The sequence below is a fragment of the Dermacentor albipictus genome, chromosome 4 (assembly GCF_038994185.2).
Source record: "Dermacentor albipictus isolate Rhodes 1998 colony chromosome 4, USDA_Dalb.pri_finalv2, whole genome shotgun sequence".
Lineage (NCBI taxonomy): Eukaryota > Metazoa > Arthropoda > Arachnida > Ixodida > Ixodidae > Dermacentor > Dermacentor albipictus.
Window position 1 is genome coordinate 150,240,881 of NC_091824.1, and position 144,179 is coordinate 150,385,059.

Consider the following 144,179-nt stretch of genomic DNA (forward strand, 5'->3'; position numbering starts at 1 on the left):
TTCCCGCGACCTGGTGCTTAGCAGCGCCACACCAAAGGCACTAAGCAACCATGGCGGGAGGTACGAGGATTAAAAGTCAGCGTTCAGCTTTTGTTTTCTCATTCCATTTTTGTAGCTCCTCCACAAACATTAAATAAAGATACCACTCTTCCCGAGCTTCTTACCAAAGTGTTTTCTTCTTTTTTGTTTTGCAAAGTAGGCCCAAAATACGTACCGACTCCGCCCAAATCCTTTTTTTTTCGAAGGAAGGGCGAAGGGGGAATTATATGCGATAACTTTTTAAGGCCTTCCACATTCTGCCTTGTATCTCGCGTTGCTTCGTGCTTTCTGTACGCCTTCCTGGGTCAGCTGCGCAAAACGCGAACAGAGCAAGAACCCAAATAAAAATAAAAAATGCATAGCTCGTTTTTCATAACACTTGATGGAAACAAAGCAATGTGAATAATGTGGAAAGAAAAAAATCAGAAAGTTTCCTTGCTTCCTCGCTCATAACTTCCCCCAATATTTCGGTAGCATTAATATATCAACAGTAGTATTGTTATAAGAAAACGTTACGCACACTAGGCTCCAATTTGTAAGGTTTTCGTAATGGCCCTCTCTACCACGATGTTATAAATTGCATGTTTTATTATTTCCCTACTTTCGCCTGCCTCAGCAAACAAACACATGCCCGAAATAGGTTCCTTATCAGGCCATCTATTTCTCGAAGAGGCATGCGTAAGGTTCCAAAGAAACTTTCACCGTATGAGGAAATAGCGCTTGTTGCCAGATTTACGAAACGAATATTTTGTTTTCATTTAAACTTACCTGCGATGCCTTCGTTTACTCATTTCACGCAAAATAATTTCTAACTTTAAGCGTAGCACTAAGAACATTAAAACTGAAAAAAATAACAGTGAAACAGTGCGGGAAAAGTTCAAATGAATCCAGTGTAGTGGCATTGGTGCAGACCTGACTTATCGTTGTGTGACGTATTCTGATCTAACCTCATTCTTCTAACGTCATTCTTAAGCTTCTGTTGAATGGCGCCGCGATTGTCGACGAGCCACCGCAAGCTCATTAAGGGAAAGTGGACCAGTCGCAGACGCCGGCACCACCCTCTTCATCCGGTTATCAATTTTCAGTGCAGTGGCTCGGCCCCATCGAACCCCTCTCCACTTGAGTGCGCTCCTCGCCTCTTGTGAGCCTATTAGATAAGACAAGCCACTCAGTGTAGGCAATGTTATTTGTTTTTCAAGCAAAAAAATGTGACTTCCTATGAACAAGGAGTGTTTGATTGGTCATTTGAGGCAACCCTGCTCGTGACCGCCCGATGCTTGCATCGGCGGTTGCGCAAATAAGACGTCTAGAGATTGGAATGAAAACATGTTGGAATAGTTTTACGTTACACGGCCCCAGCCACCGCAAGCAAAGTAAAGGGAAGCGTACCAATCGTAGACGCCGGCAACACCACCCTCATCCGCTTATCTATTTTCCCTGCACTGATTCGGCTTAATCGAAACTCTCTCTGCTTGAATATGCTCCTCGCCGCTTCTTAGACGGTAAGATAAGAAAAAATGTTCGATGTAAGCAATGCTATTCGTTGTGAAAGCAAAAAAAAAGAAGTGACATCCTATAAATGAGAAACGCGCTTGATTGGGCTTTTCAAACAACACTGTGGGTTACCGCACGATGCTTGCGTCGGTGGTTACATAAATTTGACGTCAGGAGATAGGCATCAAAATAAATTGGAATAGCTTTACATTATAGGGCCCCAGGTTCCACTCACAGGTGCTCAACGCCAATAAAAAAAAAGCAAAAAGAGAGAAAGAACTATCTTGACACCCGATTGCGTAATCGCTTTTGCTTCAAGCCTCTGATAAGCAACCACTAAGCTTGTCTGATTAGCGTGAGTAACTAATCAACCGTTGCTTATTCGCATTCGTTAGGCTTTCTGTGGAAATTGTCTGTAATGTAAATGGATGCTGCTATAACTTTGAAGCCAAATGCTCAGAGAAGAGCCAACTAAAACAACATAGGCACAATGGGAGCGTTGAATAGCTGGCTGGCGCTATTTCTGACCCTTTTCAATTTACCAAAAGGCATTTTATTCTACAAATAGAAAAAAAAATGTTTTTGAAGTCCTTATAGTCTCTACCCTTTGGTAACTAGCACGCAGCTTGTATATTCACTTTGCTATATGTCTGGTGCAACAAAAAGCATAAACACGACAACCGCTCTTTCGTTGTTACAGCCAGTATACGTGTATATTCTGAAAGTGTTACGCTCTTCAATACATGTCTCTGAAAGTGCAAGAAAAAATGAAACTGGGAATATAATTAGCAGTTCCCTTCACTCAAGCGTTCGATGAAGGCGAACTGCTTCACTTTTGCGAGTCATGTACAAACGTTACTTTTCGACCTTTGTTTTTTTTAATTTTGATGGGCGGCGTGTTTAACATTTATTTTACTGTCTTGCAAGCAACTTGAGAACCAGAATGTTTGTAGTCGAATGTTCAGAAAGCCGTGATTTGTTCGCTTTTCAGCAGCATGCACACTCAGCCACACTGCTTTCTCTTCCGGGTAATGAATAATTCATCAGTACAATGCAGGTCTGTCCCACCGGTGCGCAAGAATATACTAGCGAAAAAAATGTGATGAGGCTTTCTGCCTTGTTTCACTTTCTCTGCGCTTTACAACTTTTATATATGGGGACGATTACAGTTTTATTTATGTTATTAAACGGTTGCACTCTATGTACGTGATCGTAGGTGCAAATATATTTTTTTCGAGCGAGTAGCAGGAAGGCATGGCTGAACGAGTGTCAGCCTGGGAATGAATTTCACATTTAGCAAGCGTCAGCTGAAAAGTTTCATATCCTTGGCTCAGCACATTTCAACAGTCGCAAAGTTATACGAAATGTAACTTTCGGTAGGAAGTCCTATATCTTTTTCTTTTAGAAAGGCTCCGCAGTATTGCTTTGTGTATGTTGATGCGACTACAATTTAATATTGGACACTATGTTACTGTGACTTCGCCACGATCCAGAGACAGGACAAATGCGTAAATATCGGCATTATTGGGAGTGTAATCTTTCATTATTATATCATTATTGTCACTGTCACGCTTTCTCAGGGGAGTAAGCATAATCGTGATCAAGAGGACAGTTGGCTTACCTTTCTTTCTTTCTTTCTTTCTTTCTTTCTTTCTTTCTTTCTTTCTTTCTTTCTTTCTTTCTTTCTTTCTTTACTTATTTAAGACAATATTCAGATTGTCTTAGGGAACAAGGCTAAAGGTAAAGATTTGCCTGACTAGGCCGTGCCATCCGTACAGAGCCAGCAATATCGCAATGGTAGGCATTCAAGAGAACACACATGAAATTAAACTAGTGCACATTTTTAAACACTGGAGTACACGATTCACGCAAAAAATAAATAAAAGAGAGGTTAATCTTACCCATATATAGCACTTGAAGCGCAAAAACAAAAGCATATACGAAACATTTTATATTTGTAGTTTAACATTTGTGTTAGCCTTCAGATAGTAACAATTCTATTCGCTGATATTCTGCTGCTATATTTCCATCTTTTCTTTTTCCAATGGGGCCCTTTTCATCTGCAGTATGTCAGCATGAAGTAGGATTGTTAAAGAGTACACGACCATAAGGAAGCTTGGAAGCATGAAAAAAATTCTCATACGGATTTATGATTGCTTGCACCAAGGTCAATCTTTTATTTCAAATTGTCTTTGCACTTGAATATTATTCATACTTGTCTTTTACGTACCCCAAAGATAGGATTGACACAACATAAAATACTTGTGCATTGTATGAGCCATGAAACATTCTTTCATTCTGTAGTCTTTTCACTGGCGTGATTTAGCCTCTTGCGTAATGGCGTCCCGTGGCTTTCTGTCTCTCGTCTGAGCGACAAATTGCGCTTCAGCGGAAAAGACATTAGGACCGCATAAATCATGCGTCCTGATGGCTTGTCGTAATGTGGTGCGCGACGCTTTAATCACTTCACTTTTTTGTGCCTGAATACTGATGAGCACCTGACCAGATGGAAAGCCCGAACTGATAGCAATCTCTTCTTGTTTTCTTTCCTGTGATTCAGGAGCATGACAAAATACCAAAAAACATGCAAATTAGGTGTATTTTGAGGTCTTCTGGCAGTCGCATGCGCCAGATGATATAACTGAAAAAAAATTAATGCGTACTGAATGGTTTCAATGGAGGGGAGGGGGGGGGGGCCCAAATTTTTTCATTGAAGTTTGTTTATTCCGAAGTACTGTCGAATTATTTTCACTAATTCATGAATAGTTGATAAAGCTTAAGTGCTCAGTGCTTTTCTTTTTAGTCTATGGTAAAAGATAACTACACTCACCTGAAAAGTATTGGTTATTAGCATAACACGAAATTTTTTTTGCAATATTGGACTGTAGATATTAGAAGTATTTATTGGACATACTCATATACTTCGCAAAGTTTGTAAAGCTTCCTCTTCTACTTACCTAGTCAGTGTATATACATAAAGTATGCGGCATTGGACATCAATCGACGACAAACAAGATGCATCACGTGCTAACCAGGGAAGCCCGCCCTGTAGTAGTCTTAGTATTTGAGCTATTCGGCTGTAATCTCGGTATATCAACATAAGAAACGCCTTTTAATTTTAACACAAAATTGTTTTATGCCAAGGTCCTTCAACTTCCTATAATGGATGTGACGTCGGCTCGAACCCGTAAGATATGCTCTTTCTCGACATATTTTGACAGGGATGGCGCCACCGTCTCGGAGCATTGAAGCGCAGAGCCGCATTATGACACTAACGAATGCCGAGAAGTGAGCGGTTCGGTAGTCTCAGCGCAGCGGAGGCTCCAACGCGGTGCAAGCGAGTTTGGTCGGGGTAGGCCTTCTGCAGAGGTAACGACGCAGTTTCCGCACAGGGTTTGTCTTTCGCGTCTGATTAGTCTGTCACACCTCGTCGCCTACAGAGTGCAGCTTCAACATGCAGCAGCATTGCTTACACACAGCCTACTGCTTCGCTTGCGATAACATCAACTAAGTAAAACTGCTGCGCTAAGCGGCACAGAAAGGCGACAACGTCGACGGGCGAGTCTCGCTTTAGTCCGGCGAGAGACACATTAGCGTGAAGCAGAACGCCTTCGCGCGTTCGCGGCACACGCTGCGAACTCTGCCACTCGCATTCCTGACGCTGAGTACGTCGCAACTCAACTGGCTTCCCAAGACGCTATGGAGCCGGACCAAAATGCTCGTACCTTCGCCGAAGCGACTCAGCAGCAGGCCACCGCTCACCAACAGGAGGCCGCGCGCCAGTGAAACCTGCAACACCGTCGCCGACCCGCAAGTCGCGCGCGTTTCGCTGCAGCAGACTGTGAGATCACGAGGCGATTTCAGCTTCTGTGAATAAACGTTTCACTTTCGTGTTCTGGTGCTTCCTATAAGAGCGAGATCAACCATGACTTCTTCCGAGATCTTCATTCGAGCTCAGGGTGTGACATGCAAAAAAAAAGTTCTTTTGTGGCATTCCACGTCCGCTGGTTCTGGCAAATTACTTATATATATATATTAGAAGCGGCAGAGAAAAAACGTTTTTTAAGCGATAACTTTCTTTACAGACTTCGGCCGCATAATATGGTTGGATGGGGATCTTGTTCAGCACGTTGGATCAGCTTTAGAAAACTGGAGAGGGTAACATGAATGACGAGGAGGAGAGTAAAGGGCGACGAGGTAAAGCCTAAGTGTGGAGGAAGAGGAAGGCGTGAGGAGGGCGCACGAGCGTTTTTGCACTGTTGCCCCACTGAAACACGCTCACCATAGCCCGCCCGGTATCGAACCCACGACCTCGTGCTCAGCATCAGAGCACTCTAGCCACTGAGCCAACGATGCGCTTTTTTTTTTAAAGCGAAACTTTCTCTGCCTATCTTCCCCGGTTTGGCTTTACTGCCTGTCTGCTGGCTGTGGGGTTGGTGGCAATCCCTCCGAAGATATTTGTGGATGTATGTACAAAGTAATGTGAATTTACCCGCACTGTGGCCTCTATAACGTTTGTGTGCTGACCGATCGAGTATGGGCACCTTTGTTTTGCGTAGCGAAATAAAAACTTCCTACACAAACCTTCACCAAATAATCTCGGGTCACAAGCACCTCTAAAACGCACCGATCTGTTACTGGAATAGAAAATTATATTTAGCTCACTTTTGCACTATATTATTTACTACGTTTTTAGCTGCAAGTGTGTTCTACTCGATTTTTGGTCAATCCTTCAGAATTAGAATGTCCCATTCGCACAAAACAGGCGCAGAATCCCTAACCACTGCTTGACATGTATCTCACTTTTCTGTACATACACCTGTCATCACCATTCTTCGCTGAACAAGCATTATAGATTTCTTTCGTCCTTGCGACATTTCTGCGTAGACGTTTCAGACTGTGCATCCGCATGATTTGGAGTTCACATTTCAACGTAACTTGCGAAACATGTAGCCCATAAACATAACAAAAATTGCATGAAAATGAAGTTGTGACCTTTCTGGCGGATAAACTTACGTATTACATGAGGTTGCACGTTGAATAGCATGGAAGTAAGCACAATTGTACGCATGACTACTAGTTTTAAAGCCCTAATTATTCGCTTTAATAAGGCTTCACTGCACGTAGATTACACCATGTGCATTCAGCATGGTGCTCATTGCGCAAGCAACATGATGCTTTATATATAATTTTTATTTCTGTGTTCCTTTATCTGAGGAACACAGACTCACTTTCGTTTGGTTTTGTCTTCCCGTAAGAAAGTTCACTGGCGGTAAATACTGTCATTTCTTTGTGTCCCCTTTACGTTGATCCCAAGAGAAGGCAGTGTCATAATCTAGTGTATCATTCCAAGTGGCGTGAATGTTTCGTGTAACCATTTGTACCCACGCCCAAACTCTTCTGTTAGCACCACTGTGCCTTAAGTTCTTAGGCAAGTGCATTCTTTATACCTGTCTAATGAAATGTGGTGAATGTCTCTGGCTTTGCATTTTTTCCACTATATTCTCCTTTTCTCCTTCTTTAAGCGGAAACCCTAAGCTTTAGGTTGACGATGGCCGGTTGTTAGTTTTCTTGCCTGCATGAATAGCGTTTGTTCTTTGGTTTAAGGTCTCCGGCTTATGTTCACTGCATAGTCTAGTGAATAAACTCGCGTTTTATTGCTGTACCAAGCTCGTTGTCGACGCTCCACTGCGTGAAACGATTTATCGAATCAGAGTGAAAGATTGTATGGATAAGAGCAAAGAAAAGAAGAAAGATCTGCCCTGCAAACTCCGTGCAATCCGTGTTCTCTTTATTTTGCGGGGAATCTAGCTACCCACGCACTGGTTCCTGTCAACCTTAACTCAATCACGCGAGATTTCAGGCTCATGTAAAAGACTGCGTGTTGGCGAAAACGAAAAAGTAAAATAAACTTACACGGAACACTCATTTATTTATGCAACCTTTCCAGAGCATGTACTGAAGAGGCGGTGTGTGCGCCTGTAAAACACTGCCGTCTCTACTACTGCGTGCAACGTGCCGCGACTACATAAAAGCGTGCTGCTTTCAGGATCACAAGCAACGTCCTGCATTCAGAGCACAGGAAACACGAAATCAGTCGTGAACGTTCGATTCCGCGTGGGTGCAGAATATGCAAGTACTCCACCGACTACAATGAGGTGTTTCACGTCAAGTGGCCGAGAAAAGCTTGAAGTAACAATTCCTGGGGTGCTGCATCGTTGCTGAAGTGCGACTAAGTCTAGATGCTGGCATGCACTCCAGAAATCAGGGGTCTTTTGGCGTGAACATGGCAGTACTTGCACGCTTTGGTAAGATTGCACTTTCTTTTACGAAAGCAGCGTGAATAATTGTAACACCGAAAAGGCAAAGTGAAGGAATTAACCGGACGCATCGTTGTTTACCGTGTGCCCATTGTTAGCTAGTTATATGTGTCTCACTAGCAAAGAAATCGCTTCCAGTTTGGTTACTAAAACTTTTTGTGGGCTAACAGGCACGATGAAATCCCGACAAAAGGAATGAATGATCAATTTTAGGTTTCTGGCTACTACAATGGCACTGTATTTGTTTCTACACAGATACAGAATAAATGGTACAAAGCCTAAGGAAATATTAGCAGTCATGCTTGCAGATGCTCAGATGCGTTTCTCAATGCATTTGCATGGGGTACATTGTCTTAAGAACTAACGGAGTTGTGCTTAACTGTCATTAGCAGAGTGCTGCTTTTCTATCTCTGGCTATTTCTGTGAAAACTCCAATCTATCTATCAGTCGTCGCGCCTAGTTCGATGGCGATGGAATAGGACCATCCAGGAGGTCTGCCGGAACCGGTGGCGTCAGTGACGGCCGCCTCCAGGAAATGGATCGGGCTACAGACAGACAGTGACAGCGAAGGCACCCATATCTACTTGCTCAGCAGCGAAGACCCTTCTGATGACGACGACTTCGAGCTTGTGCGGAGCCGCAAGGCTATTAGAAGGAACACCAGCGGAGGTATTCTGTAAGAGTCCACCTAGTGAACATGTCCATTGCGTCTGTTGCTGAAGTGTTGATCGGCTGTTGGGCCTCACTGCCATGGATGCGCAGTGCAGGCTAGCCAATGAGAACTTCAACAGCAGATGAAATGGACATGTCCGCTACCTGGAATCTTAATGAATAGCTCCCCAGGATCTCTTCGTCCTCCACTACACAAACTGTGGGGCTCACGCGGCACCCCGACGCCAACACCATCTTGTTTATGCCTGTGATACCCAACGGTAATATGAAGCGGCTTAATAGGCATTCTGTCTCCATTCAGTTGGAGACAGTGGTGACCATCGAAATCAAGGACATAGAGTGAACACCCGCAAAAATGTACTTGTGGTTAATGTTCTACATGTGGGTGCTCTTAGCCTCCTAGGCAAGGTAACAGACCTTGATGGCATGCAAGTGTGCCATCACATCACGCTGGGGTCTAATCTCATCACCGATGTCTTATACGACATATACTTGGCCATCCTCAGCAATGACTAGCCGATTCTTGTTAAAGCAGTGAGTTATCATGACGCCATTGTTGATTTCTTGCACCTGGGCAACTCACGTTGCGCGAAGATTGTGTTCAAAGACAACTGATTCATGTAGCACGTTAACGTAGGCTACTTTCGTCATCCGGTCCGGCCATTCATTCTGAAGTCTCTGCAGTGCCGCAACTGCATGAAACTAAGACACGTGATCAGCGTCTGTGAGAACGAAACAGTGTGCCCACGCTGCGCTGAACCGCACAACGCTGATAAATGTGCAGCCACTATCATTAAATGTCCGAACTGCCACGAATCTCATGAGGCTTCATCAAAGGACTGCACAAAAATTAAGACAAAATTTGCTATCTTAAAGGAAATTGTAATAGACGCTGCGCTAAAATTATCGATGCGCCACCGCTAAATTAGGAAACGATGCTTCCATCGCCGAGGTTCGTCAAGGAAAGTTTCTGCGTCGGTGACACGTGTGCCACGTTCACTGTCACGTCCTCCACGGCCAACCAAGCCACGCACATAAGAATGGTCTACAAAGGACGCGTACAAGGGCGCTGAGAAGAATATGGACACCGAAGCCTGCCCTGCATTGCCAAAACGGCAACCACGAGCGGAATCACTGCATGCCAATGGAAGAAGTCCACCCCGAGCATCTCCTGCCAATGAATCGACTGAACAGGATCGGCAAGTGGGTGTGATGGTACAATCACTAATGAATATGATTCGCATGCTACTGAACAAGCTGCAGACATCGACAGCTCAAAGAGCATTACAAGTGCTGGGTGCACTGAATCCAATACTTGCAAGCCACACATAAGCGCCATGGCTCACCCAATATTTTCTTTTCGCACTGAAGTTAGAGGTGCGACGGTTTTTCAATGGAATGCCAGAGACTTGAAGTCCCGCATCTAGGATTTGCACCAATTTGTCTTGAAGAATCGGTTTCTTATACTGGTTATTTCCAAACTGAATGTATCAACTCCTTACAGATTATCTGGTCACGAAGTTCTTTCTTCTTGCACATGCGAGGGACGAAGCAAAGTTCTCATTTACATCCGCACGGACTTGACTTGCATATCGCATAATGTTCAGCCTCATGACTACAACCAATATACGTCTGCGTCAGAAAGAAAAAAAATGTCTTTCACCTCAGACCAATCTCCCTAACATCCTGCGTCGGAAAATTAATGGAACAAGTCATTTTAAACAGAGTAGACAACTTCTTAGAGGATAATAACATATACCCAGATACAATGATAGGATTTCGCAAAAATCTTTCGACGCAAGATGCGATGCTCCAATTTAAGCATCAGATAATCGATTATAACACGCGCTCGACAAGGGCCATCTTGGGCCTTGATCTTAAAAAGCTTTCGATAATGCCAACCACGCAACCATATTGGAAAACATCGAACGAATAGGACTAGGGCAACGGACGTATAACTACATCAAGAGCATCCTATCAGACAGGAAAGCAGTCATCTCCGTCGGAGGGCTCAAGTCGCCCGAGATCGACATAGGAGGGGCCGGCACGCCGCAAGGCGCTGTCATTTCGCCGATGCTGTTTAATCTCGTCTTGATGGGACTCCCCGAAAAATTAAATCACATAGAGTCCCTGAATCACACAATCTACGCGGACGATATTACTATCTGGAACTGTGATGGCAGCGACGGATCAATAGAACAACGACTCCAGACTGCAATTAACGCAGTAGAGGAACACCTCATAGGAACAGGCCTCACATGCTCTGCAGAGAAATCTGAACTTCTATTGTACCGCCCCACACGTAGAGGCAGGCCTCCCAAAGGATACGACAGAAACAAGGCTCATGAGGAAATCAAGCTACACACCAAGAACGGGCGGAATATCCCAATAGTCAGCCAGCTCAAAGTGCTGGGTCTGGTAATCGAGAACAAAGGCACAAATAGGGAAACCGTAAAGAAATTAGAAACAAAGGTAACAAACACCATGAGGTTAATCAAACGAATTACTAACAAGCACCAAGGTATGAAGGAAGAAAGTATCATACGGCTTATACAATCATTCGTAATCAGTCAGATCACATACATAGCAGCCTTCCACAATAGGTTTGCAGCTGAAAAGCGTAAAATTAACAACATGATAAAAAAAGCATACAAACTAGCTCTAGCGATTCCCATCAGTACGAGCACGGATCTCTTGCTAAAGTTAGGACTCCACAACACACTCGACGAACTCATAGAAGCACAACAAACATCTCAAGCAGAGAGACTAACCAAAACCAAAACGGGACGGCATATACTAAGCAAACTAGGAATGAATTATCACAATCTATACGGGGAAAAGAGGACGATAACGAGAGAAATTCGTGACAAACTCCTAGTACCAAATATACCCAAGAAGATGCATCCAGGTTACAACGACGGCAGATGCAAGAGTAGAGCAGAGAAAATTATCCGAAGCTTTGGGTCAGACGACAGAGCAATCTTCGTAGACGCGGCTGAATACCCAGACAGAAATAGCTATGTAGCAGTAATCGTAGATGACACCCAAAAACCCCTTACAAGCGTATCAGTTAATACCAAACATTCCGAGACCGCAGAGGAGGTAGCCATTGCACTAGCATTGGTCTCCACGAATGCTCAGTACATCATAAGCGATTCTCAAGCGGCCATTAGAAATTATGCAAAAGGTAGGATCTCTCCTGAGGCATGGCACATCATCAGAGTCAATGAAGCGAAGTTCTCCGATGCAGAGAAGAACGGCAGGCAATTGATCTGGTTCCCAGTGCATACGACTCCAGACATTCCCGCAGTCAACCTCAACGAGGTAGCACACCGCGAAGCTCGAGGTCTTACTCGCCGAGCTGAGCAAAGAGTGACTTCCATCGGTCAGGAGAACGCGGAGGAGGAAATCTGGATAGAAAAAGATATATTAACAAGATTTAGTGATATTACCAAATTCTATCAAAATCGGAGGCGAGTATTACCACCGCCTCACACTAAACTGAACAGAGCTGAGTCCGTTACATGGAGGCGACTACAAACAGAAACTTATACGAGTCCCGTGCAACTAAAAACTTTCTACCCCGATATATACGAGAGCGATATGTGCAAGCTATGCAAGTCTGTTAGAGCCACCCTTCAACACATGTTGTGGGGAAGTGAAATATACCAAAACAAAATGGCAGTCTCCCAAGAAAATCTACGGGCGCGGTGGTCGGCCGTGCTGCTCAGCTCAGGACTCCAAGACCAACTTTGGGCCGTCCAGCGAGCCAAGGAAGCCGCACGGGAACAGCAGCTCCCAGTGGCCATCTAGGCGGCCCCAGGCCCGGGCCTCCCAATCGCCGGATTCCAAATAAAGTTATCACAAGCAAGCACTATTATTGGTTGTTACATCTCCCCATCCAGGCAGTTTGACCGTGAAAGACTGAAATACATATTAAAGAAAACTGATGGCTCCTGGGTCATCACTGGAGTCTTCAACACCCATCACTCAATTGCTTTGGAGAGGCACCAAGATCAACTGCAGGGGATGGAATCTTGTGTCGCTTGCCTCTCATTATGACATCTGCATCATGAATGAGGGTAGCCCGATATATCTGCGGGGTCCCGCGTATAACAGCTGCCTGGACTTGACCTTCGTGTCATGGAGCTTCACGTCACATGTTAAATGGTTTTGCGACATCGAGACTCACGGCAATGGTCCCATTTCCACCTACATAAAGAATAATGGACTCACTCGGTCTTTCTCTCGATTTGTCTAGAAGAGCACTGACTGGACTATGTTTACGTCACTTATGGAAGAATCGTGTCGAGGAGTTTCTGCCGCCACCGCCAACGACGTCATTGCAGAAGCAATGAAAGCTGTGAAGCGTTTATTATCGCTGTCATCCAACCTAACAGATTTCGACATTGAACTTCAAGTACTTCGTGCGATTCGACGCCATGCAGAGCAACGATACAGACGCACTAAATCAATTTATGATTTCGTAAACACACGAAGCATTCAGAAAAAAGCTCAGCGTCGCATAGACAAACTAGGGAGCCAGCTATGGAAGACATTCTGTGAATCACTGGGCCCTCGAAAGCTGCTTTCACATATCTGGAGAAGTCTGTAGTCTTCGTTCATTACCGCGACAACGACACCCAATCGCAGCTTTGGCCCTCTATCTTGGCCAGACTGAGCTTGGCGGGGCGGAGAAATTCTGTGAGAGGGCCACTGGCGAGCCTGTCGACACCAACGTTGATTTAAGTGATCTCCCTGTGGCTCGGTTAGCGAAAATGGACGTGTCAATTACTATGGAAGAACTCGAAGCTGCCTTGACCGTTTCTAAACAATCATCTTCTCCAGGTCCTGGCAGTGTCACCTATGCTGCCCTGGGACACCTTGGAGAAGACGCAAGGGCGCTTCTGAACAGTTTCAACTACTTATGGCATAGAGGTACATTTCTCTGCAAATGGAAGTTAAGTGTGCTGGTACCTTTGCTAAAGCCGGGAAAATCTCCGTTGGACTTGGCGACACATCGTCCTATCGCTCTTGCCAGCTGCTTTGGAAAGATGATGGAAAGGATGGCCCTTGCATGCCTAGAATGATATGTCGAGCGTTACAAGATTTACCACGCTTCCTGGGAAAGCTTTCGTTGGAGTCGTTCCTCAGTTGATAGGGTCATTGACCTGAAAACGTTTTTGCAACAGGAGAAAAGCCGTAAGCGCATATCAGTTGCGCTCGTTCTCGACGTGAAAGGCGCATATGACAATGTTGCACATGACGCCATCATCAACTCCCTGGAGACTGTTGGAATGGCGGCTGCATGTTTCGCTGGTTATCCGACTACATATCTCGCCGGTCTTTTTTTGTAAAAACACAACATGGCCCAACAGCTGCATATTACACCTACTGCGGCGTGCCTAAGAGATGAGTATTTAGTCCCACGTTGTTTAATATGGCACTCATTGGACTAGCTGAAGTTTTCCCTGAAACAATCTATATCTCTATATATGAAGATATATGCCTTTGGACTTCTGCGGTCACTCACCTTCAGGTTCATGCGCGATCACATCGGGAAGAAACTTTGACGTCAGCTTACCTTCAAACGCAAAGCTTGACTGCATCGACCGAGAAATGTGCATTGACTGCATTCACATGTAAACCTATGACGCCATGCCCAGGCCACATTAGTGTACAGACTATCACGTATGCAAAGACCCATCGATTCTTGTGCGTAATTGACTGAAATGTTTCCTGGAGCCCTTATTGCACGTACCTGAAGAAAAAACTGTTGTCGATTGCCCAGGTACTAAGATTCATGTGCGTGAAAACATGGGGCATATGTGTAACACTCCATGCTTTAGCAGTACAGAGCTCTATTCGTAGGATATCTGCGCTACAGCCTTCAAGTGTTGTCAAGTGCCTGCAAGTCAAATGTTCGCTCATTGGAGTGCTTTCAGTACCAAGCATTGCGAACGTGTTTAGGACTTCCTCGCTGTGCTTCAGCAGCTGCAATAAATGTGCTCCCCAAAGGTTATCCCTATCAAGCACACGTTTCTGTGGATTGTCTCAGGACGCATATCCATCATGTTTCTCGTGTCCCCGATCATCACTTGACGTTCTTGCCACCGCAGAGACCGCGTGCAATGTTTTCTGAAGTTATAAAACCTATACAGATTGTCTTTCATTAGCATACGTACCACGAGCAAGGCCGTCATTGCCCCTATGGTGTGTCCAACAGCCTCAGGTGCGCCGTAGTATTCCGAGTGTAAAAAAGAAGGCCAGTCACCCAAAAATAGCTCTGAAACTAATGGCGCCGCCATTAATCAATTAGACATACTGGGACTGACTACACATCTATACTGATGGTTCAGTCTCATCTACCAGCTCTTCGGGTATTGTTGCCATTCCGGCTGTGAAAACCACAATGAAATTCACACGCGACACGTGAATTTGTCACACGTGACAACATCAACGGCGGCAGAGCTTTCTGCCATGCGTGCTGCTGTGAAATATCTCCTGCAAGAGACACCTCAGAAATGGGTCAATTTTTGCAACTTTAAGGCGGCACTTCATAGCCAGCATTTTGCCCTATATCGTAGAACTCATCAGCAGTTGACATATGAAATAAGAGAAAACCAACATCAAGCTATCGCTAAAAGGCATGAAATTATATTTCAGTGGCTACATGAACATACCAGCATTGATGGTAATGACCTCGCCGACGAAGCCTCCGGTCTGCCCATCTGGAAGACCAGACCAGTTCCAGTCTCCTTATCCAGAACCGACGCTGCAAGTACGCTTCATATCGTGGCTAAAGCTATGACACACAAACACTGGTCTTCTCCCAACCTCCCGAAGAGTCATCTTCACAGGCTTGATCCATCCTTAAAGCTACAAGTGCCATCAAAAGTTTACCGCTCTGAGGCGACAGTATCGTGCCACCTCTGGCTTGTGATGGCATTTACGAAGGCCTACTCGTTCAGCATTGGAAGGGGTGATACGTCCATGTGAGATTCTTGCGGACCTATAGAAACAATTGAACACATCCTATGTCTCTGTGCACAGTACAACGTCGAGCGTGAAGACCTCCAGATAGAATTGAACCAGCTACACTTTACACCATTTAAGAAAATGAAGATCATTCGACCATGGCCGCACGCGTCGATGGCACATAAAGCCATGAAAGCATTGTTGAAGTACCTAAAGTCAACAGGTAACCATGTGTATATTCGGGGCGAACGTTCAAATATGGGCGAAACTGTGTTCTTTCTATCTCCTCTCTCTTTCTTTTAGTCCCTATGCCCCGTCCGGTTTGCTACCCTGTATATAACGTCTGGTTTCCTCTGCACCGGGGGAAGCTCCCAGTGCAGGGTAGTAAACCGGACGTGCGTCTGGTTGACGTCCCTGCATTTCCTTTCTTCTATTCCTTTCTGTCTCTATTCTCTCCCTTTGGTAAAAAAGTTCAATAGAGCAGTTAAATTTTCCTTTGCCCAGTGCAAGGTAAGAAAATAATGCTCAGTGCATTAGAACTGAAATTTGAGTGAGTCACTAATAACTTATTTTTTAACTCCAGTAGGCACACCAAACAAAGGCCACACGTAGAATCAGCTTTGCCTGTGTGCAAGCAGACCTCTGTTGTGCAAGAGTTGCTACCTACTTTTATGCGAAGCATACTAGCCGCACAACCACGCTCGGCTGATAATTAGTGCGCTACATCGACGAATGACCAAGAATTCCGAATAATCATTCCGTTTTCTTTGTAGATGCAAAGACGAAGACGCAACCGGCATACATAAGGGATGGTACACTTTCCAATTATAGTGGCTGCTCCATTCAGAATTTTCTTTCTGTTTGTATAATAATTATACTTTTATAGAATACAATATGTTGATATTCCTGTGAGTAAAACAGCCAAATAAGCACGACAGCTGACGTCTTCTTAATACATTGCCATTCTCGTAGCCGTATCGCTTCTTAAAACGTTATACATTATATCATGACAACTGAGAGTGTTGAAAATACTTGCTACTTGCTTATTGTAATCTAGTGCTTGTATAGGACATTTCTGTTCTTTTTTCTGCATTTCTGCCATGAAACCACACAAAACAAGTTCGAGTTCAGAAGCTTCTGCCATTTAATCTCTCACATCCCTTTCTGCAATAATGACGAAAAAGAAGCATGCAAAATCTTGCAATAATCAATACTCGTAGTCAGTTCTGCACTGACACAACATACTTGCGTACCGAAGTGCTACTTAGAGAAAGCTTGACGGCCTTCGCAGGGCTCGTGGTATAGTTATCTTTTTACTACAAGTCATCTCAAATGAGTCATTTTAATTTTGAATATCTTGTTTCTTACTGCTGCGTTGGTCTATACTTATAAGGATGCGTGTGGACCCTAAGAACATTTATGTGTCTGCTTTCAATTTTCTATTTGAAACAAATAATTTCATCATAATGGCAAAATAGAAACGAAAGCATTGAGGATAAAGGGGTGCACATTAGCAAACTGGTATCTTTTTGAAAAACTAGTTAAGAGTAACTTATAGCTAATTAAAACTTTTGTAGTGTAAGAGCCGTCTTACATTAAAGATGTTGCGAGAAATAGAGCACGCAAAGTCAAAAATAAATGACGTTATCTTCGAGTCCGAAAAGAATGCAAGGTCTCTCTTTCTCATATAGGAATTTTATGGATTCAATTCGGGATCACATTTTTACACCTGGGATCACAAAAACGTAATTTTTGCGTCTGGTGAGGAAGTCAGCACAAGCAAACTGGTATCTTTTTGAATAACTAGTTAAAAGTAACTTATAGCTAATTAAAGCTTTTGTAGTGTAAGAGCCGTCTTACATTCAAGATGTTGCGAGAAATAGAGCACGCAAAGTCAAAAATAAATGACGTTATCTTCGAGTGCGAAAAGAATGCAAGGTCTCTCTTTCTCATATAGGAATTCCATGGATTAAACTCGAGATCACATGTTTACACCCGGGATCACAGAAACGTAACTTTTGCGTCTGGTGAGGAAGTCAGCACAAGTAAACTTCAGAAAGGAAAGAGTAAAAAAACTCACTGCCCTTCCACTCGGAGAAGAAGGATGACCAGCGAAGCTGTGTATGTGGGCCCCTTAATGGCGAACTGCACTTCCGCCGCGGATCGGCATGGCACTGCACTGTCTTCGGGATCATTGCACGTATGGGAAATGATTAACGCCTGCTTTACCTCCACCGCGGGTGCGCCCGGCATTGCACTATTTTCGGGATTCGGTGTCTACACACGGACACGGTCCTGGGGGAACTAGCCGTTACCAGCTTCGCTCTAAAAAGAAAGAAAAATGAGGCGTTATCAGAAAAACGACCTAGCTGTAGATGTGAGCGTAATGGGAAGCATGCAATTTAGTATTCGGGCGTCCACCGGAGGAAAACACTGGAGAGGATATTGAGAAAACGGTTGCGGCGAAGTGGTTCGATTCCTATAGTGGCTACTACAATTTAAAAGTTGCCGTTTGTTATTGTAGAAGTATTAGTAATACTCGTTTTCCGTTGTTGTAGTTATCGTATAGTAGTCGTCGATGAGTCGCCGCTCATTTGCTTCTGCTTCTTGATGGGTGCAGTATTAACTTCTGTACGCTCTGCATCAAGTGCTAGTCCACAGAACCTTTTGGTTCGTAAGAGCTGTTTGCTATTGGCCGACCGCTTACGCTAACAATATGTCTAGCATCAGGATTACCTGGAATTCACCTTTTCGAAAAAAATTTCCGCAAGACCTTTTTGGTAATACATGCCCAGGGGCCGAATTTAATATGCTTTTATTTTGTAAAAGCTCTTTATAAGAGCTCACAAGCACTCAGATCACAGCATTCAGCTGTGTTTGTTGACAGAAGATTGTTACGTTGGATGGTGTTCGTGTACTCCTGAAACAGGTTTATGTTTGCCGTTCTGAACAAAATGGTTGGCGACGGACCAGGAATTCCAGAGCATACTTTATTTCTTACAAATAGCGGATAATCTTTGTGCGAGTAGAGCTAAGACTAAAGCACACAAATAGAGCTATAAATGGAAAAGACCTTCCTGCTGGCCAGCTTCGGCGTCACTTCCTTATCTTGGTTCAATAGAATCGCTTTATCCTTATTTATTATGATCCATCAAAAGGGTTTTTCCCACCCTTCGTAAGGTCATGATCTGAAAAAAAAAAAGAGAAACAAGAACTTGGCAGAGCGTTACCAAGTGGCATTGTTGCACTTTAATCAAACACAAAAAACGACGTGACAATGTTTGTTTTATAATGTGTCCGGAACTGTGACACTGCGTAAAAAACATTGAGTAAAAAACAGCCGACACAACACTCTCTCTCCACTTAAGCCGCATTAGGTCTAGTATAGCTTGATCCTATAATCCTCCGGTTCTGTACGCTTTATTGGTTTCAGGTGTGGTGACATTTTTAATGTTATTGTTCTTTCTCTATGTTGTTCTTATCTGCTACACACAGCTCTGCCCCAGGTGCACTCCCATGACAGCCGCCTTCAAACAGCGAAAAGCAAACAAAGACACGCTGTCCGTATTTACAAGAAAGCTGTCACGCTAGAACTGTTGGTGATAAGAGAGCCCAGCCAACCCTGACACTGTACTTATTGTGATGGAAGTGGGCCAATGGTAATTGAACACTTATGAAAGGAAAGTTTTGTGAACACAGATTCATGATATTTTTCTTTTTTTTTCTTGAAATAATACGAGAATGCGGCTGCGAGAACATAAGGAAGGCCGTTTTCTGGCTTTTGCACGTCTATCTTTGTATTCTTTTCTGAATTCACGGCTAGGAAGTTTGTGGTGTGGCCTCGTGTATGTTTCTTGTTGTTATAATCATGTCGTACAGTCAATCAGAAGATGGACAATCTAGCCGTTGCTGCGTCCGCATGTGGTGAATACTGAACTGCAGTTTGGTTTTATGAATGAGAAAAGGTGATACATCAAATTGCATGCCCCGTATAACGACTTAGAGAGGATGCGGGTGAACATTGCTGAAAGTCAGTTGAGTACAGTGCCATGCTACGAGAGACGCTGTAGCCCAGGAATCCCGAATACTTTCGGCTACCCGATGTTCCGGCTTGACTCAAAGCGCAAAAAAAGCGAGGGCATAAGAAGAAAAACCAGACTGGATGACTCATTCTGCCCGACTTCCCTCCTTGTGCCCTCGTCTTTTGCGCTTAAAGTTGAGCATGAATTCTTACAAACTAGCCAAATTTCAGTTCTTGTGCCTGCTGTTCTGTAACGGGCGTCCAGTACTTGGTACGCGGTCATTTTGGCATTCAGTCAACATCGCATTGCAGACACGCCGCTTGAGAACCGAACCCGCAAACTCGTGTTCGACAGTAGACCCTATTAGCCACCAATACATTATGGCAGGTTTAAAATTAAAGGATGTGGATCACGGAAATGAAATTCCCTTTGGCCGTGGAGGTTTTGGCAAAACTGCATACACCGCAAGACGAGCCTGTCTGCGTCACCGTACCCACGCGCTGCAGCGAAGCCATCGTTAAAAAAAGAAAAGAAAGAAACTCGTAGATGAGTGGTGAAATCTGGAATGAACATTTTATGCCTCAAGTATACTAAAAATGAATAATATTAACGTCACGTGCCGAACGAAGCAGTTCTTTCCCCGTTCCACGTAGAAGGCGCAGAAAGTAGTCGTTGTAGGAGCTGACAAAGAAATAAAGATACACAGCCTAAATACGAACGGCATGAGGCATGAGACGTTCGTCAGCTTGACGAACAGCTCATGCGCCTAATTGAGACATGGCTTCTGTTTAGAATTCGCTAGTTTGTCATCATTGTTTGTGGGATCGTAATTAACCACGTGACAGCCAGGACGGACGCCGAATAACATGGCCCCGGCGTGTTATTAACCTCCACTATCTCCCCCATCTCGATGCGAGGCGCCAAAATCACGCCTTTTTCGGCTAGTTGGTTGTTTTCGCTGCGAAGACATCACATATCTTTGCCTCCCCGGTCATCACCGTGTCAGTGTCTTCCATAAACAGTAAATAGCAGTAGTGCATCAGGTTGCTTGGAAATATGGAGGGTGATGTGAAAAGACTGGGTGTGTTAAGTGCCTTCAGTAGCCATTTTCCCCGCCAACCATCCCAACGAAATTCTTTCCTCTCTGGGAATCTGCAGGGATACCTCGATATCGTTGCCATGGTTACCGGAACCATGTATTATTTATTTAAAACAAAAAAGATCATTGTGCCTACGACCCATTGTCTTTGGATGAATTCCAAGTGACTACCAAGCATGTATGACAGCCGCGCTGAATCATTCAGCTAGCAGTGGAGTTTTTTTTTTTTATAAGCTTACCCTAAGGGATTCCGTTCTGTCGCTAACGACAAGCATCTGTTACGTTGTTACGTTGGGAGATACGTTGCTCCCAGAGGGCTATTTTGACTGCGGGAAAATTACGAAGAAACGCTAGATGACGATACTTATTTTTGTTCTAGAATTTTCCCGCAAGCCACTCCTCCGATGCTGCAAAACTAGGTTTAACAATTTTCACTATTATTGTCCCCTTGCAACCTCACACATTAGTTGATCGCCACAGGAGCCTTACACACTACATTGTTTTTGGAAACTAAAATTATTCTCATTACTTACGGAGAACTGCTCAAATAATTTAGTGCTAGCGCACCTAATATTGCATTTAGAAGTTCGCACGTCTTTAAGTTCTTTTGGTCTTCCGTAATATTTCTTCGCCAAGGTGCTTTCGTTATCGTTCCTGTATCTCAACGCAGTATAAACTACTGAATGAAACATGCGAATGCATTCTCAAGGCGAATGGTGTTGTAACTTCTTTTCTGTCATTGTTGGCTTAACGCATCGTATCACAGCAAATTCAGTCGACATCGATGGCTGGTACAGTGAATGTATTTATTCTCACAAAAGTACCAATCTACTCCTTCCCATTTTATTCCTACGCACTTGTTATTGCCCATCATTCGCTATTCGATATTAAATAAAAGAAATTTCAGTCCGGTAGGCTAGTATTGCCTCGTAGCGTATTCAACAAACAAGTCATTCGTCGAGGAAACGCACGTCACCAATACCATATCGAGGATACAGCGATCAACTGTTTACGCTATCGCGTCACATAAATTTAATACTCTTTATGGACGAAGCGGTCATATTGTGAAGTAAGCAGAGTGCTTCATCGTAATACACCTAGATCGTATTTTTTTCACTTGTTTTAATTTTTTCTCTTCTACATACGTTAGTTTTTCAAGTTGTTCGTAACGCTATAGGTCCAGCAGGCTATTTCATTGGCGGGAATGGCCTGGACGTTTCGTTTTATTATGCGATCTCTTTCTTGCTACCCCCGGCTAAAACGGCGATTTATGGATTGGGTGAGCCCCCATCCGCAACGCTTTCTACGCTATTTGCACACCCGCCAAAATATACTATCGAGGAGAACGCCTCCTCAAAGCCAATAACGTCTCCTTCACCCTTCACGCACCCTTCACGCAACGTATTTTTTTTTAAAGCGAGAACAATAGGCCGAACCGAGGGGCTCCATTTTTGTTAGTGACTGTCATACGAAATTACAAGGAAGCCAGAAAATCTTAGTGTAAGTTATTTGTTTGGTTTATTTGAAATCTAAAATTAAGGTAAATAGAAATGAACACGCACAAAAAGATAAATTGTCGCAGGTGGGGACCAACCTCCAAAGTGCGGAGTGGTGTTCAGGTTATTTTTTCGTCAATTTAGACTTTTCTTTACCTTATTATTTCTACATTTCAATCAAACCTAACGACTATTTTCGCCTACGCTTGTTCTACCCTCATTGTCTGTTACTTCGTACGGTTTCGTCTTAATATAAAGTACATACCTTTAAAGAACAAATTGAAGCGAGTGGAACTACGCGCACAGGCTTGCACAGCTCCTCATTTTCATGTTGTAGAATTTACATCCAAGAGTATTGCCGTGTGAAGGACGCGACAGCTCTCGATCCAAAATAATGTCAAGGAATCTTTGTTGCTTGAGTGGTAAAAGCTTTTTCAGCAAGAATAAGTGGAGAATGCTTCACGTGCCGTGAGGTGATATTCAGTACAGCTGTATTAACATAACACAGACCCATGCTGCTTTCTTCCAAGAAAGCTGTAGCATGGAGACCTTCGGCAACGTAAAGTGAAACAGAACTATGCGAGAACCTGAGGCTATTCTCATAGCATAGCACTCAGGCTAGAAGTGTTAGTAAGGGCAGACGTCAATCAATCGTTTTAATGGATACACATATTGTAATTAAAGGTGGCTGGCAAATGACAAACAGCACTTACGAGCGGAAAACTTTATGAATCCAACCCGGTATGCCCATATAGAAACGTTATTCCCTTGCAAAGAATACGCTGTAGACCAGACACTCGTTCTCATGTTAAACACATATTTATGCACTATTGATTTTGGTGCTCCTCTACCTTCTCAATATGTAGAAGATCCCTTCCCTCGTTGTAACGAGCTCTCCTGCATACTTACGTTTTCGTTTTTTCGTTGGTCCTACAAGATATTATAAATATCGAAGAGCGATCTTAGGCAGGTTCCTTAGTTCCATTGCGGAAATAAGTGAAAAAGAGGGAACCCAAGAATAAAGAAAGCAAAACAAAAACGCCATTTCTGCACTCGGGGTGCCGCTTCCCGAGTGCTCGCAACTAGTGCTCTTTCTCTTCCCTTCTGTCTCTCGTTCTTTTACGCCTTCTCTCACTGCAGGGGCAAATCAAACGTGCGCCCATGTGAATTTCGTGCATTCCTTCTTTCCTCTCTCGTCTACTTGACTTCCATTTTCATGTGACCCATAGTAAGCTAAGCAAGCACAGGCTTACTATTGTGCGGTGATTGTCATTCGGAGCTTAAACTCCTACTGAATCTTGTTCCAGAAACATGCTTAAGCTCCTCTGTTTTTCGGAATTAACCAAAATTCCGAAATAATGAATGTGCAGTGCCGACATCCACTGGGGCGAGCAAGCGCTCTAATGGTGTTCGAGCTCAAGGGTATATTCTCCTAGAGCTTTCGAGACACTACGAAATCGGCTAGACTGTTCATCGTACTGCAAAATAATCTATGAAGCCTGCAGAGAACCATGATAACGAAGCTTACAAGCCGTTAATCCTTAAAGAACTTAAGAAAGATCCTGTTGTCGTATTGACAAATGGTTTCTTACACAAATCCACACAAATAAACTTGCTACAGCACAGCTCTCCAAAAAGCCGCAGGCATCGCAGCAAACATATGAGCGTATTTCTGCTTTGTATGCGCTCGAACACCTGAAGTAGCGGCGATTACCATATAGAGAGGCGTCACTGTTTACACAGAGCTCCGTAAACTTGGCCCCCAGGTGAGGCTGTGCGGCGAAGTATAAAACATTTCCTCCTGTTCCGATTCCACTCACGCGTGTCGAATGTTTTTCTTGCATTCGCCATCTTTTGCGTGCGAAGAACGCGCGCACCATGTGTGAGCGTTAGCGCGGCTTAAGGCGATGAGCTTCGTACTTGTGTGCTGCTGTGAAGCCCCGCCACTAAGCTTAAATGAATTGCCTGCTTCGATTTTTAGTAGCAACGTATTTCCTAAGTTTGGCACAGAAAAAACTTGAGCGCGGATCTTCAGTTTTTGTTTATTTTCCTAATTTTCAGTGCACATGTTTTTTATTTCGACTACGTTGCGGATGTTCTGGTTATAGTAAGGGAAGTAGAGGAGAAAAGGAAAATGGGTTACGCGTTTAGCACTAAGCACTATGTGCATTAGAATTCCTTTGTTCTTTATATACCAGGATCTGGAACCTCCCTAGGAGGCACACATCTTTTGAAGAGGCTGCAGAAACTACAGAAATATCGAGGCAAAGGCTCATTTGGCATGTTTTTTGTCGCATGCACGTTCAGCAGGCCCCAGCGTGGGCCGTGCCGACAGATGGAGAAGGGGGTCGAGATTAAGTGCGCTTGCGCTAAACAAAAATTTGACAGTAAGAAAGTCTGGTTCAGAGGTCATAATTCTTACTCATCGAGGAATACGTATGCAGTCTTAGCTTTGCCCAAATCAAGAAAAGTAGAATGCTATTGTTATCGAGAAAAATTTCCTTGATGAGTAAGTGCTTCCTATAACTTTCTGGTAACTACGCAATTTGTTCGTTGAGTAGCAGTACTCCCCCCGCCGGCATTTACGGTGCCCGCACCAAGTCGACTTCATTTTTCTGCACAACAGTATCAAGATAGGTTTATAATTTTTTCTATATAATTTTACAGGCTCATGCATTAGTTTATGACAACCCCTTGTTCCCTGCTTTGTTATGCAATATACGTGACGCAGCACGTGCCAAATGTACAGGATAGCATGCGGTACTTTAGTCCCCCTTCTCAATTATGGCTACTGCAAACAACGGGACCCAGCTGAAGCTGCTCGATTACATCGCCTTTCGAAATAGGCCATTTGTTTTTACAAAAACCATGGGGTGGTATTTAAAGCGAGGGCTGTATTTGATTGGTTTGTTCAGACAAACCTGCGGGTGAACGCCTGATGCTTGCGTCGGCGGTTACGCAAATTTGACGTCAGGAGATTGGAATAAAAACATAGCTTTACGTTATACGGCCCCTGGTCTCCAAAACATGGCATCCATGCCATGATTCCGACTCTGCAATTGCTCCCGGCATGTGCAGTTACCAAACGTATAGCCTTCAAAATTGGTTTTTGTTACTCTGTGGCAGCGGTCGCTGGGGCGTGGATTTTGGCACCACCTATCTGCGCTACGTATTGTGCTTCATCCGGACTCCTATAGTGGTGGCACCTGCGCATGTACTTCAGAGGGCATAGCAAGCTGTGCCCCATTATTGGCAGATAACGTTGTGTGCATGGCAGGAATAACTTCTTTTTGTGGAGCTACTGGAATTAAGCAAAAAGCAAGAGAGTGCTCTTCGCTATATGAGCCCGCTGTTGTCGCAGTAAATGAGCACAGTGCCGGATAAATTGATGAAATCTGCTGGCACTTGCTGTTGTTGCTGTCAAGTTACGATCACATCGTCATTGTCTTGCATTTGTAGTGCCTGCATGTTCCCTATTTGGGCGCAAATGACGAGAATAAACAAGCCAATGCATCAAGCATATTTAGCAGACAGTCTCGTCGCGTTGTGGTTTTATTGTCCTTGGTTTTTTTTTTTTAAACGTAGCTCCTTAGCCTTACAATCAGCCCGTGAGGTTCAGTGTTCTCACCAGTCAGCATTACCGACGCAACCCCAAAAAAATAAATAAATAAATAAATAAATAAATAAATAAATAAATAAATAAATAAATAAATAAATAAATAAATAAATCATGCACACGACTAGCGCCGAAGAGGCGCGACCTTAGTCATAGAGCTTCCGGCAGCGTTTGCTTGCACGCTGCCGGTGCTTCGTTAAGCCCAGCGGTCGCTTTGACGGCGGTAGCATTGTAGCCTATTCCTTTGCTGCAGCTTGAAAAAGCTACACCATAGCAAGGTCGTTTACAGTTTTTTTTTTATTTCTTTTTGTCTGTTGAGTTCTGTAGTTGTGAAAGATCATTTCTTAGCAGTGAAACGGTGACTTGGGCGTGCTGGTAATGTTTCATTTTGATATAAAACAGAGCACACAAAACCTAGGTAGGACAGATAGAACGACATACGTCACCATTACTTATGACAACCGTCATCACATAATCAACGCTGACATGTCAAAACATCAAAGAACTATAAGCTGAAACGCATCATCCGTTTTGTGCGTCATTGTATCGGTCCGTTCTAGTTTTTATGTGCACTGTTTTATATCAAAATGAATCATTTAGTGATTCATGTCATTGTGCATGGTTATGAACAATGATATGAGGTTGATTGCATTGCATTGAATTGAGCTACATGACTAGCTTTCTCGAGTATCTAGTCCAGGGGCTATTTTGTCTATCTCATGACCGAACAACTTGAGTGTAAGCCATAGCACATTTTGACAAGAAAGGCACATTTCTTGTATTTTGGTCATGATATATCGCAATACATGAGCAAGTGGTTGCACACACTGATTAGTTACGACAGTCTCAAAACACTAGCACCGGGATCTAAGCACCATGAGAAATCAGTGTGTTCTCTTCGTGAAATAAAACCGCTAGAGCATCTACCAAATGCAACACTATCAAAAACATCCCTATATCAGCTGTCCCGCTATGTCACGACTTCTAGCTACGCGAAACGACATGAAACACGGCAAGTGTAAGCACGCATTCAAAAAATTGTTTACTTTGTTATCGCCTTTTGAATCAGTTAATAGTACCAGGTTTTCTTTTGTCTGGTAGCATATGCATCACAGTGCACAAATTTATAAGTGTCGTATACCGCCACCAGGATTGAAAAAGCCAACATGACGTCGACAAGGATCCGTTGCCCGTGATTTATCCTGCGGCTTAGCAGTGTGGTCGTCAACTTGTCATTGATGCGATAAATTTAAACCTTACAAAATTTCGCCCATATAAAGTTGGTAAATAACTTCTTGCAATAAACATCTTCGCTTCGTTCAGCCAGAAACCTGCATCACGAATCGTCGACTTATTACAGGTGCCGCAGCCTCGTCGTTTTCAGTGATTCCGACTTGTTGACTCAGCCCTGAACTTCTGTCCACTTTCTTACTTAGCCAGTGCCCTAATTTAAATCTTGGTTGCCTAGTTATGTAGCCGTTTTATTTACTTTGCGAGCAAATTAAATACCAGCAGTCAAGCAACATCGTCCTATTTCCACTGACATGCATTTCTCTCCTGAAACGCTCCTGTAAAGAGTCCTCCTCCGCATAAACTACACTGCTGCGGCAAAACAATCATACTTCTAATACTTCTCTTTCGTCCCACTTGGGCCCGGGGCACGGTGGTAGAATAAGAAAGTTAACTAAACGGGTGCCATCTGCACGCCTAGTAACCTTTCGAGACTCTCAGAATTCCATTCTGCCGAACCATCATATTCTTGCCCCGGCGAAGCACTTCGCAGGCTTCCTCGTTGTTTTCAGAAACAGCTGGGGCCCTATAATGTAAAACTATTTCGTTGCGGCTTTATACCAATCTCTGGACGTAAAATTTACGAAACTGCCAACGCAAGCACCGGGTGGGGACCCGCAGTGGTGTTTGAAGAGTCCAATCAAACGCGGCTCTCGTTTATAGGAGGGCACTCTTGTTTACCTTCAAAGTGAATAGCATTACCTACCTTGACAGGTCTCTTTTTTGTTAATATTTAATTGACTGACAAGACGCAATTTTTCTTCCAGAAAGGCACAATCTCCGGGTATTCCTAAAAAAATGCAGTTTTGTTCGCTATATTAATGTATCTTTAGTGCATGCGCGTCCCTTTGACGTGGGGCGTTTTCATGGATTTGTGACGTCGCATTATCCCCCCCCCCCTTTTATTTTTTGCAAATCGTGGAGGACTTATGGACGAAATGGAATACTAACAAATTGGAATAGCTTTATGTTATAGAGCCGCTGGTTATCACATATTCTTTTCCCGATGTGTGTTTGCTTATATTCTTAATAGCATCGAAAGACTATTCGAGCGCTATAGACAAGAAAACAAATACATTGACCCACTTAAAACCTAAAGAACACCGACATGCATACCCTGTGGACAAGCCTGCTACTGGTAGGCTCTTCGTCAAGCATCATGCATGTGGAACTCTCCAAGCGTGAAATTTGCTCAGCGTGAGTAAAGTTCTGAAATGAACTCGCGCACCACTCACGTGCATACTATGCTTGCGAGGAAGGTTACTTTCCGCCATAGCGGCTACTCCAAGCTAATGCTCCGCTTGGCGGGCGACTTTTGTTTTCATTATTGTGCTGATAAAGTTGAATAGAAGACAAATCTACAAAGGAAAGTGTAAATCAAGAATCTTAGTGACAAAGAAACAACCAACACTCGAATTCAATTAAAAAAATTTATAATGCATATTTAGATGCACTTACAACATGAAATTTTGGGAATCACAGGGCTCGAAAAATAGTAACACCGTAGTTGCTGGCAATCTTATAAATGTGGTCATATAGTTTCTTACCTGAGTTCTGTTTCCACCTTTCTGAGTTTCTTTTTCTTCTAAAAACCTACACTGTATTATTTATTATTCTTAAACGTCAAAATGCAATAACACTCAGCCTTACGTACTGTTCTCTCACTTGAATCTTGCAATAATGTTTCAACTAGACCGTCTGGCGAAAAAAAAAAAAGGATTTCGGCACGTGCTAAACTGATACTTTGGTAAAGCCCTTGCGGCAGCACTAAAAATGGCTGAATTCACTTCACTGCGTAAATAAGATTGGCCTTCCAGTGAACAACAGTCTATTCAATTCCGCTGTATTATGTTACCCATTTCTTTAGAATGTAGTGCGCAGTACCGCACGAGTTCCCGTTGTACGAGTACAGTACGACAGCTTCGCTTCTCGTGCCCCTCGCAGATCAAGTTGAAGCGTGAAGCGGCGGGCAAGCCCTGCCATCTGCTGGGGTTAGTTAAGCCTTTAAGACGAATTCACACATAGGAATGGGAAAGGTACTCTCCCTTGTGATCGCAAGAATCTGTATCCTGGTATCACCCACCGTCGTTGCCTAGTGGTTTTGCTGTTTCTCTGCTAAGTACGGAGGTCGCGGTATAAAATCCCGACCACAATGGCCGCATTTCAATAGAAGTGAAATGCAAAACACCCGTGTACTTAGATTTATGTGTGCGTTAAAGAACCCAAGTTGGTAAATATAATGCGTAGTCCTCACCTAAGGCGTGCCTCACAATCAGATCGTGGTTTTACCGCGCAAGAATCCCATTTTTTTTTATCCTGGTATCGCTGCGTGGTAGAATCATAGTAGTGACAGTCTATGCAACTTTCTTGGCCAGAATGCGTATCCCTAAAGTAAGCTCGTCGAATGAGAGTCATTTAGAGTGTTAGAGGCACTTACCAACAAACTACAATATTCATACATGCACAGAACTTGTACGTACCATCACGTCATTTTTGTCATAAACCGATTGTTGCAACAAAATTGGGTGAACTAGCAATGCACCATCTCGTCTGCTATCAACAGTTTGCATGACTGGTTCAATTTCCAGAATAGTGAGTTCAAGAGAAACATGAGCTTGTACTTAACTGGCTTGCGCACGAAGTCAAATTGAAAAACGTGGCGCTCCCAACGGCTGCTGCATGGTTACATTGAGGACGAAGGTAGTGCAATTTCTGATTTAGCGCAGAAAGAAAAAAGTATGTCCATAACCATAACCTTCGAAATTACGTGCGTGTAAACTGTTCGTCACTAGAAACTAACATTTTCCATTGTAGGACAATCGACGTACTACCAAAACCTAACTGACACTGTAAAGCAGAACATTTATTGCCACTTGCACTCTTGATTTCTTTGCCTATGTGAACAACCGCTTTCACCTGAAGCGACTCGAGTAATTTATTTATTCCGTCTGATGTCATTGCGTGCTGAAATAGCTCAAAATGCGGCTCATTTCATCAATATACCAGCAGCGCTGGCAATAATTCAATGGCAGGAGTACCAACAACCACAACATATTCCTTCATAGTTGAGTAACAGCGTTTGAATGTCCGCAGCGGTGACGTTCACCAATGCATGCTCTACATTTCGCGCAGGTTTTTGTACTCCTCAATTGCTGCCATTTATTTGACCGGAAACGCATACATTATAGCAAATAATTCGTTTACAATACACTCATCTGACCAACTGGAAACTTGTTTCTGAAGATAGCCTGCACACAGAAAAAGAAATGGTCAGTTTCGTCTGATGGGTGAATCATTGGCAGAAACAGCAATGTTTAGCGGTGTGCGCGAGCTAGTTAGTTCGCCGGTGATATAATGGTGCGTGGTGTGACGTGCTGACATGACGCAGCAATCGATATAACTCCTGCTGCTATAGGCGTATCACAACGCTGGCGTGACGAGGAGCAAAACAGGAGCTACGAGAGCTTTCGTAGTACAAGAACTTCATGAATTCTTTGACGTCTACCCAGTGTTCGGCACACGAGGACTTTCGCAAACCCCCATTTTATGAATGAGGTTTCCGTGGCTGGTGCATATACCCATAACCTCGCACTTAGCAACAGAACGCCAGTGCAGCAAACCACCGTGAAGGGCAGAGAGAGAAGACACGAGCAATATGAAGTTTACTGCAACAAAGACGGTGTGTACGGCGACACATTGCGTGCGCGTATCCATCCTACATGTCCGAGTTAAATGATGTGACTATTTTCTGTCGTTTAACGCCATTCTAGTATATAAAACTACGACGTGAAGTTACCTTATGACGGCTAACGCGTAACAATTCTGTTGAATTGGCCGTAACTTCATGCTTATAAGGCGGAACGCCAAAACAGGACCAAGTTACCCCTGCTACCATCTCGCGGAAGATGGCGGAAACTACGTGGGCGTCTTTCGGCGGAGAATTTGAAGCACTGAGCGAGCGACGCCGTTCGGTCACCTCTCATTTTAGTTAGGCGAGTGCTTGCCTAACTGTTCGTCACTAGAAACTGAGAGCCATTACATATATTGCAACTTTCCAGCAGCTATCATCTAATCGAACCCAAACGTTTTGAGCAACCGTGAATATGTTAAAGGAATAATAAAATTATGGTTTCCAATACAGGTTATACCATTAAATATTCGTTCAAATTTATCGCAAGAATGTCTTAGCTAGACTTCCCAGATAGACTATAGCAATGTTGCGTAAATATTCTGTCAGACAGGACATATCAGAGCCTCTCCTGTCCTTTTATCTTGTCGGGATTTTTTTTTCACGCTGCTTTTCCATAACGAAGCGACACCAACAAGCTAAAGTTGGGACGCTTTTAAATATAATAATGTCATTTGATGTAAATCTAGCGGCAACTAAAACGAGGGCAAGAAAATTGCGGATATGAGTTGCTCTTAGCCGTTAGGATGATATTTTCGGACTCCTTTCGCAAGCGTATGGGAGTTTGTGCTGTCAGAATAGATGTCAGCGCGTAAACATAAGTCTGAAGTATATTGTGATATCTGGTATTTTTTATGCTAGTACCTTTTTTTTGAGGGAGAGCATTCAGCTGTGTTATCAACAAACACACTCTTCCGGTAGCTTTTTCCAATTCCAGCTTCTTTCCCGGGGTTACTTCGTTCCTATTAGGTATATTCTTCTATTTCAAGTAAGCTAAACACTTTGCTTGTCTATTTCTGCTCATGACATTGTCTGTCATTTTCGGCGTCTTTTCTGTGCTGCCATATTGTACTGCTTAGGAGGAAGCTTTATGTCGGCGGGCACGGCCGGCAACTCGTGAATCTGAAAAAAAAAGCACCCCGAGTAAAGTTTTTCTTCAGTCATCACAGAGGAACAAATCAATATTCAGAAAACTTTTCTCACGCAAATGACCTCCGCGATTGGTCATTGCAAGTGAAGTTGCCTCGTCACCATCGCGATCATGACTGGCACGATCTCTAACGCTGGCCAATGAGAATAAGCTGTTACTTGAACAAGCTCCGCGAATACGAACCCTGACGCTTTGTTAGCTAGCCACACTGACTTTTCAACAAGTCAAGTGGCACACAATTGCTCCGTTCAGCTAACTCCAAGATCTTTCAAGGGACTTGATCTCACCCTAATTCCTCTTTTCGATTATCAAATATTAAAAGAATGACCGTATTTCTCTTTTTATTTCAGCCAGCCTAATTCGCTGGTCAGAGAGAGCAAGTAATATGGAGAAATCTTTCCGCGACTCCCCATGCCATTTTTATTTACCGCGCAAAGATTTTCATCACGGATGTTGGCATCGCGAGTTGACGTCTTCTGCCAAGACTCACAGGGCAATTTACTGAAGTCTTGGTAGTCGAGGGTTGCCTCAACTCACTTAAGGTCATAAAGAACGTAATTAGTTTGCGTCTTATGACGAAAAGCAAGACTAAATACTTAGAGTAGAAGAATAAAAATAATTTGATCACTTAGTGATGGCGGCGGGTGAGAACATGGAAACGTAATCCATAACGATTGGCAGATGTCAGGTACGGAGTCCGACCAATAAGTAGAAGCACTGTATATCGGGGTTTACATGACATTGCCAGACAACTAATTGTATTGGCTTGCCCTGCAACTATTCCTGTATTTATTTTTCTGGCACACAATGATGGAGAATGTCTTCTCTTGTTATGTTAAGGATATTTTTCTTATTCACCGATTGAGTTGCCTTTCTAACTTCTATTTATAAACTTTCACTGAAAGCTTTCTGATAATATTGATACTCAGGTATGAGTAAACAGCTGAAGCAGAGACAATAGCAGAATGATTATTTGGCAAGCGAACGCCAAGAAGTTGTCGACCGCGAATACCGTGTCTCGTTGCTAGGAACCCAATTAAAAAGCAGCGAACTACGAAATATGGTAATCGATTAATTTAAGCCTCGTTGTCTTGACTGGAGTTTAGGGAACAATGTGCAGAGAGGAAACGTGGTGGTGAGGATCCATATTATAATCAACTTTCGCACGAACAAATGCTTCTTTCCCCTGCATACAACGTTGTCTTTCCCGCTACAGCATCGTCTGTTCTGGCTTTTGAAGCAAGTGCACAGAAGTAACAACCCTCTGCGATTCAGGAGCTGAGTTAAATCGCAGTGCTTACGTCATGCGGCTTGCCTCTGCGCATTGCCGCAAGTGCATGAGTTCAATCGCAAGTGGCGATGGTGGTCACAGTTTTGCTTTTCTTTACAATACTATGAGAAAGAAGCTGAGGAGCAGGAGATGGTGTGAATATGACGACATAATAATGCAGACTTGATTACAAAGACATTGGCATGACAGAAATGGCATACATGCACGGAGGAATGGACACAACAAACCCAGTTTTTGGCATTTAGACTGTTGTCGCACGAATACGGGTGAAAAAAAAATAAGTGGTACAACACTTCTACAAGGTGCATTTAGAATCAGCAGTAAGAAAAAAAGATAGCAGTTTTGCACGAAGGGCAAAGCTTTGATTGCGTTAGAAAAGTGTTGGACAATCCCACGAATTCTGATTCCTGGATTCATCGGCTTATAATTAGAAGAAAACATTCGCAAGGTGTAACGCGCGCATAGACAAACATGCACACGTGTCCCTAGATGTACGCGAACACCCGCAGCCAGAACGCTGGCGTGATCAGGAAGGTCGGCGGCTCAGACGGAATACGTCGTGCTGCGATTTGCTTCACCGTGTCTCGGAAACTTAGATTACGAGACCTCAAACGCTATGCACGCGGGAAGGCAGCGCGTGTGAAGCCACCAACCAACCCTGCTCAACCTGAACCGTGGCACCTGCCGCAAATTACGGCGTGCGGGCCGCGTATGTGCTATGCCGCACAAAAAGGCGCGCACTCCTCCACTAGTGGGCACGCGGTCCTGTGACTTTCTCTATTGGGTGCACGATAGGAGTGCGCGCATCAAGCCAACATTTTTCTCGGCTAACCCTCGCATGCTTGACCTCGCATCCGCAGCGTACGGCTGGCGCGTGGGCCGTTCATTCATATCGCACTTGGACTCTATACGGAACATCACCGCGACGGCGATCATGAAAATTCGTCCAGAGTGCGCATATAACTACATGCAGTCGAAATAAACAAACCACAGGGCACCACTCAAGGCGTGGGCCAACTCCTACAGCAGAGGGGAAAAAAATACGCAGAGCAAACAAAACACGGATGATGCTCTTAAGTAATATTCATAAATGCAGATTTTTTCTCTGAAGAAGACGCCTACGGAATACAAATACAAAGCCCCTCGTCTTTCAAATATGAGATGCCTCACCTATCTCAATCACAAGTTGGGGGTTTCGACCGTCAATAATGATGGCCTATTGAAAGCGAGTTTGGAGCTCAGCCCTTGTCCGGTCGCTTATGTTGTGTTCGTACTTGTTTCTGTACGTCTTGTGCCTTCTGAATGCACATTAGGAATACCAACTGACCGCTTTGCTGTCAATGACTACACGTTCATATGTACAAGTGCAGTCTTTAGGTTCACGACAATGTGAAATTGACATGTTGCCTTATTTATTCACTCGTGTGTCCTTCTAATAGCATTATTAGGCTTATTTAAACACTGCGTTTGCTGTCGTAGTTGTTGTTCTTGTGGTTCATCACTAAGGTCCGGCAAGTTTCCTTAATAATTAAGCAACACGACCAAACATAGCATGGTCAGAACGCCTGTACAATTGCCTCCAGGGTGTCGGCTGTTTTTTCTCTTGTGCCAGTACATGTCTTCTGCAATTAGCAAAGAGTGAAAGCTGCAGGAGACTCGACTGCTCATTTGTGCTTGCTTTCTGTCTGCTTTCGTTCACTTGAGGGACGCTACAGGTTCTCGCAGCTAATTTGGGATGGCCCCTCTCGCCATGTTTTCTTTGTTTGTCTTGCCGACCAGGCTGGAGTAAGGCGATGCCAGCAACGCTAGCGTCGGAAGGATCACATTGTTTCGTATGAATGAGCTCGCTGTGGCTCACTAACAAAATAGACCATAGCATCAACATCGCCACAGTGCTCTGCTCACGAAATTTAAGAGCAGCGGCAAAGCTTTTGATTTTTCACGGTAATATTGTCAGACGAAAGAAGAAAAGCTTAGAACTGTTCCGTAAGTCTAATGTGTTTATCGAGGTTGACGTACTGCTTTCTCAACCCTAGCCATATAAAGAACTATGTTAATGAAAGTAGATACGCGGATTATACCCAGCATAGAAATTTCTTCTTGCCGATATTACACAAACGTGCATGTTTGTTATTTTGGTTCTCATTGAAGCGGTCTTGAAGGAAAGTCTTTCGGTCGTGCTCGCAAATAGTCGTACGCTCGAGCAGGCGCACTGACCCACACTTCTGGCCTCTCGTTCGCTGAACCATCAGTAACAATCTACCTGTCAACCGGCGCAAAAAAAAAAATAACGAACAGAAAAAGGAGGCTAACGAAGGGAAAGTAGTTTATCTAAAAGACTGTTAACGAAATGGATTAGTGGAAGCGCTGCTCTGCTTTTAACCGCATCCGTACAGAACCCTGGAAAGAAGTACAGCTAGGTTCAAGTAATCATGGTTATTAACGACAATTGTTTGGCGTGCTCACCGAGGCAGTACGATCACTGAATAACGTAGCCCCCAGTCACTTTGAGAATGAAGGAACGCTAAGATCACGGTGTTTTTTTCTAATATGATTTCATTTTAGCTTCAAAATAGATTTCGGCATATCGGGGAATCTGTCTTGAAAGGCAATTTTAGTTCAGTTAATAGAGTGACTCAGACTCTGCGAGGCCGGAAATCAAAGCAGCGGCATTGGCGTCAACTGCTCCGAGTAGCGGGCAGATGATACTGTGCGCGCAGCTCGTTAGAAGTGCTCCCAGCAACACTGGTCCTAGAAAGACAAGTAACCGGCCAGAACAACTTCTCAACTTTACATTGTGTAAAGAAGCTTCCGCTATTTCAAGCCAATCGAAAGGAGATACGACAGAGTGTTCCGAATTGGAAGCGTTTACCGGCTCCACAAAAACCGTTGTGTGCACTGGGCGTCTTTCCTTTTGTGAATATAAATTGTTCGATGACTTTAACTTGAAGTCACCGTTCGTGAAATGAAAGCAATGCTTGCCGTTGATGCGAGCTTCTTATATACAGGTCTTCGTGCAGTAGCCGTGGAAGCGACTGGAGTAAATTTCCGTGAGGAAAAAGCAATCGAATCCATTCAATTTACCTGCAAAATAGGTTTCGCCGGCCGACTCACATCATTGTCTGCTGAGTTCGGAAGAAGCATGGTTCGTTTGCAAGCGCTTGCGCTGGTTGCTGTTTCTCCACTGCTGCTTTCTTGTCTCCCGTTCCTCTTGGTCTGCTTGTTATTGTCTGGATGTTGTTGACTGGCTTTAAATAACCTGCACAATTCGAATAGAAATGGAGTCCTCGACCCATTATTGTCGAGCTCTCTCATCTCATTGAAACTTGGCGTTTCGCACTGTTCCCACATAAATTATTTTTCGTTGTGATTATTTGCTGTTGCCTAGATAAGGATAAGCGTAAAATATTAGATCTTGGGTTGTAGCACGAAGTGACACGGACAGAGACTAGAAGCAGACAGAACGCAGACAGGACGAGTGCTAGTCCCTATGCGTATCACTTCGCGCTACAATAGTAGATCATGTTACCATACCAACTCGTCCAACTTTCTATCCTTTCGTAAAATATTAGGATGTAGTAAAAACAACCACAACCATAAACTCCATGACGACACACAGCATTGAAAGTGCCTAAGCAAATACACCAGAGACTGACACATATCGTTCTCAGCGCAGGTTCAAATAAAAGAGGTGAAAGGGCGTATAACCAGGAATAAAAATTTCTGGCGCCGTCAGTGCAAGCAAGATATGCCCCAATAAGAACAACCAAAAATACGCGAAACCTAATGAACTGACGATGAAACAATAGTAAGGCCAGTGCGACATGTTTTTTTTTTCCTCGTGCGGACGCTCCGGTGACTGAGGCCGCTTCTATAGTATGGCACGTGCAAGCTAGTCTTGGTCCTTCTTTATTTGTTCTTCCAACTATGTTTGTAATAGTACTTTAGAGAAAGGCAATTCCATCGTATCAAAGGCACGTATTTGTTCATACGTTGCTAGCAGCTTCTATTTAAAATGAGAACTTGTACATGAGCTTTTACTGTGTACATATGCGCGTTAGATATGTGCTATAAAATCCAATTCCATTTGAAGTTCTCTTTTGAATACAGAGGTCTAGAGAGGAAGGAAGGAAATGGGTTAACTAGAATTTTTACAATTCGTTACCTACACAGGAGCAGCAGGACGGGGCATTGAGAAAGATAAAAATACAGAAGTTCAGATCAATCGCGTATACTAGGCAAAACGCAACTTGTGTCATCACGCGTTTTCCGAATGAAGGGAAGAGGAGACTTCTTAAAATCAGTCGCAATGTAATCGCCTAAAAGTCAAGTTCTCAAGTATTTTTCTTTTCATTAAGACATTGTAGGCCGTCATTACTAATACGTATTATATACGTCATCTTGATTGGATGGCATCTCTTTATACGAAACGCTCGTACGAACGTATTTTTATGCATCTGCATCCCGATCAGCGAGCTATTCTTACTGTGTTCAACAGGCCGTGCGTCCCGTCAGTAGACCGGTATTCAATTTACTTTATTCAGTTTATTCACTTCCACCTGCGGGCATGGATAGCTACTCTTCAATTTTTAGAAAAATATTAATTTTTTCTTATTCCAGAACTCAGAATATACTATTTCAAGCGCTGTAATGCAAGCTCCTGGTGTTTACCTATTAATTGGAACGCGTAATCATTAGAGCGATGTTAAAGTTTGTTCGAACATGAAATTTCAAACAACCCCGCTTTGAAGGCCCCCCGCGGAGTTGGAAAAGAAGGAGTATTTTGCGATAAAGGTAGGTGGGCGAGAGAGGACTTCGTTATTTTCGGTGCAACAAAGGCAGAAAGTCGCGGCGTGATCAATTGAGCTGACGTTTTTTCGTAAGCGCACGCCAGGTGAGTGAATATATACAATTTCGCGTAAACATTGGACAATCCACGCAGGAATAAAGTACTCGTTTGAAAACTGTGGCTTAGGGCCCGGTTACACGCGATAATTTGTTACTGTATTATTTTTCTAGCCATTATGATGAACTTTAGCCTTTGTCAGCAATTATTCGTCAAAAATCGGATGATCAGGCGTAACAGCGTCCATGCAACATAATGGCTCAGCTTTGAGCTCTTATAAATGCCGTTCGCTTTCCGTCTCGCTATCTCTATTGCCTCGACCAGTAAAACTCTTGCTGTGGCAACAACTATTTTTTATCGGTTAGTTGTCGTTACGAATATGCATCCTTATAACAATTTGACGCGCACTTGTTTAGACACGGCTCCAGCACGCGAATGGCTTCATGAATACTGAGCTGTGGTCCCGCATTCGGGAAGATTAGAGCCAATACTTCTTTCCAAAATTCTTTTTTTTTTGCTAACGTAAGACAGACAAAATGTTTTTTTCTTTCTTCAATAACAACGAGTGCAGTGAAACGAGAATCTGTGTCACCCTGCACACACCAACTAGTCCAGAAACAAGCATCGGCGAAAACTTCCACTTCCTCTGGTGTGCTGAATTGCTAAGACAAAGCATAAATGGTAACACGGTCTCCGCGACACGGTGGCTCTCATCTCAGGAGCCTCAGAATAGAACACGTACACTAAGAATGAGTACTACAGTCACATTTATTTGTATCACTAGCTTTCATTTTTACCTTCTTTTCGTTTACAAAATGGGTTATTCGAATACCACGGACGCTTACCTGACAACGCGAAATGTTGTCACAAAGTTGAAAGTTCACTCGACAAAGCCAGCAAAATTCAAGCCGGAAAGTTCAATATGCCACCGAAAGTCAAGAGAGAAACCTTTACTCTCTTGTCGCTGATCTTGCAAAATTTTGTGGTGCTACTTGTAAATCAATGAATTATTCATGACCAGCAAGAAAAGTGGCCTTGCTGAAGTTGTATCAACGGCGACATTACAGATCTTGTGGTTTATACTTTGTCCCAGCAGTCTTCGTAGTTCAATACTTTGGTTCAGAAATGCATAACGCGGTACGCACAAGTCCTGACCAGAATGATGAGCTTTAGCATTTTTTTTTCTAGAGTGGGGGGATCGCATGGTCACTTTCAAAGACATCACACAGCACCAAAGATTGAGCAGATGCAAATATCCACCATCGTACGCCAAACTAAACAAGAAACAGGTGGTTGCCTTGAGGCAATTGCAAACACACACGTATCCCAACCCGGCTATCTTTCGCCTCTGCTACCCTCACCTGTATTCATCCCACGAGTGTAAAGCGTGCGGAGCCAGAGCGACGCTGCAGCACATGCTGTTGGAATGCACCGGTAGCGAGCAGCAGGAGTCCCGAGGAACGGTGTAGTCTCGAATTGCGGGGAGCGATGAGAGGCGGGCCTGCTCAGCCACGACCTCGCCGATCGACTGTGGGCCGTCTGGCACGCCGAGGAAGTCGTCCGTGTCCAAGGACTCGAGGCCGTCACCTAGGCATGGGTGCGGATGGCCTCAGCCCGCCGAAATCGACGGACATTTTGAACAAAATTTTCGCTCACTCTAGAGTGGTAGCCTACGAAGCTCTTTAACAGCACAGGTGAAGGTGACTCCAGGGTTTGTCCATACTTCAACCCCGAAATAGAGCAGCGTCGGCTGGATTCCACGCTCAGCTCAGGCACTTTTTATGTATTTATTTATGTATGTATTTATTTATTTTTTTATATTCTAAAGGTACAGTTCTTCTTTTTTTTTTATATGGGGTTTTACGTGCCAAAACCACTTTCTGATTATGAGGCACGCCGTAGTGGGGGACTCCGGAAATTTTGACCACCTGGGGTTCTTTAACGTGCACCTAAATCTAAGTACACGGGTGTTTTCGCATTTCGCCCCCATCGAAATGCGGCCGCCGTGGCCGGGATTCGATCCCGCGACCTCGTGCTCAGCAGCCCAACACCATAGCCACTGAGCAACCACGGCGGGTAAAGGTACAGTTCTATATTGCAGGGGGGGGGGGGAGGAGTGGAGCAAATGTAGATACAGAGGCAAATAACACATACTTAATCATAGATACTAATCCTGCCCACAGCGGCCGCATTTCGATGCAGGCGAAATGCGAAAACACCCGAGTACTTAGATTTAGCTGCACGTTAAAGAAACCCAGGTGGTCCAAATTTCCGGAGTCCCTCACTACGGCATGCCACATAATCAGATCGTGGGTTTATGAATGAATTTATGAATGTCTTAATTTCCCACAAAACGAATTATATGGTGGGGTTCTGGGTAAAAGTTTCGCGCAGGCGAATTGACAAGCCCAAAAACCCATGAAAGGCCACAGGAGACAGTGGGCGCTCACATGTGATTACACAAGAGGGTAGATATCAACTTACAAAAATGCATGTATACAAAAGGGAATACATTTTAATAATTACAAAAAGAAGTAGTTTGTGTCCACAAGGAAAAAAAATAAATTTAAAACAAGAGCAATATAGATTAGTTTAAAAAATTTTTAGGAGAAAGAAACAAATACTAACAAACGATAAAAAAAAACTAAACATAGCACTACGTTCAATACACTACATACTAAAAAAAAAGTCATACACAGCATAGCGTATGGACAAACGCAATAAACACAAACGAAATTACTCTGACTGGAAATTGTTTTGCAAGCTCCGCATAGGGACAGCTAGGACATCTATTTTTTGTAAGGCGAGGTAGTTTAGTAAAGTCGAAAGAGTATGTCGCAGAATTGGCTGGCCGTAATTCGTTCTGGAATGCGGAATGTTCCATTCCTCAGATGCACTTCTGTCATAAACTGCAGCATGTTTATGTAAACAGGCTATACTTAGGATACCGTTAACAGCGTGCTTGAGTTTCTTTCGATATCTAAGTACCAAATGGTGCTAAAAGAGATTCTTAATTCTTAGTAGACTAAGTGTTTTGAACAGTGGCTGAGTAGGGGCGTCGTAGGGCTTAATACATACCAAGCGTATTATTTTTTTCAGCAAGATAGAGAGACAGTGTATATTAGTTTTGGAGGTCATGCCCCATACTAGACAGCAGTAAGTTAAATGACTTAAAAATGAAGCATTGTGAATTGGTATTCTTATGTTGCGTGGAAGATATTTAAGGCAGTACACTGCGCTTACAACTTGGGACAGTTTTCCAGCCAGGAAATCGTAATGGGTGTTCCACGTCATATGGTCATCGAGGAACACACCAAGCGTTTTTATTGTTTTTGCAATTTCAATTTGCGAGCCTTCTGTAAGCAAATCTGTTTCTAGCGTAACTTTCTTATTTTTAGCTTGAAACAACACTGCTTTAGTCTTGTTAGCATCAATTGGAAGGCCGTTTTCAACAGACCATTTGTGTACTTTCCTTAAAACGAGGTTTGCTGTAATTGTGAGGCTCTGTGCATCCTTCGATTTAAGTAGTAAAGTTGTGTTGTCAGCATAAATAACATATCTTGTGCTAGAATCGACATTAACCAAGTCATTTAAGCAGAAAATAAAGAGAAAGGGTTCCAAGATGCTACCCTGTGTAACGCCAGTCTTGACTGGCCAGTCTTCACTGTGATACAGCATCGATTTGCTCTTGCACCGATGATTTGCTGAATTAATGATTGATTTGCATCGATGGCACGCAAAGACCCAAAATTTAATAAAGTTCATTCTCAGATAAAGAATACAGCTAAGCAAAAACTTTCAGTGAGGAATCAAGGGCAAAGACGTGGAAGTCAATAATTATTAATAAAAAAAGAAACAGGAATGTTCCGGAAGTGTTAGATTAGTAGTTAATTCAGTACATGACAAGAGCATGCCAAGCATCACATGCAAAATCGTAAGAATAGTACAAAAAAAAAACATGGCAAGCGTTACAGAAGTACACGACATAACATATAAAAAACATATATCATTTAATACAAAAAGCATAACTTCAAAATGTGGCAGATGAGCAGTTATTATGCAGAACCGACTGTTAGTCGCCACATTAATTACAAAATCAAACTTTGAAGTGTGGTTTTTGAAGGTATAGGTACCAGTCATGCCTGTGGGTGATGCGGGTAAGTTATTCCAAACTTTTCTTGCTTGGGGAAGAAAGGAAAATGAACCGCCGACGGTGTTGCAGTGCGGAATGTTCATCTTTTCGCGGTGGTTAATGCGATATGAACTGTGTGGTGGTGGTTGACCATGAATAGAACGTAAATATGAGTCGTGATAGTTGATTTTACAGAAAAGACATAGGCGACATAGTTTTCTGCGGGCTGATGACAGCGGAAGCTGTAGGAGAGCGTTTATGTTAGTAACACTCGCAGTTCCTTGGTAGTTGTTTAGGATGAAACGGGCTGAGCGATCTTGTACTTCCTCTGGGAACTGTATGAGGGTAATACGTCGGGGTTTACATGCTGATGATGCTTACTCGAGCTGTGAACAAATGTAAGTTGTCTACAATAGTAGTGTTAGCGATGATGGCACTAGAAAAATTTCCAGCAGGAGTATCCCACTGTATGAGTGGCCTAGGAGGTTATGTGGTCAATATGAGCTTTCCAGGATAGGTTACTGGCAACGCAATCCCCCAAGTATCGGTATGATGTTGCGCATTCTAGTCGGAAGTTATTAAACGCATAGGTGGGGCAGATGACAGTAGTACTGCAAATTCTCATAGTCTTACGCTCTAATGTTTATTTCCCTGCGTCCTCTACTAACCCCTAATTAATGTTATTGAGAATCTCTTGAATTGATAGAATATCTGAGGGGTTAGTTGTTTTGCAATATATAAAGACGAAGTCAACGCAAACAGACAAATGTTGGAGGAAAGGTGAGTGGGCAAGTGATTCATATAAATTAGGAATAATAAAGGACCGAGCAGGGAACACTGTATGAAACCGGAGCCAACTGAAGCTGAAGGTGAGTTAGCGTCATTAGTCGTTATAGGTTGAACACGTGATCTCAGAAAGGTGAAAATCCAAGTAGTTACGGTAGGGTCTATATTTGCAACGCTTAATTTATGAAGACAAAATGCATAGTTTACTTTGTTCAATACTTTAGTAAAGTCAAGAGATATACAGTCTGTTAAAGAAACAGAATCTAAATTGACATGTAGGCAAATAAGAAGGTGAGCAGAGTGTCATAGAAGAAATATTTAGAGAATCCGCGCTGCACAAGTGTGAAGAGGTCGTTATCTTCAAAAAAGGTAAGTAGATGCGCGTACATTATATGTTCCATAACTTCGCATGGTACTGATCTGAATGAAATAGGCTTGTAGTTCTGTGAATCATGGGTTGGTCCAGTTTTGGGAATAGAGTTTACTTTGCCAGCTTTCCAATCATATAGTAAGATGCCAGAGTTGTAAGATTGCGAGTAAATACTTTCTAGTATGACTGAACAGTACTCCACTGCGTTTTGTAAGAACTTAGTATTGATTTCGTCTACCCCACATGATGCTTTAGGTTCTAAGTTCTTTATTGTGGCTTTGATACCGGTTGATTTGACAATTACGGTATCCATTAAATGGTAGTTAGTATAACTCATCCCAGGCATCGGATTAGGGATCTCGGGTGATGAGAATTACTCATCGAAGGTATTGTTCAGCACAGTAGAACACAATAGGGCAACTACTAGTTCCCCCAAACTTGTCAGCAATTACATTCCAGTCGTATGGCTATTTCCTCGTGCAGTTTCCCAAACAGTTTTGCATTAGCCTTTAATAAATTATGAAGTGTACAATTGAGGAAATAAAAGTGGGGAGACGTTAGGGCCCTAAGGTATGAGTTTTCAGCGTAATTATATGCTACGCAATGTGTCAGTTTTGCAGAAAGCTTCGCTGTGCAGAATAAACTATTTTATGCTTCGATAATTTGTCCAAACATGTGGTATACTATGACCTTTTAATGCTAGCGTAGAAGGCTCGAAGGGGGACGTGTTTGGGTGATTAGCTCAATAATTTTATTTTCGAAAACGAACCAGTTAGTTTTCACGGAGCATTGCAGATTAAGTGGTACAAAAGTGTCTAGAAATATGCAGAGTTCACTGTTGATGGCTTGATAGTTAGCTTTTTTTCGTCGTGTTTTTTCTTGTGTAGTTGCAAAATGCAAGATAAGATCGCTCAGTCCGGACATGTGCGTCACTGCAGAAAAGTCACCGGCCGACAACGTTACAGTGAGGTCCAGGAGTTATGATGCGTTCTGTGCTAAACGTGTTGGAAGTCTGACGGTGTGTCATACGCTGAAGTCTGAGCAAATCGAAGTGAACCGATTGGCCTCGGTCACTTTCTCGGTGGCCTGGGCCAACGAAGGATTAGGAGAAGGGTTGGCATGTGACCAAACAATTTGTCACGCAGTAGTGACGGTGAATAATACAGCTGTAGAACTGTGAATGACAAAAGTAACGTTTCACTGGGCGAACTTGCACCCACAAAAGCAAGTTGCACTAAAAGCACAGCAATAGTGGCGAACATGGTCAGTGATCGTCAAAAAGCTGATCTGCCTGTCAAGCGCGTCGCCTTTTATACACGAGACATGGGAGGTTCCAGAGTAATCAATGGCGCCCATGTGTTTTCCAGAAAGTTCTACACAATTCACATCGCACATGCAATCAGATTACAGAAGCTTCGGTGACAAACAGAACCATCGATAACCTTCTAGGAACCTCTGATATATGCGGCCGCGCCCCGTGCTGAGCGATAACATTTGTTAGGCGGTGAAAAGCGCTCACCCGTAAAGATAAGCAAATCTATGTGTCTCAATGTTAGGAACATTCAAATCGCTTAAGAGCCTAATTACAGCTCCAGAGAAACTCATCGTAATTTCATTTAAACTACCATATAAGTCATCGCAAAAGGATAAGCCACTTTATTGGGATTGATAGCATACACATAGCATTATTTTTTAAATTATACTTCGGCAACACCAAATTAGCTCTAAATTAGTACTAATGGGCATAGAAAAAAACATATTAGATTCTTTCTTAACGAACAGAACGCCACCATCAATTCTACCTGTTCAGTCACTTCGGTTAACAATCTATTGGTTCTCATATTCAGACAGTTCGGGGTTTGTTATTTTGCTATTTAGACACATTTCTTTGAGTACAATAATGTCATCATTACAGTGGTTAATAACAGCACAGAATTTGTTTTCATTGAGAACAAAACTAAGAATGTTAGTAAAAAAGAACTGAACACCCACAATCTTTTTTGGCACCTCCCCTCGGATGGCGCTAACTTGTCAGTAGAACGAAGAGTTGCGTCACGTGCATGCCCTTTTCTGTGTATTTCATAAATGCTGTCTTTGGCTTCGTCATACCCGTATCACTTGCCATCGAAAGTTAGCTTTTATATCGAAGTTTGAGGAACGTGGTTTTCGATTTGGCATATTCTATAGATTCTTCTTTCCTGTTGTTCCGCGTTCCTTGGCAGAAATCTTCGCTCGTTGCTATGTCGTGTTTTTAAACAATCCTCGCCGTGAGGAGACGAGCTCCCTGGTTCTATGGGTTTCAAATTTAGTTATGAGTGGTCGAGTTTTCGCTGAATCAAAGCGCCCCATTCTGTGCGCCCGGCATATGCCAAAACTTCTAATGTCAACTTTCATAGTATTATTCAGCTGTATTCTTTCTCTGATTCGTACGAAGTTTCGTCTGCGGCATCTGGTATTCCACAAAAGCTCAGATTATTTCTTCTAGACCGATCTGCTGATTCATCAAGGCATCAGTGAAATGCACACGTGTCTATTTTGAGGCGCTCTACTGCGGCATACAGCTCTTTCATATGTTGCTGCCACTGCTCGAAAACGGAAGATTGGTTTTTAGCTTTCACTAGTTTGTCCTTTACTTCAGACATCACTTCTGAAACAGTTAAATAATAATTAGTTAGTCAGTTAATTAATTAATTAATGTGATTTTACGTACCAAAACCACTTTCTGATTAGGAGGCCCGCCGTAGTGGAGGACTTTGGAAATTTCGACCACCTGTAGTTCGCTTCTGAAACAGGCTGCTGCTGCTGCTTTAATTAAGATACTTTGTACGCTCATTCAAGTAATTCAGCGTCTGAAAAGCCTCTGCAAGATTATCCGGGTCCAGGTTGCTTTTAACATTCCCACAAAGAAGTAGCAAGGAGAAAAAGGGCAATATGACTACTTCAGGGCACGGAAGCGCGATATAAAGAGATTATCTGATATGAAGCTTCGACAAGGTAATTTGGATAAGCAACTAACCTGGCAGATGAAAAACACAGATGCGTAAGCCTTTGGTTCATCCGTTCATCGTGCCTCCATGCCCACTGGAGAGATAGCGTTCAATGCTGGGTCTCATCCTTTCCAGGGGCGATGACGTTTACGTCGCAGCTGCGCACTGGCAGAACTGCAGGAGGCGCTCGAAGCAGTCGGTCAGGTCCACGCTAGATGTTGCTAGCAAATGTGGGTTCAGAGGAGGGCGGCATCACAAATTCCGTCCAAGGGTGGAAGGTTATCCCAAAGGTCAACCACCGACGTGCCCACCGCGATGACAACGACGAACTGCAGGACGAAAAAACAGGTGCGTAAGAATTGGTTCTTCCGGTCATCATACTTCCATGCCCGCTGCTGCTTTGTTAATGCAACTAGTAGGCTAATTAGAGAACAAGAGCTGCTTGTTTTCTGCTGATATATTTCATTTGGCTGAATACAGATACGAAAATTTGCCCAAACGTTCCGGCTTAATCCTAAAATCAGCGACACAAAGTGGAATGGAATGTCCAGCAATGTTTAAACAGAAAAATTGGAAAATATAAATAATTAAACTCGTAGGGAATACGAGAAAGGCGATTTCTTTTCTCCATCAATGTTTTTCTTTCGCATTGTAAGATGGTGGTGGTGACGCTTAACTTTATGGATATCATCTCCAGAAGCGTATAACGAGTATTATATGCATGCATCCTAAAGTACTTTTTCCACACGCACGCCCACTCGCGTACATGCGTGCACACATCGTAGAACAAGACGGATCGCGCCGCAGGCTGGCGTCTCAGGACAGGGTAGTAAGGAGACGACTGAAGAAAAAACCATCGAAGAGTCTCGTTTTAATAAAAGCTGAACATGTATAAATAGTACGAACATAAGGCGGTGCCAATGGTGCTCGATCACTACCGTTATAAGGTGTTCCAGTCGGCGAGTTAATGGGAGTATACCACAGTTACGTCCATAATTATTAGGGTGAAGGTGCTAATAAATAAACCTACAAGCTGAGTTTAATTACCAAATTAGAAGTGAGTCTTGCGTATAAGTATGAAGCCTTCACAGTGTAGCATTTCTTCCCCAAAGGAACACCTAGAGCATATTTCAGAGCTACGCGGGATGTTTCATAATACGTAGTACATGGCTGCAGAACTACACCGTAAGTAGGTATAAATAGGCACGTAAAATAGTGGCAAAGCGCTTTTCCATGCCCAGGAACGAGTCACCCAACTGCATTTACTTGCCTAACCAGACGGCGTCAAAAAAGAAGCAGTGTTTTTTAGAGTGCTGCCATAAAAAAAAAATTAAACATAAATTGTATTTACCATTGGCAGCGGATGCATCGTGCAGCTTCTTCGCGTAGGTTTGGCTTTCAATTTAGGCGAACAGCGTCGCGTCTTCATCGCAAACCTCACAGGAGCTCCCACACGAAAGAACAGTGGCAACGTTCTTGATTACCATGATTATGATAATGATAATGATGATAGTGGTGGTTCTGGTGACGATGCCCTTAAAGGGTTCTATCTGCCTGCGTCATCCCCCTTGGCTATTCGCCTAAAGCGGGGTTGCTTTTGTAAGGGAATTACAAGCAATGACAAAATTATTTATAATATTATTGTAGCTAAGTGAATGAATGCAAGCGGAAAAGGATATAGTTTGCTTGGTCAGCCAGTCTGAATTATCAATAATAAAAACATGTGGAAAAAAAGGGCGCTGAAGAACAAATTAGGAATAATAATAATGACGAACCAATCGAATACGCAAATTAATTTCTTCACGACCATGCATGTACATATGCTGGAGAGATTATTCTGCTTCTTTGTGTCATCCCTGAAATGCATCACCCTTCTGACACAACCTAGTGCCAACCACACGCTATTTTTCACTCCGAAGCTGTTCGAGCTAAAGTTTGACTTCTTAAAGAAAACAAATGTTTATTGAAGCCGCAGTTACAGCGATATACGCAAAGCAGTCTGTCGGCGATCGGGCTCTGTCAAATTGCAGTACATGGTTTCACGCTATTTTTATAAATAGCTCACTATACGTATTAACATTTGCCGACTGCACGTGTTTTGTGTTGTGTGCCTAGACCTGCCATCTACGCTAGTGCATGGAGGACTCATGTAGCGCCCATGAAAGTCTACAGAATGTATGCAGCGTTTGCCGCTTGCAGAGCGGTGTACGTTTGTTGCACGAAGGGCAATTGAGGGATTGGATTATGTTCCGATTCTCGCAGTCCTTCTATCATTTCTTCTGGACGAGGAAGTAAACTGTAGAACGGAAAGAAGAGGCGTTAAACACCACTCTACGGTGTCTCGGTGTAAGCGCCTTTCGCTGGCTTCCTTTCATAGCATCGCTGCGTGGTTTTGTTGAGCCGAGCTAGTCGCAGCCCTGGCGCCGACTCCTAGAATGGAAGCAAAGGTCGCTTTTAGCGTTGCAGCCATAGTTTATTTAGTGTTGTAGCCATCGCTCTTCAACAATATGTTCTTGGACGCGGCTCCGTGTATCAGTGAGGATGTTATTTTCATACATGCTATTGAATTGTCTAAATAGGTGTAGAACAACGCCGATCGACAGCGGGTCGGTAACGACACTAAAAAATGGTACGTTCATCACACGCTTGCTACATTAGTCAAATGAGCAAAATAAGGCAGAATTACGCGAGAAAGGCTCACTTCTGTCGCATAACGCATAGCATACCACTTCAAGCAAAAAAAAAAATGCACACGCTCGAAAAGTATGCGTTTTATACAATCTTAAAAGGCCACTGAAACATTTTACTTGATGTCTGAGACAACATGCTGTAACGCGTAAGATGTCTTGCAATGGATATATAGCGGAAATAATTGTTTAAAAAGGCCTCCTATCTGCACTGTTTCTTAACCCAGCAGAGTTCGAATTCACACAGCTTTTCGTTCCTAAGTGCTTATGCCATTGTTGGACTGCCGTCACTAATAACATTTCGAGCATCAAAGGTGGCTTGATTTCGTTGTTACGAACAACTGTAGCGCGATAGAGGTTTGTGAATACGAGCCCAGTTTCTTTTAATAGGGGTGGCGCTAATAGCACTCCTCTGCCTAATGCCTACTGCTCGTTCCTTTCTTTTTCTTCTTTTCGAAGCGCGTTTATGGGAACTATTTAAGGCTGGCATTTGAAAAAAGTGCCCTTGTGCTAAAAGAAGGAGCAGGTACCGCACGGGCCGGGTGCATTCAAAGGGCACTGAAGCACCCATTGAGCATGGTCTGTAAACATTCCTGATCTAAACATTAATTGCTGCCGTGAACATGCAAGACAAAAATTATTCTACTGGATACAGCAGGGTGCCTACAATCTCGCATTATAAATTGCTTCCCCCCCTCCCCGCCCCTTACTTCAAGTCAGCCATAATGTTACAGCAAGCGATAAGCACGCATTATGCTATGTTCACACTACGGTCGTAACGCGCGTAATAGCTCTTTTGGCGTATCGAACGTAACGGCTGTAAAAAACGTTACGGCAGTTAAGCCGGCACCTTTGTTCACATTTACTGCTGCTTAAATTACGGCTTTTACAACAGGCCAATCAAATTTGGAGCTGCAGAATCGACGTCACCAGCGGTCCAATATGGCTCCTGCCAACATGCGAGCGCTGGCCGAGATCGAAGAAATTCACGCTCAAAACAAACTTATAGTCATGTATTCAATCGCCCAAAGACGACGAAGGCGACGCAGAAGGGTTTGGGTGCGGCAAGTATTTCTCGACATGGCCGCGGACGGCGATTTTCACAACCTTTTCGCCAAGCTCCGAGTTGGTGACGCTGCGATGTTTCATAACATCATGCGCATGTCGCCCCAGCAGTTCCGCTTCCTTGAAAACCTAATGAGACCACTCATCGAAGTTCGGAGCACGCATCTGCGGCCATAGATTTCCTCGGCGGATAAACCAGATGAAATGAAAACAGTCTCGCAAGGCGCACTGCAAAAATTTTCACGAACACAGCCAATCGTGCGCACGGAATGGCGGAATGGCACTTCCCGCGCCCGGAGCTGTCTGCAGACGGGAGGACGGAAGTGTCGTCACCGGTTGTTGAAAGCCAAAAGCTTATCGGTCATTGGCTGTGTCGCAACGGTCGTAACATAACAGTCGTAAATGTTGCCGACCCTTTAACACTCTCACCCACGATTTTTGCGAGAATTGCGCACGTTGGTACCTTTACGTTCGCAGTCTGAACTAGACGCATACGCTTGTTGCGCTTCCGCTTACGTATGTTACGAAAAATCGGCGCCTTACGAACGTAGTCTGAACATAGCATTACTCGCTAGGAAAAGCCCGTCCACGCATGCGCCCTGACAGGCACGTCTTCTGGAAAACAATATAACAGTGGTTGGTAATTGCAGTGAGTGGGGCATATATATGTTGTTTATCGCGCTTGTCACTCCACTATAGAACCAAACTTCAAAAAGAGACAGGTTCACATTAGAGGAATGAGACCAGCGTTATATTGTTCATGGAAATCTTGAATTGTACACTTTTCAAAAGGGGTTTAGTTATTTCATTAGAAAAAAGTATAGTGGTTTGTCCCGAAGTGTGATCAAATTGCAGCAATTTGCTTCTGTATATGTAACTGGAAGGCCCCAAAACGTTGACGAAATGCAGCAGACAAGACTGTTTCAACTGGGTAGCAGAAAGCGCCCTGGCGGTTACCAGAAGTCTAACAACGCTGGCTTGATTAGCCCTGCCAATGGCATTGCAGGCATCGTGAAGCTGTCGGTGTTAATGCCTTGTGAAATGTTACATTAGACTGACGTTTACTGCATAACCAAGGCATAAACACAACAACTCATCAAACACGGTTTTCGGGCGACCTACCGACGGGCGGACGAATTGGCTAGCCATAGACAGCATAGCTTTAAGAAATCATATTGTACATATTTTAGGTAATGTGTTACAAATTCGAATTGATCTAGTGTTGAAAAATTTACTTAAATTATGGCGTCTTACGTGCCAAAACCACTTTCTCATAATGAGGCACGCGTAGTGGGGGACTCCGGAAACGTGGACCACTTGTGGTTCTGTAACGTTCACCTAAAGCTAAGTACGTGTGTATTTTTCGCCCCCATCGAAATGTGGCCGCCGTGGCCGGGATTCAATCCCGCGACCCTGTGCTTTGCACCCCAACACCATAGCCACTAGACAACCGCGGCGGCTTGATCTAGTGTCCATCTTTGTAAAGCTTGCATGCGAACTTTTTCACTCATTGCCATATGCTATTATAGGCGCCCATGCTCTCAGCATAAGCTTTTCTTTTTCCGGAAGTAGGACACCCCGTCTCACTGTCGAGGGGCATTGTTGCCGAGGCCAACCACGACGCTTCGACACTTTACCACTTCCAATAACGTGGTGGGGCACGCATCGGCGATGACACAGCAAAGAAAATCGTTAGAAAAGAAAATTTAACCATAGTAAACACTCAAAAATGTAGTTTGCGAGACTTAGTCATGAGCACCAAATGAACTTTCTAGGGCACCTTATACACTTCGTCGTGTGACAGGCTTACTTACTGATGCAATACAAATTGAGCACTCGCTTCTTAAAGAAGTGTATGACACTCACGAATGAGACCAGATTCCCGCTAAATCTACACCGTCAATAAAATTTTGCTGCATCTCTCACTGCAGTTGGAGGAAACTGAGTTAAAACAGCATTTCACATTGTATGCGGTAATTTTGCCCATCTCCGTTCCCTAAATGGGCATGCGTCGAACCCTGCGTGCTCAGCCGGTGGACACCAAACACAGTGAAATGCCCGAGCGCTTTCTGTTTGCATGTCCAACGTTCCACGGTGAACGCTGTGTGCTGCTGGGCATTTTAGAGCAATTTTATCTTGCTGGAAATTGCGCATAATGACTTGGTCTTTCCAAAAAGTCGTACATCAGGAAACTCGATATGAGGTTCACAAAGCTCTGCTTTACGCCAGGGGAGTAAATTCTCATCTGTAGTGCTGGCACCCTGCTTATGATGAGACGTGCTCTGGTGGCACCTCATGCTTTCTTTTGAATTGGCACATTCTCTCTCCATTGTTTCGCTGGCCTTCAAATGGACAGGAGTAGTCTCTGGTGCTGCTAACTCTCGAGGGGATGAACTTCGTATGGGGCGCCGGGTGTATACGGGGGGGGGGGGGGGGGAATGGCGACGACCGCCTCTGCCAGTGCCAGGAGCCAGCAGTCTGCACGTACAGCAATGCTGCGCGATTTTTTTTTTTTAGTTCTACCATACCGATATTTACATGAAGAAAGGCGCATCGGTTGCCTGGCCAACACCGATAACACAGCTGCCAACGCAAATAGAGGTACTGTGAATGGTTAGGGCCTACAACAGGTTTAGAAACACGAGAAAACGGAAACAACGCTTATATACATGACAATGCAACATAAGCAAAAAAAAAATGCGAACCCGTTATATGGAAATCTGATTTATTTTCTGTTAGTCAGTCTAAATATGGATAAGTGAGAAGATTGGGACGCATCGTTTGGGCCAAGTTTGTACTCGGAGTATTAACTCGAAAATCCTTCAACAAATACCTAGGCGTCCACATAATCTCGTCACATTCCTGGCCGTTGCACATCGATAAGGTATTTAACAATACTAACCGCATGCTAGGTTATCTTCGCCGAAATTTTTCTTCTGCTTCTACGTCAGTAAAATTAATCTTATAGAAAACGCTTATTAGGAGTAAAATGGAGTAGTCCTCATCCATCTGGGACCCGTAACTTGAAACCTTTATTCAATTACTTAAACAAATCTAAAACAATAGCGCGCCCGTTTCATTTACAGCCAATTGTAGCCGCACATCAAGCGTAACTGTCATGAAACACTGTTTGTTACTTGCTCCACTCTCAGCCCGACGTTAGTGCTTTCGCCTTCCTTTATTTCATAAATTATATTTCCGCGATGCTTCCTGCGCGATAATCTTATATCACCTCCTATCTACATTTCCTCTCGTATTGATCATAGCCTTAAGGTTGCGAAAATTCAATACCACACCTAAACCTTTCACGAATCATTTATTTCTAGGACCTCTCAAGAATAGACCCACCTTCCCGGAGCAGCTGTCACAATCAGTTTCGTTCGGCCGTATCAGACATCATCACTCCGGTATACAATTAACTAATCAATTTTGCTGTAATAACTAACCGTGTTTGCTGCTTTGTTATTTACTTATGTATATGTTTCTTGCCCACTCCCCTCTGTAATACTTCGGTCTTGGGGGCACAGTAAAATCAATCAATAAAATCAGGGTGGTCAAACTAAATTTTGGACGGTGGACTTCCTTTCGTGTGCTCCTTTTAGGAGAAAATTAATACTTCGCTTACCTTTGCCTGAGTGTGATGTTTTATACATAGGAGAGCCGATAGTTGGGCTAGTTGATTGGAATGCATACTGAAAAAGTTTGCGCGGAGGCACCAGGGCAATGCCGAGAAAAAGGTTGTTGAGTTAGCACTCGTTCTTGTCTTTTCTCGGCATTGTCTTCTTGTCTCCGTGCAAATTTTTCATGATGTTTGATATTTTCACATGATTATTAATTAAAATATTCTACCGAAGAGTATGCATTTGGGCCGGTTGGTTCACTATTACGAGCAGAAGACAGCGCTAAACGACAGGATAAAGAGGAACGCAGCGCTGTGGTCTGTGTCTCTCTCCCTTCATCCTTTCGCTTAGCGCTGTTTTCTGCTCGTAATAGTCTAGCGGGTACATGAATAGATGAGTTAAGCCTCCTCGTTGAATGAGTATGGCGGATGGTGTAACCCAGCCCATTAGTTTTCGTTTTTTTTTTCTGCTTCTCCAAGTTGCTTTAGATTATTTTTTGTGAGCCATATAAACAAAGCTCTTGCTGTTTATGTAAGGAAATGTTGGCACTGAGACCACCAGGACTTTTTGGGATATAATGCTGAAATGGGCATGGGCAGGACATGTAATGAGGAGGGAAGATAACCGATGGTCATCAAGGGTTACGGACTGGATTCCAAGGGAAGAGAAGCATAGCAGAGGACGGCAGAAAGTTAGGTGGGCGGATGAGATTAAGAAGTTTGCAGGGACAACATGGCCACAATTAGTACATGACCGGGGTTGTTGGAGAAATATGGGAGAGGCCTTTGCCCTGCAGTGGGCGTAACCAGGCTGATGAGTATGATGACGATGAATGACTGACTGCGAAAAAGGGACATGGACAACAGAAGCAAACAAACGCAGCCCTGAATTCCAATACGCATTGGAGCGCATTGCTGGTATATTCTGTAATTTCCTTTGTTCATTATGGCAGACTACGTCAATAAACTAGCCTAGTCTGCCAACTGAGATCAATCGTTGCGCCTGTTAGGATTTGCAGTGATTTACCTATTAATTTATAGGCCTATATTGATAGTTATCACTTATTTATTTGGCCTACACCTGCATCCCGTCGTGATTGTGTAATATTTCAGATAGAAGAAGACGTAGGAGATGATTCAGATTCTTTGCCATAGAGTAATTCGTTGTATCGTAATATTGACCACGCTCTCTAAATGTAGAAGTAAAAAAATTAGTAGATTATTTTTTTGAAACTGCAATCATAAAGATACCTACTCAGCTGATTTATCACTTGACACGGGCCAAGCTGGACGAGAAAGACTACGAAGATTATTGTTGCGCGTGGATGCGTGCTAGCCCTGCCGTTTGATGAGCAGCATCAAACAAGCGTAGTCGAAGCAGTCTTCATTTGTTCCTAAATAACAACTTCGGATGGTTCGCAGAGGAAGAAGGGCTCGTGGAGGCAATCATGGAGACTTCCGCGGAGGCCGCCGCGGTAGAGGACGCCGCCATAGAGGGAACCAAGGGCCAGGCCGTGGGATCCTGCGGCATCGAAGAGCTGCGCGCGGTCGACCGCGTCAACGTGGAGGCCCCGGCAAACGCCAACCGCGAGGGCAGGGGATATTGCGCCCGGTCGGCAGGAGAGGCCAGGCAAAAAAGGAACGGCGTCTCACTAAGAAAGAGGCGGCTCGGGACGACATGAACTTCGTCCGCGAAGCAGAAAAGAGGTCCTCGGGTGCTATCGCGGACGCACTCGATCATGGCACAAGTAGCACTAGCGTAGATTACGACGAAGGTCTGCCACTCGAAGCAGAGGCGGAGCAAATGAGGCAAGAGGAAGAAGCATACGTGCTAAGGGAAGCGGAGGAGATGAGAGAGCAAGAGGAAGAAACCCGCCGGCTAAAGGTAAAAGAGGGGCAGGAGGACGGGAGGCGGCCAACTGAACAAGGGGTGAAGGAGCGGGAAGAGGAGGAAGCCCTCCGGCGGCGTAAAGGGTATCAGATACCGGAACAAGATGCGCAGCGGCGGTGGCGTGAAGAGCAAAACATGGACGGAGAGTACGCGCGGCGGCGACGCGAAGATCAACGGATGCCGGTAGAGGACACGCGCTGGCGGCGTGAAGAGCAAAATATAGAGGAAGAGGAATTCCGCCGGCGGCTTGAAGAGCGAAGGAAAGAAGAGGAGGCAATTCGTAGTCTTAAAGAAGAGCGAAAGCGTTTGGATGAAGAGAATGCCCTTCGAAAACTTGAACAAGAGCGAAAGTTGCGAGAGACACAAGATACCACGGCAAAGCCTCCATCCAAGGAGGAAGTCCCCCCGGTGATTCCAATGGCCGCTGAAACCCAGTTGCTTGGGCCCCTCACGCAGCAGATTAAAGCTGTCGTCGACGATATAGAGAAGATGGCTACCAAGCCTCTGAAGACGGAACGGCCTACTACGGTGGAAGCGAGTACGGAAACAGATGGCGGCACAATTGACCGGCGAGCTGAGCAAGTAGATACGCGAAACGACACAGACTTAACCCTGCGGCCGGTTGCTACCTACGTTGTCAAGAGGCCTCGGTCTGAGACGAGGTTGGAACGGCTGCTATCCTTCTTCGGTCTAGCTTCGCCTGAGCAACCAGACTCAGAAGTTATTGAGTATCAGTTTGTTGAACCTACAGCAATATGGTCACCCTCTGAGGACCGGCTAGATAGGCCGCTGCGCTACGGAGAAGGATATCACCGCCAGCGAAAGGGTGGAAAGAAAACTCACAGACAAGGCGCGTACGACGAATCGCCAGAAAGCAGCGATTCGGAGCTAAGCCCAGCTGAACTAGATGCAAAAGGTGAAGAGGACGACACCCGGAGACAACGGAAGAAACGAAGCGGCCGTAAGAAAAAATCAAAGCGAACTCAGCGTCGTGATTTTCGGCAAGATGGAAGATCATCCGGCAAAATGTATGATCCGCGTGAGCTTGCTCACACGTATCAGCTTGACAAGGCGAAAGCGAGCGCCGCTGACAGCGCTGGCGCAGCTGCTGAAAGAGTGCAGGGCATGGGTTACATTGAGGAAATAACTGAGGAAATGATGGAACCTGAACAAAATTTTTATGGACAGGCATTGGGACCCCGGCTACGAAAGACGCGGGTAGTAAGGCCTTTAAACAGATTATTTTCAGGGACCGTCTCACGGCAGATAGAACAACAGCCAAGTTGCATCAGGGTGTGGAAGACTCGACCGGAACCGATAATCGATGAGCTTTCAACACGCCCAGAAATTCGGATGCCTTTTGATCAGGCTGCCACCGAACGTACGAAGGATGGGGCTATGCAGCCTGAATTTACTGCACATGGCCATATCTTTCCGACAGTCAGCGGGGGAGCTCACAGACCGCAGGCAGTACCCATTCCACCACCCCTGTTTCAACGATGGTGGACGCCGCACATGTTACGCCCTCGGGACACACGCCAGCCATTTGTTGATGGTCTGGGATACTACACAGGAGCTGAGCAGGTACCCTATTGTCCTGCCCACTACAGTCCGCCAAGGCCAGCATGCGAGCAGCCTCTGTTCCAGCGTAGTCCACCACAAGATCGTCGCATACAGCTGCCTACCAGCAAGAGTGTGAGTTCGATGTGCACATGCGTGGTCAAGTGCGGAGATCACTGCATCGGCCTTGGGCGTAGGAAAAGTGATTTTATGGAGCCTTCGGAACCCAGTTTACTTTACTCAACAAGCCTAATTGGATACGAAAGTGACAGGCCATACTCCTTACACGCTGAAGGTTGGAGACGTGAAGACCTTGAGGCCAGAATAAGAGCAGAGGAGGAGGCGCGGCTTCTCAGAAGCAAACTGCGACTTCTGGAAGTGGAACGTGAAGAGGAAAAAGCCCATTTCGATGAACTGCGTGCAGAAGAGGAAGCCCTGCAGCTGGAAAGACAGTTACTGCAGAGTGAGCTGGACCGGCTGAATGAGCGCAGGCACGCGGATGTGGGGCGTCTGCGCCAAGATCAGGGTGCAGAGCAAATATCTCGAATTGAAGAGCGCTTACGGCTGTTGGAACAAGCACAGGACGTGGCCAGGAAGGGTTTCTCATGGACTCGAGATGGCGTCCCAGCCACGGTGCCGTTTGTTTTGCCGGGGCCCTATGCAGTGCCACCTTGTGGTTTCCCGGCTCAGCACGTGCCTACAGACACTTCATCTTGGTGGACACGCCATCGGGGTCGGCGTGCACATCGATGCTCAGGTGCTGGGAGTGAGCCTTCAGCCGGCTATCCCAAGTCCTTTGCTTGTAATTCCAATACCATTTCTGGAGACGCGAAGAATGGCTCGACCTCTCATAAACAAGATGAACAAGAGGCTCAAGAGAACAGGTCGTTTCTTGGAAGGTTGATGCCCTGCTTTTCCTCATCTTTATTGTGCGCCGAAACGCCAACAACAAAACACGTGTCATACAGACCGGAGCCGTCTGAGCAAAACTCGGAGACTGTCGTAGGAGCTGGGAAAGTTGCGATAGATTCTACGCTGAACGAGCAAGGAACAGGTGGGCAACCGGAAGACCAAGTAGCCAGCAAGGCAGAGAAGTCTCTTTATGACACAACTCCTGTACCTGAGAAGCCCATGATCATGGTGCTACTAGAATCTGACATTCCTGATGTCGTATTCGTAAAGCATAGGAAGTCTATATCACCTGAAGCGATGCGTGACAGGATGGACCTGCCAAGCCACAACGCCATTTCGACAGAGATTGACAGTTTGATCTCCGAGCTCTCAGATACTGATAATGATACTCTGAAGCCGGCGCAACCAAATGTGAAGTCGAAAAATACGCGAGAAAGCGGTAAAAAGCATGGGGAAGATAGCACCTCGGCTACCTTTAGCGATGCAAGCAATGCCTCCAAAGCGCAGTCTGTGGAGTCCAAGAGGGGGCCCAGTAAGAGAGTCAGCAGTTTGTCTAAACCGAATAAAGGGTGGAGCTGGAGCACGGCAAGCAGCCGCTTATTGGGCGTACTGAAGCCAACAAGCTCAAACACGCATCCTGAACGCAAGACGCAACGTGTGGCACCAGTTCCTTCCATCGCGCCAAGGAAACCAAAAGCAGCAGCTCCCAAAAAGCCACCTGATGAGCTGTTTGAGGAGGAAAGCGTCATTGAGGAACCATACACAACCGAGGACTTCATAAACCAGATGACAGGAGAAAGTGCTGAAAAAATAAGAGCGGCGACTTCCTCAAGGACCGCTGAGCTTGGAAGCTCACGAGTGTATGACTCGGTCAAAGACACGACAAAATCAATGACTACTGGCTCCAAGGACGCGCTGCCCGCAAGGCTTCCAAAGGCACCACCTGTTGCGGCAAGAACTAAAATGCTGAAAGGTGTGACGAAGCCTGCGACTGGTAAGGATGACAAGGACGAGTCGCCGCCAGTGGAAGAGTCAGTGCAGGAGCAGCGTTTACAACTGCCGGAACCGGTTCCTGATCTGAGCGATAAAGATGAACAGTCAGCGGAGTCGGCTTCAGAAGTTAACATCAATATTCCCGAAAAGCCATTCTCTAGGATGAAAAGCACGCCTGACTTTGACACCAAGACTTTTTCTGCTGACCACCGAGGCAGCGCTCTTGTTTGTGAAGTGGTGATTCCTTGTGCCGAGGAAGCCACTGCCGAAAAAGAAATGTTTGAAATTGCGGAAACGCCTCAAGACTTTCTTCCTGAACGCAGTTTTGTGTCACTGGTGAGCTTGCTTACGCTCCTGTGGATAACTATAGTACTAAGCACCACCACATTCCTGGGCCCCAAACTAACCGCGCATGTACAAACAGAGACCATCGCAGTAACTCCTCAACCATCAGTTCTGAGCTATAATCGGAATAGAACTTCGCTCAGTAAAACGACTCACGTGCCTAGCTTTTTTATCTGCGATAGTGACTACTGCGCGAAGGAAGGAACTTTTCTGAAGAGCGTGCTGAGCGAAGCAGACTATCCCTGCGAGGATTTTTATGAACACGTTTGCCAGCGCTGGGCACAGAAGCGAAGTGCACAAGTGACCCGAGGAGGGACATTATCTGAAGATGTGTTCCTTGAAGACCACATGGAGCGCAGCGTACTTTCAGTCTTCAATCAGAACGCAGCGAAAGTTCAGCCGGCGGTGGAATTTATAAGAACATGCCAAAATAGCGCAGCTTCAGCGTCTGTTGATCAAATGCGAGAAGTTTTCACGCATTGGCGAATTCGAGAGTGGCCAGTTCGCACCTTTGAAGAGCGCCACCATGAAGATGCATTATTTTTCGCGGGGGAACTGTTGCGCGACATCGGCTTAGCAGTATTTGCAGATATATACATAGCAGTGGACCCTGTCAACGCGCAAAGAGGCGTAACAACTCTTAAGCCTCCAGAGCCTCTTCCCTTCCCGCGTGACACGCAGTCTGATCTTGTCTATCGTGCGGTCAAAGAGACTCTGCGTGCATTTAATATCAACGACGCGAAGCACGTGGAGCGCCTGGCAGATGAAATAATGGTGGTATTTGATTGGCTCGAGCGCCTTGCTGTATACAACGAGAACGCTACCATGTTGAAAGACTGCGAGCTTAACAATGACCTCTTTAGGCTACTGAGCTCTGCTGGGAACTTCGAACCAAAAAGAGCGAGACCAATGGAGTGCAATGGAGTCACATACGTTCTCCTGCTTTCTGCGGACTATTTTAGGAATCTGCCAGAGGAACTCCGGAAGGTTGAAGCAAACGCCCTTCTCAACCACCTAGGGTTCCGCGCTGTGGTTCGGCTGGCTGCATTTATGCCAGAGTCATTGCGTGTGCTCCGTGAGCTGTCTTACCTCGAGGCAACAGGCCGATCTGAGGTTCCCGATACCGACAGCTTGTGCCTTCGAGTTATGGAGCTCGTCATACCTTTCTGCGTCGTCAAGGCTGCGGCACTGCCCCTGATACAGGCGGGCACCGCTCTGTGGCAGCGGCGGTGGCTGTCTGATCTGGAGGTCACTTTCCTTCACGGGTTGCCTCGTGTCTCATGGCTTGACGAACGGGCCCTGTTCGCGCTTGCCTTCCGACTGCGGCGAATACGCGTGCAGCCTCCCTTTTCCTTCGACAAGGTCCGAGAAGAGGTGGCGTGTGTCCCGGCAGACTTGACCATTGGCAACTCGCTGGCAGATATCGTCCGCCTCTTTCGAAAAATGCGGACTCGGCGGACATTTCGCGATCTTCGCTTTGGTCCCGGCTGGCACCCGCTGTCTCCATTAACCATGTGGCCCGACTTCGATGCTACCTTACGCCGCATTCGCATTCCTCAAGGTTTGCTTAACGACTCGATACCCGCCAACAGCAGCATCTTTGCTTTCCACCTTTCCCGAGTGGCTGTCCGGTTTTACGCCTCCATGGTCCCTCTTCTCTACACGAGCTACGAGTGGGACCGCGAAGCTGCGCTGGACTTGGGCCGCGAATCCAAGCGCCTCCTCGAGGGCGTCAGGCGCTGTCTGGAAGACGACTGGCGATCGCTCTCCGATCAGGACACAATGGACCTGCCGTTTCACTATGGCTTACTGGATCATCGAGCCTGGTGGCTGCGTCGATGGCTGCTCGAACAGACGCTGGCGATCGAACTAGCATTGCACGCTTTCCGTGAACTTCTGCATAAGCGCCGCATCTGGAAGCTGCAGTATCGCTTCGTCACCCTGCCTGACTATACTTCGACGCAGCTGTTCTTCATGTATTACGCCCTTGACCATTGCCAGCGGGACTACGACGGGTTTGAGCGAAGGCAGCTACTTCAGCGAAAACGTCCGCCGCCGAAAATGAGGGTCAACCTGCCACTGCGTCACATCGGGGCCTTTGCTGACGCTTTCGGTTGCAGACCTGGTGACCAAATGAGAGCTGACCAACCGTGCATGACGTTCCGCTCTTGAAGGTGTACACGTTGAGCGTTTTGCTAAGGTTTCGAGCTGTTGCCGTGCAAAATATAGGAAATTCGGATTAGGCTACATGTTGACAGTTGTAGTCCATTAGTTGTATTACAGTTGTAATACATCTAGGTTCTGCGAAGTTTTTGCTTGGAGTGAGCAGTACATTTGTAGATAATATTGAAAATTCGAGCTTTTTACTGTGGTAAGTTCTCCTGGACATTTAACTCCTTTCATTCAATCTGTGCTTGTCCTACGACGGTGTTGCTACCAAACATCAATGACTATCTTTGGTCCCCGCCCACATACCGATATAACTACATGAACAGCGCGTTTTCTTTACTTGGAAAGAACGTTTTAGCTTGAATGTTGAAATTAACGGTGTGTAATAAAACATAGTAAGACGTGCGATATTCATAAAATGCATTGGCAATTGAGGCAGCTATGATGATTTAGTCTTGAGTGATGTTCTCGAGGTTTGTAAGCTCATGTGTTTAAGCACTTATTCGCGCTTATTTATACAGTAGAAAACATTTATTCTAAGTAACCTCCTTGTCTTTCCGTTTATTTCTCTTCTTCCTTGTTTGTTCTAGTTACACTGTTGTCATGTTTTCATTTTGTGCTCAATATCGCAAAAAAAACGTGCTCATTGCTACATGGTAATTCTTGCCTTGGTTTGTAGGCCTAGCGAAAATCGAACGTGAATCTTTAAGCAACAGGCCTTGTTCCGATTTCACTTTGTATATGCATGCACGGTGTTTGCCATGTCCGTTACCGCAACCTTTTTGTCTTAATTTTTTTTTGCAACATAAGCCCCCTAAACAGGCTTATGTTTTGTCGAGGAACTCGCCTGCGTTAAGGATGGGCTTGTGTAGGACAAGTACTCAGAGTGATGAGGTGTTGTTCGAGGGCACAGTAAGTAGTCAGACATTATTCGAAGGAATATTTAGCCCTGACAGTCGTAGCTTTAGTGTTGCCTGTTAACGCAGGGTGACTTTAAAAGGCTCCGGAATACTTGTAACGGTGCGAAAGTTACAGTCGGCACAAGCTTTAAAAAATAAAAAAAAGCAAAATCACTTTTGCTTTTTCTCCTGCTTTGAACTAATTGCGACTGCGGCCGTTACCTTTACAACAGATAACGCCAGTCATTTTTGTCAAATGGTAGGACGGTATTGGCGGAAACCGCGGGAAGAAACTACAGTTTTAAAAAAACTCGATGCTCTTCAACTCTGTGAGGAACGATGACCAGTGAAGCTGTGTATGTAGGCCCCTTCGGGATCGGCCCACGTACGGGGAGTGCTTTAAGCCTACTTCACGTCCGCTTCAGGTCGGGCCGGGCCAGTATGGAAATATCTTCGGGATACGCCCACATATGGGGAGTGCTTAATGCCTGCTTTACCTCCGCCGCGTTCCACTATCTTCGGTATCGGCCCACGTATGGGAAGCGCTTAACGCCTGCTTCACCTCCGGCGTGGGTCCTCCCGACATTTACTATCTTCGGGATTGCCCATGTATGGGGAGCGCATAGCGCATGCTTTACCTCCGCCGCGGGCTGGCCCGGTACTGCACTACCTTCATTCAAGTCCAGTGTTCAAGTCCAGTGTTGCCCTTGTTCTGTTGGAGATTATCTTAGTGAATATTTTCTATAATACTGGAAGTAAACCAATGAACCTAAATTTTTTTCGATGTTTTAATGACTCCTATTTTGTGGATTAGTACAATGTTGGCATTGTTGCAGTTCTCTGAGGCCCTTGAAGTCGATAGACAGTTGGTGTAAAGGGCCGCCAGTTTTTCAAGCATTACGTCTCCTCCATCTTTGATGAAATCGGCTGTTATTCCATCTTCTCCTGCCGCTTTTCCCCGTTTCATGTCTCGCAAGATCCTTACAACTTCATCGCTAGGCTTAGAAGGAGCCTCTGTAACCTGTTCATTACTACCTCGAATTAAGGTCTTGTGGCTTCTCTGGGTACGAGGAAAGAATATGAGGAATTAAGTCGTTTATTGAAAATATTAATGCAGTAAGATGAAAGGAAATGAAAGTGAACGAGAAAACAAAGCACATAATGTGGGAGTTTCCGTTGATGCAAAGCTGCATTCGTAAAATTTTATTTGCCATTTTCCTATTTCTTATATCTTAAATAAATGAACAGTTTTTTTCCCTTATGTTGCTTGTGCTTCAGTGTCTGTTGGCTGTATAACAATTTGCCATGCATTACTTTGCGCATCAAACAAATCCCAGTGGTGAAAATTCATCCTGAGTCCTCCACGGTGGTGTCGTGCGAAGTCCATCTTATTTTTTTATTATCGCGTTAGAGCTATAGTCAACATTTTCTGGAAAAAAAAATATCTTGGGAATTCGACTTCAGCTTCTGTGGCGTTACTTTCAATATTTTCAAATATGAATTTGATTTTGCTTGTCTTTATCTTCAAGCGATATTTTACATCTTGGCATTCTGTTTTTCCAAAAGAAAATACAGAATTCATCCTTCTTTGCGCAGCGCACATCTCGCACAAGATATCGTTACACAAGGCAGAAGCTCTCAGTTAAGGATGATTGTATGAATATGTGCTGTTGCCGTCTGTTTTCGAGTCAGAGCAATGTTTAGTAGATTTGTTGTAAAATTTTGGATTATTTTATAATATGGGTGCCATGGTACATTCGTGGAAGCGAGCTTCGTAGTTTAGCTTGGATAGTCGTTATCGCAAAAAAAAAAAGATATAGAAGAAAACAACAGGATTATGGCCAATCCCCTACAGTGGGTATGCGCCATCGTAAAGGGAAATCCAATCCTGTCCAATCTACGCGCCTTTGTTAGCGAGCAAACAAGATTTCCTGAAAAAGATGACCACAATTACGCTGAGAAGCTTCTCGTCGGGGCGCAAGGTAAGAAGGAAATATCTTTCGCCAGATTATAATTTTGTGAATATTATTAGCAGTATAAGCGGTAATTGCTGGCCGAGAATCAATTATTCTTTAGTCAAAGTTGATGCTGTGATGAGCAGGAGTGATGTGTTTGGTGAAAGCGTCGAAGCTATTTCAAGGTTGTATTAATAGGCACTTCCATTAGTGCATAACGCAGCTTAACGCTTCACTTTCTCACATGTGGGTTCTAGTAAAGCGACTATAGAAAGCGCACTCAGTAATGCATATAAGCAAGAAAGAAGCACGAAAATTATTGGATGGAGTTGGCGGCTAAAACAGCTCGCTGTAAAGGTGACTGCCATTATCTTACGCCACGCAATTTGGTGATATATTACGCTTATATAACTGGGCTTTGAAATTTTATTAACATATGCTTCCTGCGTAATTACATTACATTGAAAATCTTAGCCTGAAGCAGTCTGTTATCAATTCACAGGTAACCGCGTCAAATCTATATATTTTGCAGCCTTCAAAGAGGACGTACGACGTAGCGAGCAGGAGAGACGGAAAACGGTTCAAGATATGGCCAGAGGTTCATAAGGTACAGATGCTAAACATTTTCACACTCTACGGGGTTGATCTAGTGCCCCAATGATAATTGTCATAGATGTTGGACTTAATTGCATCGTACACCAATTGCTTTATTAACACATTGCACTCGCTACCTTCCTGTCGGGAACGCAATGTCACGTTCATGCGTGCGTTGTGGCCTGAAAGTACCGAGAGTGGAGCATTAAAGATAGATGCCAAATATAGTTGATGAACACGATAAGCAGCAAGGGCGCAAATTTTATGCGAAGCATATTACTAGAGCTCAACCGAGCTCCTCAGGCGCGGCGGTGTCGCCTTCAATACCACGTGACACCGTGACGTCACGACAGAGTAGAAACGGGGCTCCAACTCGCGCCGTCGCTCGCGGCGTCGTCCCCCCGCATCGGACGCGGTGAGCGTCGAGCAACGCAGCATTCGGCATGACAACGAAATGTGCGCCTGAGCAAGCGCCGCACGCCTGAGCCGACGCCGACGACACCGGCTTTTCTGCGACACGAGCTCCTTAATGCTGTCGCGTTCAAATAAAGGCTAGTATGCTTCGCATCCTGGGCGTAACCTTACCTAAGCCACAGCCATTTTTTTTTTCTTAGAGTGCGTGCTCCCGCCGTGTTTCCATCTGTTTTGGGTATCGCGGATCTCAAGGTGCTGCAGTGACTTGGCTGCTCTTGCGTTTTGTCCTTGAACTAAACGCGGACAAATTTTCTTCTGAAACAAACCGCTAATTTCACAATAAGGCTTGTGCAAACTTTTAAATGAAAAGTTTTGACAATGTTTCACAAGCTGTAAACCAATACCGTCTGTTTGATTTAGTCCTGACCGTAGTTTTAGAACATTGCCTGGGCCAGATACCACTCTTTCATTTCATTTACTCGAACAGGCACATATTACTTGCAATGCATTGTATAAGTAATCGAAGTACCTAATGGACTGAACTAAAAGGCTACGGAGGCTCATGAGCAATTCTTGTGGTGTGTAAATAAGAGAGCATAACCTGTCGCTGAGTGTGTCGCTGAGTTATGTCTAGAGTTTCGTATTGCTTCGAAATGTTGCTGCGTTTAGTGCTGCTCAATTAGGTTTCCGAGTGTGCTGTTGCTACTTACGATGTCGCAACAACGCAAGACGACGAACCGACCACATTACGATCTCTAAGCTGAGTTTTATTTGCAGAGTTCTCTTTAAAGCACTGCTTCACGCACATTACGTTGAATGTTCACTCTCGATGAGAACGCCCCTTTTCAGCGCGATGACCCCGCTCTACCGAGTGATGAACGTACTTTTTCGAGTGGCACCATGGTGTGGCACTTCATCGGGTTTGTAGGCGAACTTCCGCTTATACTCCGGGTGGATGTCGCCGTCATCGTCCGTTTGGTACCTGAAGCGCGTTGCATCGTATTCGTCGTCCATGGGCCCCGACGATCGCATCTATGGCTACCCGACAACGCGAAAGGCAGAGCGAGTGACTGCAGCTCGCCATGCTCGCTCCATCGCCGCTCGCTCTGCCATCTAGTGAATCACCCGCCAGACAGAGGCCAAGCACGCGCATAGGTTTTTCTGCACAGGATTTTCTGTACAGGATTTTCTGCCACGGCTTTCCGATGACATCGGGGTCACACAATGAGCCAAGTAATGCTCTCGAATTAAAACGGCCTACTAATAAATTTTTGGAATAGTAATTTGGTAGCACATAATATAATTGATGAAGGAAAGGCAGCGAGTTCTCACAAAACGTCCACCTGGATGGAGTTTCGAAACTAGCACCGGTATTTAGATAAACTCCGTCACGTTTCAGTAAAAGCGCATTCTTGCGTTAATTACTTTTTTAACAAAACGTCTAGTTACGTATTGGAAGACAAATTTATCTGAAACACCAGTACATCTGTCGCGCCGATTTGGAAGTGCATATCTGGAAACTGATGCCTGCCTAAGAATTTATTCAACATGAAAACGTCTTGTGAACTTGCTGTCTACAAGTCGCAAACAACCGTATGCATCTTAAAATATCTAATTAAACAGGTAGTGAATGTTTAGTTCGCGAATTAGCGTTTTCTTTCTCGTGCGAGTAATGTCTGCCTGTTCGGATAACTTAGTCGAAGAAGAATTATGATATCTGCCACATTCGATTTCTACAGTTTCTCTTCATATAAAAAACACCTATAGCTATACATAGTGTTCGTCCACTTTAGGCACTCTGACATGGTGTGACTTACGATATCGCTTTTCAGTTAGCAGTCACGCTTCTATAAACTTCGTGCTTAAGACTGTCGTGTGACATTTATTTTCGGCATTAGGAACAATAATGCCCTATATAAATATTTTTGATGCACCACAGCGTAGAGGTAAGCTTTATGTCTAAAATGTAACTAGATTTATTTACCACTACTTCACCGGTTTCCCTAAGAAGAGCGCTTCTGGAATCTACCTCCCCTATACGAAAAGTAATATCGAAGTTCGCGCCCAACTAAAGCTCCCTATTGCTCAAAGTCTTCGACAACCACGTCGTCGTGTAACTTCAGGTCTTGAGCACGTAAATTACATATAATAAATTGCGCACGAGCCCCCAGAAAAGATTGTCAAAGGTCAGTGGTAGTTTGTGCCACCGTAAGCGGTCACAGACGCTGAGCCTAATGCGCGCGTGGGCAGCTGCTGAAGTTTAATCAAAGCTGAACGATGCTGGCACGAGCGAAGCTGGCGTTACGTCATAGCCCGTATGTGCTGGAACTGCGCAGAGATATAATTCAATTCAATTTGTTTCAATTTTCATTTCAGTGAGAGCGGCGAGTCGGAACTAAACGCTAAGGAAACAGCTTGAATTGATTTTGGTCATAATAAAGCAGGTAACACTTTCACGTACTATATGCATACGCGCACACCTTGCATAAATAAAAAAATTGTAAATAAATAACATATCCATGCATATGAACACATATACCCGCGCAAATATGCAAAACAAACACATTCAAACATATGTATATGCCGGTACTTCATAAACATACGTATAAAAAAGATGGTAAACTGGTAAACAGATAAATATTTACATCGTTGCTTTATTATTGACGTCAATCAACTATGGAATAGCCTTATATACTATACATAGTATACAGCCAACGCGAACGGTGATTGTTAAAGCAAGTGCCGTTAGCTCATTTATGATACTAAATCGCGTAGAGCATCCAAGCATCTAGTGCAATCAGCGTCGAATGAAACGTGAGCAGCGGAGCTCGTGGCCAAAGCATTAGTGAAGGTATAGCGTGCGCCGTCCAGTGATGACCAGTGACAGGCGCGCACATCCGGTTTGGCCGCACTGCGCTCGTGTGGGAGTCGAACAGCCAAACGCGCTCGGCACGCCCGCGCCGGCCTCCGTCGCGACTACCAGCGATAACGCGCTGCGCAGGTTTGTCGATCGAAAGAATGGATGTGGCTCACGAGGGGTAAACCGCATGAGAGAATCTATCTGTAATGATGATGGTGCAAACTGTACCACGCGCACCGCTGTTTGCGCTTCACTTGACGCCAATAGCACTTATGGTTTCCGTGAACTGTGCGACCATACTCCCCATAAACAGCAATATTCTAGCTTCTGTTTTCGTTTCTCTTTTCTCCCTTTCAAACATAAGAACCATGGCCCGCATTCCTAAACGTACGCCTTCCGCGATAGTCACGTTCAATAAATCAAGCCGCTGCTTCCCCGTGACATCAGCGTGCGCTACCAACACCCGCTGTCGAACGCTTCACATCGCATGAGAGAGCGCACCGTGCAAGTGCAGAGCGGTTCGAGTGTGTTGTTTTCGAGTGTAGTGGTCGCAACACGGGTTCTGCGCACTGACCGCGGTTGATTGCGGCCGCTTTAGGTAAAATAAATTGGATAAGAAAGTGTGAAATGTTTCATTTTAACTGAATCAATAACTATCGCCGCGAAACAATACGTGTAAGACGTCACAAAAAAGACTACAATAAACTACCACCTATCTTATCTTTACTACGCACCACCACCAACCGACCGCCAAAAGACGCCTATGACGTGTTCGTTTATTCAATATACGTCGAGAGTACCCATCGACACCATGACGTTAAAATGACGTAGGCCGGAAATGCTAGAGAGCGTTCTTTATTTTCCGTATTTCCTCAAACCGCCAATCAGCATGCGCCTTTGGTGGAGGCGTGGCCAAGGCGAGAGTTTCGCGGAAGGCCTATGTTTCAGAATACGGGCCCAGATGAGAAGCGAAATTATCTCACTAGAGGGATATCGCTTAGTGCGGCCTAACCAGATGTGCGCGCCCGTCACTGGTGATGGCTGGACGGCGCGCTCATTAATACCTTCACTAATGCTCGGGCCACGCGCTCCTTTGTTATGATTTCATTTGACGATGACAGTACATAGCATATTGCACGTCTGTAATTTCAACCACTTTCAAAGACACTTGTGCCTAATAAATGGAAGAAGAGGAATTCAGGTGGTCTGACCACCACCAATGCACGCAGTGGCGCCACTGCGACGCGCACCACTGCTCCGCACCACTCCTCGCCTCGTCAGGTGCTAATCTCACACCATATCCCGTCGCCCTCTCCCGTGCCTCCTCTCCCACTGCTATTCGGCTAGCTAAACAACCACGAAACTCCGCGGAAGAAACTTAGAAAGCTGTCGCCTTAACAAGTGCAGAATTTCACGTCGCAGAAGCGTTCCGTCGCCCTGGAGGATCTGTCGGCGTCTCCTTCACCGCACACCACCCCATTGCTCGACTCTCCAGAGGCAAAAGACGTGGACCGCGGTTTTCGTCGCCGCTGGCAGCACTTGGAACGTGGTGACTTCGACGACGAGGACGAGCGCGTGTCCGAAGCCCACTGGGCTATCGTGGCTGCCGTCGTGTCCTCCACGAGCATCGTCATTGCCTTCTTCGTGTTCGTCGCGCTTGCGTTCCATGCTCGCGCCGACGTGGTCGCAGTCAGGCACCGCGCCAGCAGGCCGCAAGAATTCGCCAGCCCTGTGCTCGCACAGCTCATCGCCTATGGCGAGAACGTCACTGTGCCTGCGGCACCTGCTAAATCCTACAGGTCAGTGACCAGTTGCCGGTTATGACGAACTTATGCGTTTTGTGTTACGATGAATATCGAACCAAAGGGACTGCGTGAATGTTATCAACGTAAGATTTGGTATTGTCACGTAGCAGTGACAGTGAATAAGTGATTGACGTACCTAACGTTCATTGGCGAAGTTGTGCCCGCAAAAACAGGCTACACTCAAAGCACAGCGATAGCAGCGAACATGGCCGGCGATCGTCGAAATCTGATCTGCCGGTCAAAGGCATTGGCTTTTATACATGAGCCATCGAAGGTTTCAGAGTAATTGCTGACACCCGCGTGTCTTCCAGAAAGTTCTACACAATACCCATCGTACATGCAATCAGATTACATAAGCTTCAGTTAGAACAGACACCACATAGAACCATCTTTAACATTCGAGAAACTTCCAATACGTGCGGGCTCGTTCCGCGTTGAGCGATAACATTTGTTAGACGGCGAAAAGCGGTCACCCTAAAAAAAAAAACATAAACATGTATACGTGCCAGTATTTAGTTTTTATCGTTTCCGCGTAAAACTGCAAAACACCGCTGTAAAGATCGGTGTGTGTCTCTACATTCCACTTTATCATACGTCGAACGGTTTGATGGTAGAGACTATATTGACAACTTGATGCGATCTATATCCCGAAACAGGGGCGTGAATTTAACCTGCTCTCCTAGCACAGCGCTTTCAAACCGTGGTATAATTTTATTTTTGTTTATTTATTCAGCATTGATTTAGACACAGTGAAGCTTGTCGTGGATGGCAAGGCTAAAGGCAGAACATTGCCTCACTAAGGCCCTGTCAACCATACATTGCTCAACGGTAAGTTAGCATGTCATAAAATATAGTATACACACATAGCAACAGCACGGATTGCACATACATAATTAGGGGTATCGATGCTTTCGTCAGGCTTGTCAGTTCCAGTAACGTACGCTCCTTATGGGCTGATTTGGGAAGCGAGAGCTGTCTTTTTGATGGTGCGTATGCTTTTGTTTTTCTTGTGTCTTGTAGTCGTTTTCACTGAATCACCGTGGTACCTCAGGCGCTTTTCAGTTTCACCGACGAGAGTGAGGCCATGAATTTGATACCTGCTAGGCGACGGTCGCATTCCGATGACAGCTTTGTGCTAAAATTCTCGTCTAGCTAGGTTCAGAATGGCTAACGCAATACGCAAAATTATATAAAATGTAAATTATTGCACGGTTTCACAACCGCTCTTGTATCGGTCCGCGTGTTTATTGTCTTTTTTGAGCTAAGTCTATCGCTGTTTCCCTCATGAAAGCTGAATCTTCTGGCTTCATCCCCTTTTGGTGCAGGCCACAAATGTCCTCTAAATTGATGGCCATGGGGGATGCAGATGTGCAGTGTTCAGCAGAGGCAGTGACGACCAGGGCAGCAGCGGTAGCAGCAATAATCACGGGGTCTTCCGCACAAGCTGCGAGTTCAAATGTTTCGCGAAAGGACTGCAACCCACCTGAATGCGGTTGAAGTGACATGGCAGGGCCCAGTATATTCGCAGAAAATGTTTCTGTTGAATACACTGGGTTGAAAACTTCTGTTGAAACCGTGCTACGTGAACCTTTGCTGGAGCTGTTGAACAATCGGTTACCGCCAGCCTTGCCATTCTTTTTAACATTTGAATATTTCGTTGATGGCTAGGCTCGTTCTTTCTGATGTGCTCTTGTACCATGCATTGCAAAAAATTATTGGGGTTAAATGTATTTCGAGTATACGTGGTTGACGTATACGAAGAGGTTTGAAATTTTTTATAATTCACATCATTCTAGATTTATTTTTCCGGTGTCAACACACATTTGCACCATTTTTTCAGTAAATATATATGGGAATCCAAATAAACCTAATGTTGGGCCCAAGTAATAGCTTGCCTAGACATTAGTGCATAAGAATAATAGATATCCACGCTCTTTTGTTTAACGCTCGTGAGAATATACCTTGCATTCGTGTGTTTATGCTGCTATATCTCTTGCTTTATTCGAAAAGATTGTTCATTATTCCCTTTGGAAGTCTAGAGGCTTCAAATAATGGCTGCGAAATCGTAGGATGATCTTACCTCAACTCGTTTACACTCTGAAGCTCCTTGCAATATCTGGAGCCTGCCGTTTGTACAATAAAAGACTCTTTTTATTCTTAGAATTCGGTACCAGGTTTGTTGCACTACTGAGTTCAAGATAAGCGTACTGTGACGTAGACCACTTGATTTGACCTATCGGTGGATTTAATTAGAGTTCCACTGAAAAATGTACGTGCAGACTGGACTAGAATGAAACAAATCAGTTTCCTACAGAAAGTCTAGACGGTATTATGACGATATTGTCTATGAGATGTACAAGTTATATGGCGGTTAAGCCAGCAATGGAATATGGGGAAATTCGTGGATTTGGCTAACATTTCTTCTTATGGCTTGAGAAGGCTTTCTAACTTTGAAATTGATCATCTGCGCTGATTACGCTAGTGCGCAGAGACTAATTAGCTTAAGGTGCTTTGGATCCTGTGAGTCTTTAGAAATGCGGGATGATTACTCAATAAAATAAAGGTTGAAGCTACAAGCACGAAGGTAAGATCTAGGTCTAATAAATATCGCAGCGCCAATGTTTCTCATTGTAAGTTTTGTTGGAAACTCCATGAAACAAATGAAACCTCGCTTGTCGTGCCATAAAACTGTATTTACGAGCACTGAAGTGGTTGACCATGGTGTGATTTTACAGCAAAGCCATTATTACGAGTAGAAGCGCTCGTCAACGTTATGTGTCAATTTTCACAATTTTATGAAATATATAAAGGCTCAAACTCTATATTTTAGGAAATTCGGGGATTGTAAGCGGGGGTGTATGAACTTACATATTCAAATGTCTGTATCAATTCTACCCTAAATGAAAATTGTAAAACGCTCATTTTCAGGCCGGTTAGAAGCGTTATATGAAGCGCCTAAAAGGTTTTACCTCTTCCGCAAGGAGGGCCATAAATGTAAGAAATTTATTGTTGTCACGTTACAGAGACGATGACCAATAAACATAGCACGTTCCTGTATAAGTATACCGAAACGCTCCTTCATATATCGTATTTGGGCAACAACATGGCATCGGTTAGGCTGCCCGTGTCGATACTGACTTCCCAATGATAGGGGTTTTTCTTTGGGAGAGCAAGAAATCAATAGTAAAATCAGCCATCGCGTAAGCTCATCTCACGCTGTGGACAAAGTTTAAGCTCTCTTCTGTCGTTATTATACAGATTGATTGTTTATTTTGACGCTGCTAGGCCTAGAGAGACGCCATGGACACGGAATGTAAAAGGTGGCTCCCACGACTACAGCGTTCATTGATGTTGAATATTGTGGCGCCATCTGTTGAGGGAGTGCGTTACCGGTTCTGGTCACCGGGATCAGGCCACACTCCAGACCTGTTTGTGCAATGTTAGCAACACGCGGATTTTTTTTTTTTTTTGATCCGGTGGAAAATTGCCGGCACCGGGATTCGAACCACGGACCTCTTGCACGCGAGGCGGGTGTTCTACCTCTACGCCACCGCTGCACCGCTCACCAGAGCAGGATTGGCCACCCTGGTGCAGTACTTTGCCACAACCTCCTATGAACACAACAATCAAACCCCGGCCCTCAGTCCCCAGCAGCTGCAAAGCAACTGACCACGGCGGCGGTCAGACCTGCGACGCAGCAGAGGGTGCTAAGAATCACTGGCTCCGGACAGGCCGCCATTGGAATATGAACCTGGCAACGTTTAACGCTAGAACGTTATCTAGTGAGGCGAGTCTAGCAGTGCTATTGGAGGAATTAGATGGAAGTAAATGGGATATAATAGGGCTCAGTGAAGTTAGGAGGCCAAAAGAAGCATATACAGTGTTGAAAAGCGGGCACGTCCTGTGCTACCGGGGCTTAGCGGAGAGAAGAGAACTAGGAGTCGGATTCCTGGTTAATAAGAATATAGCTGGTAACATACAGGAATTCTATAGCATTAACGAGAGGGTGGCAGGTCTTGTTGTGAAACTTAACAAGAGGTACAAAATGAAGATTGTACAGGTCTACGCCCCTACATCCAATCATGATGACCAGGAAGTCGAAAGCTTCTATGAAGACGTGGAATCGGCGATGGGTAGAGTGAAAACTAAATACACTATACTAATGGGCGACTTTAATGCCAAGGTAGGCAAGAAGCAGGCTGGAGACACGGCAGTGGGCGAATATGGCATAGGCACTATGAATAACAGGGGAGAGTTATTAGTAGAGTTTGCGGAACAGAATAATATGAGGATAATGAATACCTTCTTCCGCAAGCGGGATAGCCGAAAGTGGACGTGGAGGAGCCCGAACGGCGAGACTAGAAATGAAATAGACTTCACACTCTGCGCTAACCCTGGCATCATACAAGATGTGGACGTGCTCGGCAAGGTGCGCTGCAGTGACCACAGGATGGTAAGAACTCGAATTAGCCTAGACCTGAGGAGGGAACGGAAGAAACTGGTACATAAGAAGCCGATCAATGAGTTAGCGGTAAGAGGGAAAATAGAGGAATTCCAGATCAAGCTACAGAACAGGTATTCAGCTTTAACTCAGGAAGAGGACCTTAGTGTTGAAGCAATGAACGACAATCTTGTGGGCATCATTAAGGAGTGTGCAATGGAAGTCGGTGGTAACTCCGTTAGGCAGGACACCAACAAACTATCGCAGGAGACGAAAGATCTGATCAAGAAACGCCAATGTATGAAAGCATCTAACCCTACAGCTAGAATAGAACTGGCAGAACTTTCGAAGTTAATCAACAAGCGTAAGACAGCTGACATAAGGAAGTATAATATGGATAGAATTGAACATGCTCTCAGGAATGGAGGAAGCCTAAAAACAGTGAAGAAGAAACTAGGAATTGGCAAGAATCAGATGTATGCGTTAAGAGACAAAGCCGGCAATATCATTACTAATATGGATGAGATAGTTCAAGTGGCTGAGGAGTTCTATAGAGATTTATACAGTACCAGTGGCACCCACGACGATAATGGAAGAGAAAATAGTCTAGAGGAATTCGAAATACCGAAGGTAACGCCGGAAGAAGTAAAGAAAGCCTTAGGAGATATGCAAAGGTGAAAGGCAGCTGGGGAGGATCAGGTAACAGCAGATTTGTTGAAGGATGGTGGACAGATTGTTCTAGAGAAACTGGCCACCCTGTATACGCAATGCCTCATGACCTCGAGCGTACCGGAATCATGGAAGAATGCTAACATAATCCTAATCCATAAGAAAGGGGACGCCAAAGACTTGAAAAATTATAGACCGATCAGCTTACTGTCCGTTGCCTACAAAGTATTTACTAAGGTAATTGCAAATAGAATCAGGAACACCTTAGACTTCTGTCAACCAAAGGACCAGGCAGGATTCCGTAAAGGCTACTCAATACTAGACCATATTCACACTATCAATCAAGTGATAGAGAAATGTACAGAATATAATATAAGCAACCTTTATATATAGCTTTCATTGATTACGAGAAAGCGCTTGATTCAGTCGAAACCTCAGCAGTCATGGAGGCATTAAGGAATCAGGGTGTAGATGAGCCATATGTAAAAATACTGGAAGATATCTATAGCGGCTCCACAGCCACCGTAGTCCTCCATAAAGCAAGCAAGAAAATCCCAATAAAGAAAGGCGTCAGGCAGGGAGATACCATATCTCCAATGCTATTCACAGCGTGTTTACAGGAGGTATTCAGAGACCTGGATTGGGAGGAATTGGGGATAAAAGTTAATGGAGAATACCTTAGTAACTTGCGATTCGCTGATGATATTGCCTTGCTTAGTAACTCAGGGGACCAATTGCAATGCATGCTCACTGACCTGGAGAGGCAAAGCAGAAGAGTGGGTTTAAAAATTAATCTGCAGAAAACTAAGGCAATGCTTAACAGTCTCGGGAGAGAACAGCAATTTACAATAGGCAGCGAGGCACTGGAAGTCGTAAGGGAATACATCTACTTAGGGCAGGTAGTGACGGCGGATCCGGATCATGAGACGGAAATAATCAGAAGAATAAGAATGGGCTGGAGTGCGTTTGGCAGGCATTCCCAAATCACGAACAGCAGGTTGCCATTATCCCTCAAGAGAAAAGTATATAATAGCTGTGTCTTACCAGTACTCACCTACGGGGCAGAAACCTGGAGGCTTAGGAAAGGGTTCTACTCAAATTGAGGACGACACAACGAGCTATGGAAAGAAGAATGATAGGTGTAACGTTAAGGGATAAGAAAAGAGCAGATTGGGTGAGGGAACAAACGCGAGTTAATGACATCTTAGTTGAAATCGAGAAAAAGAAATGGGCATGGGCAGGACATGTAATGAGGAGGGAAGATAGCCGATGGTCATTAAGGGTTACGGACTGGATCCCAAAAGAAGGGAAGCGTAGCAGGGGGCGGCAGAAAGTTAGGTGGGCGGATGAGATTAAGAAGTTTGCAGGCACGGCATGGCCACAATTAGTACATGACCGGGGTTGTTGTTGGAGAAGCATGGGAGAGGCCTTTGCCCTGCAGTAGGCGCAACCAGGCTTATGATGATGATGATGATGATCTGTTAGTCGGAAATCGACACACTTTCTGTGTCTACGGCCTCCGAGTTCAGACGGCGACAGCGCGCGCCGCACCAGTAGGCCGATGGAGGAAGGAAAAAGAGGGAGCATATTGCAACGGCCATTGAGGTCAGTGAATGGCCCAACGCGTGGTGAAAACGTCAGAGGGCGCGGTAGCTTTTAGTACTTCCGGTTGATTTTCTTTTAGATACCAATTCGAAACCATTCGAGACTTTTCAAATAAAGAAAAATATGGCTAACACAGCGGAACTTTCGAACAATGCTGCGCTCAAGTTTCTGGATTGTGTTGTCGAATAGTAGTGCTGCGCTATGCGTGTCCGTTCGGCGAACCGCATCAGAGAGGGGTCCTTTCAAGCGAGTCAAAAGCCGAGCACGCACCGAACAAAAATAAATAAATAAATAAAATAATAGGTACCGCGGTAACCATGCGTCTCGGCAAATCTCGCTTTTGTTCCGTGCTCGACGCAAGAGGTCACGTCTTGGGCCACCACTGACGGAGCGTTTGCATGTCAAGGCTGACTGCGTGACGGAATGCTCCCTCCTATCTTTTTCCTTCATCCATGCGTAGGCCCCTCTACGCGTATGGTTCGTCTGCTAAGGCTAACTAAGCCTAGGAGTCTAGACCTGCAAAGTGTTCGCGAGAGTGACCTGTCTAGTAAGGCTGCCTCAATGAGCTTACCTACAAACGCTAAAGCTGCGGAGCAAGAAAAGCCATCGTTTTCTTTACATAGTTTCTTCATGGTAACCGCCTTTCGTTTTCCTTTAGTATTGTACGGAAATTTTCGGTTGAATTATATTCGCGCTTTTTAGGAGATGAGTGGCTTCACTCAAGCTGAAATGTAGTGAACGGAACTGGGTGGCCCACTTCACAGCCTATGACCTTTAGAATATGCACGACGTCATGGGTGTAAGGAAGTTTTTTTTTTATAAAACGACTCTTTGAAACTAATTAGGCAAGCGCGCTATGTTAAATAAACAATGCGTTGCTCTCAACCCTTCGATACCGATCTTTATAGCCTCAGAATCATGCAACCAATGCAGTTCATAGAGTCATTAGATTGTATTGTCGCCCACTTGAACATGTTGAAGAGCGGACGAGTTTGTATAGGGTACTTGGCGATAAATAGAGCAATAACCTACACAAGACATAAGGAGAGGCGCATACTCATACAAAGAGTGCTCTGTGTGCACATGTACCTCTATTGGTGTTGTGTGGATTATTCTGATGTCTATCAGGGGCATGCGTATTTGAGACATGTTTGTCATACGGTAATCACGTTCAAATCAGCTCAGCCTTGCTTTATATCATGTCCATGTTGCTGGTATAAACATTATATCTCTTGGCAGTGGTTGCCACGGATTGTGTCAACCGAGTTCTAGATGTAGGCTTTGTGACATGTGAGCAGTCTTGACATTGTTGGCGTTGTCTTTCTCATGGGGACGAAAACCCCTGTGTTCAGTGAAACACAGGAACATCCTTAGAATGGCCCTCAACAATTTGCTTTCTGCTGCGTATTTTAATAGCCAAACTTAAATGAACGTGCCGAGTCAACTATATGTGATTCATCGCGACGTACATGTGAACTTTCTCACCACTTTTCCTCAACATTCAGCAGCATTGTGCACGCAGCCCTTGCCTCCACATAACTGTTGGAGTCAAGCCGAGTCTCATAGGTCATAGTGGTCTTTGATAGAATTCAAAGTGGATTTATTAAGTGAAAAAAAGAAAGGATGCTCACAGGAAGCAACGCAGGGGCTCAAGTTTGGCGCACAGGAACTACCACATGGCGTCCGTCGAACACGCAAACGGTCTCCCGCGCTCACACTCGCACAGCCTCATCATCGCACGATCGAACGCGCACTCTCAACAGAAACGAAATCCCACCGCCACCCATAGAGTTTCCTACAAAAATTACTAGAGGGAACTCTGGCGCTGCAGTCGTTGCCCTACCATGGGAATGATGGGAAGTACATGGATTTGTCCGATCTTCGTGCTTGTGGATTCAGACGCTCTTGTGGCTTTGTATATTACGCGATATAAATCTTATTGTCGTATATTTCATCGCAATCTATATTCTTCGAAGTGCAGAAGACGCTGGGAACGCATACAATAGCTGTTAATTGGAACGATTGAGCTTGTCCATGTGGCCAAATCTAAACGTGCCAAGCGTCTCAAGGCACTGGCATGCCCGCGATAAATTCATAAGGGCGTTTCATGTGTGTATACATGCATCCGTGGCTTAGTGGTTTCAATATCAGGCTACTGTGCTAGTCCCTGTGTTCGAATCCTGCCGTCGGGCAATTTTAATGATGTTTATTTAATTATTTATTACGCAATACACTGTTCAAAATGACGAGTTTACAAAGTCACAAAGCCGTTTGAAGCCAAAAGGACGATGTTTAGGCAAATCCATGTACTTCCCATAATTCCCATGCTGGGACAACCGCTCCCATTTCAGTTCCCGTAGACACTAGCGCCAGAGTTCCCTCTAGTAATTTTTGTAGGAAACTCTTTGCCGCCACCTCACCACTAGGCGCGTCTCGGCCACAGATCGTGGTGCACAAGGTAGGGGGCGCTAGCTAGCAGCTTGTGAAATAGTTAACATAGCTAGCTTATCAGCTTATATAACCCTACACGCTTCCTCGTTTCTATCCATCCCCTAAGTCAACGGTTCTCATCTGCTTGAAACACGGAAGAAGAAGAAGAAAAAATGAACAGAACGCGCCATGCCATCTGATTGCAGCTGAAGTCAAAGAAAAGAACGAACCAGCAACAAGGCCTCAAAAATGGGAAAGGTAACATCTTATGGGCCTAAGATGCTCTTCTCTTTTCAAGTCATCAGTTTTGGGCTTTAAATAAGAGATGTTTTATCTGCTGCTAGAATTTTGTATGTGAAAATGCGCTTTCTATACACGCGTATTTTCCGAAAGTCTACTGAGCTTCACAGCCGATGTTGCGGTAGATTGTGTAGTGCCATTCATATTCTAAGAAATTATGGAGTGAAACGGTTGATCGCCGAGGATATGTCTACTTTAACAAACAGACAAGTACTCCTAATTGGTGCAGAATTGTGAAATAGGTTACGTTGGTTGTGCTCCAAATGCTAGATTTCTTAGAATTCCTAATACAACCAGATCATGTTTGTTTCAATACTCCAGTATGCCAACACATGTAACTGATATTTTTGCGTATCCCAGCTTAAATTCGCTTGCTTGCCACTTAGTCTTACCCTTCGTATAGACCATCAATGCAGTGCTACCGCGACCTAGGGGACATCTCATTGCTAATTACGTTAACCTTTAACGGTCTAACTTTTTTTCACGCTGTATAACACAGTATGACGAGTATTGCACTCTTAAATGCATTCTGTTCTTTCGACATGGCTGCACGTCCAATACTATCGTATTTTATGACGATTGCTTTGCTGAAGAGGGTTTGCAATTCATTTCTTTCGCCAGGGAACTTCAAATGGTTACTTCCTGACAAGGAGAGGCCAAGCAGGTGCCTTTACCACAGTGAGTAATCCATTGCTTTCAGCCATCCTATATGCAATGAGCCATAGGCTTCCTACATATATGCCCATTGAATAGTGAGAAATAAAACCAAGGTCCATGGCGTGGGATGTTTTATTATGGCATGGTAGACGCATGATTTTATTCCCTGAGGTATGAGAGCATACGGGTGTCATCGCGGAAGCTTTTCGAACACTCCCGCTTTGCTATTCACGATTACTCGGTAGAATCATTGTGCTCTTCGCAGCCAGTTTTCGTCGCGTGTGGACGGGTTTTTGTATGACAAAGTCTATACATGGTGCTCAACGAAGAAAGAAATGCCTAGCTAAAATTCAATCACCGTAGTCACGATGTTTATAAACAGCATGTTATTAGATTTTCCTCAGTTTCCTAAGTTCCTTAAGTTTGCATTGAAGATATTTACGCACCTTGAGCTTCGATGACTTCACATTACCGGATGTGAGAGCATGTTGCATTCAAGCTGTAATACATATTATGGTGAAGAGCTATCTTCCACACGGGAAAGGAAGCACAGAGTGGCCGCAATAGGATTGGGTCGTGCGCGCGGATGACATTCAATTACGTAGTGCTGACCTCGCGGTGAGAACATGAGAAAAGCAAAGTGTTTCTCACCGCCGCCACTGAGAGCCGAACGCAGGCCGCTGTTATAATATGATGGTGAGACGGTACTGCAAGCACTGATCTATCACGCAACTTGCGCACTTGGCTTTTTGAGTGAACATATTCTGTGTGCCACCTGTGAAAGAAGGGGTGACAACTCTGCATGTATTTTAAAGGGAATAGCTGGCAATGTGCACAAGCTGCATAATTTATACTGAGTAAAGCTAACACAAGTTGCACCTCCAGTTGCTTTAATACTGATGTCTAATACAACAAATGACAGAGAAAGAATCGGAGGGACGCGTTATGTGCTCTGAGGGGATCATAAACATCAGACAAATACCTGTATTAGCGGTCAAGAAGAAAGTGGTTGCCAGTGAAATGTCTTACTAATTGCTTCGCAAGTCTTCAAACATAAATAAGCAGTGATTACGTGGCAATGACGGCTCTGTGCAGCTGCAGACGCCAGCGGTTCTTGAAGTGGCATATTGTTCCACATTTTTTAGAGAATAGGGATGTCTTTTCTTTAAAAACTTGCATTGAATAACGTTTCCTCATGAACAAAAATATCGAAGTCAAATCGCGTTCTTCAGCGCCATCCTTTTGCGTTCTGCAGATCATGTCTTTCACAATACTTTTGTTGCTGAACGTGGGAGACTACTACTTACACGGGCCTTTTCACATGATGCACTACCTGAGCTTTACCTACATGCTCAATGGTGCGTTCTTGATTTTGCACGGCCTCCTGAATGACATGGATCCCACCAACAAGTTTGTGAGTATCGTGTGAGCAACGACGAAAATAATTTTTATGAAGTGGAATTTCATGCATGTTATGTTCAACGGTGAATTTGGGGGTGGTGGGAGTGGGTTTGGCACCCTGAGCGTGGCCAATGCGGGGCACTTTTCAGTTCTAGGACCCTAGTCAAGCGTCCTGGGACAAGGCTGTCGAGCTTCCCCAACTCATCCACGAGCTGTTAGTGAGTGAGTGAGTGAGTGAGTGAGTGAGTGAGTGAGTGAGTGAGTGAGTGAGTGAGTGAGTGAGTGAGTGAGTGAGTGAGTGAGTGAGTGAGTGAGTGAGTGAGTGAGTGAGTGAGTGAGTGAGTGAGTGAGTGTGCGTGTGCGTGTGCGTGCGTGCGTGCGTGCGTGCGTGCGTGCGTGTGTGTGTGTGTGTGTGTGTGTGTGTGTGTGTGTGTGTGTGTGTGTGTGTGTGTGTGTGTGTGTGTGTGTGTGTGTGTGTGTGTGTGTGTGTGTGTGTGTGTGTGTGTGTGAGTTAAACTTCCTAAAGCAAAAGATATTTACTGAGCAACAAGGCCCTCTGAGCGACGCCACATTGAGGAAGTCCGGGTAAAGTTTGACCACCCGTAGCTTTATAACGTTCATTCTAAGAATGGTACAAGCATTTTTGCATTCAGCACTCATTGCAATGCATGCACCTCCTCCAGCTGTGGAACCCAGGAACTTGTGCTGTGCAGCAGAAATCCATAGCTGCTGCACCACTGCGGAGAGTTAGTGCACGTTTGAGACAATGTTGTCGCTACGTCGCGTCATTAGCATCCTTACAGCTTGAGGTACTTAGGTAGCAAAATGAGAATTGTTGGGTCGCAAAGTATCGCTTTTATGGTTGAGTAATTTTCGCATCTGTTACTGAGCTACAAGATCTGACAATTTTTTCAGCTAGCGTGAGATGCGCTTAAATAAAACTGTATACTACGATTATCAGACAAAGATGCATACCATGATAATGAGGCAAACTTTGGCATTGGGCGCAGTTTTACGAGATGACATGAGTTGATTCGCAAAGTTCGCAAACCATGCATATGCTTGGGACTAGATAAGGCTACATGGTACCCGCCCCAAGGTAGTGTGATAATGCTGAAGCCATACCTCAGCCATTCATCTTAGGTTTCCTAAATTTACAAACGTAATTTCTCAGCTTTGAGTGATGCGGTGCACTTCAGAATTGCGCGAAAAAGCGCTTCACTAATGGTATCAAAATAACACTTTTCTTACCATATCATGGTGAAAATGGAGGTCGCACAATAACTACACACGAAATACATGTCATATCCTTTTTAAGGACATTTTAGTCCTTTTCCTTTCGTATAATAGCTCACCGCCGCTCTTGCAGTTCCTCGCCAAGCCTTCCATCACGGAAACAAGCACATCTTTGATATAACCAGTCGCACAACGACGACTGGCTAGCCCGCTCAGGCTGATGGGTATCATGACAAGACCTAATTTTTTCATGGCATTGGGGAAGCACATGTTCACAATTGCCCGTTTAACAAGCTTCGAGTGGGAGGATGAATACGAAAGGAGTGGATTGTTAACCCTAGGGTGGTAATACCAGCTTATGTGGGTTTCTGCGAAAATTAACCTTAAATGCAAAAATTGCAATTCGTTGTCAGCCGGTAGTTCACGGGTGAAATCAAGTGGCTTAAAACTGTGCTTAAAAAGTCTTAAAAAGGATGTAAGGTCCTGTCCAACGCTAGCTATACTGTTCTCTATTAAAATTTTAAAAAATCAAGAAATCTATAAACATTTAAAACCTTAAAATGTTGTAGATCGGTGGCTACCGTCCTGTCACGGTGAGCTAAAAGAAATCGCTAAGAAGCGGCGCTATGCAAGACCCTATGCAGACACCACGTTTCCGTAAATATACACAATGATTTCATTCCGCATAGGTGGAGTTTAGATAAAAGTGTAAAAGCTTCGTGAACCCTCCCACTGATACCCCAGCAGCATTCTGAAACGCGACAGACCGAAAGAAAAATAGAGCTGGGCATGGAATGTAATGCGTAGGATAGACAACCAGTGGACCTTTGTGGTTACAGAATGGGTACCAAGAGCAGGGAAGCGCAGTCGAGGACGCCGGAAGAATAGGTTGGGTGATGAAATTAAGAAATTCACCGGCGCTACTTGGAATCGGTCAAAGAAGGGCAGGGGTAATTGGAGATTGCAGGAGTGCAGGGAGAGGCATTCGTCCTGCAGTGGACATATAAGTATGATGATGATGATGATGATGACGTCAGACAGCATAGGCGGCGCACTTGTTGCGGCGAAAACTTTCAATGACTCAGGAATTAAATCCGTGGGCACTGTATGCTATACTTGTGACATCATTAGTCGGCCATTGTTACGTTTCTCGGCGATAATAGCATGGTGCAACAATTTGAAGCAGTAAAGAACAAGACTTGTTATTGGTAAATCGAGATACAATATGGAAGTATTCCTTCTGATAGTCGCACTGATTGAGGTTCGATCAGCAACTAGACATTGCGGTGATTTCAAACCATGACTACCCCACTATACGTACTTATTCCTCCATGTTGCTTTTCATAGCTTGTGACGTACTACGGCAGCGGTGCTCTCATGTTCCTCATCACAGGAATCCTCTCCTTGTCCAATACCCAAGGCCAGCGCTTACTTACGGTGACCATTGGTGTGAGTATTTTATTCCCTATAGTATGCAGACCACTGCTGCAGTCATTCTAGTTCGAAATTAAATTGACGCGTATTGTGGGAGTACGCACGAGTTTTTATTTATTACTGCTACGCAAATGAATTTTTGCCGGTGTAGACATTGAAATCCATGTGCATAATTGTTAAAGTACAGTCCCAATATATAGCTTACATTCTTGCGGGTACTGGTAGAAGCTAGTATACCGTAATACAGAGAATATCCTGGCTCGCAGCTTTATAACATTTGTACGTTTGAAGGACTATAGAGCCCAGCGAAATCACAATGAAACTATGGCTGTATACGGCGATGATTATCAATCATATGAAACTGCTGCGAGATGAAGAAATATTTCACTACCGGTAACGTGTCTCTCACTGATGACTCTAGTGTAGGGCCCACCTCTTTCAGTCATGCTGTGGTCAGAGTGAAGAAAGGGGACGATTTCATTCTGCAGCATCGATGAGCTACAATTCAAATAATAACGCATGAAACATGCGTACTCTATTATAGTGTGTAAAACATAATTCACTACAAGTTGCGTATGTCTAACGTGTCTACATGTTGGGTAACTCGTCTGCTAACTCCTGTTCGCAGTCAAACATGATGTTGCTAACTATTTTGGAGAACGACGAAGAATATTTTTTGTAGTTTGGTAACTATTGACGAGCATCGTATTTGCCTCACTGGCTCAGAGACTAATAAGAACATAAAAAATGTGAAAGCACTAGAGAGAGAGAGAGAAAAACATTTATTCGGACCATCGAGGTGGTTGCTCTTGAGGTCGAGTGGGTGGGGTCCTCATTCCAGGACTCCACTGGCCCTGGCTGCTCGACGTACTTGCTGGACGAGAGCTTCTTGTCCCGCCAGGGTATCGCTGGTCAGCTGTACCTCCCACCGCTCAAATGACGTGCTAGGCGTCTTTAAGTGTTGAGGTTTGCCCTCGCACCCCCACGAGATATGAAAGAGTGTAGGGCGTGTGTTGCCGCACCAGGGGCAGATGCCGCGATATATATGTGGGAAAATTTTACTGTATCTGTGTAGGTTTGGAAATGTGTTGGTCTGTATAAGTCGGAGAGCTACGGCATCTTCAGTGCTGAGCTTTTTGTGAGGCGGGGGATAAATCCTGCGGTTGAGTCGCTGGATCTCCAGTCGGTCGCAATAATTGGATGGCAGGGGCATGAAGGTAAAGGGTGGGGATTGATGAGGCGATTGGTCTTGCCCCGCTCGGTTGATGAGCGCTCGAGCTAGGGCGTTCGCCCTTTCGTTCCCCTCCAGACCCGCGTGCCCCGGCGTCCACGTGATTTGATGGTATTCGTGCAGCCTCGGGCCTAGAATCTGAGCCGCCAGCAGCGGTGTCCGTCCGTTCGTAAAGTTACGGCAGGCCTGTTGCGAGTCCGTAACGACATGGACTTCCCTGCCTACCCTGTCTTCTTGCTTTATTACCAGCGCCGCGGCTATGGTCTCAGCCGCAGCTGGGGTCTCTGCCCTCACGGAGGCCGCGAGAGTCAAGGAGTTGTCTCTCCCGTTCACGGCGGCTACCGCGAAGAAGCCCCCCACAGGGTACGCCGCCACGTCCACGTACGTTACGTACGGGTCAGCCTGGAATTGTCGGCGCTGTCTGTCGACGCGAGCCTTGCGTCGTCCTTTATGGAGTTCATGACTCATGTGCTTCGGTATCGGGTTCGCCTTGATCTTGCCTCTGACCTCAGGCGGGAGTGATCGTTGCCTATCGAGGGCACGGAGCTCCGTTGCCGTTCCGGTCCGGCGGAGGATGGCTCTGCCCGCCGCCGTGTTCTGTAGTCTGGCCTTTTGCGAAGCCATAACCGCGTCCGACAGCTCAGCGAAGGTGTTGTGGATCCCGAGGGCCGCTAACTTCTCGTTTGAGGTGGTGGCAGGAAGACCCAGAGCCGTTTTGTACGCGCCTCTGATGATGGCATCGACTTGTTCTTGGTCGCGTTTGTTTAGCGAGTGATGGTGATACGGCATGCTATACGTGATTCTGCTGATCACCAAAGCCTGGACGAGACGAATCGTGTCCTCTTCTCGCATGCCCTTGCGGCTTCTTGTAATTCGTTTTATAATCCGCGAGATCTGGTTGGTGGCAGACATTAGGGTTTGGATGGTGTGGGAGGCTTTCAGGTTACTCTGGATCCAAAAACCCAGAATCCTAATCTTATTGCCTTCCGTTATCTTCTGGCCCTCAAGATAGAGGTCGATAGGGCCGGGGGACTTGTAGATTCCTCCTCCGTGCACCCGGATCACCTCAGACTTTTCGGGCGCACAACGCATCCCGCTCGCTGCCGCAAATCTCTCCACAGCCGTCGCGGCCTCTTGAAGGGTCGCCTCTTTTTGTGCTAGGGAGCCCTTGGTGGCCCAGAGCGTGATGTCGTCTGCGTACAGGGCGTAACCTAGGTCGGGGATCTTCTGCAGCTCTTTGGTCAGCGCTAGCATCGCGACATTGAAGAGAATCGGGGAGATTATCGCCCCCTGCGGTGTTCCTTTGTTCGGCACGTCGATCGTATCCGATCGAGTCTTGCCTATTCCGATGGTTGCCGTCCGGCCCGTCAGGAACGATTTAACGTAATTAAAGATGCGCTCCCCGCAGCTGATGTCGTTCAGTCCCTTGAGAATGGCCTCGTGGGAGATGTTATCGAAGGCCCCTTTTAGGTCGAGTGCGAGCAGGAGGTGTTCTCCTCCCTTCGGTATGCCCTTGAGAACTTCTTCCCTTAGGATTAGGAATGCATCTTGAGTAGAAAGTCCCGGCCTGAAGCCAAGCATGGTGTGCGGGAAGAGGTCACCGTCCTCTATGTAATGTTGGAGGCGGCTTTCTATGACCCTCTCGTACAGCTTGCCGAGGCACGAAGTCAGCGAGATGGGACGCAGGGCGTCGATCGCGGGCTTCTTGCCGGGTTTCGGAATGGTCACGATTTCCGCGTGTTTCCACTCGTTCGGTACATGGCCCTTGCTCCAGAGTTCCTCGTTGAGGTATTCGGTCAAGTCCTGGATGTGCGTCGGGCTCAGGTTTCTAATCATGGCATTGGTGACTTTGTCAACTCCGGGAGCTGTGTTGCGCTGTGAGGCTCGTGCCGCGGCATACACCTCTTCCTCCGTGATGGGAGCGTCCAGTTCTGGTCTTGGTTCTCCTTCATATTTTAGGAGGCAGGGTTGTATGGGGTCGCTGCCCAGGTATCTGGTTTTTAGGGTGTCAATCAAATCCTGGTCGTTTCCGGGGAACTTGTGAGCGATTTCTAGAAGCGTCCGACTGGTTGTCGATTTCGCCTTGTCGGGCTCGATCAGGCAGCGTAGGATGGTCCACGTCTGCGCCGTACTCAGGGTACCCTTGAGCGAGGTGCAAAACTGTACCCAATTTTGCTGCGTCAGCTCGTTTGCGTAATTTCTGGCCTCGTCTGTTATTCTCTCGATGCGAAGACGTAGCTTCCGGTTGAACCGCTGTCGCTTCCACCGTTTGAGGAGGCCCTCACGGGCTTCCCACAGGTGTAAGAGCCGGCGGTCGACTTCGGGCGTCTCGACCGTGCGCTGGATGGTTTTAGTGGTTTGGATGTGGGCGTCCCGGAGGTGCTGCATCCATTCCGCTATGTCTGTTATACCGTTTTCGGGCGGGGGGTACAGCCTGAATGCCTCCCAGTCCGTTAGCCTAATTTCGCCAATTGTTCTCTTGAGTTTCGGCGTGGATACCGAGATGCTGAGGATATAGTGATCGCTGCCCAATGTTTCGCCCAGGTGCGCCCATGAGTATTCCCTTACGTTTTTGACAAATGACAGGTCCGGAAACGTGTCTCGACTTACACTGTTGCCTAGTCGGGTTGGTTGGAGGAGGTTGGTTATCAATTCGAGGCCCATTTGGTCAACCGCATCGAGGAGCCACCTTCCCTTTTGCGTGTCTTGTTGGTAGCCCCAAGTCGTGTGTCTAGTGTTCATGTCTCCCACAACTACCAGCTGGTTGCAGCCAGCGGCTCTCACGCTGTCGTAAATGATGTTGCGGAAGTCGTCTTTCTGAGCCCTCGGCGGACTGTACAAATTCAGGATGAAAGTGCTACGTCTACCCCTCTTCTGCGGGAGGACTTCCACTAGCACGTGATTAATGTCATGATGTTGATAATGTTGTCCCACGGCCGTCACCGTTTTGTGAACTAAAACCGCGACTTTCGGTGATCCCGCGTGTTTAATTACGTAGTAACCCCGCAGCCTGATCGGTTGGTTCCCGACCTCCTGAAGGCAGATGACGTCGGGGGGGTATAGGTGATTTTGGATGAAGAGTTGGAGCGAACTTGCCTTCTTGTCGAAAGAGTGACAATTCCACTGCCAGATCTCGAGGTGTTCGGGCGCGCTGCGTGTGGTGTTAGCCATTGCTGACGTTCATGCCACCGCCGTCGCAGTTGTCGGCGTCCCTGACGTCACCCGTGTTGTTTATGCGCCTGTACGCCTTGATGCGTGGGTTGCTGATCTCGTCGTCGACCCGCTTGCGCGAGCCAAACTCAACCTTGCGTATTCTTCTTTCAAGGTCTTCATGGCTTAGTGTGTTCTCCTTGACTTTATTGTTTAATTCGCCCATCTGGTAAAGCATCTGTTGTATCGTAGCATAAATACCTTCGAGGGTGACTACACTTGACTGGACTGCCGCTGCCGAGGCCGCACCGGGGAGCGATGAGGGCGTGGTGGTTCTTGACGGGGGAGGAATGGAGATGGCGGGCTCGTGGCCTATCGTTCCGCTTTGCGACCCTGCCTGTGTGTTGTTGCTGGTTTTGCTTAACAACGCTTCTAAGCGTTGCATGCGTTGGTTTAGGTCGTTAACCTGAGCCTTGAGTTTTTTATTTTCTTCCCTGATGCGCGTACATTCTGGGGAGCATTTACTATTTTCACTGGTATCTTGAGCGGAGGAGGTACTAGACTGATTCCGGCTCACCTTGTTGTTATTGGCTTGGTTCTTCTTGCCCGATTGGTTCTTCTGTTTAGAGGTGGATGTCGAGGTAGAAGGCTGCCGCTGCCCTTGCTTCTCTCCTAGCCTGGGCCACTCCGAGCGAAAACGGGACCTAGACCTGGACTGGGACCGGGATCGGGACCGGAACCGGGACATTGACCTGGACTGGGCCCGGGACCTCGAGCGGCTCGCCGAGGATTCCGAGCTGAACCACCGTAGGCGGCTTCGCCTTGGCCTTCCTCCATCATTGTCGTCGTCTTCCTTCCTCCTTCCGGGTGGAGGATGCTTCTTGGTGGCAGTGCTCTTGTTTTTTAGCTTTTGCTTGCACTCGCGAGACCCCGTGGCGTGGGCTTCGCCGCAGACGGCGCACTTGAGCGAGCACTCGTGGCCGTCCGTCGGGTCGTGCGTCCCGCAAGCGAGACAGATCTTGATGTTCGGGGTAGGACAAACGTCCGATCGGTGTCCCATGCGCTGGCACACATAGCAGATTTGTTTTGTGGGCTTGTAGGTGTGGCACTCGGTCTCCCCTCCGTAGTAGTAGACGTATCGTGGAACTACGTCAGAGCTGAACGTGATCAAGGCTGTCTTGGTCTTTCCCAGCATGCGGGCCTGCACGATTTCCACGCCTTGGGTCCTAACCCTTAGGTGAGTCATAAGCTCCTCGGGCGGGGTATCCGGGTCGATTCCATGAATGACGCCCCGGGCCACTCCGTCCGGTGCCGCAACGTAAGAGTTGACCTCGTGAAGGTTGCCGCCCAGCACAATCCGCGTGATCTTGCGCGCAATATCCGCGACCTCCTGATCTGGGGTACTAACAATAATTATGTTGGAACCGGGTCTCAAGCGCACGATGAAATGCGAATCGTCAACTTTCCCTCCGCAGGCGGCCGAGACGGCTTTTGATATTTGGTGGTTGCTGAAACTCTTCACCTGAAGGCCTTTCTTGGGTCGAATGATGATTTTGAAGTCGCTACGTGGCAGTGGGGGGAGTCGTCGCCTCTTCTTAAAAGAAGGCTTCTTTGATGCCCCAGCGCCTGCAACTGCGTAGGATGATGATGATAACGCAGTGGCAGAGGAGGGTGATAGCGGAGAGATCACCCTGCCTGCCACGCACACTTGCTCGCCTCTGGCGAGCTTCTTCTTCGTTCTTCGCTTGAGGTGTAATGACCAGTTGGAATAAGGACTTTCCGATGGCGTCCCTTGCGAAATGTCCTCTTCCATAGTGGCAGGGTCGTCGTGGCGATCTTCCGAATTGTCTTGGAAGTCTATGGCTGTAGTTTCTGGCGACGAAGGCCCGGCGGCAGCTTGAACAATAGCACCGGGGGCAGGTGGGGCTGTAGCAACAACTCCACCTCCACTCCCTCTGGTAGAAATAGAAGTGGCCGGCTGGGATCCAGCAATGTGCGCCATAGTGAGTGCCGAGTAATCGTAGCAAGCGAGCGGCGGCAAAGGCGGCGGAGCGCCTCGCCTACCTCCGCGCTGCTACGTACGGCGGCGACAGGCTTAACACGGCAGCGCCACCCCGGAGAACTTCAAAGTCCAAAAGCGCAAAATAATATGCACTCACGGTCTTCAAACTTCCCAAGGGGGTTCCGGATGACTTCACGAAGGTCGTCAGACAAAGACTTCGGTCCTCCGATGTGAATTTCTTAAGAGAATAATGAAAGTCGACAGAGCCCATGCGAAGCACGTCTGCGCCGCTCGGCTCTTCTTCTTCTTCTCGAAAGCACTATAATTTTCCTAAACAAAAATTCGAGGTGCTAATCTCTTCAGCGAAAATTATAATATCGGTATTCTAGGATTGTCGTAGCACGTTACTCGCAAACTACCATGAACATACTGGGAACAGGCCAGGCAAGGTCTGACTATGAGCAGTACATATTAACGCTCACTTCTGAATAAATTACGAGATGTTTTAAGGCTCTCTAAAGGCACCCGTCTTCACGCTGATAATGCACCACATCCTTCATCTCAAGCTGCGACAGTCCAAGTGGCATAATGTAGCTATGAAATATTGCCCCATCCACCTCACTTCCAAACTTGCCTCAAGTGACTACTTTTTGCTTCGAAAAATAAAAAAAAAATCTGCTGTGGTGTGAATAATTTGCTGATGCAGATGAAGTCTTCCAAGAGGTCGAACGCTGGTTTTCCATGACTTCTGAAGTCTTGTACAATGGAGGCCTACGGAGGATTGAAAAACGCTGAGAGAAAGCTGTGAAAGTAAATCATGAATACGAGGAGAAGCTTTACCAACTTCAAAGTAAAATAAATTTTTTAATTTATTTATTTTATGGTAATTATTATAATTCTTTGATACCCCTTCGTGCATGGCCTAACATACGCCTCGCCATCGTGACTACTTGGTGATCTTGAAACGGAAGTGCAAAGGGAAGAGTTACTGTGCCAGGCATTCGGTGTTACATGGTCTGCGCCAACGAATTAAGTAGAACTTATACAGCGCAAACGATCCACGGGAACAAACTCAAAACTCTTGCTAACAGCTTACCATGAGATTGAGAACATGGTGTATTGACACGTCAGGCTGCCGGTAATTCGACATTCGACAGGAAATTATATAATATCGAGAAATTATATGTAGTCTTCTCTACCGTCTTGGCTCGAGAAAAAGTTCTCATCAATTCTGTCATCATGGCATATAAGGCGGCGAATGCGTTTTTTTTATTATTCAATTTGAGTGCGCATTTTATACTGATTTTGTTAGGACTGAGAGAGCAGCATTTACCCCTTAAAGGCTTACTTCGTCTCTCTTCAGCTGCTGAATTCACAGTAATAAATGGTACAGAGCAGCCACTGCTTTTTATAGCCTCGTTTGTTTCCATTAATTCGAAACAAACAGCAATGTTCATTGTCGACAGGTTTATATAACAGGAAAGAGGTAATTTAGAATGCATGAATGCATGGTGTTGATGAAACTATACGTAATACTGGTTTTTGGTATATCTTCCTTTCTAGGTCCTTGGCATCGTTGAAGGATTCGTCATGGCCTTCTTGGCAATTTTTGTTAACATGCTCTAGCACTCTCTTAAGGCACAGTATGAAATCCCGTACTAACACAGCTGTCCATCCAAAACTATTGTTATTGGGCTCATATTGCACGTCATTTGTCTCTGTGTGTCATTTTTTTCTGCTCATTTGTACATCTAGTTGAACTAAACGGTGCACAGTGTATGGCTATATTACATGCTATTCTTTGACTTATCATGCATGCCTGATATGGCGCATAAGAGGACATAGTATCAACGTGTTAATCATAATGCCAATCTCTTGAGAAAGCTCCATAACCTACTGCCAGCACAAACACATTTCATGGCATGAGGAGGGACAGGAGGCCACGTTGAAAACTAAAACTTGCTGATGACAGCGCCTGCCATCAACCCTGCCACTGAACGGTCATCCCGTATTCCTTTGCTGCGTCTGTAAGCCTTTATCGCATGACTTATAATTAGAAATGCTAACCCGACAGTATATGAAGGCGCTTTGTGCCTCTGCGAGGTAACTTGCAGTTGTGCGCCATAACAACTGGGCCACAACATGTTGGATCGCCTACACGATGAGCTTGGTTTGATACTTTTGGTTATTGCTGTACTCACTAGGAGGAATAGGGTATGCATCGTGCGGTAGTAGCGATAAGAATAAAACATCTTTTTTTTAAATACAAGAAAGATGAAAAGGGTTGATAATCGTCGTTAACATATATATATATATATATATATATATATATATATATATATATATATATATATATATATTTTGCGGGCCACAACATGTTGACAATATATATATATATATATATATATATATATATATATATATATATATATATATATATATATATATATATATATATTGCGGGCGGATAAAGAAGAGGTGCAGGTAGAAGTGTTGGCATTTATAATGACGGAAAACATACTGAGGCAACATGGCAGTCCTTTCCTTTCACTTAGAATAATAAAGGTGGCATCACATACGTTACTATTGGGGAAGTAAAAGGGAAGCATAAGGCACAGCCCAAACTGGCGAAGGGGAACTTTCAGACAAAGCTTTCTTTGAATGTTAAACCCACGACATTCGACAAAGAAAGTTTTCATGGTTTAATGCTCACTACCGTATTGACATTGAGGGCGAGGATCCAAACCAGACATGTGCGACAAAAAATTAAGCATTGGCATTCGGCAACGCATTTTGATAAGGAAACTTCAAATGTTCCAATGAAACATAATATGCATTACCGAGAGTCAAAGATGTTGAAGGTCATTGTTGTTTAAGATTGATGATTTGGAATACTCTTCACAAACAGAATATTTTCTCAATCTTACGGCAGTGATGTATGCCCAAGACAGCATAATCCTCAAGATCAGACCTTTAAGGGAGGCCTGCGCATAGCGTGTGGTTGCCTCCGAAGTGTGCCCGCCTAGCAAATCTGCATCGCACAGCAGGCAACGAAGGTAGGTTACGCGTGACGTAGTATGTTTAGTTGTGTCCGTTGAAACATGCTCCTATAAGTGCTATTCTTAGCGCCGTCGAATTTAATAGCTTACAAAGTTAAAGGCATCGTCTGTGGGGTTCGTATATAAATTACTGCAGTTCTTTCCCTATTATAATCAGTCCTTTCTTTATCTTAGACAGTTTCGTCCTAAGTACAAATAAAAAAATTTCTACTTGGCCAATCTGCCCCATAAGTTCATAATAGTAGACCATATATCTTTAGCGCTTAAAAGGAACCTTTCCTCGCCTGCCTATCAAAGCACCCCTTTCCATTTCCTAGCGCTACGTGACTTTCCTTACAGCTGTGGGCGTATGCTGTAGACCTGCAAAGTGGTGACGCATTGCGACTAATTTAGAAGCGTTGTCCGTAACCATACATTTAAACATGTGACGCAATATCACGCCTCTAAGGTTAGGGTGTAGAGACGTAAAGGACTAGGGCTTCGAATCGTGAAGGTGGTGGCACGAAAATTTTCTTCATACTTCTTTAATAAGTATTAGAACTTCCGCAACTATTAAAATACTTGAATACTGAATATTTACCAGCGAAGATCCCTCAATATCAAATGTGCGTCCTACCAGAAAGTATATTTTTTATGTAGTTACCACATGGCGCATAGTCATTCCCTCTAGAGAGAGCTTTCGTATTAAGTAATAATGAAGATGATGAATTTTAGTTTCACTACAGTGCACTAGAATATTTCAGTACGCAGTAGTTTTACCCTTTGCATCGGGCAGCTTAGGAGCACCTCCAATAAAGACAGCAAGCGACCTTGCGCAGCCGTCCCGAGATGTAGCCACGGGCGAAAATCGGTGCAAGTTTCACATGTTGGTTTAGTCTATCTCGGCTTATACGAGCTTCATTTGGGGAATCGACATTTCAAGTGCTGCGATTAAATACTTTGCATAGAAAGAAAGTCAGCGACCAAATCATACAATATGAACACTGCTTTCTTTTTTTGATCCGTAGCGGTAGCCCAGTGGTTAAGATGTTCCGCTGCTCAGCCGCGGGTACGATCCAGACCATAGCGGTCGCGTTTCTAAGGGCGTGGAGTGCAAAAACGCTCAAGTACTTAGATTTTGGTGCATGTAAAGAGCCTCAGGTACTAATTAATAAGCTGGAGTATTTCACTACGGCGTGTCTCAAAACGTGTTTTTTTGGCGCGTAAGGACTCAAACTTTAACAAAACAAACTATTCTTGTAAAGACATGAACAAAAAGATGCCACGGTAGGTTAAGCTTACGTGACATTTAGTCTTAGAACATGTTTCATAAACGCATCTTTCTCCACACAACGTTCAACTTCAGCCTTCCAGCAGTGGAAAAGGCTTCTTATGGCAAGTCCGCAAGCAAAGAGACAAGCGCTGCAAGGTGGGATTGTTGCTGCGTGAATAATTATCCGCCTATTTTATCTACGCTGCAGGAAGAAGGCCTTTCCAAGCTATTTACAGTTACTTCTGTTTTTCACCAGGTAGCGCCATTTCATGCCAGCACATTTCCTAATTTCATCACACTACCTAATTCTCTCTCGTCCTCGACTGCGCTTCCCTTTCCTCGGCACCGAGTCTGTTAAATCTAATAAATCGATGGTTATCTGCCTTAGGCATTACATGGTCGGCCCAGCTACATTTCTTGCTCTTGATATGAAATGGAATATCACCTTTCAAGCGCCTACTGTTGAGGCACAAACTGCATTTCACCTGTGTGCGTTTGCAACTTCACTATAGTGCGTGCGCTTTTTAAGGTTTCTAAGGTTAATTCTTTCGGTTCTACATGCAAAGTCTGGCAGTGCGCAAGCTTCTGATTGGTGGTTGCGCCAATAAGACGTTAGCTTGCTTTTCGTAACCCTATTATCTGAAGTAAAGAATGGGGGTTTCCACTAAGAAATATTTATTCGCCGAAGGAGTCTTCTCAAAGGGCACCAATGTTTAGTTTAAGTTTCAATTTGTTGTTCATTCAAGATGCATAGTTGGTTCGTAGTATACGGGCCAGGGTCCCAAAGTCGAACGACAGCAGCGGCACCCTCCATTAACAAGAAGATTGGTACAAAATGATTAATTGATGCAGGAGTGTAAAATTATGCAATCTACAAGTAAATAAAAAGTGAAGGAAATAGTGGAAAGGAATGCATTCGATTTTTATATAAGGAGTCATACATGTAAAATTAAAAAAATTCGCACATTATCAACCTAGCTGTACAAACCTATTTAACAAGTGAAGTACACACTTTATATACAACGTAAATTATTCAGGAAAACTAGTTACACAAAATTAAATTTGTAAGTTCGTATTTGAATGCATGAAAAGATGTTGATGAGGTCATGGGGTAAGCAATTCCACAATTTAATCGCCGAGAAGGAGGATGTCATTTTGCCATAGTTCGTGTTGCATTTAGGTAATAGAATGTTGTTATTATGGGCAAACCTAGTGCTATTAGTATTTGTGAGCAATCTAGAGACTATGAATTGAAACGCAAGCCCTTTGTTATGTAATTTATATATAGTGATAAGGAAATGAAATTCGAACAAACCAGATATAGGAAGAATTTAGTTAGCCTGATGAACCGGAGAAGCATTAGAGTACAAGCACTCTTGGTAATAATACGAATGGCCTGGTTTTGAATGTGCTGTATGGATAAAAAGTGGCAGTTATATGTATTTTGGAACGAGGTAATGCCATATGTGATGTGACTATGTAGAAAGGCCAATATAAAGAGAGTTAGGCGTGAACAGGAAGAAACTTGACTTGTTGTTGTTGACTTGTTTATTCTAAGAATCACACATGAAATATCAGGTGGCGCATTCTTAGCTCGTGTGCCAGCACCTACCAGGAAGCGCGAAATACAAAGTTCGGCACAAATCGTCCAAAATACATTTGTGTAAAAATTATTGCTAATATTTTTAGACAAGGAAAAGCCAAATAAGAACAGCAAATGGCCTTCCTATGTTACGCATGAATTTCGTGTGATTATTTTTTTGGTTCACGTTCGGAAACAAGCTTAGTGTTAGACGCGTACGTCTTATCACAATGATACCTAAGAACACCCTCTGGACGGCTGAATGAAGATGCGTATTAAACTTTAATGCAGTGCTACTAAGGTGGCGATGGCTCTTTACAAGCAGCTAGGCAGCTGCTGGCGTCACTACGTAATGCGGAATACCAACTAATGCAAATGAATTGCGTTTTGAAGGATGGTAATAAGAATGAGAACACAAAGCATTCACATATACCATATAACTGCGTCCCCTCCCCAGCCATTCTGTCCTTGGCATTTTTCAAAACGTTCACAAAGCGAACGTTTCTGTTCACATCGCACACCTGTCCCGGGGGTTCATCTTGGATCCTGCTGGACAGCGAAAGGCAGCGGAAAACTCTGGAAGCCGCTTGGCGACGCTGTTGCACCCCGACGATAAGTGACAGGAAGAAACGCCATCTTCGCAAAATGAATGGTCATCGTATGAAGCATAGGAACGGTAAGTTTCGCCGTCGCAACATTGTAAAGCACAGTTCACCACAAAGAAGACTTGTTCTGCCGTATAGTTGAGCGTAGGGAACACGTGATTCATCTGCGGCTCCGGAAGTGAGCGGAAGGCTTCGTAGGCTGCGGATGTCGCCGCTAGCGCGTGCAAGAGCTCTGGTTCCACATTTAAGGAGGGAATGTATTCGTAGTCCTCAGCAAGCTGAAAGAAAAAAAAGTAGGACTTTGTAGTTAGTCTGTGCAAAAGATAAAAAATCATTATGAGAGGCATAATGTTTAGTTAATGTTGGCATCAAGGATTCAGTCATAGATGACGGCTCTCCAATCGAACTCACAGCGATCCCAGGTGTTTGCTGTCCATCATAAATGTTCTCGGTGCAATGTTGACATTCTGTGGGGCGCTTCACGTCTTGCAGCATCGAAATGTAACCTAGCCAACTGGGCTCAGTCTTCGGGCTAACTTCTCTGCCTTTTATCTGTTTCTCTTTCGTCCTTAGGAGGTAGCTGGGAAAGCTAAAAAACATCACAGAACAAAGACCTTGACGCAAAGAATAGGCTCTCTCGAATTACTAGCTCTCTAGGCACTTCTCCTCGAACTGAAGAAAAATAAATCAACTGTAATATCCATAGCGGTAAAGTAAAAGCAACTTTTGTGAATATTGCGCTCAAGACCTGTGCTTCAACCGTAATTCTACATTCCAGAACCGCGTACAAAGTTTTCTCGGCCAGATGAAGCCACGTGGCCGCTGCATTTTTGTTTTGTGGCTTCATGCACACAGTCTATGCAAAAAGTGTCACGGACAACTACTGAGGGTCGAAATCTGTTGCAAGAGCTTGTACTGGCACGTGTATGAAACTCCGGGCGTCACGAAGCTGACGAACGAGGAAAGCAGTTCCTCTCTGAATCTCTTGGGCTTCTACTTAACTAGTGTTCTACAGAGGTTCCAATAAATGCACCCAGAAGAGAAGCGGTCACGCACGCCTTGGCTTCGAAAATTTGGCAAAGACGCCACACACAAGATAATGTTGTTCAAGGCGGTGAAAAGCGTCTGAGGGTCAGGAAATTGAAAGTCGTTAACATTAAATCTTACCGATGGAGGCTCAGTCGAAGGGCATCGAGTTCCTTGCAAGTAATAATACTGCGCTGCGGCTGTCCACCAGTTTTTACAGTCGGTTGCCATGGAATCAATGCCTCTCGCCTCCCGAACGCAGTCACCACGAAACAATGCATGAGAGATGATCTGCGCTCATATCATGACAAGACGAGTTAGGTTAATAAGAAATAATTCTACCCTGAGAAAACAAAAACATTTACCCTCAATGCAATCTGGCGTGAGATGTGACACATAATTTTTGTATACACTTTAACCTATGTTAACCATTCTGTAATAAACCAGGGTCGTTAGTTTTATTTAGAATATCCATCTACAATTCTCAAAGCTACAACAAAAAAGTAAATAGTAGATGTATCAAGATCATGCTTGGTGGATGTACACATTCGCCTATCGTAGGTATTGACAATAAGAAACGCCATTGCGGAGCGAAGTAAAGGCAAAGATAGTAATATCGGACATGTACACACACCTTTGATAGCTCTTATAAGCAATAGCTGTAGAAACATTCAGTGAAAGAGGTCGTTTTTTCATACTGTCAATAAAAGTTCACACCTGCCTGCAGACTGTCTACAGCACGGTAACTTTCATTCTAGGTATGTAGACTTGTATTTGTAGTACAGCGTCAATGTTTCTGGAACGTGACACGATAGGGTGCTTCAGAAATGTACTACTGTTCTTGAATTCTGTCTTCACTGGAATGCGCCTGTCGCAGCAGATTGTCGGATCACTCTTGACTCCATCAATACCTAGCTACTAAGTTACCGAAGCAGGTTGCCCCACAGCAGTCAAAGAAAGTAACTCGTAAATTATTGAAGGCACCAACCATTCCGAGTGTTGCATAGTGGTACGCTGCAGGGCCTTTGCTTATCAGTAAGGGAGGTCGGCCAACGCCAGCGGGGATGACAATCTTGTTGAGACAGGGAGAGTAGGCAGCTGTCATGCCCGCAGCCTCGAAGTTCACGTTCGGTTGACTGACCCGCTCTAGCTTCAGCTTTTGCACAATATTTGAATAGCGAATCCAAGCGTCCCAGAAGGTTCCCTTGGCTTCTGGGAATGAGCTGTATATTGCTTCCAAATCTGATTCCTCACGAATGTGATCCGGAAAACCAACGTCTAGCTTCAGCGTGGCTAGCCTGTGCAGCGCTTCCAGCCGAACAGAGTCGTGTAGGTGCCAGGAGGTATTGCCGTGGTCCTTCAAATGCTTCGTGAACGTCTCGAGGACAACGGTGGCTACCGCCTCCACTTGCTCCCGTACTTCTGACGTGAATTCTGCATTCGAAAAAGCGTCGTTGAAAACAAACAAACAAACGAACATAGATAAAGATACACAAACATACAAAGATGTGGTGACTGCTGTAATCGACATATTTAATGCTGCAGGTGGCAGCCAAGCCTTGTTTCGACTGTGCTCTCTCTTCCTCCTTCTCGAAGCTGCATAACCAGCGTTGCCCGTGGTTCTCATGGAGGCTAAGGTGCCTGATGTGCCTATCCTGAGTGTTAAAATGCTCCTCGCTAGCCTATTTAATTTATACCTATTAAGAAGAATGAGGACGAAATGAATACAAAGAAAGATGAAACTCGTTACGAGACAAATGCCGTCTTTCAAACATGTTTCTAAGTGCGTCTTCGTATTTATTTCGCGCTGAATGCTCTTTTAGCTACATTTGGGTATCCATTTTAGTTTTAACCACGTGTAACCTGTTTTGGCCAGGACTACTCTTTGTGCAACGTAAGTTACAAATGTACATTTCGGGTAGCGCCAAGCCGTTAATATCACGAAAATCCATTCAAGGTTGGTGCAACATTGGGCATTAGTGCAGGCCACTCTCAATGCCACGCCAGTGTGATAATTTCAGTGCCTGTTTATGTTCGACGGGACATCAGCTATGGTAAATGCAGGATTGCTAGCTGCTATGGTAGAATTCTCTGCTACCTACATGGGTACGAATATAGATAACTAAATGTTATCGCCTCTGAAACGAAGGTAATAAGGAAAGCAGGCTTCTCTAAACAAGGATTTTCGTCCTGAGAAAACAGTCACTACCACCACATTAGTTTTCTTCTTTCGCTGTGCTTCTTCTTGGGCTATTTGTTTTTTAATAATAGAACTGCACGAAATAAGATTGGAGAACCTACTAAAATCAATCTACTACTGCAACAAAGCGACAACATAACTGCGAAGGTGTTCCCGCTTATAATGATGAGAGTGCACAAAGGTGTTTTCATAGAATTGCATGTGGTGTTCAAAAAAGCCTTTGGTTATTTCTAAAGAACACTCGGAGAACTCCAGTGATACAAAGATAACCCTGGTCGGTCCAGGGAAACGCTAATAGACTTGCCTGCGAACAGAAGGCGCCTAAACAACGCGTGCTGTCTGCAGCAACGACCATTTTCAAGCCGGACATGCGAGACACGGCCTGTTAGCGAGACTTCCGTCTCACTGAGATGGTCTGATATTTGGATATTCTCTAAAACCTGGTAAGCGCTACTCCTTAAGGGACAGCAAAGAATATAAAATCGCAGCACCGTATCTTCGTCAGCATACAGCACCCTGTGGTGCAAGGTCGACCATTGTGGTACGGACGTTCAGAATTACTCTGACCGAAAAGCGACATCTTCTGGGAGCACCAATTAATTATTAGTTTTTCAGGGTACAATTTCGGGAGAATTGGCTATAGTGTCAGGACTTCTTTAGTATCTTTTTTGAGTTTTTTTTTTCATTTTTTTGTGATCCTATATGTTTTCGCATGCGTGTACCCGCCGTGGTGACGTAGTGGCTATGGCGTACGTTGCACTGCTAAGTCCGAGGGCTCGGGATCGAATCCTGGCCTCAGCGGCCGCATTTCCATAAGGGTGATTTGCAAAAACGCCCATGTACCATGCATTTGGTGCACGTTAGAGCTCTCCAGGTGGTAAAAAATAATCTGGAGTCTCACTATATGGCGTGTCTCATAATGAAATCGTGGTTTTGGCACACAATACCGTTCCAGCCGATATGCTTGAGCATATCGGCTGGAACGCGCTGCTTATAACGGTCAGCTTAAAAACGACAGATCGTCCGTTTGAGTACACGTTTTCTACCTTTTTTTTTACATGGCTGGTGTTTTCACCTGGGAACATCATATACTTTCATCTGATTGTCGAATAATGATCGGTAGGATAATTCCAGCTACATAAGAGAATGAAAGAAACATTCAGACGTACGTTTGAAAAGGATAAGTCCCTGGATTGCTGGTTCCATGACTTCAGAAACTTTCTGGATGCAATGGCTCTTCAAGTCACTCTCAGGCAGCAGAGCCAGTAGCGGGTTCCTACCAAAACTGACCAGTTGGCGGATGAGGCTCCAACACATCAACTGACGGCCTTTCGGCCATGACTCGGGCTCAGTTATCAGCTTGAGCAGTTCGAGGGCAGCAGAAGAGGCGTGCGCAGTGTCATTCGATCCATAAGCCAGCAACGAAAGTTGTTGAAGTTGGGCGTGCCATTCATCTGCATGAAAAAAAAATGAGCAAGGGCACATCAAGCACGTTATGTTCAGTACATACGAATCCAACGTCATGAGGCTGAGAGAAAGTACCACGAAGCTGCCGGACATGTTTGCTGTGTGTTCAAGCATATAGATAACATGGCAAAAATACTGTCACTATTTGCCATCGTTGATGACTGTAAGTGCGGTCATTTTAGTACCTTGGTTTGAGCATCCATTTCAATCGACAATTCGTAAACTCGTTAAGCTAGGGAACAAAATAATAGCTCTTTTTTTGCTCTAAATGAACAGTCACCTGAACAATAAATAGCAACTAATGTTGTTCGAGGTGAATTTTTATAGCTACTTCGTAAAAAAAATAAAATCGGCAATGACGCTTAATACTGCTTAGGTGTGGGACTGCGAAAGCATTGTACCATTTCTGGACCTCGGAACACCATGAATAAATAGCCATACATAAATAAATAGCCATATAAATAGCCATTTTATAAATAGCCATAGGATCTTTCTCAAAAGTATACGGAATGAACTTTACACATTGTACATGCGTACGTGCTTCATGTAAATGCTTGCTTTTCCGTCTTGTTTTCTTGTCCTATGTTATACACACGATCGTGACGTGGTGCCCCTTCCTTCTCATTGGCTGTGCCGTCGCGTGTCCACCACGCAGGCACTAGGCACACCTTTAGTCTGCCACGAGAGTTGCAATGCGGGTTTGTCGGTAATGCTTCTTCAAGGGGTGCACGGCAGCGTGATTAAAAGACGGGACAAAACAAGACACACAGGGACACACACAGCGCTCTGTGTTTCCCCGTGTGTCTTCTTTTGTCCCGTTCTGCCAGAACCATGGAGCCAGCGTAGCGTCGGCCAAACGTGCTCGTCTCGCACCCCGGACGCTCAAGCTTGATCCCCCCCAAGGGCGAAATTCACCAAATTTTATTGTCGAAGCATTAATTTACTTTGTCGACAGTAACCTCCTAGCGGAATTCAACGATAGTCCAAGCATTTCATGACGCGTTTTTATTCTTAGTGCCATCAGCCATTTTTGGTACCATATTTCGGTACCGCCGACTACGCCGACGAATTTTCACGTAATGTCGCATATAATTATTTCACAGTAAAGGAGAAATGCGAGCTAACACTTCCTTTAAAGCATAGATGTTTAAGAAGACGGCTGCTCTTCACTGCTTCAACTCCTTATACTCCTCGTAAATATTGCACAAAATAGCAAAGTTATTATAACCAACTCAAGAGGCAAAGCTTCCCATAGCATCTATGTTTTGAAATTGGTAGCGACCATGTTGCTACTCTAGACCGGCGCACAGGCACGGACAACGAGATGCGGTTCAGAAGGGACGTATAATCAACGCGATCCCAAGCCTCCTTCTTATGGTGGTGCCATCTAGTTCTGGCACCTTCAAACGCACCCTTTGACGCACCGTAACTTCTACGTAGGAATTTTATAAGTAGCCGTAGGAACATTCTCAAAAGTATACGAAATGAACTTTACACATTATACATACGTACGTGCTACGTGTAAATCCTTGCTTTTCCATCTTGTTTTATTTTTAGCATTACAAATATTAGAAGTACCAACATGGAGGTGTCCTCATGGTTGCCACTTTTCCCGCCATGTTTTCCCTCTAGAGCATCCCTGTGCAAAATTGGTTCAGGCCTTGAGTTTGTTCCTTAACAAGCATAAAGTTGAACCGCGAAATAAAGACGCGGACAAGGCAGATCTGAACAAGCGCTATCATAAACTAAATTTTCTTTAGGAAAACTGAATTATTATCTGCACATGATACACAATAAAACTATGAAAAACAATGAGTGGGACTAATTATACCGTTTAGTTCAATAAAATGTAGTTGGAAGTAAAGAACTAGTTCGCGTCTTTCCTGTCGTCCTCCTAATTCTTTTGCACATCAACTGTACTCGTCATGGAATATTAACTAGCTTTCTTAGAAGCCTTGCTGAAATTTATATTCTTCAAGTAACTGCGCCATATCCTGCAGTGCTGAGAGCGATGCATATTTTGAGCTTCTAGTTAAATACGATAATCAGGACACGGCAAGAGATTCTACGAAACAAGTGACGAGTGCGCCCAATTTGTCCGTCGCTCTTTAAAAGTTAGCACGCTTTCGGGCTTATCTTGTCCCATAACAATAATTGTCATCGGCCTTGCTTGCGTTTCCTTTCTTGAAAACTCTGGGCTCGGAACTTTCCTGTCGAGAAGGCTGTGTCACGCTGGTAACGCGCAAGCTGTTCGTTACTTGGAAGTACCAGGCTCGCAGCGTAAGAACTCGCAAGGAAATGCGGGCAAGACAGATGACAATTATTGTTGCGGAACAAGATAAGCCCCAAAAGATATACGTTTTTTAAGAGTGTTGCAGATTCTACACAATAAAAAAGTTTGCACTCTTCGGGGTGTATATCTGCCACACAACAATATACGTCATCTGCCTTGATGCGTTTCCTCTTTTGAAAACGCCGCGCCCGCTACTTTCGTGTTCAGGATGCTATGTCATGCTAATGAACGGCATGCGCGTTATCACGCGAATGCCGTTCGTTACTGGGAAGTACCGGGCTCGCAGCGTTAAAGAAAGGAAACGCATCAAAGCAGATGACGATTATCGTTGTGCGGCAGATATACACCCCAAAGGGTGCAAACTTTTTTTGAGTGTATACTCTTAAGCAAAATTACACCCTTTTGCCACACAACTACGCTCTTACACTTACACTCTTACGCAAAGTTACACGCTTTGGGGTGTATCTCTCCCACACAACGATAATCGTCACCTGCCTTGCTTGCGCTTCCTATCTTGAAAACACCACGCACGCTATTTTCCTCTGGGGAATGCTATGTCATGCTGATAACGCGCATGCCGTTCGTTACTGGAAAGTACCGGGCTCGCCGCGGTAAGGAAAGGAAATGCGGACAAGACAGATTACGATTGTTGTTGTGTGGCAAAAGGGTGTAATTTTGCTTAAGAGTGTATAATTGCCATCTGTCTTGTCCGCATTTCTTTTCTTTAACGCGGCGAGCCCGGTATTCCAAGCCACGAACGGCATGCCCGTTATCAGCATGACAAAGCATTGCCGACTGTAAGGAAACGAAAGGAAACGCAAGCAAGGCAGATGACGATTATTGTTGTGTGGCAGATATACACCCTAAATGGTGTAAGCTTTTTAGAGCGCAAACAAAGGCACACCCTTTGGGGTGTATATTTGATACGCAACAATCGTCATCTGTTTTGCCTGCACTTCCTTTCTTGAAAACGCTGCGCTCGGTACTTTCCTGTCTAGAACGCTTTGTCATGCTGATAACGCGCATGCCCTTCGTGACTTGGAAGTACCGGGCTCGCAGCTAAAGAAAGGAAATGCGAACAAGACAAATGAAGATTATTGTTGTGTGGCAAGATACTACCCAAAGGGTGTCAAGTGTGCTTAAGAGTGTAGGTATGAAAATACTTTGGAATAACACATAAACAATGTGTTGTGCTCACGCTTGTTATAACACTGCAGCCTTCCAATGGATGAGTTAGCTGAGAGTAGAAAACCCAAGGCCCTCGAAAGCGCAGCAAAGGTAGTGCGTTGTTAGTTGGTCGAGAAGTACGCTAGAACTTGATAGTTTTGACCCGCAGCTCGCTAACTCACCCGCTTGTCCATACCAGTGAGCATAGTTAGCCAAGTGTTCCAGGCGAACGAGTGACCTTTCCGTGTACATGCTGGTTAGTCGCTTTTGGTGTTTTAATTTCCTGAAAGCTGTTAAAATATTTCGTTAGGTTGCGGACAGCTCATCGCCTTTCCCATTTGCGTGGAGTCATGCATAGGCATTGTTTATCAAGGCGTACATACTTCGCCTTCATTGTCTGACAAAATAAATATTGCGAAGGGCCACATTGACTGGTTAGTCTAGTTCTGTAAAATAACTGGAAAAGTTTAGTGGGGCTTGAACGTATGCTGACTTTTCTATGTTATAATAAATTGTGCGAACTGCCGAGAGCTGTTCTACAGGGACCTTACCCAAGCATTATGACTAGCGTCTATAAAATTGTGCATGCCTTAGATGAATTCTGGACCGTATTTGGTTACTGTAGAAAAACCGATAAAATGAAGCCTGCTTTGACATGCTGCATAATCAATGAAGACAATTTTTTCGGCAGCAAGACGTCTGGCATCCAAAGGAGATCTTTGGAGACTTGATTTTAGTGCTCTCCTTATTCTAAAGCGCCATCTTGACTAACCGTGGTATAGTATCGAGGTGGCTAATGTAAATCCATCTATTAAACGCTGAATTGGTACCTTCAGATTCAAAGTTTGCGATATCTGGGATGAGCATCACGATCTCAGGTCGCAATGGTTTGGCTTCGTAGACTAGCAAGACGCCGGCGTAGAAGTCCTTTTTATCTCGTTCGCTGAGCGTCGCCCTCTCTTTCAGCCAATCGTGGTCGGTCCTGCTGACGACAACCTGTGATAGTGTACAAAGAATACGGTGGAGGAAATAATATAAATAAAATTAGCTTTTACATAGGCATGACTGAAAACTGCAGACACCTCTCATAAACATCAAGGTAGCCTTCGTGCATTTCTCCGTGCTCAAAGAATGGCCGTCTGCATATTGTTCATCTGGCGCGTACGGGTATTACTATTTCTTTTTGGTAATGAGGTCTGTATGTCAGGGTAAGAAAATCGATTGATATGTAGTAGCAACATACACTTGCCGTTGTCTGTTGCTGTAATAGTGAACTTTCCTACCATATTTTAGACATATAGCTACGTGGCAAAGCCAGTTAGCGCATAGAAATTAGTTAAAAATATGCTGCATTAAATACGAGCAGCACTAGTTTAATGAAGAGAAGTACCTAATAGAAACGAAAGTAATAAAAGAAGGCGAGAGAAACGAAGGGCTCTCAAATATTGACCACCAGCCAGCGGAATGGTCTTGCTAGCTCCATTTTGTTGTCCTCATTAACAACGTGTTAACGTAACTTGTTAAAAGTTATTGCGTTCGTGAAGAACACATTGTTTGACACATCCAGCCCTTATGACACACACACAATGTATTATTCATAACTACCAGAATCAATTACTGTTAGTGTATGACAAACAGGTTTCGAAGTCTACTACACATATTTTTTTTTTGTTCAGGATATATTTCTAGTCGTTCATCACAGCCCTTGCTACTATGATTCTGTTCTCATTCTTAGATATGAGTGGACTTTGTCTGCTAGTTTTTTTATTAACGTGCCGGTCCTGGTGACGTAGTGGCTTTAGCTTTGCTGGTAAGCCCAAGGACGTGGGATCGAATACAGGCTGCGACAGCTGCGGTTTGATGGTGGGCGAAATAGAAAAAAAAATGTATTGTGCACTGTGCATTAGGTGTAGGTCAAAAAACCCTAGGGGGTCAAAATAAGCTCGGGGCTCACCACTACGAAGTACCTCATAATCCATTGAGGTTTTGCCACGCAACACCCAAGAATTTGGCTTTGTAATTTATTTACGCGCCTATGAGTCACGAATAGCTTATGTTTCGCTCCCTGCATAGTGACGGCGCCAATTGCTTTTCCACATTTTTAAAGGAAAACCGCCCGAATTCTGGTGTAGTGTCTCGGCGAATCCCATTCGCGCACGTGGAAAGAGTGCAGTCTCTTACGCGCATAACCTTCTTGCCGTTGACGACGTTCAGACCATCGACGCGGAAGGCCACGAAAGTGTGGAGCGCGTACTGAAGGGAAAGGCGAAGCATGGGCAAGACCGGGTTGTCCATCGTGTCCTTAGCACCCTGCTCCTGCCGGCCAGTGAGATTCATTCCAATGGACTCGAGGAAGCGCCTTATTCTGGGCAACTCCAGGGCGAGTCCCTCTTTGGGGAATCGCGTGCAGGCTCGAAACAGGCTGACCGCCTTCTGCGTCGCCGTGTGGTTGGTCTCCAGAACCAACGAGGAGTCGAGTCGCGCCTTGAGTGAGTTAACTGCATCGTTTCGCATCTGCGAGGCAGTGACACAAAATCAGTCGAAGGGCTTGTGTCGATTAAGAGTTAAGCCACCTTACACAGTGCCTTGAATAAGTACTCAATTTGCAATCGTACACCCTTGGTTTGCTTCTTAGATTTGGAGATATGAGTACCTTTCAAATATATACCTTACATAGTGTTTAATTCTATATATGGGTGCAGTCAACCACCCGTAGCTGTACTGATGCAAAATATTTGCTACCTTGGTTTTTATTTTACTTTTAAGTGTTTTAGAGCGCAGCTCTTTGGCGTCCGTTCCTGGGTTTCGCGTCGTCGTCGTCGTCGTCGTCGTCGGCGTCGTCGTCGACGGCGTCGGCCTCGTAACCAGCTCGCCTCCGCCGCCGCGCTCCGCCGCCGCGCATGCGCCGCTGCTCCGCCGCCGCGCATGCGCGCTGTCGGCTCTCCGGGCGAGGGAGGATGATGGAAGGGAGGAGGAGAGACTGTGGAGGAGGGCTGGCTACACAAATGGCTCTTTGGCGTCCGTTCCTGGGTTTCGCGTTGTCGTCGGCCTCATAACCAGCTCCGCCCCCCTTTCATCCCCCCAGCGCTAGCAGCGACCAACTGATACCGCTTTCGTGAGTCCGCTACCGCACTCACGAAAGACGTCGTGCACTTCCTGCAACTCGCATTAACCGTCCATCGATCCACACCGATGTTAGTAGTGGGGGACTTTAATGTTGACATAAAGACAAACAGCGATTTCCTAACACTTATGCGGGAGAACATCCCGTTCCTCTCGCTCGTAACGCGTCCCACGGCTGTGACAACCTCGCGAGGCACTTGTATAGATCTCGTCTTTGAGAATCAAGCATTGGTGTACCAAGTCGAACATATATCAGTCTATTTCTCCGACCACAAAGCTTCCTTCATGACTGTCAAGAACTGTTAATGGAGTCTTTGTTAAAGGAATACGTGTGAAAAATAAAAAAAAAAATTCTGTGATAGCGCATACATGTGTTGCTCGATTTCTTTGCCCCAATCTATCGAAAAGGTGAAACAGCTTATTTGCTGCGCTCAAATTTCGCATTAGGAAGTAACGTAATCGTCGGTAATTTTTTTTTTTGCTTTATTGAATAGCTGCCAGCCGCATAAATTCACTATGGTGCAAGAATTTCTCGAACGTGCAACTAGCGTTCTAGCCTTCTCTACTGTGTTTCACATTCGTACCTTCTCTGTCCTGCACGCGCCACAAGTACTTCAGTAGATTGTTAATAAAATTATTGTTGTTTATATACACCTTAATCCGACCAGTTCAAAACACGCGCCACAAGCAGCGCAGGTTTCTTGCGTACGCTGTACAGACGAGTACGCTTCTTGCGGCACGAAAATGAGAGATGCTAGTCACAACGTATCCCAGACCACTCACGCATAAGTCAGTCGGCCTGGTGCGCCATGTGCTGTGGTCGAAAGCCACACAATTACCGTGTAGTCTGAAAAGCGGGCATGCCATATCGATCACTGATTCCTCTTTCATGCTTCACTTCGCATTTGACACAGGTGCTCTGCTGTCACTTCTTTCGCTTCTAGCCTTCTCTCTCCTTTGCTCGTCGTGGAGAGCTTTGACAAGACAAACAAGGTGTGCTGCAACCGTTGCACTGATCTACACGTCAGTGACGTCACATTACCATAACCTCGATTTCCGCGACGTCTTGATAGTTTTCTTTTAGTCAACACTTCCACAGCGTCGCTTCATTGGGCACGTGTTTTTACTTCATCGCATTAACAGACAGTTCAATTGATCATTTGTTTCATGTTCGAAAAATTTCGACCTCGCGTCGTCAATACGTAGTAGCCAACTACAGAATTAAGCAAATACACGATACAGAAAATGTGTGCAAGAATTTCTATTAATTTCTTGCCTAATTCTATTTTTCTACATAAGTACGACGAATAAAACGGGAAAAACAATGCTCTCCTGTCACTCGTCATGTTCGTCGCATCTATCGGAAGGAAACGGTTGGTATGCGCAAAATTGAAGCTGTGAGGTAAATTTTGGTTCGTGCAGTAGGCCTTTCAGTCATTCTCCATAACATAATTTGGCCACTTCGTTGGTCAGATTATGAGGGGCAAGCAAATTTCGGAGAAAAGCTAGCGCTGCTATACGACACATTTCCTGCACAGTATATACCGAGGCTTACGATAGCTTCCTAATAATTTATACTGCAACATCAACCAATCTGATTTTGCCGCTATGCGAGACTTCTTAGAGCGTGGCATTAGGCGGCGGTTTTCAGTTCTTTTTCGGTCAGGTTTGACTGCCATAGTGGCCTCACTGTTCGAAACTGACCAAACGGCTTGTTTTACAGCGAACCTGTTAAGGGCTAGTTCGCCGAGCACCATGTCCGTGTGTAGACGCATAACTCCCCATACGTGGGCCGATCCCCAAGATAGTGCAATGCCGGGCCGACCCGCGGCGGAGGTGAAGCAGGGTTTAAGCACTCCACATACGTGCGCCGATCCCGAAAATAGATCAATACCGGGCCGACCTGCGGTGGAGGTGACGCAACTGCTAAGCCCTCCCCATACGTGGGGTGATCCCGAAGGCAGTGCAATGCCGGGCCAACCCGCGGCGGAGGTGAAGCCGGCATTAAGCACTTCCCATACGGGGGCCTGTCCCAAAAATATAGCAGTACCGGGCCGACCTGCAGTGTAAGTGACGCAGGCGTTAAGCACTCCTCATACGTGGGCCGATCCCGAAAATACTGCAATACCGGGCTGACCCGCGGCAGAGGTGATGCAGGCGTTGAACACTCACCCATGCGGGGCGAGATCCCGCAAATCGTGCAATACCTGGCCAAGCAGCCACGGAGGTGAAGCAGGCGTTAAGCTCTCTCCATACGTGGGCCAATCCCGAAAATAGTGCAATACCGGGCCGACCCACGGTGGAGGTGCAGTTCGCCATTAAGGGGCCCACATACACAGCTTCGATGGTCATCCTTTTTCAAAGAGTAAAAGGGCACTGTGGTTTTCCTCCATTTTTGTCTCTTGTAAATAAATTAGCTGGCCTTCATAACCACAAACGATTGGCAGAAATTCGTAAACAGAAATTTTCCTAGTTAGTCATTAAAAGCGGTTGATAGGATTGTATCTTCAGATAATTTTGCTCCCACATGCGAGGCATGCACAGATAGCCTATATTTACCAACACGAGAAATATGGAGCAGACGTAAAGGTTTCCGTCACAACTACCACTCTATTCCTTACCTGGGTGTAGAGCCCACGTGACCGTCCTTGTTGCCCACCACACACGTGTTGCTGGAAGTCTTCACACGGATCCGTTTCAACAGCATTAGCTATGCGCGCAATAAGTTCTTGAGGTACTTGGCATTCTTGAGAGCTGCACTGCGTAGCTTCAGCTGTACTTCTATGCCGTTTCGCTCCATGCTTCGCATTTGTGTCATTTTGGTACAGAGAAAACGTTGCACTGGTTTGCATCACGTGATGTGATTGGTTCAGTGAATCTGCTATTGGCTCTCTGTTTGCTTTGCTTGAGTAGGGCAAGCCATCAGAGTGTACTTCAGCAAGTAGAGCTGATTCCCCTTCGTGAATGCTCTTTACAGAGCTATTGGTCACATTTACCATCAAGGGTGGCTTCTTCCAGGCCAAGTATGCGGCAGTCGCTGCTGCCGAAGATAGCACAGCCTTGTTTCTTTTTTGATTAGAGTGAGTGCGGACTGAATCAATTCTAAGTCGTGAACGTTTGCTTTTAGAGTTGTACTCTGTGTTGAAAGGATTTGGTGAGCCGACAAATCCACCTAATTTTTGAGCAGTGCGATCGTTATGCGCTTGTAAAGAGCCTCTATTACTGACTTCTTCAGTCGATTTTGGCTGACGAAAGCCCTCAACAGCGGTAGTGTTTTCCTTAACGACAAGTTTTATGTTCAGGCGACGTTTCTTGAATTCTTTAAGCTCAATGAAGGACACCTTTGATAGTTTCCATCGCGGCATCTCTCGGCGTATGATGGGAGGCTTGGTCAATTTTCGTAGTCTTCGCATCCTTAGCGCTCTTCGTGTCGTAGGAACGCTGTATATAGGCAGTATCTGATCGTCACCGCCAATTTGTACTCTCTTAATCCAGAATACTGTCCTGTTGTCAATGTCTATTGACATGTTCAATGATAAAGCTCTCGTTGCTTCCAGCGTTTGCGTTGATGTCACTTGATGGGGTCTTTCGTGTTCGTCGAGTTTACTAAAAGCCATGATGGCCGGTTCCTCCACAGGCAGACGCAAAAATGACAACGTTGGCTCTTCGTCAATATCGTTCGCAGTTAACTCTACCTGCAACAAATATGTGACCAGGAAAGTGAAGTATTACTGCCTGATATTTTCATTGCTCTTATTCTGATGTTAGAAACTTTAGCGACTGTGCTACATTGGTCGGACACAAATAACAAGCCGCCTTAGCTTAGCTTGCAGCGCCTATACCATGAAACCTATGACAACGGGTAGGGGCACTTTATGCGAAATGCCAGTGATTTGTACGGAAAAACATATCTGTGGAAGGTAATGGTGCACTTTAGTGCTCACGCACGCCGACTCGACACGTTGAAACCTTACGTAATTGTTGTAACCTGCTATATTGTAGAGACTAGGTAAAACTCTAAAGCGAAAGATAGAAGCGTGGGATGATGAACGTCCTGCATCTTGCTACCAGCTAGAGCACACACATTGAATTGTCTTTAGTTCTGCAAGGGGCCTCTCGTAAACTTCGCGCTTATGTGATGTTTACTGTTAGTTACTTCACGCTGCGAACTTCAGTGCTCAGAACCGCAGCCAAAAACAGTCAATTAGCTCAAACTGAACACATGTGAGTGACGCCAAGATACATCACATGCTTTTTAAGTTGATGTGCCACATCAAAAGAAACGAACAAACAAACACACCACGGACAACATAAGGGAAATTACTTGTACAAACTATTAAAATAAAGAGCTTGTGCGGCACCGTTTTCCCATCCACTTTCTGGGGTATGTATGTTTTTACTACCAAAACTAACCTTAGGTGCGCTAGCCAGTGCCACCACTCGCCCCAGGCGCCACAAGTACGTTATTTTTTTGGGTGAAGGCAACGGGTCAATAAACTTACACATGCTACCTGAAGGCATCAATGTTGCCGGATTCGAGACCCTCGTTATGTAATGAATGAGAAGACAAGGAACAGAGAGGCCTGGTTGTTATTAGTAATATCATAAGAAGTCAACAAACAAACACATCAAGCAAAACATAGGGAAAATTACTTAGGGAGTTTAATCTGTAAGAGCGTCGCACGCGTAATGCGAAGGCGTCGGTTCCTATCCAACTTGTGGCAAGTTGTTTTTCATCCATTCTCATCTGAATTTTTTTTTCATTTCTTTAATTCTATTAGTAAGTACAAGTAATTTCTCCCATGCTGCCCTTGGCGTCTTTGTTTGTTGGCTTTTTATGATGTGGTAAGAGGTTTAACGCAGACTATAGGGGTTCTAATCTATTTGTCTCTTTAGTTGCCGTTCTGCTGCTCTACAAAGTACAATTTTAGGCAAAAATGTACAGATATATCTGAAGTCTACCTATCTAATGCGTCCGGCAAAGTTGTGATGGTGGCTGGTGTTTTGACGTTCCTGTGACGCCACAAAAATGGAGTCAAAGACCTCAAAACATAAATCAATAGCTCCAAACCAAATCATAATTAAACACCTCAACACGCTCGCTTGCTCCCAAGTTACTGTGCTTTTTCAAGTGATGAGACTGGAATGCCTTAATATCATCATAGGATAGGAGAAGGGGGGAAGCTCTGTATTGTGAAGGATGTTCTATCTAAAACATTTCAGTAACATAAACCCGACTGAAATAATTCTGTATAAATATAACTGGTTCCCTGATGGAGTTCAGTAACCAGACAGAGATATAATCAACCCTGTAGTGGGGTGGCTCTGTATTCACTTTTCGCACACGCCCCGCTCCGTAACATATGTCCAAATATAAAAACACCGACGTTCTGGCGCTCCGCCTCAGCAGAATGTGGCAGCCCGGGCGGGCAACCAACGCCGTCACATAGTGCGCTACAGTAGATTTATATAGCAACTAAGCTACAGCGGCGTGGTTTCAGACTAGCCGATAACATGTTGTGTATCTTAAGAGGGTTTGAAGACTAGCTCGCTGGTATGCACTAAGAAAACCACAGCGCTTGTGGTGTCGTCTTCTCGCCTGGGGTACCGTCTACGTTATGCGCTGTTAACACCAGGATGGAAGTCCAACAAGCCCAAGCTGCTATTCTAGAGGAATACTGCGGCTGCTGGTATCGCGCATGTTTCTATTTTTATCGCGCAACGAGAGCGACTTAAGCTGCGTGGATAACCTAATTTTGAAGAATATACTGGTGGTCTAGTTAGATTACATACTGATGATTTGCAGAGCAAGAACGAGACAAAAAAATAGACAAGACAAGACAGAAAGAACGCTGGCACTCTGTCTCGTCTTGCTTATTTGCTTGTCCCGTTGTCACGCTGTTTATTAGCACTGTGCGGACGTTCTACAATTGAAAACTTTATTTGGATGGCGTCTCAGCTGGTGGAGAAGTTAACTCACATTGTAAAATTTGCTAAGTGCGGACTAGAATTGCGCGTATTTAGCTGGGAAGTGCCTACAGAGAAGGGCCTACAGAAGCTCATGAATGCTGAAAATTAATTTTTTTAATGCGTTTTGCTAAGCGTACTCTGCACAAGCAAACTACGTAGCACGATAACGACTGCCTCAGTTCCTAACACGTAAAGAACCGGATACAACCACCACATCTGAAATATTGCAATTAAGCCAAAAAGAAAACGCAGTCTGCGCCAAAATGACGGTAATCTTTCGGCTTCTTATGCAATATCCCTGAAGAGATGACTGAAACAAAGTTAAACTCAACATTTCAAGCACTTTAGGCTACAAACGAGGCTTACATGTTGACACAAAAAGCTCTAACCCTTTCGAACTTTTTCTATTTCCTTAACACGAGTTGCACACTTACGTCGTATCCGTAGAGGCTTTTCAGTGTCATGAACACTACTGTTATAAGGAAGGCAGCGACCAATGCCAGCGCTGCGACGGCCGCACTGCCAAAGGGCTCGCACCACGCTGTCTCTTCGACATTGTCCTCAACGTCCACAGCAACCACGTGTGGTTCTCCAAGGTCGTCCGCCGCCCCATGTGAGTCGTACGAGCTCGTTTCCGACGAGTCTGTTTCGCTCGGCTCGTCGGTGTGCCTGTCACTTCGTTGATGTGACTCTGCTTCGCTCGGGTCTGTTGAACCCTCAGTCGCCTCGTCTGTTGCGTACGAACTTGCCTCCGATGATATTGATGATGCTGCCGCTTCGTGACTGCTGGTGAGGGAGTGAAACAAAGAGATGCAGTGAAATTTCAAATTCTAGACCATAATAAATGTGCCCACCGAACTTTGAGACCCCATATATTTAGTCGCCTAGCGTATCAAGCGCGCTCTCTCTCTCTTTCTCTCTCTCTTTCTCTCTTGTTTTGGTCAAGTGTGTTTGAGAAAACAAGAAAGTGTGTTTTCAGAATCAAAACATGGTTCATCTGTTAGGCGTGATCCATCAAGGTACGATGGAATAACATCCATGCTTCACTTTGGTTTAGTCGACAATTGTTCATCAAGTGGGTGTGACTTACTTCGCAAAGATACCTAACGGAGCACATACGCTTTGGCAGAAAATCGTCCATGTTTTAAACATCTAATAGATTTCAACGCTTCAAGTAGAATAATGTTGCTCTAACACCTTCATTTATTATAATGCACTATTGTCGTAAAGAAAATGGTAATCTGCGCGCTACACAGGCGCCTCAAATAGTTCGCCATCTTTCCAATGCGGAGGCAGAATTCCCTTCACTCTACTAAACTAACAATAATAAAAGGATTTGTGTTCACTGACGAGCTGTTACCACCTAGATCGTCAAAAAGAAATTCAACGGATTTTGTACGGGAACTAGATAGCCCAAAAACAACAACTAAGAAATCAATCAGATATTGGAGCCTGACGAGTGTTGAAACAGTGTCTCGCAATATGTCGCTGCATTTCATTCCTCTCTCTCTTATTCTCTCTTATCTAGCATTTCTGATGCCTTTTTTATTACTTGCGACGAACAACAGGCAATAATGGAGAAATAAATCAGCGTTTGTATGCCAACTATGCGGCTTTTCCTAAAAATATAGTTGCGACCGTCTGCTTCATTACGCGAGCCCTGTCCACCAGCTGCGCCACAGATGTCGTGCATTTCCTCCTGCACAACATATCTTAGTCCATAGCACTCCAGGGCAGCTCCTCATGGACCCCCGACGTTACTTCTTGTCTAAGTTCACTGACGACATCAACCATTCATGCTCAGCTGAGCATGATGTAGCCACAGCTCATCATCTAGACACGACCTTACAACACGACGTTACAAAACGACTTAACAGTATGCTAACCGACGTTCTAGCCATATACGTCTCTGCCGGAGACCAGAACTGGGATGTCCTTCTGCCATATGTGACTTTCGCGTAAAATGTGTCCCGTCACGGCACTGTTGAGTAATCGCCGTTTTACTTACTTCCAATTTTCACCCCACTTCCACGCACCCCACTTCCACGTAGAACACAGTCACGCACCACGCTTCCGACACGTCACGAACATTTCAGTGTAGTCATTAAGAACCATTATGACAGCGGTTCACCAGCACACTTACCGAACGGTTAACCTTTGCCTGGTGTCGTCTTTATCTTCAGTGTGTTTTTGCTGCCCTTTTAAATCCATTACGCTGCGACCTTTTTAATGTGGCTGTTCGGGTTCTCGTACAGTGGTTTCTAGGTTCTAAACGAAATGGCGGTTAGTCCTCGATATGAAGCAATGGCATTCACCCACTGCGCGAAGAAGGCGGTTTTAAAATAATTTTTTATGAATGATATTTTATAAACTAAATGAAACCTTAGCATACAAAGATATTAAGGCCTAATTAGCAGTTCCATATTTTAAAAAAGTGAACATTACAAGCATATTATTATTTTAAGCACATTAGAAGCATATTAACATTCAAAAAGAAGAAGTGAGGGGCACTTTCACAAGTTCTCAACGGTAGTCGTTCTGTATTAATTGCAAGGTCACGAATGGTAATATAACGTTCTTGTATTGAGATATAGGAGCGTGGAAACGCAACGTTGTTGTTGTTTTAAAACAAAGGCTCTTGCCCTCGTCGATACAATATGTGCAGATTGCCGAAGATTTGTCGAGTGGTGCGCGCATAAAGTGGGCGAAAATGCGTATGAAGAACTTATTGTAGGCCTAGAAAACATTGAAGTATAACGAAATAGTTGAGCAAAAGCTTGGAAAATAATAGCTAGTAAAAATTGAGAGAATCGATGCCAGTCGAAGATATCTTTTATTTTCACGCAAATGTTAAAGCAAATGTTACGCAACCGTAACTGCAACAGAAGAAATCTTTGCAGAAATTTACGCAAATGTATTGCAAACAACCCAACTGCAACGAAATGTTTATTTAAACGTCGTGACACCCAGTGACCCTAGTTGCCTATTCGGGCACAAACCAGTGACACTTGTCCATTGGCCCAAATTATTGTCAGCTCGCCCTTATCTGTACAGTGATCGCCACTAATATACAACCAGCCCAACTTCTGATTTTGTGAACACTTCGACTTCTCTCACCGTACTCACATGCCCGCTAATTTTCCTTCCTCAACGTGGTGGGCATTGAAATAGATAACTGCTGTCAAGAAAATAAGTTGTTGCACTCACGAAGGGCATACCCTTCTCGAAACGTTGCATATAATGTTTAGTCGAGATCATGGGATCTGTACTACGCTTAAAGTAGAGATCGCTGCGCAATACAGCCGCACATAGCACCCCTAAAGTGGGGAGAAGTAGCAAAGAAACATCCGCTTTATAGGGAAATGCACCCGATATTACGGAGCAAGTCAGCGAATGAAGGAAATTCACTAGGATCTAGTTGCAAAAAGCAATGCACAGAGAAAATACGGTGCCAACTTGACTGCAAATTAGTCAAGTTGACATGAAAGAGTAAGTGGCATACGCTGTTATAATACAACTGTAGCAACACAATGGATATCAATTTTTAAATCGTGTTAAGCGTGCTTTCTTCCACTATGGAGGCGTTTGACACAGTTATTATAATCGTGCGTTTTCTTCTATGCAATTCACAAGAAATCAGAACTATCTTTACTCCGACAAAGGAACTGACCACCTGTCTGTGACACAGAGACGTTAGGCTGTCGCTGCAGCTGAAATCACCACTTGTCATGGCGCTCTTTGGCCAAACCTGGCCCTTGCGCCATTAAACACCACATATCATCATCATCATCAGCTGAAATCATAGTTTTGTTTTTCTAGTCATCGTCGTCGTCCAGCCAGCTATCGCTGTTATTGGTGGATGTAAAACAGGAAGTAAAAGCTTGCGGGGGTCGCGCGCCACGTAGGCGAAATAGAAGAAGAAGAACAAGAAGATTGCGTGGCTGAGTTCGGGTGGAGCATCATCCTGGAGTCTAGGTGAAAAATCGCTACGTGAGTGATGTTTACTTTTTGTCTGGAATTGTTGCATCGCTCAGTTATGCGAACAAATCCCTTGCACTGTCACGTAAAGCATAGAAGTCTAATTGTTGTCAATTACTGCTGGTACAGAATACGAAAGTGAATGACTGCGAGGCTAGTGCTACTCATTACGACATGTCTTGTGCTAGTGTGTCCAAAAATGGCGTTAAAGTGCCTCTGGAGAATACGTGGCGGATGTTCTTGCAAATTTGAGGCAAATCGCCAATGCCGAAGTTGCAGACAAGCGCGACAGAAAGAAAGGGGGCTTCGCAAGATATGCTTCTTACCGCACCGCGCACGGTCACAAGGTTTTGATTGTTCTAGCATTTAAATAGTGTGCAAAGCCCAGGCATGTAGTGAGATAAGTTGAAAGATGTTTTAGTAGTGCCTTTAAGCACTATGGCTAACAGCATTGTGCACGGTCCTTCTGCTTATCAAGGCTTTCATTCTTCTGATCATTTGACAGTTGGTCGTCATCGGCGTGGTGTAGCTGCTCCAGCCGAGCACCATGAAGCGACTTGTTTACATTCATCACAATATCAAGTTCGAGTTGAGTATTCACTTTAATGTCGCAGCGCACTTTCCTTTGTTATGAATAAGAAGCCCAACACGGGCACAAATTTATGAACCTTCTTAGTGGCAGCCTAAACGTACTGTGTAGCTGCTACTCGAAAGTTTCATGGAGAGAGCAGGGTGATTGAATCAGTAGTTCCTAGTCAACTCGCTAAGGTGACTGTTTGGGCATGTTGGTAGGACATGAATGCAGCTTTTTGCGCACAAGACGCGGACCAAGACGAGGCTGAGACACACCAGCGCAGACTTGGGACATTGTTTTATTTTGAAGCAAGTAACCACATATATAGCAGAATCTATGACACATCACGTGCGCACCGCCTGCAGAAGATGCCTACCTCTAGGCAAGAAGGATAGCTCCTTGCTGGAAAGGGCGATGGACGGTTTTGACGCCCAGGTATCACCACACCCGTCAATCAATTCCGCTTCAATGATTTCTCGGGTTAACTGATTACGATTTTTGCTGACAATTGAGCATGCACTAAACAGGGTGTCTTCTTTAGCTGCACCAAATTTTTAAAATTAGAAAATGTAAATCACGGTTACGTTGTCTTTACCCCTTGAGTGTACGGATAGGCAGCCTCTAGGTACAGAGCAATTTCCGTATTTACATGCGTAATTAGCGAAGTTACGGTTATGAGTTATGAGTTACGACATCGACGACACAGACGCTCTTTTTCCGGCCATATTATCGGTTTCAAAAAGCCTGCGAAGTGGAACTAATTCTTTGCGTAGCTCCCACGTGAAATCCCCTATTCAAAATTTGATCGTTGCGACAGTTAGTGTCGAGAACGGGCCCCCAAGTACCCATTTGCTGTCGCCACCTAATGTTGATAATTAGACAGTTAATTACCGTAACTTTGCTAATTAGGCACGTAAGTGCGGCCATTGCTGTATATCTAGAGGCCACCAGTCGGTATACTCGAGTGGTAAACATACGATTACCATGATTGAGATTTTTCCAATATTAAAACTTTTGTGCAGCTAAAACAAAAGCACTGTGTACTGATTTATACACGTGACTGTATTTGTGGCGTCTGCATGATTACATGTACAATTTCTACAGTGGGTATGGAAAAATCCCCCACTCATTTCTATCACATTGTAGCGATACTCCTGTAGCCTGTCATTAAGGCATCATCCGCTCTGACCAACACAGTTACACCCATAGTTCAAAGGCAGATTAAACCATTCCTTTTGCACAGTGAACGAACTTTGACTGATATGAGCCTCGTGCCAACAAGGCATTGTTCCTGTATGCGTCAGCACCCGCCGTGGTTGCTCAGTGGCTATGGTGTTAGGCTGCTGAGCACGAGGTCGCGGGATCGAATCCCGGTCACGGCGGCCGCATTTCGGTGGGGGCGAAATGCGAAAACATCCGTGTACTTAGATTTAAGCGCACGTTAAAGAACCCCAGGTGGTCGAAATTTCCGGAGTCCCCCACTATGGCGTGCCTCATAATCAGAAAGTGGTTTTGGCACGTAAAACCTCGTAATTTATTTTTTTGTATGCGTCAGCGCACTCAAAGCTTGTGAAAGGGGGCATCGCGAAGTTATGCCTCTTTAGTTCTTTAAGCAAGTCTTACCCAGAGCTCATGGCCGACAGCTTCTCTGAGCAGGCACTTCGCCTGAGGAACGCGGAGTACCTTACACGGCTTGGTTAGCGTTGCTGAAGCATTGTTGAAGCACATGTCACCAGAAATAACTAATGCCTCTCAATCTTCCACGCTTTACAAAAAAGTCGTGGTGATTCCGTATATCCACGGCATATCGCCTCGACTGAAAAGGATTGGCCAGGGGGAGAATGTAAAAATGTTTTTTTTTTCGCTCCCGATAAACTGCAATCTTTGTGTAGATTGACCTGTGCGTGGGCCCCCAAAGAGCCTGCTTGCAAAAGGAGACATCACTCAAAGGAATAAGTTACAATGTGCATTTAAACTGTGGGTGTAACTATATTGTTCTGAGCGGACGATGCCTTAATGACAGGCTACGGGAGCATCGCTACAATGTGATAGAAATGAGTGGGGCATTTTGGGATGCCCACTGTAGAAATTGCACGCCTAATCAGGCAGACGCCACAAATACGGTCATGTGTACACCGATATGTAGTGTATGCTGAATTTTCGGCAAAATCGTAATCAGTTAACTAGAGAAATCATCGAAGGAGAATTTATTGACAAGCGTGGTGCCAACTCTGTGTCAAAACCGTCTATCGCCCTTTCCAGCAAGGAGCTATCCTTCTTGCGTAGAGATAGGCATTTTCTGCGGGCGGCGCACACGTGATGTTTCACAGATTCTGCTATATATCTGTTCGCTTGCTTCAAAATATAACAATGTTGCAAGTCTGCGCTCGTGTGCCTCAGCCTTTTCTTCGTCCCCGTATTGTGCGCGGAAATCTGCATTCTAGTCAACTCGCACGTTTCCATTCCATATGCGGCAGATTCGTCGACGTCGCTTCCTGCATAGCAGTTCATCCCAACGGTCGGCACTACCCTAACCTAAATAATAACGAACAGTGCGTGACATATCTTAAAGACAGCCAAGTGGCACATTTAGCGTGTGTTAGAGCAATGAATGACATGAACGAGAAAAAGAAGATGGGGACTGCAAAGAGGAGCTGGTTTCCTGGTCGACTATCTGACCCGCTCGCTTCTTTCTGTGTTTTTTCTCCCGCTAGGAGAGTCTTCCTTTCGTCGGTATGGTATCTTAGCTCCCTCTGCAAGCGCGCTTTTAGTGTGACGCCCCCAACCAAGAGCGTTAGTGAGCCGTGACTGTACCATAGATTAAGATACTTAAAGTGTGTAGGGCTTTGAATTAGTCTCTTCCTGCACTACCAAAGTATCGCTCGAAAATTACACGCCCTTGCAGCATGGGCAGTAGCCTGACACCGCTTTCGGGAATGAGTAGCGATGGGAGCCAATACTCGCCTTCATCGCCAAGCAACGCAGCCATGGCGGCACTGCGTCGCTGGCGGCCGCCTGCCAAAGGTGGCTCACCTCTCGACGACATCGACCTACCGCCGCCCTGCGGTCTGCACGAGCGCGCCATGCTGGTAGCCTGCCTCGGATCGTGCGCCGCTGGCACGACACTGTCCTACACGTCGGCAGCTATGCCTTTCATCGAGCTCGAGCCCTGGTACCAGCTGCAGAGAACCACGCCCGCCAACCGGTGGGTGGCCAACGTCCTCTTGCTTGGGGCAACTGGAGGGGCACTTCTGTCCGGTGAGGAAAAAACTGCGCTTGTAGAAAAGGAATCGAGTTCCGTAAGAAAGCTACAGGGTGTGATACTTTTAGTTTAGAACGAACGAAAGTTCAAGTCGGGTAGGTATTTTATGAAGCGCGATCTTGCATTGGATGCACGTTAACGAAACCCAGGGGGTCAAAATTAATTTGGAATCCAGCACTACGGCGTTTCTCATGATCAGATCGTGGTTTCGGCCCGTAGGACCCCACGTATTAGCTTCTAAAACTTTGTTGTAGATATTTATGGTACTGAAACGCACGCGTGTGAACGCGGGCACACGAAGTAACGGCTTTCTTGTTTTCCTTTCGGCTCCTTAAATTCTTGTACCCGTATCTGCATGCCGACATTCCGGTAACGTTAGCTTGATTGCTTTTAAGGGAAGTAGGGAAACAAAAAACAACTAAAAGGGTTGAATTTAAGAGGAGAGTACAGGGGAAAATGGTGGCATAATTTGGCTCACTCTGCGTAAAACCTATAAAGAAGCCGCTTTAAAAATCTTTTAGCCACAATTCAATGCTACTTTCAAATTATCTTTCTCGGCATGTCATCATCTAGAAACGCTCTAAGATAAATTAAAGGCTCCTGCAAATATTAGAATAGAGGACTACGTCTGCACTTCTTTTCCTTCTAACCTAATCAGCTAACTATACCAAAGGCATAAAGATGTGTCGGAGCACTGTAGCTTGACATGAACGAATGTATGTTGTAGGTTGTGGTATGCGGATGAAGTCAAGCTGTTTTAATTATTTTGCTTAATTGCATGATTAGTCGAGATTTTTTTACTAACTTTGCAAATGTTAGCTTCGAATGAGAAAATTAGAGAGCGTTTTATAGAAACAGGTAATTCAGCCCCTCCTAACTTCATACGTGCTATGCAATCACCTTTACCACATATTAAAGAACGCATGCCAAATATGTGCAAGACACAGAAAAGAAAAGAAAGCACTGCCGTGTTCATATGGGCGCCACGAATGCAGTACTGTCAGACATGCCGCGTATGAACGAACAGCTTATTCGGCCTTGTGTCATGCGTGGTCTCTTTATCGCTATCATGACATGCCCCAAGACAAACCATCACTCGCGCAAATAGCGCAACCAAGGCCCGCGTCGCTACCATGTCAATGTTTTAGTCGTAGCATACAGATAAATGCGTCGTTTGTTCATACTTAGCATATATGTTTGAGAGCATTGTAATCACGGCGCACAACAGGACATGCCACATCTTTTTCCTTCATATTTTGCGCGCTTTCTTTCGGAAGCAGAAGAAATGATTACGTAACAGATAGGAAGCCCAACACTGATTAGTTAGACGTTTACTCGAGTGCTCTGCAACTGTCTCATTGAAAGTGTTGCTCTGAATTTAATAATACCGAATTTGGTTATTCAATCTCTATTAGTTACACCATTAAGCAGAATACAAAACATACTGACGCCTCAACTGTGTTGCGGCGCACGCGAGCTCTCCTTCTCAATCCTCCGGCATGCTATCAGGCATGCGACGCAGCTGGCGAAGCGAGCGGAGGCGAGCGCAACGACGAGGAACGCGGTGTAGGAACGCGGTATGGCAAGGAACGCGGTGTGACGTCATGTGCCTCCTCGGAACATGGCCATGGCGAAATTGCAAGTCCGCGGCCACTAAAGCTTTCGCTTTAAAAAAGATGGAATGGCTTGCTCCTAACAATAGCTAGCATGACTTGGTCGCGTCTTCGTAGCGTGCCTAGGAATATTTTTTTGCGTTTGTTAAAGTTAGCTGGGACACCCTATACTGCATACTGCTGAGGCTTATGCCCTTCGGTGTACCAAGCTTCATACATTCTCGATTTGTCTGCCACTGTGCGTAATCGATAACACGCAGACGACTGGTGAGTTAATTAGATCGTTAAACTTACAATTGTAACGCGTGCAACGCCATTTTTGCTGAGTATTTCGCGAGAATTTTGTGGGTCCTTTAATTGCAATCTAATCTGTACACCTCTTCGGCTTCGCAGGGATCCTGCTTCCCTTGACGGGCCACCGAAGGACTCTACTAATGTCTGCCTTCGGCCTAGTTTGTGCCTGGATTTGCCTGATTTCTTCCAATAGCGTCGCCATGCTGCTGGTCAGCCGTGTCGCGAGAGGACTCTGGCTAGGCGCCTTGGCCTGCTGCGCCAGCCTTTATGTGACCAATGTGCCTCCTCCCAAGAAAAGAGCGTTCTTCGGCGGAATGATCGAGGTTGGTGACTTAATTATACACCTGTGAAAACTGAACAAAAACAAGATAACCGTGATACTATGCTGTAATGTGTCTCCACCTTATTGCACTTAATGAAACAGCGACAGCGACAAAGAAACCGGGAATGCGCGCCGCATATGCAGTAAGCATATGCAGTTACATACCGTAACTCTAGTAATGTCATGATAGATTCGAGAAGTAGTTAACATGAGCCAGTAGTTATTTCTAATAGTCAACGTTAAGAACTAATACAGAAATATCGACGGATCCCACGCATCGGGGGAGGAGGGGGGTGGGGGGATTGGTTATAAACAAAGCTTTCTTTGCTGTTTACGGAAAGCTTATGCAAGCGTAATGATGACGACGCAGATGCAGTGTAATGTTTACGTATGGATGGAACGCGATCACGCAAAAATGTAACATATTGACGCAAATATTTTTATGTAGGGGATATATCCGCACGAAAACGACGCGAATGCATAATTAATGTATCAAGTGCGACGCCCGCGTACGTTATTCTACTGCGCGTCTAGAAATAACGAGACGTAATGAGACTCTCACCGCCTCAATCCATCGCACTTCTTTCTCTTATGGTCATCACATTCCTTAATGTTGATGATCACCGCGCGTTGTTGTGCCATTTCCCGCTCGTGCACTTGTGGCTGTAGTATTCGGCCAGCTCCTCACTGCTCGTAGCCACCAAGCGTCGCTGTTTCGCACTCACGCGGCAGTAACTGCTGACGTTCTACACCATTCCTCGCAGCGTAATGGAGGCGTTCTTGTTCCGCTCGACACCTCTTTCGGGACTCCGCCTCTTCCTTTTTTCAATAAGCTATTTTATCCCGATTTGTTAATTTCAATTCTTCCTTTCCATTCGATGCCCTTGTTGTCTACTCCTGCACTTTTCTGCAGCCGAAACCTTCAATTTCAGGCATGAAATGCTTTTATCTCCGTGTTGTCGGCGGCCTTCAAGTGACCTTGAACCAAAAGCCAGAGTCGTTATCCGGGCACTCGGACGAGAATATTCCGGCATCTTTGCAAGAACAACGCGAAATCATCCGGGTAACCAGACAAAACTTAAGAGAATACTGCCTCTGGCCCCCAACCCAATGAACAGGACCACTATACATACGCTGGGTACGGCCCAAACAAGTTGCTAAAAATATTGCCTCCGAGTTCTTCCTAATGTTGGCTCACAATATCACTCAAGCTGTAACTTCTAGTACGCTAAAGTTGTGTTTGTCATTTTCGATGGTGACGTTCAAACGGCAGATACAGTGCGCCATACACTTGATTGTCATCTTTTGGCACTGGGACAGGGTTGCCTGCAGTGGCGTAGCTAGGTCGTCTGGCACCCGGGGCCCATAGGTATTCTGTCACCCCCCCCCCCCCCTCCGGGTGTAGTCGAGGAAGGCGAGGATATCAACAAGTTCCGGGTGTCTTCAGACGTACATGACACATGACACAAAAAAGCGTACGTGCGATTGAAAAGTAGGCATGGAAAGCTTAGGAGGGCATGCTTTAATCAAGCAATTATGCTCTAGATGACGTCTATTTGTTACAATGAGGTTATTTTGGCATTATTTGTTTTATCACCGAATGTTTCCGTAGAAAACAAGGCCAGCAGCCTGGACACCTATATGTCCGGTAAAGATGGTAGTGCTGACCCGGCGTGCTAGTTATTCGTCAAGAAAGCAGCAGCCCCCGGTTAGCAGCCATGGTCAGGAAAGACCGGAAGGGTTCGCACAGAAAGCCAGAAGTCACCTGCAGTGATGCATCATGTGCATCGTATGCGAGCAGCCGAAACGCGTAATGTATGAGGTGTGTACTGCAGTCAAGCTCCTCTCTCACCTTTCCCCCTGGACACGCTGCGCCATCTAGCGACACTGTTGATGATTCCACGCATACCCAGTGGCACAAGTGACCCAAGTTATTGTCAAAGCGGCCTATTGAAGAGCGGCGCGTACTCAGTGGTACATGCCCATGGGAACGGCTTCCATATTCAGGCTGCATGACCTTCGAGATCGACCAGCATTTTTAGATACGACTCTTTTCGAGATCGGTCAGTATTTCTGGTTAGATAGTTCGAGCAACAGCAAGAAAGAAAACTTGTCTCACGATGTCAGAAATGCTATTCGCATTAAACGAAGACTGGGAGCTCGTTCTATCTAGGAGGAGGAGGAGGAATAAACTTTTATTTTGGAAACAGTATTCCGGGGTAAGCCCTGGTTCAACTCTCGGTGGGAGGTCTCCTCATTCCAGGAGCCCTCTGGCCTTCGCTGCTTCCTTGGCCCTGGCAACGAGACGTCGTTGTTGTTCCAGGTCCTCGGAGACTAGCTTGGCCTCCCACGTTTCCATGAGGTCTTCGCTTTGTCTGGCGTTGCAACAGTCTCTCGGTGAAGGCAATGCGTCTTTGTCTAGATGCCATGGACATTCGATGATCAGGTGCTCTAAGGTGTCCGGTACGCCGCACATTGGGCAGTGGTATCCTTGTAGCGTTGGGTACAATCTATGCATAATGATTCCGTGGATATAAGTATTACTTTGCAGTCTTCTGAGTGTAGTGCTTTCTTCTTTGTTGAGCTTTGGGTGAGGTGGTGGGTACACCCTGCGTTCCAGCCTGTGATGTTGAAGGATCCCTGAGTACGTGATGGGTACGGTCTCTACCTCCGCTTGCGCAGACCGGGCGTCTCGAGAGTAGGAAGGGTTGGCCCGGCAGGTGTGGCCTCGGGCCGCGGCGTGTGCCGCTTCGTTCCCCTCCAGCCCCTCGTGCCCAGGAACCCATGTCACGCAGGTGTAGGGGATCGGAGTACTGCGGTGCTTCAATAGCTTCAGTGCTTGTGTTGACACGCGACCCTTAGCGTAGTTTCTGACGGCTGCTTGAGAATCGGAGAAGATGACAGCTGCGACCATGCACGTGGTATTCGCTAGGGCGATCGCTGTCTCTTCTGCAGTCTCGGGGTTTTGTGCACGGACTGTGGCAGACGCTATCTCTCTGCCCTGAGAATCTATCTAGCAAGAAAAAAATAAAATAGAAATATTTGGTGGAGTGGGAACTTGATATGTATAACACCTGAATTTAAGATGTTGGCCAATTGGCACCAGCTAAGGGTGTCCCGCAGGTTGCCTGATGCGGAACGAGAAAGCAAGATGCTTGCTTTCTGTAACTGGTATGTAACCTTAACGTGGTATGTAATATTAGTATCGTGTTGTAAGTGTTTAGTGAAAGAAAACACTGAAAAAACGCTTGCACTGCACTCTTCCTCTCCAGCGTTTCATCGACGCTTTAGTAAGCACCCAGTGTATTCGACCAACCAAATTTCTGTGGCTAAGCCTTCTTCTGCGTTGAGGTTATGGAGTAAGGCTTTTGATGGAGAACAAAAGAAGTGTGAGACCAGGCACACATAGGAAACATCCCAGCGGTCATAGTGCCATCCGGGTGCTTCATGTGTCACCTCAGTCTTCAAAGAGGGGGTTGGGCGCAGACTATTTCATTGCGTAATCTTGAATAGAATACAGAATCAGCAGACGCTGGCACCATCGAGAAACTATTTCTTCGTTTTTACTCAAATATAGGCAGTGCACGCTTATGGTGTTATGAACATTTGCTGGCTTGGTGTATTACTGTACCGCTTGTAATAAGGGTATGCTCTGGGATGGTGATATCCCGATTTATGAGGCTGCAGTTTATATTGCTATAGCGAATATAATTTTGACATAACCTAGCATATGGGAAACACTCGTACTGGATGAAATGCGGTTAATTACCGTGAAATAAACACGTAAAAGTGAAGCCGTCCTGTATGCTTTAGCGAGACTACCGCTTGTAACTAACAAGGTCGACATTGTCCTATAGGTGGTGAAATCTGTTTAGCCCATTCCGACTATCACGATAATTTACTTGTCACAAATGGCAAAAACATTGTAAGGCCATTGTTTAAGCATTGGAAAGAGGAAGCGGACGACGGATCTCTTGGTATGGAGCGCAGAACGAAAGCGGTGGTGGACTATTTCTCAAGGCTCTCATCCATCTTCTGTAAATAAACACGCCTCACCCCTAACAGTTATGTGGTGGGTCCGTCTTCCTCTTCCTCTTTCTTTTGCTTCAACCAAAACGTCACAATATATTTCACGTACCGTATTTACTCGAATGTAACACGACCACGATTGTAACGCGAGGGTCGACGATTCAGACCACGAAATAAACAAAAATAAAACTGCGATTCTAACGCGACATGAACGGAAAGCGAAAGGGTACTTTCATTCAATGTATCAATTCGGAAAGGAGTTCGTTTATCATCGTGGGTTGAGAAGGAGACGCAGCTTTCCTTGGGCTGTATTCTAGGGCAATCACTTTGGCAAATTACGTGCGACTCAGCACCGAAAGCGTCCCCGACAAGTGTTTTTGGCGCTGTGCCAAGCTGGTTATCAGGGCCAAGAGCACTGTGGGCCGTATACTTCGAGGGGTTCAGTGCCGAAACGAGCCTAGTCTCAGGAAAGCGAAACTATTCGCGAAAGTGATCGGCCGAGAATCAAATCAAATCCGTGCTGTCGAGCTAGTTTGAGATTATGTACTCTTAGGAAACCACACAACCATCCATTCGAGGACGGCACCAGGTCACAACGAGGCCCTTCCGATCCGCCCAGCATTCGCAAAGGGCCATTGGTGCCACCAACCGAGAATCGTTGGCGTCGTTGTGCCGAGCCGCGGCAGCCGCGGCATCCTCGGCCATCAAAATTACTCGTCTCTCGAAGCGGCCGTTACACCGAACGCTCTGCGTCGCCATAAGGTTGCGAATGAACGTAGAAGCTCGAAAGGCCGGAGGGTAATGCAGCACCGTAAGCGTAACACCAGTATTCCAACAAAGAAGTTTTGATTTCGGCAGACTTATAAAAGACATAAAGACAAGTCGCAACATAACGTTAAAAATCGCGGAATTTAATTTATTACATCGCAGCTCTGTATGGCCAGTTTTGCAGCGGATCGATGTCCGTAGATCAAAAACAGTGGGCCGATCCCGAAGATACCATAATACCGGGCCGACCTGCGGCGGAGGTGAAGCTAGGCTGCAAGCACACTCCGCCAACTTGCAAAAGTAAGTTTAATATCTTGGGTCCAAGCAGAGCCCGTACCTGATACTAAGCTTATAGGAAGAGATAGTACACTTTGACCCGCGTCGGCCACATCGACGTTCGTACCGCCCTCGCTTTGTCGGCGTTCCGAGCACGGGCGTATCTCCTTTCCTTTCCTACCGCTCTCGAGTGGTGGCGGTCCCGTGGAAACGTCACGCATGTCTAGTTGACTCCGGCTCCTCAGTTCGGCGGTTCCGTCATCCGCGCGAATGTATATAAATATCATGGTAAATGAGTCCGTACGTATGTCCAAAATTCTGTGTCACCTCTGCATCATATGCTAAAAATATTTGCTGGTCATTCACCTTCATAGTAAAATGGCTCATTTGCCTTTCTTTTGTTTTTAAGTCGTAAGTTTCGCCATTGTTCAAATCTAACGCGTCGTTCGAGTTCAAGCAACGAAATCATGAAGAAACTCGCGTTACAATCGAATGAATACGGTCCGCTCCTTAGCAGTTCAAGTTTACATATATTGTGGCAGCCTTGTGTTCAGTTTTCTGGAAATTTCCACATTTGTGCACGTAACCTTACTGTCAAATTTGTTGAGGCCTAGCAAGGAGGCACTCCGACAAATAAATACTCCATGGGTATATTGGCCAATGGCCAAATGAGTTCACTTCTTCCCTTTTTTTTCCACATTTGTATATGAATTGGGCTGCGTGGTCGCGCTAAATCCGTTGGCGCATTCCACATTTGGGCGCGAGTCCATGACTGAAACGTCGTAGAGGCTTGTGTCCCGTGTCCTCAAATTCTTCTCAAAAGGGCTGGATCACAGAACCAAGTCTTCTACAAATCGCTACCCGCTTCTTCGCAGGATGGTGTCTGCCTGCCTGCTGCTCTTACTTCTGCAGAACCTGTCATTCGCCCAACTGTTTCAGACGATGGCCCTGCAAGTCAGTAGCTACCTCACTGGAATTTCTTACGGGAGCATGGTTGCATTGCTTCTACTCGCCGGTCAAACCGGTCTCGCTACCATATCTGCGGCGCACACACACCTGGCCGGTCATCGGTGGCTACTGGGGGCCTCTGCTGTTCTCGTCACCGTGGCACATTTACGTTAGGACCACTACAGTACCTAGTGTTTAGGTATGCGCCTTACTGTGACGTCTCCTAACAGATTCTCAAGTATGTAGACTCCCCTCTGATTGCTCAATGGTCATGCCACCATAAATAGTGGTTTTCGTCTAACCGCCGTAGCGGAGCAGCACTGTGCTTGGTCAAAACGAGACACGAAGGTCACCCGCCTAATGCTTTGTGCTGATCACTGGCCTTATACAATAGAGCATAGTTCAAGGACCATATTAACAAAAGGCTGTTATGGTAGAATTGTTCGTATCAGAGCAAATTTTAGCCAATCTGTTTGCTGGACATACTCATAGCAAAGTAAGCCAGCCAATGGCAATGATGTCCGCTTAAGGCAATACAGTTGAGGCATCCGTGACAGAACAGGTAGCTGTCCGCAGCCCTCAGCGAACAAAATTTTTCTCGCAGTCGCTAATGAAACGTTCCAGTGTATATGCAGCGAGGTTTTTTTAGGTCGTTTTTTATATGTGTATGGTGTTGGTATGGATCCCCCGTAGAATAGGTTTAGTATATTGAAAGAAATATAATGGAAGAAGTGTCATGGGTGACATAACACGTTGTGGCTAAGCACATCTAGGGTTCTGCTCCACGGTTACGAAACGCCCATTAACCGGAACGCCAAGGCATCAATAAGCAATGCACAATTTGGAGATCAAACCCACGTGAGAAAAGTTCTAAGCTAAGGCGAATATCAACAGAAAGCTGATGCGAATAATATTTATCAGGGGCATCCGTACTGTGAAGTTTCTGAAGCGAATTGAGCATGTATATTCGATAACAACGTTCTGATACGACGAGTTCCAAATAATTGTTTCTTAAGCATTGCTTTTAACTCCCGTAGTCGGCGACCGGAGCCAAAAGCGAGACCCGTTATCCGGGCAAGTTGCCAGAACGAAACGAGATGATCTGGGCAACCAGCAAAAACCTAAAGAATGCGGTCTCTGGCCGCCAACCTTTCGTATAAGACCACTTCACATAGGCCAGCTACTGCCCAAACAAGTTTTAAAAAATATTGCTTCCGAGTTTCCCTAATGTTTGTTCACAATATACCTCAAGCTCTAACTCTAAAAAACCGCCACCGACAACAACCGCACTTGACGTAACTCTATACTAACCCGTTAAAACTAGCATGCCGAAGATGACCAGGCCGCCTTTGACGAAGACAGGTCCTCCTTTCTAAACGTTGGCCAGCCTTTCTGAGGCACTTTAATCCTGTTTATAACCGTTATACCACAGAAACTGTAACTCTAGTGCGCTTAACGTTTGTGATTTCTAATAGCGACGTTCAAAAGGTAGATACAGGCCACCATATACTTAATTGTCATCTTTTGGCGCTGAGCACTGAACGGTGGAGATCAGCGAGTTCTGCAGCGCGGGTTTGCGTCTCGTCAAGAGATGGCGCCAGGCTGTGTGTGACGTCTTCAAGGCGTTTCTACCCGCCATGGTGGCTTTGCGGTTATGGTGTTAGGCTGCTTAAGCTGGGGCTTCAGCTGCTTCTCTTCTCTGCTGCTTTGGTTCTGCAGCAACAACGGTTCCCCTGCAGCAGAATCATTCCGAACAATTGCCACTCGCACCTGGCTTTCTCATGTAGAAACCCCCAATGGGTGGTCTCATCCCCTATTTCTGAGCCGGAAGAATATCAGACCATTTTGAATAATAAGCGCACAAACCTAATATGAATGATATAGCAAACAATTATTAGATTCTTGTTCAAAATATTATATATTCACAATCTGCTAATTTTTTATCGATCTGTTGGCGCGTACAACGCTAGAATCGCTTCGGAAGTCTATTAGCGTGGAACGTTTACTTTCATTTTTAACTGTACCTTTTCGATATTGCTACTTCAATTGCTTCTGTCAGTTGCTGACCATCAATGCTAGTCGAGGCACGCCTTCTTTAGGCTCTTTAAAACATTAGTCACTCTACTCTATCTATAGAACACAAAATATTTGAGAGAAGAAACCAGAAAGGGACCATGCTTTCAGCAGCATCCAACCCATTCACGCATACGAAGCCAATTAAGTAAACGTTGTAGACTGGAAAGGAAATACCCTTACAGAATTGACCCAGAGTTTTTTCAGTGCATAAAAAATGACAAAAACAGAAGGGACCGCAAAAGACTGCGAATTAACGCTCGTAAATTTGTTTCACTTCTGAAGAAGGGTGCTGATAACGTTACTTTAAAGGTCTTCGATTTCTCACTTTCTTTTTCGTTCTTTATTGATATTTTTTTTAATGTCGCATCAATTTTTATTTGGAAATTTGTGCAAAACGGTTGGGTGCTTCAGAGTTTAATCAATTTTATATATACCGCGATGAAAAGCCTCGTTGTGTCCTGGCCACAACCTGTGAGATTAAGGAGGGTAGCCTTCAGAAACTAAGATGGCGTGACCGAGCGCAGCTTCTTTCAACATAAACTTTTACTCTAGATACTAAGGTCTGTTCTTGTTAAACAGCTATCTTGTTGCTAAAGCTGGCCTCCTCCGTCCTCTTGACTTGGCACCTGCTCTTTGTGTCTCTTTGACAAAAGCACGAAGCTTTCCTAATTCACTAAAGCTTATTGATTGGAATTTATGCCCTCTATCAACACGGTATCGCAGCTACAGAGGGCTGTGTCGGAAATTGCCTTCCTTTTTTTAGATATTCAACGGCGACTGTTATAGCGCGTGCCTTGTTTGTCGATAGACCAATATTTCCCCCTTTCACTTCAAAGTTAATTTGCTCCTGAGTGCCCTCCCCACGGCGTTCCTCAGAACCCACTGCAACGTTCCCCCAATGCGCTAAACACCATACTTTTTGTAGCCGTGCGTACACAGCTGCCCAAATTAGTTAGAATACCAGAAACTATAAAAACTCAGATTTTACTGATGCTTTAGGCCAAATCGTCAAAGATGACGGCAGAGAAGAGTCAGACAAACGACGCAGCTAACCCACACATTCGCTGCAAAATTCATTTTTAATATATGTGTTCCTCCGCAGAATTATTGGTGATTAAGACCAGTGCGGAGCTGGGGCAATACTTCGTATACGTTTGCAGAGATTTTCACTATATATGTAGTTGAAGAAAAGGTGCCAAACAGACGTCCAGCTTTCAGATGTGGTCATGCACTCAGCAGCTTCATTTTTTGCAATAAATTGTATGTTTGAGGAACAAAGACTTGTTGCGAATAGCGTCATTGCTTGTGTGGTCCCATTTCAGTGTATACCAACTAACTCAGAATTTATTTATTCTTCTGAATTTTTCCACGGCCATGTTCCGGCTTCATTTTTCGTTCTTATTACCCCATCTTCGTTATTGGCTGAAAGGGTACCATGCCTCCATTATCACGTGGCCAGCCGGTCTGCATGAAAGATGCCACAAAAAATGTTTCTCCGAGTGTGAAAGAAGCCCGCAATTACACGCAATATGCCTCGAGCGGCCAGTCGAGTGGCAGTTTTGCGTGTTTTTCCCGGATTCTTTCATGCTCGAATAAATATTTTTATGTAGCATGTAGTAAGCAACAGAAAACTGTATCGGGAGCTTTTTCATGCTGATCTAGAATTTTCTCATTGATGATTTTAATCTAATTATGATGCTAAACAAGTTGACTAAATAAATGACTAATTTTATATTTAGGCGCAACAACGGCAAAGATGGCAAACGCCAGACGGCAAACATTACCTTGGCTCTGTCCAGCTACGCGGCGTTTGCATATCTTTAACTCTTGGTGCATGATTGTTGGGACACCGTATATATAATATACATGCCTTCATGCTTTCAGTATAAGCTGTACATTGCAGCGAAACGCGTACTGAGCGCTTATGCGTTTGTGTCTCGCAGCACGTGGACTCTAGAAGAAAGGAGCGAACCGGCCAACTGGCGCGGCGCGGCGTTGCGTCCATCGTTACCCTGGTGCTCAGCTACTCATTAGGACTGTGCCACTTGCCACCTCTGCTGACCGGCGAACTGGTGCCGCTCCGAATGCGCTACCTAGGCTCCGCGGTCATCTGGGCGACGCGCTGGATCGTCATGTTCTTGATGGCGCATTTAGAGGACAGCTTGCTGGCAGTCATGCAGACCAGACAGACTTTCCTCGCGTTTTGCCTCGTATATGTGCTCACTACCTGCATCACGATCGCCCTCATACCCGAGACAGGGGGCCGTTCCCTCATGGACATCGCTAAAGACGAGTGATACCCGACGAGGAAAACTATAGTTTTTGTATATGCCCTGCGGCGATGGGGGGGGGGGGGGGGGGGGTAAATTTATTGCTCCATTAATAGCCGACTTCATTCTGCCTATTTTATTGTTCTAAGTTCCAATCGATCCTCTGCCTATACTTTTCCTGCGGACGCGTAAACTGAAGCGTGGCTTTTAGAAACTTGTATATGATTGAATTTGGGTCTCTGTCCTCCATCAGACATACGTTAGTACGGTGGACTGTTTGTATCAGTTTTGCAAATTGAGAACATGTTTGAATATAGCCTTGGTATGTGCATGTGAAACAATTTCGTACTCCCGAGGCATTCCTTTATCATTATCTTTCAAAGGTTGTGTTCGTGTCGATATTGTTTGTTATTGATGCGAATAGGGTTGTTATCCGAAACTACCTTTGTCCGGCTAACTCAAAAGACTGCTGGACATATTTCTAGCAACGTTTTCTTTCCACTCATCGCGTTATCCAGAGCTCTACCCTCTATAATTTTCTTCAAGAAACACATTGTGCCCATCGGAAGTCTTGAAATACTGTCAATTGAAAATCTGCTCGCTAACGCCAAACATTTACCCCAATTTTAATTGTCAAATATGCGTAGCCTTCCTGACGTGTGCCTAGTTTGGAAAGTTAATACAATAATCAGACTGTCCTTCAGTGGTCGAAGATGCGGCTCTGAAAAAGGTAGTGTTGGTTCGCCGTAACGAGGAACATTGACTAGGTGATATGTTAGCCATTGATTGCCAGTCAGGGTTACTTTCTCTAATTACACATCGTGTTGCTTTAAAGCAACCAAATATGAATTTTAGGAGAAAACTTAGCGTCAGTAATATCGGCAGCCAAGAAGAGTTCTATTTTTCACCCGTAAATGCGAATACTAAAAGTTACATAAACCGACTTCCAACGTTGAAAGTTTCGTTGATTGATGCTTCGGAGCGGCTCGCTAATGAGAGAGGCACATACACTCCGATATGCATTACTGTTGAGTCACTTCGTGTAAAACATTTCTCAACAGGGCGTAGGCGTTATGCACAACGCGGCAGCAGGCTGGTGTACCTTGAAAGCGATCTGCGATGCCGAAAAGCGTGCCGAGTGCCGATAGCTTACCGCGTTGTGTTCTCGCGGCTTGTTTAGTGTTGAAGAGGCACGCGCGGGCCCATATCGTGTGTGTGTGTGTGTGTGTACGCGTGAGTGTGTGTGTGTGTGTGTCTGTGTGTGTGTGTGTGTGTGTATGTCAAAGAAGCTTTGCTTCATTTAGATTACCACGGTACGTTTGATCTGCGCGCTTTAATTTTTCTTCTATTGTCTACCTTAATGTTGCACTTGTGCATTTTCTTCGATGCTCGTGTTCCGGCCCATCCCCGTTGAGGGTAAATGCAATAATAACAACAATGGGTATAAGCCATAAAAGAGGATCATCATCATCATAATAATTTGATGTCTACAAGAAGGGGTCGGCAGCTAATAGCATTCGGTAGACTCAAGAGTACCAGCTACTGAAACCTCGAAGCAAGCTCTTTCGGAAACCACTTGAACGTTCCTCCCGCTGCACATTCAGCATCGAGTATGTCATGTTTCAGGTGATGAACGTGCATGATAAAGAATATGTTAATTTACCTATCTCTGCAGAACTGAAAAAAAATAGAGCCTTGCCTTGTAGTATGCCAGTCAATCGCATAATTCAACCTTATTTCCTTATTTCCGGTATGGCGCTGCATATAAGGAGGTGCTTCAGCTCCATTTCGGGATCAGGCGCTACGCTTTGAAGACCTAATTTTTCTTTTCTTTCTCATGGTTTTAGATTGTGAACATGGCTGCGAAGCTCGTCATGGCAATTATCTGCACATTAGGTACGCAAGTATCACACATGCTTTTTTTTTGCTCTGTACAATTAACTGCGTTTTTATTGTAGAAACGTTAAAAGGTGTTGCGCTTGTCACTGCTAGAATTCTTTCGTCAAATTGCGCAAAAATATTGCACATACGGTTCGCAATATTTGAACAAAGCACTTGTAGTTCATTGTTTGCTTAGTTTGTACGGCCTTTTGCACACAGCTGTTATGGCGACTAAATCAGGACAACGCCCATATAGTGTCTTTTCACTTTGATTGCGCATTAAGTTCCGCGAGAGCTACGTTCCTCGTCATACCTGTATGTATAGAATACACAGGCTATGCTATAAGTGATGGGCAGGCAAATTTTGAAGTATGAAGGTTATTTAGGACATAATTTGAAAATGCTAAGCTGTTATCCTTTTTTTTTGCTTGCTTGCTGGCTTGTTCAAAGGCATCACATAAAACGCTTATAGTTTTTTTTTCTTCAGCTGCTCTGGGAGAACCCAAGGTGGCAAAGATCTTGCCTTCGAAGAGAACGTAATCATGATATGGGCGACGCACTTAACACTTGTAAGCTGATTAGGCTGAATAGAACCTGTGCATAAAATTGCTTATGCAAGCATTCGACAGCGCTACAACCTTGTTTTAAGAACAACCCAGGAACGTTGCAGAATGTGCCGACATACCTTAGCATGCCACAGAGTTTGGATTTGGAGGGAATAGGGGGCATCTTACACTTTTTGAGATGTGTTAGAGTGTTATTGGTGAGCTGAACGAAACAGCTGTTTTATATTCAGTAAGAATGTGGGACAGGTAATGTGCGGTGTGTAGGTAGAAATAAAGTTCACGAGGGTTGCAGTGTGGGCTTGTTGGTAATACATCTTCAAGGGGAGTACGGCAGCCCGATTAAAAGACGGGACAAACGAAGACACAAAGGGACACACAGTGCTGTAGGTAGATATTCAAGTGTGTAGGTAGAAATTCAAGGGATGTGTGCTAATTACAAATTTTGCAGTAAATTATTTTCGCAAACGCTCCAGATTGCTGTAGATGTGTTCTCAGAACCGTTTCCAATTTTCCTAGCTGTGTGGGTATGAATACGAGAGATCCCGAGATCAAACTGCGTGAAAAAGGTTAGAATATTATGGCTGTATGCATTCGAAATTAAAGTGTGTGGGTGAGGTAAGGCTTTAGTTGAACGTTACGTTAAAGCGTGTGGTCTAATAAACTTCTCTGAGAAACTGGTCGAAGGGAGCAGAATTGCTTAGAACCAAGCTGCAACATCAAAGAAGTCTCCTTGTCTTCTTTCTTTCTCTTTTGCCCACTGAGGAAAAAAACAAGTTTACATCTATAGCCCAGCTGTCCTCTCTGATGTGAAGATAGACATACAGCACTGGATTTAATGCGAAGCTATTGAAGCCAGCCCTCGCGCTGTAAAATGACTTTTCTTCCATTTACCCGATTCTCTTGACATGGATTGAAAATGTACGTTGGATACGCATAATCACTTCTCTTCAATTTTTTCTTGGACGAACCTAGTAGGCAATAGCGTCGGATGCTCACACGTCAGCTTGAAATTTAAGCCTAAAGAAAACATTGCTCAGCGCGAAGATTTTTTACTCGTAAGAATGAAAGTGCAGGTTAGGTAATGTTCCCTCGTAAAAACAGCTGCGTGCATGTGTGCGTGCATGTGTATCTATTTCTCTGTTGCTGTCCACCGACCACTCGGATATTCCGTCTTATGCGCGAATTCAAACCATGTAAAGCGTACTTTTGTTGGCCCAACATAGCTCGGCTGTCACACGCACTGAACAAATTAGCCTTTGTGTGTCGGTTTCTCTCTACGTCCTCCTTGAGTCACGTTTACACATTACATCATTGTTAATTTTGTTAGTAAGCGAATGTTTACAAGTTTATACGGCCGATAAAACTATTATCCTTACTTCGTAACGCTATCTACTAATTTGCAATCGCAATCAATGCTTCGCCTTTCGGGTGCAGCTGCTAATTTTTTTCTGTATCGGTGTACACTACTAGAGGTTTGGAATAAAAAAGAACGGTAAAAGAAACAAATCTTGCAGTTGGAGCCTACGCGGGCGTGCGAACGCCGAAGCAGCTGCTCAACTTGGCCGGATTCACGGAAACCGGGGTCAGGGCAGCGTCGTTAGCGGGCAACGTACAGTCCCGTTACCGCGTCATGTGTAAAAAGAAGAGCCTCTTCGCTCTACTTCAAGGCTGGGCCATGAGCGGAGTCCCGCTCTCCGTGCAGTTCCTGTCCAGCACTGTTGGAGTGCACATCGGCTACGCATTGTTCGAATTCATTGCACTAATCTTAGGCAAAGTCTTCTGATCGGTATGTCTGCGAGAAGCCGGAAGGCGAAAAGCGATCGGCCAGTCACCATGCAAAAAAAAAAAAACATTCTTTGATTTGTCATTGCGTGAACCAGCAGCTGAAAGGTGTGGTCACGTAATTCACGGTGACTTAGCCAATATTTGTACAACGTTGCCACCACAAGACTGCGTGGTAGCATGTGGACTATGTGTTTGGCGCTATTTAGACAGATAACCACTGTTGAGAGTGTTCATAGATTATCAATGCAATAGAAGAAGCCTCTGAAATGTGCTAAGCTTTAACCTGTTGTTCTGACTAGAATCTACCACAAGTACCTTTAATAAAAAAAATATTTCCCGATAATGTGGCTAAAACACATACGCTGTTACCTGCACTGTCTAGACTTTTCATAAAATCTAGCTTTATTTGTTCTAGTTTGGTCGAGCGCATCACCCCTCCTAAGGCCACGACACGACCGTTGATGCGGCGGCATCTGTAATCTACATTTTCATTTACGCATTACGGAAAATGAAGCCGACCTCACGGAATCAAACACAGCTACTACGTTTAACCTTAAGTGCTCGTGGCTTTCAACGTTCAGGGTTTTGCGTATTAACTGAAGAAAAAGAAAGCTTTCAGAAATGTGCCATAGAACTTTAAAATGTGCACCTTTTATTTCTCGGACGCTGCTCCAAGAATACGCGGATGCAATGTGTTGCCTCGACAGCAGCACGCAAAGCAACTACCGCTGAGAGGATGGAGCAGCGCATAGCAGTAGCCAATTGTGTCGAAACGCTCGTATGGTGAACGCCTACATTGGGGATGCAGGCGTGGCACTTCGATCGTCCACAATGAGACCGACGGAAAAGAGTCGGCATTTCCCAGCATCCAGTGAAACAGTAGATATGTCAGCCTAAAGAGTACTGTGCGTACGGTCCAGACCTTGTATACACCAGTGTTGCTCAAACTGCCAGCCATGAATCCAAACGGGTCATGTGCCTCTTTCTAGGGTCATGGAAGGTCCTGGTATATGTATACTTTGCTTGGTGGAAAGCAGATGAATTTTAATGTGTGGAAGCTGATAACAACAAAATCATGATGCCCGCTCCGGGGCGTGTTACCAATGCTTCTCTGCCTGCGTTGGTTCCCGTCTCAAAAGGCCTGAGGCCTTGGACAGCTAAACAATTTCACCATGGCAGTATTTATTCTACAGACATTTTACTTTGCGAGAATATTACACATGTTACTCTCCACATAAAGCATGTGTAACTTACTACTTAGACCCGTAAGTTGACCTTATCCTTTGAATTGGGTTTGTGCATTACTTATACCTGCCTCTAAGTTTAACAAATATAAGTAAAGTGTAAGGCGTAGTTCATCGAGGATACAGTAGAAACACACTACGGACATCCCAAACAGAGATATAAGCGCTAAATAAGTGCTTTCTCTCTCTCTCAAAAAAGGAGACTTCAGTAATTCTTTTCAACGCCTATAATCTCTCTTCGAAAATAAAGGATTCGTGACTCATATGTCTGACCGTACTCCCGTTTCTATTAAACGTAAAGTTAATGTAAAATATAGTTATGTCGGATCATTGGGAAGCGTACCTAATTATGGCAGTACCACACTTTGGAATAGTTGCTTCAAAGTATTTATTTTTTATGCAGTTAACTTTGCACAAAGATTTAAAATATTATTGCCCTCATTGTCGCTGAAATAAATATTTCCGATATTTATGAGAAAACATGCGCTCGTAAAACACACTACCCTCTGGATTGCTATAATTCATTTCGAAAGCCACCACGTTCAGATTGGCTTTCCCGAAAAAAAAATATCAGGCTAAAACCTATTATATTTTCTGCGCCGCAACACCTAAACACTTCTCTGGAAAGGTCTGGTTCGGCGCACACATCCCTCCCAATGCGAATCCACGTGCTGACGCCCATTTACTCGATGAATAAAGAGACATGCGACGAGCGGCTTTCCTGAAAAAAAAAGGCAGAACTATGGCACATGGGAATGTCACCGCAGCCAGGTCAAATCAATTAATAGTGCTGATTCGACACATGCATCACTGCCATTGTCAATGCACGCGCAGACACTCATTTACGCTATGAATAAACAGACGTGCGTAGAGTGGCTATTCCGCAACAGGTAAGACTATAGTTATCATACTATAGCAAACTACGAGAAATTAGCGAACTACTAACGTACCAAACATTTCTTCGTCCCAAACTGGAATACGCATGCGCAGTTTGGGACCCGCATCAGATTAGCCTACAAAAAGCTCTTGAACCTACCCGAAACCACGCTATTGTATTTGTTTTCTCAGATTATTCTCACTAGTCTAGCGTTACTGAACTAAAACATTAATTAAAACAGTTAATTAAAACATTAATACAGTTTCTTAAATCTTTAAAACAGGTAAAACATTAAAACAGTTAATTTTTCCAGTCTTGAGTCTTGCAGAAAATAGCGCGCCCATCCCTCCACCACAAGTTTTATCACTCGTCTCTTGCTCGCTTGATCATCATACCTACTCATCGCCTGTCACTCCACTACAGTCATTCTAAAGCTGTATATCCACCACCTGCGTGCACTACTGCGCATCTCAACTCATTTTTCATTCGAACAGCGGACGACTGGGATCATCTGCCTACCGACGCTGCGCACCACTCCAATCCTATCCACTTCAAGTCATTCATCCAAGACCAGCCACAAATGTAATACTCATCCCTCATGTAAAACCCCGCAATAGGGGCATTTGAGGACGAAATAAATAAAATAAATAAATAAATAAATAAATAAATAAATAAATAAATAAATACATTCCACTGTCACCGCATCATGGTCCAATCATTTCTCCGAAAAGTGCTGGTATGGCGCACACATCGCTCCATCTGCTAAAGCAGAAGCCGAGGCTGATCGCGAGATGAAAATCGATATCCGTTGATTGTCCTTTTACCAAGGCAAACAGGTAAGCTAATAACACATTGAAATGTCAATGCGCAGGCACGTCCAATAATTTCTACGAAAACCAGTCGCCTGGTGCATACATCACAATACCGGGTAATGCACGTGCAGATTTCGATTTACGCATTTAGCAAAAGGACCTAAGCAGACTGTCTTTCCATGACAAAACCTAACGTGTACGCAAGCTCTAGGAATGGATGTAAGTAAAGCTTTCTATGCTGTTTACATTCACTGATGGTAATTACCGGAGATGTCGGCGGTGAGTATGTACTTTGATCAATGTTTAATCCAATACGAGATTGGTCAGCTGAATAAAACATTGCCTTGCGTGCACCACAGCTATCTGTCGGAGTAGTTTGCTTGAGGTATTGTGCGTCCTCCTTCATCATCTCAGTAAGGGTAAACCTATAACCCAAGAAAAAATAGTCTCACACAGGTCCAATGGGATCTCTCAAAAGCGCTCGTTCTTCGCGCACATCACTCCGCACGCATGCTTTGATGCCCATTTAGGTGTTAAATAAACGAATGGAAATTGTTTAAATTTCTCGCAAAAAGTTTCAAAGAACGGTAACCCTATTGCCAGTGAAAATATTCGTTTCCGCCAGATAAAATGAGTTCTCTTCAAAGCGCGGCTTCATAGCGTATATCACCCCACACGCATGCGCTTACACCAATTTCCGCGACAAATAAACGAATAGGCACATAATAATTCGTTGCTATAAATGAATAATAGGAAAGCCAGTAGCTAAGGCGTCAGCGCAGAATAGGCGACAGCGCATGCGTGGGCAGTGATATATGGGAAGAAAAAGCAATTTCGAAAGCTCATTTTGCCTGGCTGAAACGAATATTTTCATGGGCCTTGCCAATCTTTCATTTTTTCGAAAAGATTATTATGTGCCTATTCCTTTGTTTATCACGTAAATCGGCGTCAGCGCATGCGTGGGGAGTGATATATGCGAAGAAAAAGCTATTTCTAGAGGACTTATTTTACCTGGCTGAAAGTAAATTTTTCATGGGCTATAGCCTTACCATTTTTCCATATTTTCGAAAAGATTATTATGTGCCTATTCCTTTGTTTATCACGTAAATCGGCGTCAGCGCATGCGTGGGGAGTGACATATGTGAAGAAAAAGCTCTTTCTAGAGGACTTATTTTACCTGGCTGAAAGTCAATTTTTCATGGGCTATAGCCTTACCATTTTTCCATATTTTCGAAAAGATTATTATGTGCCTATTCCTTTGTTTATCGCGTAAATCGGCGTCAGCGCATGCGTGGGGAGTGACATGTGTGAAGAAAAACCGCTTTCTAGAGGACTTATTCTACCTGGCTGAAAGTAAATTTTTCATGGGCTATAGCCTTACCATTTTTCCATTTTTTTCGAAAAGATTATAATGTGCCCATTCGTTTGTTTATCGCGTAAATCGCCGTCAGCGCATGCGTGGGGAGTGATATATGCGAAGAAAAAGCTCTTTCTAGAGGACTTATTTTACCTGGCTGAAAGTAAATTTTTCATGGGCTATAGCCTTACCATTTTTCCATATTTTCGAAAAGATTATTATGTGCCTATTCCTTTGTTTATCACGTAAATCGGCGTCAGCGCATGCGTGGGGAGTGATATATGCGAAGAAAAAGCTCTTTCTAGAGGACTTATTTTACCTGGCTCAAAGTAAATTTTTCATGGGCCTTACCATTTTTCCATATTTTCGAAAAGATTATTATGTGCCTATTCCTTTGTTTATCGCGTAAATCGGCGTCAGCGCATGCGTGGGGAGTGACATATGTGAAGAAAAACCGCTTTCTAGAGGACTTATTTTACCTGGCTCAAAGTAAATTTTTCATGGGCCTTACCATTTTTCCATATTTTCGAAAAGATTATTATGTGCCTATTCCTTTGTTTATCGCGTAAATCGGCGTCAGCGCATGCGTGGGGAGTGACATATGTGAAGAAAAACCGCTTTCTAGAGGACCTATTTTACCTGGCTCAAAGTAAATTTTTCATGGGCCTTACCATTTTTCCATATTTTCGAAAAGATTATTATGTGCCTATTCCTTTGTTTATCGCGTAAATCGGCGTCAGCGCATGCGTGGGGAGTGACATATGTGAAGAAAAACCGCTTTCTAGAGGACTTATTTTACCTGGCTGAAAGTAAATTTTTCATGGGCTATAGCCTTACCATTTTTCCATATTTTCGAAAAGAATATTATGTGCCTATTCCTTTGTTTATCACGTAAATCGGCGT

General features: G+C 44.9%; 4 protein-coding genes, 1 long non-coding RNA gene and 1 other non-coding gene across 13 annotated transcripts; 3 read left to right on the plus strand and 3 right to left on the minus strand.

The window, feature by feature from the left end:
* Positions 1–31,547: 31,547 nt before the first annotated feature.
* On the minus strand, positions 31,548–39,726 carry LOC135909795 (uncharacterized). The gene is made up of 3 exons (XR_010566801.1): positions 39,363–39,726; positions 36,270–36,414; positions 31,548–31,836 (listed from the first exon to the last, which is right to left on the minus strand). It is a non-coding gene; the product is annotated as an uncharacterized lncRNA (long non-coding RNA).
* A 6,765-nt stretch (positions 39,727–46,491) lies between these two features.
* On the plus strand, positions 46,492–71,829 carry LOC135909794 (uncharacterized). Of its 3 annotated transcripts, none has more exons than XM_065441857.2 (4): positions 64,265–64,398; positions 64,904–64,978; positions 69,647–70,038; positions 71,370–71,829. In XM_065441857.2, the coding sequence occupies exons 1-4, from the start codon at positions 64,357–64,359 to the stop codon at positions 71,539–71,541; spliced, it is 681 nt and encodes a 226-aa protein (XP_065297929.1). In that variant the 5' UTR covers positions 64,265–64,356; the 3' UTR covers positions 71,542–71,829. The 3 variants fall into 3 exon arrangements, with proteins under 3 accessions (XP_070394264.1, XP_065297929.1, XP_065297930.1); XM_065441858.2 differs by having other exon boundaries at positions 69,662–70,038; XM_070538163.1 differs by lacking the exons at positions 64,265–64,398; positions 64,904–64,978 and adding an exon at positions 46,492–46,624 and having other exon boundaries at positions 69,735–70,038.
* Positions 71,830–79,298: 7,469 nt separating this feature from the next.
* On the plus strand, positions 79,299–92,387 carry LOC135909793 (uncharacterized). Its single transcript, XM_065441856.2, has 5 exons — positions 79,299–79,447; positions 80,111–80,167; positions 81,402–81,560; positions 84,131–84,232; positions 92,164–92,387. Exons 1-5 carry the CDS (start codon positions 79,439–79,441, stop codon positions 92,224–92,226), a joined length of 390 nt encoding a protein of 129 aa, XP_065297928.1. The 5' UTR covers positions 79,299–79,438; the 3' UTR covers positions 92,227–92,387.
* Positions 92,388–96,415: 4,028 nt separating this feature from the next.
* LOC135909772 (endothelin-converting enzyme homolog) lies at positions 96,416–116,629 on the minus strand. 3 transcript variants are annotated; one of them, XM_065441837.1, is made up of 10 exons: positions 116,488–116,629; positions 114,779–115,127; positions 110,996–112,069; positions 107,433–107,765; positions 106,082–106,247; positions 105,434–105,541; positions 101,494–101,778; positions 99,113–99,558; positions 98,266–98,415; positions 96,418–97,376 (listed from the first exon to the last, which is right to left on the minus strand). In XM_065441837.1, exons 1-10 carry the CDS (start codon positions 116,553–116,555, stop codon positions 97,002–97,004), a joined length of 3,354 nt encoding a protein of 1,117 aa, XP_065297909.1. In that variant the 5' UTR covers positions 116,556–116,629; the 3' UTR covers positions 96,418–97,001. The 3 variants fall into 3 exon arrangements, with proteins under 3 accessions (XP_065297910.1, XP_065297909.1, XP_065297908.1); XM_065441836.1 differs by having other exon boundaries at positions 96,419–97,376; positions 114,779–115,130; XM_065441838.1 differs by lacking the exon at positions 105,434–105,541 and having other exon boundaries at positions 96,416–97,376; positions 114,779–115,130.
* A 1,575-nt stretch (positions 116,630–118,204) lies between these two features.
* LOC135909792 (solute carrier family 2, facilitated glucose transporter member 6-like) lies at positions 118,205–135,079 on the plus strand. 4 transcript variants are annotated; one of them, XR_011514124.1, is made up of 6 exons: positions 118,221–118,334; positions 118,828–118,910; positions 121,802–122,154; positions 124,165–124,388; positions 130,336–130,607; positions 134,428–135,079. XR_011514124.1 is itself a non-coding variant. In XM_065441854.2 (6 exons), the coding sequence occupies exons 2-6, from the start codon at positions 118,870–118,872 to the stop codon at positions 134,439–134,441; spliced, it is 711 nt and encodes a 236-aa protein (XP_065297926.1). In that variant the 5' UTR covers positions 118,221–118,334; positions 118,828–118,869; the 3' UTR covers positions 134,442–135,079. The 4 variants fall into 4 exon arrangements, 3 of the variants coding, with proteins under 3 accessions (XP_065297925.1, XP_065297926.1, XP_065297923.1); XM_065441854.2 differs by having other exon boundaries at positions 130,336–130,414; XM_065441851.2 differs by lacking the exon at positions 130,336–130,607.
* On the minus strand, positions 129,391–129,575 carry LOC135909804 (U2 spliceosomal RNA). The gene has a single exon (XR_010566804.1). It is a non-coding gene; the product is annotated as a U2 spliceosomal RNA (small nuclear RNA).
* Positions 135,080–144,179: the final 9,100 nt, after the last annotated feature.

Excerpts from the sequence above, each read along its gene's own strand:
- LOC135909772 (XM_065441836.1), bottom strand. The coding sequence starts at position 116,555 with ATGGATTTAAAAGGGCAGCAAAAACACACTGAAGATAAAGACGACACC. Across the intron at positions 115,131-116,487 it reads AGGCAAAGGTTAACCGTTCG|CAGTCACGAAGCGGCAGCAT; the intron begins GTAAGTGTGCTG and ends CTCCCTCACCAG. Across the intron at positions 101,779-105,433 it reads TCACTGGTATGGACAAGCGG|ATGAATGGCACGCCCAACTT; the intron begins GTGAGTTAGCGA and ends TTTTTCATGCAG.
- LOC135909792 (XM_065441851.2), top strand. The coding sequence starts at position 118,870 with ATGAAGCGACTTGTTTACATTCATCACAATATCAAGTTCGA. Across the intron at positions 118,911-121,801 it reads CATCACAATATCAAGTTCGA|CATGGGCAGTAGCCTGACAC; the intron begins GTTGAGTATTCA and ends ACGCCCTTGCAG. Across the intron at positions 124,389-134,427 it reads TCTTCGGCGGAATGATCGAG|CACGTGGACTCTAGAAGAAA; the intron begins GTTGGTGACTTA and ends TGTGTCTCGCAG.
- LOC135909793 (XM_065441856.2), top strand. Across the intron at positions 80,168-81,401 it reads AAGCAGGTGCCTTTACCACA|ATCATGTCTTTCACAATACT; the intron begins GTGAGTAATCCA and ends TGCGTTCTGCAG. Across the intron at positions 84,233-92,163 it reads TACTTACGGTGACCATTGGT|GTCCTTGGCATCGTTGAAGG; the intron begins GTGAGTATTTTA and ends CTTCCTTTCTAG.
- LOC135909794 (XM_065441857.2), top strand. The coding sequence starts at position 64,357 with ATGACCACAATTACGCTGAGAAGCTTCTCGTCGGGGCGCAAG. Across the intron at positions 64,979-69,646 it reads TATGGCCAGAGGTTCATAAG|AATTTCACGTCGCAGAAGCG; the intron begins GTACAGATGCTA and ends TAACAAGTGCAG. Across the intron at positions 70,039-71,369 it reads GCACCTGCTAAATCCTACAG|GCCACAAATGTCCTCTAAAT; the intron begins GTCAGTGACCAG and ends CTTTTGGTGCAG.